Raw genomic sequence first — 104528 nt, forward strand, 5'->3', positions numbered from 1 at the left:
TTAATAATATTGTGGCTTATTTCCCATTAATAGTTAAAAGAGGTAAAAATTTAAAAAAAATCGGCTCTTAAGCCAGCCTGTAAACTATTCATGTACCCAGGCCCGGACTGGCCCGCCGGCCCACCGGCCCTTGGGCCGGTGCGCCTTTTGCCTTAGTTAGTATCTATCCATAAAAAAAATTAAATGCTGAAAAAAATTTTTTTTAACCATTACACAAAGATGATGCAGCTATTGTTCCCCTAAAAATGTTTTTACTTGCCTCTGATTTCGCCGTTTAGCCCCGAGGGCGCACCAGAAACCTACGCAATGAAGCCAGTCGGTACAACAAAATACCAGGTATCAGGTATCAAATAATCAAATAGCTTAGATGCGGCGCCCTCGAAGACCATTTTTACGATTTGGGCGCTTTTCGTAGCAATCAATATCCGCTGTTTCTTTTATAATAAATATGTAGCTTTGATGCAAGGAGCGGCGCCCTAGAAGAAAATTTTTACGATTCGGGTGCCTTTCGTAAGTATAAGTTTCAGCTGTTTCTATTCTAATACATAGCTTAGACGCGGCGCCCTCGAAGACAATTTTTACCATTTAGGCGCTTTTCGTAGGTATCAATTTCTGCTGTTTCTATTATAATAGAAATAGCGAATATTTATACCTACGAAAAGCGCCCAAATCGTAAAAATGGTCTTCAAGGGCACTGCACGTCACATCTAAGCTATTTGATTATCTTATATCTGATATTATTGTAAAGAGTGTTACATTCCACAATTGGCCTAAAATATAGATGTGTAGTTTTCGGCGCTCCATAACTACATAGATACAATATACATACAGGATTTTTGTGCCCCAGAATCCTAAATATTGAAGCCAGACAATGAATCAGATTGAGGTATCAGATAATCAAATAGTTTAGATGCGATGCGCGCCGCCCTCGAAGATCATTTTTGCGATTCAGGCGCCTTTCGTAGGTATCAATACCCGCTGTTTCTATTATAATATAAGAGTGTTACATCTCACAATTGGCCTAAAATATATTATGAGTAAATTCAACTCGTATCAGGTATCAGATAATCAAAGTCTAGAACACATAGCTCGAGAATGGTACCCAGGGTTTTATGTTAATAGTCTAGATTCTAGATGCAACGCGCGGCGCCCTCGAAGACCATTTTTACGATTAGGGCGGCTTTAGGTATCAATCTCCCCTGTTTCTGTTATAATATAAGAATGTTACATCCTACAATTGGCATTAAATCTACATGTGCAATTTCCTGAGCTGGTTAACTGCATTATACACATAAGATTTTCGCGCCCCAGAATCTTACATAACGAAGTCGGTGAGTACAAGCAGCGCCCTTACACTTTAGCTTTTGTGTTAAAATAGTTAGCGCCAATTAGTATAGTGTAACCAAAACCGTGGACCCAAATCCTAACAATGTTTTTCTAGTACGCTGCTTTTTGTTCTCAATACGATATACTTGTATAAAAAAATAATAGCTGTGAATTTTAAAGTTTAACACATGGGTTTAATTTAGCCACCATAAAATTTTTCTTCTTCTTTTTATATAGACATGACCCTGTCTGTTTTTTCAATGTGCCTCTAGTAAGTTGCCGTTCCATCGTTTTCGTGGTCTTCCAACTGATCGTCTTCCTATATTTGGAAACCGTGTCTCGCTGTCCTTACTACTCTATTTGTTGTCATTCGTTATCTGTACCCAGTTATCAATGTTATCCACCTTACATATCCGTCGTATATCTGTACTTCTAGCTCTGTCCCATAGAGTCTTACCATCGATTTTTTGAAGGGTTTTCATCTCCGCTGTTTCGAGCAAACTTTTTGTCCTCTCTGTGTCGAGTCGTGTTTCTGCCGCGTATGTCATAATTGGTCTGATGACTGTTTTGTAAATTCTGCCTTTCATTTCTTTTCCGATATTTTTATTTCTCCATGTTGTGTCATTCAGGCAACCTGCGGCTCTGCTTGCTCTATTCACTTGAACTTTCATTTCTGTTTCGAGCCTTCCGTAGCTAGATAGTGTGATGCCTAGATATTTAAACTCCATCACTTGTTCCATTATCTGACCATCCAGCTTCAATTTACATCTTATTGGATTTGCTGTTGTAACCATGCGTTTTGTCTTTTTGGGGAAATTAACATGTTAAATTTTCTGACGGCTATGTTAAAAATTGGTGCAGCATTCGTTGTAAATCAACTTTCGATGTCCATCTGTGTGGACACACTTGCCGTCTCCTTAGTCGTTCATTCCTCGCCGGATTTTTCCACTATTCTATCTCGTTTCTCAATGCTGCCGAGGGCGACTTGTCTGAAACTGCCCTCCATGTCTTCGGTGACTCTCTTAAGGTTTTTATCGCATTCTTGATCTCGACCTTCGTGTCTGTATTTTCGGACATTAGTTTCACTAAATTATTTGTAACTCTGGTAAGTTTCTCCATTGCTCTTATCATAGCCTTATGTCGGAGCCCTCCTCCTTCTCTCTAGATCTTTTTTCCCCAAATGAAGAGCTCCTTTCAAGTTGGCCTCCTTGGAAGATCCGTCTTGGTCAGGTCCCTACCCCTGACCGACGATCTTCTAACCGAAGACCCCCTTCTCCAAAGATTATAGTCTCCTCCTTCCTCTTTTCCTCTTCGCTGAGTACTTTCCTTTTGTACATTCATAGTTTGTTCCAGCTGCACCACCACTGGTGACTCGCTCCATTGTCTCTTCGTTTTGTTTTATTTCCTGCGTGATTAAATACTTATCCATATAGTTCCCACAAGTAGGAGCGAATTGTACTATCCGGCAAGGCAGTGCGCCCTTGTCCACACTAAAGCTTGAATTACAAAGGGTTTCGTCAGTTCTCCGAGGGCTCCGTTTGCGGCCGTCTGACGCTAGACCATTCATCACTAACACCAACCATCATGATTTTTGTCAAATGTTTTTGAACCAGTAGATTATTCTGTAAAAGCAGTTGAAAAATTATTAGCACTTTTCATAACCAAAGAGCGTAACGGAGTAAAAAGGATACTTGAAAACTGAAGCTATATGTTTGTGGCATCTTAATATAATTTACTATTCCCAATAAAAATAGTAAATTACTTTATGGATTTAAATTTAAATTACATTTAAAAAAAATCACAAGTAATATTAATTTACTTGACATAAAAAGTTTGATGTAAAAGCTTAGGAGGGGGGTCTGGCGCCTTTGTTTAGAGATTAGGTTGGCGCCTTTTTTAGGATTTGGGTTGGCGCCTTTTTCATGAGCCAGTCCGGGCCTGCATGTACCTACCTATTCATCAGATACTCATAAATCTTATCTGAGGCGTCACAATACCCAATGGTTTGGTTGTATCAGTATTCCTAAATTGGAAACACATGACACATACCTATGTCTATTGAAAAAAAAGCATTTCTCTCTCAACCCAAGAGTCTCTTGTTTTCTTAGGGTAGCCACTTGACATCATTATTAAGTACCATGAAAATTCTAGACATCCCAACCGACTATTTATAGAAATTTGAGTAAAGTGAAACAAAAGTAACACGTTGTTGGATGTTGGACGTTGGATTTTGAATTTTTTTAGATTTTTCAGTAGAAGTTTCAGTAGATCGGTAAATTGGAGTTCAAATCAGTAGGTCTACTGAAAAATCAGTAGACCTGGTAACCCTGTAGCCATGCCATGCCCATGCCATAATATCGCAGGGTTGCCAAAACGACCGAACGTCGTTTTCTACTAGATTTATATATAAAATCTACTAAATTCTACTAGATTGAGGATAAAATCTACTAAATAATCTACTAAATTATTTGCTCAAAAAATGACACTTGACAACCAAAAAAGAAGAAAAAAAGACAGATGACAGCCCAAAAAAGAAGAAGAAATGACAGATGACAGCTCAAAAAGAAGAAGAAGTGACAGATTATTCTATCCTGTGACTGGTGACTGGTGACTATGGCTGCATTCAGCAGAAAACTGCGATGACTAATCGATTACTTAGCGATGTGTAATCGCTAACGATTCTTCTGAATGATATACTTTCATGTACATACGAAATAGGTTATGACAACTGTCACATTTTTCAAAATGATTTGCAAATACGTGAAAGACACCCCAAGAACAGAAATAAAAATTATTATGAAATGGTAATTTATAAATAACCCCATTTAATTCATACATAGTTTCAAATTCTTGAATTTCTTGCGACACAGGTAAACCTAATAGGTACATACGAATAATCCAACAAAGCAGCTCAGATATTTATCATCGTGATTTATATGCCTTTCAGCCTTCCTTGCCTTCAATGGACCGTGATAGTGTGACGTCAAAACGTCAAAATTTTTCCAAACACGTCGTGTCTAAGGTATACGCTAACGTGTACGCAAATAAAAAAGTTAGGTAGAATCGGTAGAATTAAACGTCATAACACATATTTTTCTATCAAACAAACACTAAACATATCAAAATAGCGTGTATCAAAATATACAGTCACTGCCCACGCTAAATAGTCACTAGCTTGATGAAGTTTAACTTTTTTATTTGCGTACATTTTAGCGTGTACCTAGACACAACGTGTTTGGAAAACTTTTTTTGACGTTTTGACGTCACGACTATCACGGTCTATTCATGTTTTTTTAAGATATATAACTTAAAATAAGACACACTTCATACGTCAATCTTATTTTGATTTGCTAAGAAATCATATTTCAAAACCGATGTTTAAAATGGCGACCGATAAGTCATCGAATGATAACTAATCGACAATTTATGTGGCATTCAGCAGAAAATCACTAAGCGATTAGTCATCGATTGAGTCTGCTGAATGCACCCTATGACACAAATGACATACACGATTCTTCTCTTCATTTGAATGGCCTTAGCTGCCAGGGCTTACACGATCATACACGATCAATGAACTGTCAATAGGGCTTTTCATTCACAGTCATTTGTTTCGAGCTTCTGTCATGTGTCACATAATATTAATATATCTACGTCATACGTTATTGATATAGCCAATGATACAAATCAAAGACGTATGACGTAGATACATTAATATTATGTGACACATGACAGAAGCTCGAAACAAATGACAATCGATGAAAAGCCCTATACGGATGGAATAGGCACAAAGACAACTAATGCAGCCACGATACAAGAGAGAGGTCCTAGAGAGAGACAGACAAGGTGGTGGAAACTTTGACAGGCCTTGTAATTTGAGTTGCCTATATCAACTTAAATCGGGGAAATATAAAAGTCTAAATATAAAAGTAACATAAAAACATAATCAAGGACTTCTTCACTTTGTATAAAACAGTCACTAATTTAGTATTTAAATAGTTTTAAAATTATTTAACTCCCAAATACTTTAGGAAAGTAGGTATTTGTTTTGATAAATACAAATAACAATTCTGAAAAGTATCTAAACACCAAGTATGGCACTGTGTACTCTATTTATCCCCTAAATACAAAAAAGTGGTTAAATTTTGAAATATGTACTGCCAATCAGCATTAGGCGTTAGCCAAGTTAAAATATAAGTTAAAATATTCAACGAACTGTAAATACTGATTCAATCGGGTCCATTTATATAGGCAACTCAAATTACACGGCCTGTCAAATTCTCCACCACCTTGTCTGTCTCTCTCTAGGACCTCTCTCTTGTATGTTGGTGTCAATCTTGCAATCTTGCTTCACTATTTGAATGGGACATGGCCATGCCCCGGAATCTCATATGGAAAAATTGGGGAATTTCCCCCACCACTTCCACACCGCTCAGCTAAATAAAGAGAAACGACAGCCTTTCTCGCTCACGAAGACTTTAACCAATCATTTATGTTAAAACACCATACCTGAATGTCACAAATAAAATAATCAAACGAGGCTTAACTCGACGATGTCAATTATTGTCAATTCTTCAAAAGTAATGACAGTTAGTGCAAATACAAATAATTTTCTATTAGTTTACAGTTTTTATTGTATTATCTGTAACGATTTATTCTTAGTAATTTCAATTTCAGTTGGTTCCTTATCCTTCGTTTATAAAGTGTAATGTGTAGTTTTGTTTTAGTTGCGAAAGAACTTTGGTATTGTGTTAATAAAAAAATAAACATGGTTTATTATTGTTGTGTACAAATCATAGAAAAGTTAGAAAATGCATAGGTAAATAGTAATTAGTTTATAACTGTTTTATCTGAAACAACGAATAAATACACGTACCTATATTTAGAAAAAAATTGGCTAACTTTTTTATATCCCTTTTCCTTACTAAATTTGACAGCAAAAATGACATATTTTGCAACTTGAGAATTCCCAATAATTTATGAGTATTACTTAGATATTATTTAAATAAAATACTTTAACAAGCTTAGTAAGTTTTGGTATTTTATTTTAATAATATAGGTGAGATGATTTCTTGTAAAATAACAAGATATTTTAATTAGTAACGAAATTGCCCGCAAGAGGCGCTAAACGGATAAAATTAATGCTTGTCCATTTGAATTTCCCGCCAAATGGTGATTAGTTAACACATCGCTCGCAAATGGCGTAAGGAACCAAATTTTTACAGTGAGTTGCCTATCTATCTGGTAATACTATATATTATTTATCTATGGGACATGGCCATTCCATGCATTCCATCCGTATTGACAGTTCATTGTACACGATACACATTTTGTAAATTGTAAATAAACTAATAAAAACTAAACTGACATTTTGTGTTATGGGTTGTGAAAATACTGAAAGTAGATAAAATTAAGTTGAATGAAATGGAAGTGAAACAAGAAGTTAATGAGTACACATGTAAAGAAGAAATAGACAATGAGGAAGCCGATGCTCTTTTTGATACCTTTAAAATTGAGATTAATGAGGAGCCCCAGAGGGAAAGTACAAAGGATGCATTTGATTTTGTTTTAAAGGAGGACCTTATAAAGATAGAAAAATATGAAGATACACTATTGGAAAAACGAGAAACAAATGAAAATAGTAAGTAATTTAAGTGCTTCACAAAATGTTACCTTAGCTCAGTGGTCAGCAAACTTTTTGGCCACAGAGCCAAATATGAATATTACAACAATTTAAAAAAAGTGGGAGCCAAATCTGCTTGTTTAGCAAACTTTTATTACACTAAATAAAACTAAAGGGTCTATAATCTGTAATATAGTTGGTTAAGATAGTGAAAAATGCTCCCAGCGATATTCCAAAAATAAAAAAAAAACACATGTTCTACATCAAAAAGTATTCGACCAAAAAAAATTTAAACCCCTAGCCTCATCCAGAACCCATCAAAAAATTAAGACGTGTTTTTTCATTTTTTGGCGATATTTTTGTTTCTAATCATCGTAGAAACTTCTAGAGAGAGACATACTTTATTGATACAATGTACCAAAAGGCCATCAACCGAAGTCTTTCAGCCAAATAAACTTCTATTTTCTTTCGTTTCTTTAAGAGGAAACAGTAGCGATCAACAGGTAGCAAAAACGCATTCCAAGATTGCGGCTGTAATTTTGAATATTTTTTCGAGATATTTTTCACACGTATTCGTAATATAATAAAGAATGGCGCTACAGAGGCCAATTTGAAATATATATTAATTTATTTATTTATTTATTCACGGGCAAGCCCTATTCCGATATAAATTTTACAGTGTTCTAAATTATATAACATAATTATACAATTATATAACATTAATGTTAACCAATTATATAACATAAACTATCGTAATATAACATATAACCAAGTGGTTTGAGAAAAAATAACTCGATGAGTAATACAGTTACAAAAAAGAAAAAAAAAAAGAATAAGATAACATTAGGTCAGTACAATTACAAACAAAAGATATCACCTAAATCAATTCGGAAATGTTGTAAGGTATAACGGTTTTAAGTTATCTAATACATACAGGTCATGTAACACTAATCACAATACAAAAGCTCTGGCCGAAAATATTAAAAAGTTAAAAAGTTAGGGAAGAAGTTAGGTTTTTAAAGCGGGAAACTGATATATTAAAAATTTCGAGGTTATTTAATGAGTTAGCTAATCGAAGAGTTCTAGGAATAAATGTGTTGTAAGAATAATTGAATCTATGAAAAGAGACATAAAAGGTTTGCACCTGCCTAGTCGAACGACTGGGGACAAATAGAGATATTTTGGAGAGAAGTTCGGGGCAGTTACACAGCCCGTTGATAATTTTAAATAAAATAATTAAGTCTCTTTGTTTTCTGCGTACCTCAAGAGGAGGTAAGTTCAGTATGCGCTCTAATACAGAATAGTCATAGTATACATGCAACTTACTGGCAGTATATCTCAGAAAATTGTGTTGGACAGCCTCAATCTTCAGTTTATGAGTAAAGTAATAGGGGGACCAAATTGTGGAACAGTAATCGAAATGAGATCTAACCAGGGAGAAATAAAGAGATTTAATAGCTGAGATGTTTGTAAAGTCTCTAGTGGTTCTTTTTATAAAGCCAAGCATCTTCATAGACTTCTGTATTGTACTGTAAATGTGTGATTTATAGCTAAGGGCGGAGTCAAGGATCACACCTAGATCCCTAGTTTCAGAGGCAGAATGTAAGGTCAGATTATTTATACTATATTCGAAGATGATTGGATGATGAGTTCGGTGGAAACGAAGAATATGGCATTTGGATGCATTCAAACACATACCATTTTGCATACACCAGTTAGATAGGCGATCAATATCACCTTGTAGTCTAAGTGAATCAGCCTCAGATGTGATTATTTTAAAACATTTTAAATCATCAGCGAATAACAAAGTTTCACTTACTTGGAAACAGGGTATTAGATCATTGATAAATATATTAAATAACAGAGGTCCCAAGTGTGATCCCTGTGGTACACCTGAGTTAACAGAGATGGTATGAGAATAGTGATGATTAACCCTGACAATTTGCGATCTTTGCGTAAGATAGCTCTTGAGCCACTTCAATATAAGGCCATCAACTCCGTATAAATAAAGTTTATGAATCAAGAGCTCATGATTAACTTTGTCGAAAGCTTTGGAAAAGTCAGTATACACAGAGTCAACTTGTAAACCCCTCTCAAGAGCATCTGTCAAAAAATCAACATATGTTATGAGACCCAATTCTGCTGATTTTTTGGATGTAAATCCAAATTGTTGGGCCCCTATAATTGGCGAGAAGTCATAACTTAAATAATCGGAAATAATGCTCTCAAAAACTTTAGGAATAGCACTAAGAATACAAATGGGACGATAGTTACCTATATCCGATTTTCGACCTGATTTATATATTGGAGTGACATAAGAGTTTTTCCAGTAGTCTGGAAATTCCCCTGTTGATAAAGACTTATTAAATATATAAAAAAGTGGGCGCGATAGAATGAAGCTGAATGTTTTAAGGAAAGTGGGGGGAATTCCATCAGGACCAGGACCTTTGTTGGTATTGAGTTCAGACAGTTTTTCGTAGATTTTTGAAATTTCAATGTGATAATTAGACACATTAACCAAAGGTGAAATCTGGGTTACATGCGGATGTAAGGATTGGTTAGTATAGACGGAAGAGAATTGGTTAGCAAAAAGATTAGCAATATCAGTTCCATTGAAGGCAGTACGATCTCCAAGAGTCATTGTATTAGGTATAGCGTTATTTTCCCTTTTACTACTTACAAATTTCCAAAAGGATTTAACGTTATTAACAATAGAATGTTCGGTACGTTGAATGTAATCAGCATAACACTGTCTTGATAAAAATTTACATCTAGTTCTTAAGTTACTAAATGCTGCATAACTTTCTGGACACCTTGTGCTCTTATATATCTTGTGCACTGATTTCTTCTCGTGAAGCAACTTCTTCAGCTCAGAGGAGTACCAGCATGGATATTTCTTATCACAGATTTTTTTTAGCGGAACAAAACAATCAATGATGGAATAAAAAATGTCGTAAAATACAGAAACCATGTCAGAGAGTACTTTTCCTTGAAGTGCACCATCCCAATTAATTGCTTGAAGGGATGAACGAATTGCTGCATAGTCAGCATGAACAAAGTCATAATAATACTCTTCACCAGATAAATGATCATTTGTGATTTTGAGTGGCAAACTGCATTCAAGCGGAGGATGATGTGTGTCCACTGGAATTAAAGTGTCGATAGCCTTCAATACATCAATACCCAATGGAGATAAAATGAGATCAAGCGTAACTCCTCTATCGTTGGTTATTTCGTTGGTCTGGAAGAGATTGAAAAAAGCACAGATATTGGATATAGTTTCAATAGAATCAGCTTCAGATTGTGTAGCTGTAGGCTGAGGAGAAGCAACGGAACAATAATCATCGACATCCCAAACTGCAGATGGAAGATTAAAATCACCCAATAGAAAAAGGTTTGCTCTATCATATTGCTCGCTTATAGTGATAAGCTTGTGATAATATGTTTAAATAACTCTGTAATTAAATAAAATATTAAAAAAACGAGCCTGTACTGCCATTAAGAAGAACAAAAAAACACACTTTCTTCAAATAAACTTTATTATCCGATGCCTAGATTTTGTGTCATTTTGGAACTACTAAAATTTTTTATTTCATTAGTAGTTCCAAAATGACACAAATTCTAGGCATCGGATAAAAAAGTTTATTTGAAGAAAGTGTATTTTTTTGTTCTTCTTAATGGCGGTACAGGCTCGTTTTTTTAATATTGCATTTAATTACAGAGTAATTTCCATATATTAATATATTTTTCAAATTGGGCTCTGTACCGCCATTCTCTATTATATTACGAATAAGTGTGCCAAATATCTCGAAAAAATATTCAAACTTACAGCCGCAATCTTGGAACGCGTTTTTGCTACCTGTTGATCGCTACTGTTTCCTCTTAAGGTTTTATTTACTTAAACTCTGTATTTTTTACAAAATTTTTGGCGCAAAATCCATTTTTTTAATGTTTATATGAAGAACTGAAAAGGGAAAGAGCAGCAAACGTGAGCTTTTTCAGCTGATCATAAGAATCAGGAATACTATTCCAAGCGTTGAAAATGATCATGTCTTCCTTCTCCAGGTCATTTAAAGCAGGCCACTTGTGTTGCAGGCCACTAAAATATTTCCAATTCAACACAAAGGCGTTCGAATTTAGAGCCAACTCTATTAATGCCAATTTCAAAAGGAGAAAATTTCAACTCAGTTATCGTAGCATCAAGAGGATTTTTGACAAATGCTTGACAAAGTTTTTAAGTTTGATAAAAGCTAATTTATGAGAATAAGATGTATGTAGGTAATGTTTTTCCTACCAAGTTTTTTTAAATGAAAATATTATTGGGCTTTCCGTGGATATGTGTGCCAGAGCCTCACCTAAGGAGCCATAGAGCCACATGCGGCTCCGGAGCCGCACTTTGCCGACCACTGCCTTAGCTTTATTGGGACCATGCAAGTTTGGCAAAGCAACACCTATTTCTACGCTCTGCAACTTTATTCGCACTTTTAATTTATTTATTTATTTATTTATTTATTTATTAACGGGATAAACCCAATACATACAAAATACAATAAAGCAGAGCTTTTGTCATAATAATGAAAATATAAAATTTAGATACATGTAAAACTACAACTATAAAACACAAACATAAAAAATAAAAAAGAATATAAATTATTTGTAAATGATGAAAACAACTGAATTAACTATAACAGTTAAATCCATTTAATTTTTTAAATTCAAAATTCAAGACGACCGAGTTCTTGTTTAATAGAGGAAACTGAAGAACCAAACAGATCTATTACATGACTAAACTTGTTTCCATACAGGGCCAATCTACTAATTGGTGCATATTGATCATAATTTGTAGCATGTCGTTGTTCCTTGAATATTTGTGGATTTCGTGTCAATCTAGCAGGTATATTAAAGTATACAAGACTTATCAATTCTTCGGAGTTATAACACCAGAGATAATTTTGCGAAGACAACAAATATCCAACATGACTCTTCTGCGTTCAAGAGTTTGTAAATTTAATCTCTTTAATATATTATCATAAGTATAATTTCTAACTGTTAAACCCATCTTAAAAGCTGCGAAACGTAAAAATTTGTTTTGAACCTTTTCAATATTTAGGATTTGATATGCATAACTAGGTGACCAGATAATAGAACCATATTCAATAATTGATCTCACGATACTGCAATATAAGATTTTTATTGTGTGAATTGACAAATCTTTTGATGAACGCAATACAAAACCCAACATCTTAAATGCTTTCGAAACAGTATGGTCAATGTGAGAGTAAAATGTTAATTTACAATCAAATATTATACCCAAATCCCGAATTTCGTTCACACGTGTGACAGGAGTATTATTAATAAAATATTGGTGGTGAATAGGCGAATGGGATCTAGCAAAAGTTATTAAAAAGCATTTATTAATATTAAGTTCCATATCATTTCTACCACACCACTCATAAAAATCATTTACTTGTGACTGAAGCTGAAAAATGTTATCCTCATTATTGACAGTCTTATATATTTTAACATCATCAGCAAACATTAAAAAGTTAACTTCCTTAAAAATAGAGTGAACATCATTCAAGAACAGATTAAATAGAAGGGGGCCACAGTGGGAACCTTGCGGTACTCCAGATGTGGCTGTAAAAACATTAGAAAGAAAACATCCTATTTTTACACTTAAACTTCGATTAATCAGGTAACTTTGCATCCAATCAAAGAGACTTCCAGAAACACCGTATGCTGTAAGTTTTGCAAGTAAGATATTATGATTGACCTTATCGAATGCTTTAGAAAAATCAGTATAGATGGAATCTACTTGTAATTTGTTCTCCAAAGCAATAACAATGTCATTCTGATAAAGAAGTAAATTAGTTACTGTAGATTTACCATAAGCATCAAGTTAGCTAAACACCTATCACAAATCGATTCGAAAGTAGGTGGATAATTTGCCGCTAATTAGTCGTTAATTAGTTGTGAAAATACCGATTTTGTCGTTTCTTTTTTTTTATTTTTTTAGGTGCTTTGCTAACTTGATATAAAGTTAGCAAAACACACCTCCGAAAAATGACTTTAGAGCGTTCGTAGGAGAATCGGAATAGGATTAGTTTTTGCCGCTAATTAGTCGCTAATTAGTTGTGAAAAAATTAATTTTCTAAATTAATTTTTTTTTTGTTTTTTTGGGTGCTTTGCTAACTTGATATAAAGTTGGCAAAGCACGCTTCCATAAAATGATTTTAGGGATTTCGTAAAAGAATGAAAATAGAATGAGAATTTGCCGCTAATTAGTTGTGAAGAAATGAATTTTCTAAATTAATTTTTTTTTTGTTTTTTTGGGTGCTTTGCTAACTCGATATAAAGTTGGCGAAGCACGCCGCTATAAAATGATTTCAGAGTTTTCGTAAGGGAATGAGAATAAAATGAGAATTTGCCGCTAATTATTTGTAAAGGAATTTTATTCACAAAAATTTTTTTTTTGTTTTTCACGGTGCTCCGCTTACTCGATATAAAGTTGGCAAAGCACGACTCCATACAATCATTCTAGGGTTTCCGGAGAAGAATAGCAATGGAATAAGAATTCTTTGCTAATTAGTCGTGCATTAGTTGTGAACACACCAATTTTGTCGTTTTTTTGTTTTTGACGGTTCTTTGCTGACTTGATATAAAGTTCGCAAAGCACGCATCCATAAAATGATTTAGGTTTTTTTGTAGTAGCATGAAAATAGGATCAGAATTTGCCGCTAATTAGTCGCCAATTAGTTGTGAACAAATTGATTTTCTAAATTAATTTTGTTTTTGTTTTTTTGGGTGCTTTGTTAACTTGATACAAAGTTGGCAAGCACACCTCCGAAAAATCATTTTAGGGTTATCGTAAAAGAACGGAAATAGAAAAAAAATTTGCCGCTAATTAGTCGTGAATAAGTTGTAAGAATACCGATTTTGTCGTTTATTTATTTTTTTTTATTTTTTTAGGTGCTCTAAATTGATATAAGGTTAGCAAAGCACAACTCCAAAAAATGACTTTCGAGCGTTCGTAGAAGAATGGGAATATAATGAGAATTTGCCGCTAATTAGTCGCTAATTAATTGTAAAGAAATTAATTTTTTTAATTAATTTTTTTTTGTTTTTTTGGGTGCTTTGGTAACTTGATATAAAGTTGGCAAAGCACGCTTCCATAAAATGATTTTAGGGATTTCGTGAAAGAATAAAAATAGAATGAGAATTTGCCGCTAATTAGTCGCTAATTAGTTGTGAAGGAATGAATTTTCTAAATGAATTTTTTTTTTGTTTTTTAGGTGCTTTGGTAACTTGATATAAAGTTGGCAAAGCACGCTTCCATAAAATGATTTTAGGGATTTCGTGAAAGAATAAAAATTGAATGAGAATTTGTCGCTAATTAGTCGCTAATTAGTTGTGAAGAAATGAATTTTCTAAATTAATTTTTTTTTTTGTTTTTTTGGCTGCTTTGCTAACTCGATATAAAGTTGGCGAAGCACGCCGCTATAAAATGATTTCAGAGTTTTTGTAGGGGAATGAGAATAAAATGAGAATTTGCCGCTGATTAGTCGCTAATTATTTGTGAAGGAATTTTATTCAGAAAAATTTTTTTTTTGTTTTTCACGGTGCTCCGCTTACTCGATATAAAGTTGGCAGAGCACGACTCCATACAATCATTTTAGGGTTTTCGTAGAAGAAAATCCGAAACTTCAGTTTTCCATTTTTATCCCTCGATTGTCTTTGAGTTTCCATGATGAGATCGTCAAACTCATTTTTACTCAAGGTTAAAATGAACCCAAAGTCGGTTTTTGCTTTTTGGAAAGAGCGATCCATTTTACTCAGAGGATTCACTTTTCGAGTTTCATTGCTTGAAACATTTTCATCCGTGCCAAATAACAAGTTTTTCAAACTGAACCTATTATTCACAACGTAGGAATATAGGGAACTTGGTTTCACTTTACTGAGAAGCTCTTCAGAAATTATGCTCCACACGGGATCCGATTCTAGGGCAATAGCACTGTTTTTATCATCACGAATGATATCGTTTTTGTGATTCAAAATAGCCTGAATTACAGTACTATTTTCGACAGAAGGTGGGCGCCCTCTAGGCATGATTATTTTTTTACTGTAGTTTCAAAAATGTTGCAACCTGAAAAAATTAAAGCATAGGGATCAGGATAGGGATCAGGATCAACTCCAAATTGGATAAAAATTTGGATTTAGGTTCTACTTCTACTTACTTCAAAGTTGAATTTGTGCCGTTGGATGCTTTTACTTGAGGAGTGATATTCACTTCTTCTCGGGGGTGAAAAAACGCGCGTTTAAAGTAAGTCCAGAAATTGATAAATTGGCTAATTCTAAGCAAATTTAGTTCTATAGAGTTTTTTACGTAAGTCAATCCTTTTCGAGTTTTTTTTCGATTAAAAATGTTGATTTTTCGACAAAAAATATTTATCGAATTTATTATATAAAAGTAAATATTTTATCGAAAAAAATGTTCGTAGCAAAAATGTAGCTCATAATAAAAACGGAAAAAGATCAAAAAAACTAAGCAATTTTCGGGAAAAACTTATTAAAATTTTTTAAAGTACCTATTTAAAAATAGTTTTATCTTTATTTTTTATAATAGTTTCTAGCACCAAAACTAAACGAGTCACGCTCAAAATAAATTTGGCCCTTTTTTTTTGTTAAAAATACCGTGAAAATCTCCCTCTATTTAGCACCCTAAATAAAATTAATCGTACCGCTTTACCACTTACTTTAAATGTATGTGTATTGTTTATAATATAAATCATATGTTTATAATATAGGTCATATTAATGATCTGTAACTTTGATCGGTTTGAAGTGCTTATTGTTGGAAAAATGTGGTTTTATAGTAAAAAAAATTTTTTAAAAACTGTTGGAAAAGTGCTAGTTCTTCAAAATAACTTAAAAAGTATTATTAGTAATACGAAAAATATCATCAAAGAGTAAAAAAATGTAGGTTTTGCTTTTATAAATATTATAGATTCATTTTGTTTTTTCTGAGAAAATACAAAAACTGGTTAAGATATGGCTGTTCAAAGTATACATTCGTGACTACTGACTCGTTCAACCCCTTTACGCTATAACCCTTTCAAAAATAACCATTTTAAACCGATGACACTTACAGATCATATACATAAGTAAATTCTTTGTAAAGCGGTAAAGTAACAACTAATTTTATTTGTGCTAAACAGGGGGAGATTTTCATGATTTTTTTTACCAAAAAAAAGAGAACCAACTTTATTTTGAGCATAACTCGCTTAGTTTTAACGCTATAAACTTTTTTAAAAATAAAAATAAAGCTTTTTTAAACACTTTAAAAAAGTTTTAATGGGCTTTTCCTTAAAAGTGCTTCTTCATTAAAAGTGCTTCTTCATTTGATGAATGAATTGAATTTGACGAATAAAAACATATTTTTCATGAGCTCCAACTTTGCTTGCGCTTGTTCTATGTACTCACGAATACACAACTTTTTTTGTTTGTTTCTATGCTACATTTTCGCTAAGAATATTTTTTTCGACAAAATACTTAGTTTTTGAGTTATTTGCGAAAAACCGCCAGAAAACGTAGTTGTTTGTTGAAAAATAAATATTTGCAATAGCAAATAAGTATTGTCTTATTTGCGGTACTTAAAAAACTCTAGAGAACGGAATTTTTTTAGAATTGGTCAGTTTATTCATTTCCGGACTTATTTTAAAAGCCCGTTTTTCACCCCAGAGAAGGGATGACTGTCACCCCCAGGCCCCAGGTAAAAGCAACCAACGGCACAAGTTCAACTTTGAAGTGAAGGGTAAGTAGAAACTAAATTCCAAATTTTTATGTAATTTGGAGTTGACCCTTAAAATTACACGGTTTCGCCGTATTTCCCGTTCATTTACTGGGCTACTATTATTTTTCTAGAAACTTGCAAGACAGGTCATAAAAAATATACTTAATAAGTAATTATGGAATGTAGACATTCTGTATGTGTCTGAGCAAAAAAAGTGTATGCGTAATACCTATTCAAAATTTTACCATATACATTTCTGAGACGCGCTATAAGAAAGATCACTGTGTATTTTTATTCATATTGCCTTGAGAGATTATTCTGTTATAGATATTAATGTACTCTGCAGATTAATCTAGGATTATGTTCCAACACTAGGCAAGTTTTAAAAACGTGAAAAAACGTGGTATAATAAGAAACTCACCAGATAATTTATTGTACACTTAACTCACAATTTATGATAAATATAACTAGGTCGGTCCTATTTGGTTCTGAATTTGTTTACTCAGTGAAATTCACAGACAAAATACCTATTAAACTTGCGTCACGATTTCCAAGTGAGGCAAAACGCGTAACCCGAAATGGATAAGTTAATGCCGAGTTTGCATTTTGCCGAGTTTGCATTTTGCCGAATTCAATCGGGCTGTTTTCCGCTAATACCGGTGATTCCCAGTAATAAAGATACGGTGCTGGCAGTGATGCGGAGTTGCCACTTCTAGTTATTATTTTGATGCTAATTAGGAAAATATGTTTTGGTCCCCAATTTAAGAAAGTAGAAGTATTAAGCTTATATTATATTTTCATTCTTTTACGAAACCCATAAAATCATTTTATGGGGGCGTGCTTTGCCAACTTTATATCAAGTTAGCAAAGCATCCAAAAAAACGAAAAAAAATTCATTTAGAAAATTCATTTTTTCACAACTAATTAGCGACTAATTAGCGGCAAATTCTCATTCTATTCTCATTTTTTTACGAAAACCCTTAAATCATTTGATTGAGGCGTGCTTTGCCAACTTTATATCAAGTTAGCAAAACACCCAAAAAAACAAAAAAAAAATTAATTAAAAAAATTATTTTTTTCAGAACTAATTAGCGACTAATTAGCGGCAAATTCTCATTCTATTCCCATTCTTCTACGAACGCTCGAAAGTCATTTTTTGCAGGTGTGCTTTGCTAACCTTATATCAAGTTAGCAAAGCACCTAAAAATAAAAAATAAAAAATAAACGACAAAATCGGTATTCTCACAACTAATTCACGACTAATTAGCGGCAAATTTTTTTTCTATTCCTATTCTTCTACGAAAACCCTAAAATGATTTTTCGGAGGTGTGCTTGCCAACTTTATATCAAGTTAGCAAAGAACCCGAAAAAACAAAAAAAAATTAATTTAGAAAATTAATTTCTTCACAACTAATTAGCGACTAATTAGCGGCAAATTCTCATTCTATTTTCATTCTTTTACGAAATCCCTAAAATCATTTTATGGAAGCGTGCTTTGCCAACTTTATATCAAGTTAGCAAAGCACCCAAAAAAACAAAAAAAAAATTAATTTAGAAAATTAATTTTTTCACAACTAATTAGCGACTAATTAGCGGCAAAAACTAATCCTATTCCGATTCTCCTACGAACGCTCTAAAGTCATTTTTCGGAGGTGTGCTTTGCTAACTTCATATCAAGTTAGCAAAGCACCTAAAAAAATAAAAAAAAAAGAAACGACAAAATCGGTATTTTCACAACTAATTAACGACTAATTAGCGGCAAATTATCCACCTACTTTCGAATCGATTTGTGATAGGTGTTTAGCTAACTTGATGCTCATAGATTTACCCTGTACAAAACCGTGTTGTTCATTCACCAGAATACTGCTGAATTCACAAGTAAGCTGCTTAGTAACTAAATAATCTAATAATTTTGGAATTGCTGATATAGTACAAACTGCTCTGTAGTTTTCCACATTTGACTTTGAACCAGATTTAAATATAGGTTTTACGTAACTTCGTTTCCAGCAATCAGGGAAAACCCCTTCTTGCAAAGATTTATTAAAGAGTATACACAATGGCTTAGATATAGTACAAACACATTGTTTTAATAGATAGTTAAAAAATGCCATCAGGGCCAAAATTTAGTTTAGGAGCCAAATTGTGAATACTCTCAAAAATAGTATTTATGTTAAAAGAGCATGAACTCATGTTACCAGCATTTTCAAATTGATATTGTGGAGGGGTAGTATTATGGTCAGTGAACACTGTAGAAAAAAATTTGGCAAATAAATTCACAGCTTCCTCCCCAGAACTACTTTGATCATCTCCTAAATATAAATGGCAAGGTACATCATAATTTTTTTTGCGACTGTTTATATATTTCCAAAAAGTGCGTGGGTCATTATTAATTCTAAATTCAGAATCTCTAACATATAAATTATAACAATCTTTACTCAGTGTACTACATTCAGATCGTAAGTTATGAAAAATAATAAAATCATCATAATTGTTGAACATCTTATACTTTTTATGATATTTTTTCTTTTCTATTATTAGTCGTTTTAACTCCGGGCTAAACCAAATTGGAAATGTACTTGTCTTACATACTTTTTTAGGAACATAAGAATTTATTGCATGATTGACAATATCGTAAAATTTAGACACAGCGTCTTCAATATTCAAAGCCTTTAGTGAATCCCAATTGATTTCCGACAAGAAATTTATTCCGACAAGAAATTAAATTCCGACAAATATTGGCCAATTATATTAGTCTGGTTACTGGATAATTGTCAAGGCCATAGCCCAAAAAAATAATAAGAAAAAATAAGATTCAGGTTATGTTATTAAAACGTAAACAATTGTATGTAGTAAATAAAATTAGTTATTAAAATGCAGTACTGCAAGCAAAATACGATTAATTAAATTTACCTTTATATAATAATTGCATATCACATCAATATTGTGGAGCAACATATAATTTTTCTTCTTCAATGACAGTAGATATGAAATGTACGTCAATTTGACAATTTCAATTGACAGTATGAATTATTTAAGAAATTTGCAATATTTCTCCGCTATACACGCACGATCGTTTCATGTATCCCTTCCAAGTATTTGCACACCGCAAATAGTCGGTTAGCTAATATGAGACACAACTGAACCTCGGAGGTAAACTACACTATATCATTTCTAGCAACTGTGTTTAGAGTGTGTTTGCAACAAGAATGTTAGAATGAAGAAGAGTGCGTTAGAATGTTAATAAAAATCTGGTATGGTTCATTCCACCAACATACAACTGTTTTGGATTATCGCGACAACGAATATTTCAGTGTGCAACATAAGAAGTACGAAAGTAAATGGCTCTAATAATTATTCCAATAAACACCAATGTAATTTGCAATTTATTTTCGTTCTTCATATTTTACACAATAAAATATTCATTATCGAAATAATCCAACACAGTCGTATATTCGTGGAATAGGGTATATATGCCATAGTGGTTTGATAGACAATACATCTATATTTTAATGATGATATATAATCAGTTTCTATGATCCAAATAATAAAACAAGTGGATTAAAAATCTTGTTCAAAAAAACAGCATGTCAAGATAGTGTAGTAGTGTAGTTTACCTCCGAGGTAGAGAACTGTCTATAATACAGCCGTGCATAGCAAAAAACGCCGTATCTGCAGAGACATCACATTCAAGTAAACTCGATTTTAGTTTAAGAAGGATACACAGGATACGATACGGCGTATAAGACACGGTGTGTTTAATGTGTTTTGGCATAACTTACGTCATTTTTAGTAAACCAATTTGATAGATATACACATTTGGGTTAGAAAAAGTAAAAATTTCATTTTTTCAGATTTTTGCAGATACAGCGTTTTTGCTAAGCACGGCAGAATAGTCAGAGTAGGCGTGGGTGACCATCAATGGCCTCGTGGTCCGAGGGGCCTCGGACCATGGAGATTTATGTATTACTTTTCTGCAAAACATTGGTACAATTTTTTTGAGATATTAATGGATATTATTAACTTCTTAGCCTCTCATAATATCACTTTCAGAGGTCACAGAGAAGCTATAAAGACAGAAGGTGACTTTAGGAATAGTGGGAAGTTCTTTGATTTATTTAAATTGATATCAAAATTTGATCCTACTTTACAAGAACATACCCATGAGACATATTACTGACAAACAACTTGCTCATCATTATTTAAGTCACGGTATACAAAATGAATAGATCACACTGATGTCAAAAACGGTAACTGGTGAAGTGATTCACAAATTAAAAGAGGCAAAATATTATTCTTTTTTGCTTGACTGCACTAGAGACTGTAGTAAAGTAGAACAAAATCTCTCTGATCTTAAGATTTTGTAATACATCAATGGGCACAATAGAAGAACACTTTATTTAATTTCTTGCTGTAAGTGAGACAAAAGGAGAGTATTTAAATAATGCCATACTAGGAGAACTAGAAAAGAATGGCTTAGATATTCAAAACGGCTGTGGCCAAGGATACGACAATGGCGCAAATATGGTAGGCAGGCACCGAACATTATTTTGACATAACATAACATATTTTAATTTATTGAACACTTTTTTTGCTAAATCGATTTACAAAAATGTAAATTAAAAATAATAATTAATGATACTTACCTAATCCTGTTGAAAATAAAATTGCAAACTAGATTTTGTTTTAAAAAAGAATGTGTGTGTACTTTGTACGCACGTAAGAAGTTATACTTCTATTATAATATAATTTCAACGAAATAAATATACCTACTTAACAGTTACAATACAAAAAATTAACAATAATCAGGGCCGTGTCGTGCTATGATGCGGCGAGGCAGTCGCATCAGGCGGCGTCACAAGGGGGGCGGCATAATCAGTAAAATAAAAAATAATGTGTGTGTACTTTGTACGCACGTAAGAAGATATTCTTCTATTATATAATAGGTAATTTAAACGAAGTAAATATACTTAAAAGGTTATTTGTATTTTATTTAAAAATGAAACTAACTTTCTTAGCTACCACTTTCAAAAAATTTTTATTAAAACAACCAAAAATAAAAAAAAATATGAATCGCCCAGGAATTGAACCCGCAACCTTCCAATCTCAGTGCTAACGCATTTCCCACTACTCCAGCGAGGCCCTAGAAATAGACATGTAAGTTTCGGATACAATTACACAACACGGCGACATATAGTGTAAAAATGTTATGCTTACATATTTTATTATTTTACTACAGGGAAACACAAATCCAAAAACACAAGAATTATAATAAATAATACATTTCCTAAAACCACTAATATATTCTTTTAATGCCTTATTTGCACGGTTACAGATACATAAATACCTATCTTGAAAGATTAGCAATGAACTACATACTGTCAGAACTACATACTGTCAGTGTGCGCAGGCGCGCGGATCTTGTACAATGTTACCCTCAATCGATTCGCCGCTAAAGAAGAATATCTTCAAAAAATTGTCAGATTGTGTAAAAATGCTGTCATAAACTATAGAAAAGATGAAAAGTTGCAGACAATATTGCAGAAAATTTTGATACAAGTTCCGAATTTCCAGCTGAAAATTAAATTCGAGCCAGGAGAAAAAAGCTTTTATTTGATTACGAAAAATCTCTGGACTAGCTCTTAACAGATAAAGCTAAATTTAAAATAAATTTGTTCATTATATTTTAGACATTGTCTTTATGTGGGTAGGCGCAAAATGTGCTTGCAATGCTTTTTAAATGCATTACTTTTTTTCGAATCCTGAGAAAATTAATTAATATTTTTGAAAAATTTAAACGCAGAATAAACGATTGCCTTATTACCGAGGGTCAAAAGTCCCTAAAAAGCTCTATAATATTTATTTGAATAAGTTACAGGGGTGGTAAAAAAGAGAAAATTTAGTGTAATTTTTAATTTCAAATATCTTATTTAAAAGAAACCTTTTATTTATTCTAAGGGACTTTCCACATCGGTATTAATGTAATATTTTAATATGCGTTTAAATTTTTCAAAAATAGTTATTTTTTTAGGCTTCGAAAAAAAAATTAATGCTTTCAAAAAAAATTGTAAGCAAACTTTAGTCCTATGCTCTTAATTCTTTGATTGATCGATTTTCGCTTCTAGAAACTTATAATAAAATTTTTAAATTTGTATAGGTATGATACTTTTAAATTGAGAGAAATATGTAGATGAAAAAACACTAGAAAAATATTGTATGAATCTTCATTCAATACTTTCATTAGAAACAGAAAAAGAATCTCATATAGAGGCAAATGATCTTCTAAAAGAATTGCTTGATATATCTCAAATGATACCATACTACATGACACCTTTAGAGATTGTGAACTATTTGTGCCAAAATGAACGAATTTCTTTATACAATGTAGTTGTATCACTAAGAATTTTATTCACACTCCTTGTCTTGGTAAGTTTCCTGGGGAAAGTTTTTCAAAATTAAAAATTATTAAAAATTATTTACCAAGCTCGATAAGACAAACCAAACTAAAAAATTTAGCACCTATCTATCCCTACTACATAGACTACACCAATCTAGCTGATTGACGAGTTTGCCAAAATTAAAGTCAGAAGTGTAAAATTATAATTTTTGCAAATGTTACTTAATGTAATGTTAATATATATTTCATTTAATTTAAAGTACTTATGTATTGTTTTCAAAATCAAACGTTTTGTTAATTTTGTGCAGTTTCATTTAATAAAAATAAAAGTTAAGTTTCAATAATATATTTAAGGGGCGGCATTTCGAAGACTTGCATCATATTGAAAGTATATACCGCACGGCTCTGACAATAATTACCAAAAAGAACCAAAACTTAACAATGCCAAATATATATATAAAAAAAAAAGAAAATAATATGAATCGTCCGGGATTTGAACCCGCAATCTCGCGATTTTTTGATCTCTGGTCCAATGCTCTACCAACAAGGCCATCAAGCCGCATGCTACTTACCTTTCAGATATACATAATTATACATCACGGTGACAAGTGAAATATAAAAATAGATGTTTTATTATTTTACGCCCAAGGAAGACAAATCCAAAGACACAAAATTATAATAAAAAACCTTTTAAACTACCTTTTTCAAATTGCGCAAGTTGTATTATTAATATTAATGTTAATAAATGAAATATAAATATTTAGACGTTTCACAATTTGACAATTCACTTTTAACTGCAGTGCCTTAAAAATTTTAATGCACTAGTGCCTTAAAGTAGCATTTTTAACGCTCCTATGGAGTCCTAAAAATTGCATTTTTAACACGTTTGTAGAAAAATATATTTAAAAACACTAGTATATTCTTTCCACACCTTTTCTGGACTGATACATACATAAATTAAAACATTTTGAAGTATAACTTCAAAAATATAATATGAAAACTATTTTAAAAGGCAGTATAACTATTAACTAACCTTTGTTGTTTCTCTTCCCACAAATTTTAAAACGCAACAACCATACATAACCAAACCGTCAACCGTCCAAACCACAGCTGCGCTACAGCTGCGCTACAGCTGCCATATTGGATAATTTTTGACATGTCATTTGAACATCCAATCAGAACAAAGTTATAATGCGCATGCGCCGGGATCGTAGGTATTAACATATTAAAATTCACCCTCATATCGCGCGTAAAGAAGTATAACTTCAATAACAAATTTAGCACCTTTTTGAAATCGGAATTGATAAGTCATGAATTAAGGCAGATAACATTGTTAAAGCTGCGCTTGAAAATAGTCTATCCGCAGGTACAGATGTTGCTGGCGTTTCCAGAAAATCCTTGGCCATTTTAGATAATGACGGATAGTTTCGTGTCTTCTCCACCATTCAAGTATATTCTCAGAATGTTCTGATGTATTAGGCCCATTTATGTATTTTTAAATTTCATACTTCAAAGATTGTAAGTTCTAAATAATATCTAAATCAAGTTCGTTATCCTCTTTTTTCAGACTAAGTGCTGGCTTTGGTATTGGATTCTGTAAATCATTCTCGGATTTATTACAGTAGTTAGCTTTAACTATTTCTTCAAATTTTTGTACTGCCTCTGATTGTAATAGCCTTCCCGAAGATGAAGAGGAAAATGCCTCTACTTTGTGCCGAGGATCCAAAATAAGAACTATACAGTATAATATACAATTAGTTTTATTATAGTTTTTCAGTATTTTAATTATTATTAGAAATATTATTTCTCGCAGCTTGAATGCTGTAACGTCTCTATCAATTCAAATACCAAGTTCATGAGCCCAATATTTCCAGTTTATCTAAAAGTAAGTTTACTCCATGACCACCAATGCGAGTGTGCAATATTTTTCTCATTCGAGTCTTAAAGAAAGTGTTTTAAAGCTTCTCAGATACTGACAAAATTTACTGACCAGAACCCATTCTTCATCTAATATTTTGCAATTATTTAGATTTTTGATGTTGTCGCAAAATATAGTTAAAACATTTTTTACACTTAAACGCCATGTTGGCATCTCGAAAGTTGAATGCCACTTTGTAGGCACATCTAATTTTGGGATAGTCATTTAGTCATCTTACAATTTATGGCCTCGCAAGCACTTAAGTTTAAGTTGCATTTGCCGTGAGTTTTTGATATTTTTTGATAAGATGTTTAATTTGACTTACAGGAGAGTTGAAATCCAAAGCAGTATCATTTATATCATTTTCTACTTTCAAAATCCTTTTCGATGTCGACACTGTTATGATTTGGTTCAATAATTTTTATGTAATCCTGGACACCCAAACAGCGCACTGGCGTCTTTAAGTCGTCTATAAGACGTCGCAATCCGGCAAACTAGACGTCTTAAAGATGTCTGTTGTCTCCTGAATGGCGTCTTTAAGACGTCTTAAAGACATCGAATGTTACAAAGTAAGATGTCTTAAAGACATCATCTTTAAGATGCCGTAAAGATGTAGATTTTAGAACGTCTTAAAGATATCTATCAAAGGACGTCTTACATATATCTTGCTTAGGCCATTTTAAGCCATACTTATTCATTCCCTTTGATACAAAAGTAAAAATAATACAAAAAAGAATGTGTGTGTACTTTGTACGCACGTAAGAAGTTATACTTCTATTATATGATTATAATATGATTATAAACGAAATTAATATACTTTTTATTTATATTTTATTTAAATATTAAATTAATTTATACTTACTACTTCTCAAACATTTTTATTAAAACAGTGCCAAAAATTAAAATATTAAAAAAATAAAACACACACAAACACACTAAAAATGCCACAAATGATTTCTGAACATTAATTGTCGGAAAAATTTTTAACTAAATACGTATGTTCTGAAAATAAAATTATATAATAAATATACTTACAATCATAAAATGTATAAAAAAAAATAAAAAAATAAAAGTTTCTATTGGGATTCGAACCAACTTACCACGCGGCTGGTATTTGCGTTGTATTGGGATTCTCTCGCATTAAAACTGCGCCACAGAGACAGCTTGTCATTATGTGCGAAGATAGTCTAACTAAACAGATTAACCTTTTGACATTTTTAACTTATGTAAATTAAATTATTTTGATTTTGAATTGAAATGATTTAGAATTGAAAAAATACAACAAAACATAGAGTAAGAAGACAATATATTATGTAAATATAAATATAAATTATGTAAATAAAAGTATTACATACTACTTATGTATTTTGGTAGGTTCAAGGTAGGTATCGGAGCCCGTATAACGACTAATAAATTTCGCAATCACTTGCGTCGTGCAAAGTGGCTATGTTCAAATATCATAACAAAATTTGATCAACTATTTATAAAACACTTACCAGTGAAAGATTCTTTAGCTTTGAATAAGCGAGATCTGCGGCACTCATACTAGGCACAGTTTGATGAGCTTTCACATTGGCATGAAACAATCATCTCTTCTATGTAAATAAGTCCAAAAATATAATATGAAAACTATTTAAAAAGGCAGTATAACCATTAACTAACTTTTTGTTTGTTGTTTCTCTTCCTACAAATTTTAAAACGCAACAAGCATACATTATAACCAAACGCAGTCCCACAGCTGTGCCACAGCTGCCATATTGGATAATTTTTGTCATGTCATTTGAACATCCAATCAGAACAAAGATATAATGCGCATGCGCCCGGTCGCTAGGTTTTCCCATATAAAATTTCACCGTCATTACGCCCGTAAAGAAGTATAACTTCAAAAATTTCTTATATTTTTATGTATATTTTAACTACAAACCAATGTGTACCTGCTTAATCTACTACAAATATAAATAAAAAAATATAAGTAAAATATAAAATAAAAATTTGTTGTATATTTCACAAACGTTGAACTGTATTCTCAATCATAGAGTTTATAAGTGACGGGTAACATTAAAAAAAAATATATTATTTTATAACTTTAAACAAAAATCAATTAACTCTTATAAAATGTTATAAATTAAAAACTTTGTTAGAATACCCAGAAAACCCAAGGGAAAACTTTAACTTTTTTCCTATTTTTTAAAAAGTTTTATTTAACACTGTTGCCTTCCTGTCACTTGCCCTTCTCAACCAAGTTTGAATTGCACATTCACTTGTTTTTTGAGAATCTGCTAGTCTTGTAACATCTGTGGCTCCTAAAATGTAAAAATATTTATACAAATATAAATATATAAATAAGAAACTCGAAATAAAACAAATACATTTAAGTGACTCACTTAACAACAGCGTTGCTAAACGGGTATCATTAAATTTTCTGTTTCCTTTCATGCCCTTCCAACTATATTTTAGAGCTTGGTCATTTGATAGGATAAGTTGAAAAGCCCTTTTAATAAAATCATATGCATTGCGTCCACCCAGCTTAGATATCTCTTGGAGCTAAAATTAAATAGAAATCAAATTTTAATAATAAAAATCAGTATATGCAACTTACTGCCTTGGAGAAATTATCTTCATCTTGAAGATATTCTTCAAATTTTTCAAATTCTATATCTGTTTTTATGGGGAAATCTAAATTTTCATTTTGAAAAAAACTGGTTCTTTCATTTTTACTCTCTGTTACACCATTTAAAATCATTTCTTTCAGTTTTTTCACCTCATTTAGAGTCTCAGTTACTAGTCCTCTTTGGATATGGCCCTGTTGGATCAAGATTTTTAACTGCTTATCTAAAATATATGGGCACATATATTATTTGGATGCATACTTGAAAAATTCTAAATACTATTGCATTTAATTTAATATTTATATAATTCAGAAGAATAAATTCTAATAGAATAATTAGTAAAAAAATATAAATAGATGTATAATAAATATGTACCTTTTTCAACACAATTCTTGCACTGCTCCAGAATAGTGTGATTGGAACCCATAGTTTTGTTATTTCTAACTGCATTTTGATCTTGCATAAATGCCAATTCATTAATTTTTGAAATTGAACCTTAAAACAGTATTTAAAAAAATCAGTATCTATGATGATTTGGTTATGAATTAAATAGCATACCTGACACAACAGGATTTGCATTATCTGCATTATCAGGATTTGCATTAACTAAGGTCTTACCAAAAACTAAAAAAAAATAAAAACATTAATTTTTTTCTTTACAAATTTTAATTTTGAGTAAAAACAGAAAACTCGCCCAAGGCCTTTCGGCCGTGAAGCAACCTGTCCATGCGAGTGAGATCTAAGAAGGGAGATGTAAACATTTCCCAACTTAAAACTCCGATAGATGGTTAATATTCCCTGACCCATTCAACTGGGATATACAATACCCACCACCTCACCATGGCTCTCCGCTGACCCCCCGGTATGAAGGATTGTATGATCCTGTTGACCAGAGGCTGCTTTCTAAAACCACCTGCTTGGGTAGTGGGGTGACTTCAGATGCCATCTATCTCGCTGAGAGGTAGCACTGGACATGCTTTACTCCCCTGAAAACAGAAAACTAATTAAAATAATAATTGCAATCATTTACCATTTCTCTTAATCAGTGTTTTATGAACATATTTTTTAATTTTCGGTGGAGCTCCAATCAGGTTCTCATTACTTGATTCATCTTCACTGCTTGAAAATATTTTCTGAACCTTTTTTCTTTTTTTCTGATGTTCATCCTCTGTGTTTAAATCACTGGTATCTTCTGCTATTCTTGCCTTAGATCGGGCTTTAATATAATCATCTGCAAAGCACACTTTAAAAAAAAGGAGTAAAAATAAAAAATACTAATTTACCAAAGGTGGCATTTTTAAAAATCTTTATCGAGTGAGAAGGCCAACAGGTGTTTAGAGTTTCTCCCTTTCTTATTGCATTTTGCATCTTTAATGTGGGAAGGGAAGGCCAATGACATTTATCTCCTTGAATCCAGCCAGTTGGAACTGCCTCGACTGTCCCATCTTCCAGGAATTGCACAACTGTCCAGCTCATCTCTTCCATATTAAGGTGATTTTATCAAGGCCTTTTATATAAACTTTAGATAATAACAGAAGCACTTGGAAAAAGTCTATAAATTGAAAAGTCTTTTACAAAAAAAAAACACTTTTTTAGTTTAACAACAATCAGTAAAATATATTAATTTACTTTATAGTACAAGTTGCAATGACTGATTTTTAGTTTGGATCATATCCAAAAGAAATATTCTCCATTATGACATGGAAGACTACTAACTAGAGGTAATTTATTTTTCCTACGACCACCATTGAAAATGGTTATTAGCGTACTAATTTGTACCTAAGAAAGTAGCTTTGTATCATATGTGCATTGAAAGATTTTCAACAAACATATTGAAAAGTGTAACAAAGGTACGTGTATTGAAAAGTAATATGTCATGGTTAAATTTTAATTGTCCATCCAAAAATAGCCCTGTATTTTTGAGGTTATGTTAATTTACTTTTCAACACATGTATTGTGATAAAATTTAATTGAAAAAAATTTGTTTTTTAAACGATTCTTATACATGGTTTTAGGAAAAATAGTGTACACAACTCACAGAAAAGTGAATTTCTTGCACTCGTTATTTTCCGCACTCGCCGCTATAAGCGGCTCGTCCTAAATTTCCACTCCGAGCGAAATACACTTTCCATACTTGTTATGTAATATACTCTCTAATCTATGACAAGCATGATATGACATGACCTTATTACATCACTCATTTTAGACTTTTTGCGTTATGTAATAATGCTCATTACATCACTAGTGCAGTAATATAAACTGATTACATAACATTACAGAAGAAAACGAAAGATCTGAACAATTTATTTGACAAGATGTGTCAAAAATGTAAAATTTTATTGACAGAAAATTTTTAGGTTCACAATAAAATAAAAATATTATTTTTTCATTTCAAAGGTCTTAGATAAAAGGTTGTACATTACACATGCGGTAGTAGTACATTAAGGAATAACTAGTTTCATGGGACGCGTTCTTATCGCACGAGTTCAAGTTTAGAAAATGAGCCACGCATCAGCGAGTTTTCTAAAGAATTAGTGCAATAAGGCTTCTTATGAAACGTTTTTCTTATACTATTTTTTCCATTGAGATGGAGTTAAATTGTAATTTAAAAAAAAATTAGAATTATGACGTTTAGGGAATTTTGAAATAACACTTGGTATAAGTGATATCAGGTATCAGTTACCAACCATGATAATTTACCTGGACTGGTTATAAACGCAGCAGAAAACTGTGTAATCAACGTAAACGTTTACCATGTTTTTCATTAAATAGAAAACAGTGCTTTAATGGGTTTCATTATAAAACCGCAAACAGTGCGTTAATGAGTTCATTTTAACATCGAAATAAAAAATCATATTACAAAACTTGTATGGTTACCATGACACAGCCTATGACCTGGTCGTGGCAACATTTTCCACTCGTTACTGCAATAATATTCTTACCGCACTTGTAATGTAAACAACTATTATAGATTTTCATTTAACTCACTGTATGTTTTAATCTATTCTGCTATAACTGAGGTAGGTTTTTACAAATGCAGAAGTGGCATTATGATGGTGTCATTTTCAAACAATAACTTTACACATTTATAATTTATGAGAGTATAGTTATATATTTCCAGGGGCCCCAAAAAATCCTGCTCTACTTTAAAAATTCCTAAATCTGACGACTCACATGGATTTTTGTACAAAGAGCCTTTATGCTGATATTTTCTGCCCACAAATTCAATACCAGTATTTGTCTTCATTATGTTTGAGATCAGAAAAATGTCTCCATTTTTTAAAGAACAACAATTATCTGGAGAACTTATTTTTAGTGTACATTTTGAAAAGACTATTGTTTTAAACTGTTGTAGTAACTCTTTATCAGATTGAGGTACAGGACCATCACTGTGAGGGTCTTTAAGTACTGGAAAACTCAATTCTTTATGTTCTCTATGGTTAATTGCCATACTTTCTGAATATCTTTTGATAATTTGTTGCAATGGTTTCTCACTCTTTCTTAAACATCTTAAAATTTTTTGTAGAAAGTTTTCAAATGGAAAGGCACTAAAGTTGTCAACAGGTCCGTGGTACTCTACATCTTTTGTTAAATGTAGTAAGTTATGTACGTTGTGAGAGGTATTCTCAACACCATATAGTGTTTGAAAACTTTTGACAAAAATTTTTAAAAGATCTTCAGCATAACTTGTAATGTGTTTATATCTAGAACTGGATAAAATAATCATGGCAACATGTAAACACAAAAAGTTTACATATCGGTCTCGGCTTAAATTTTGTTTTAACACTAATGGGCCTGTATAAAATAACATTTGCCGAAATTCTGTGGCCTTCCACCTTTTTAAGTCAATTAAGCTCCGAGGCTTTCTGTTGAATTCAAGAGGAATATATGGAGATAATGTAATTAATGACTCAGATATTGCAGATATTTTTTGATAAGAAATCTTTGTAGTTGGCTTGCCAAAGCAAAAAAATATAATAGCTTTTTCATTACCCCAAGACAAACTAAATGCATGTAGTCTAATGGAAAGCTTTGAACCATATGTAAGTATGGAATATTCTGTAATATTGACTGACCTAAGTGGTGTGACGTATCTATTTGTAGCCTAAATTGTTCATCTGTTCTAAGTGTCAATGCATTTATTTCTGGGAAACACATTTTGTCCAAATATTCCCCTTGAATTAAACATTTAGTGCACGATGAATAACCAGTGTGGCCTTTGATGCATTTGATGAAAGATTTAGCTGGAGCATCACATACAAATGCTTTAATTCTAACATGAAAGTGTGTGTTATTAATTTTAATTCCATTATTTACAGTACTAATGCAATCATTCACAAAGTCCTCTAAATATTAATTGGCATAATGTGGTTTATCATAGCCATGATATATTCCTACCATCTCAACAATATTTGTTTCCACAATAGAAATTAATATTGGATAAACCTGACTACTGGAACTTTTTGCTAGGGAAGGCCATCTATATTTACATTTAAATTTATAGTGTCCTTTAAAAACATTGAGTTAAGTGAGTTTACGCAGTTTTCAATTGCACTCTTCAAACCAATGTGGTAATATTTACCGGGAAGAACAGTTTTTAATTCAATATCTCGGACTTTATGTAGCAAAGTCCGAGCATCTAATGGTAAATGGAATAACTCAACATTAATATTAGTTTGGAGAATTTTCAACAGTTCATTTATAGCTACATTTGAAATATTAAATTTTGTTGCCCATTTAGCTAATTTAATATTTAAAGATTATTGCTTAGTTTTACCCTCTGTTTGATCCTGAATATTAAAATCTGATAAGGCATCATAATCACCAAGACTATCACTATCATTGTCTGAATCAGAATGTTCCCTATGGCTACTACCTCAAAGATATTTGTTTTTAATTCAAATGTAATTTCTCTACTACAGCTTGGCTGGGGTTCAGAATTACATTGGAGGCTTATTTGGGGTTCTGCCATGGGGCTTAAACTTGTGGATACTGAAGAATCAATAATAGCTTCATGTTCACTGGTATTTTCTGTGATTAATAATTTGTGAGCCCGGTTTGCTCGCATATAATATTTTTGCAAATTTCTTTTCATTTTAGATAACCCTTAGAACATTCTGATTTGTTGAAATTTTAAAATGTTAAAAGACATACAATTTCAATACAATAAATAATAGGTATTCCACAAAAACCAGATTTACAATTCCCATGCAATAATAAATAAAAAAAATATGTAATACAAAAATATACCTTTTTAAAACAACTCTTGCAATGCTTCTCCAGAATAATATGATTAATATAGGTATAATAATTTATTAATAGAATCACTCAGAATCAGTATCAGTAATTACCAGTAGTTTTTATTCTTTATGTAAATAAGTGCCAGTCAGTGCCAATGATCAATGATGCCTCTTACTTTTGACATTTAATTGACAATTGACATCTGTGACTGTGACGTGACTATGGATATTCTACCATTGAGTTTATAGTACCTACTGAAAAACTTTATATACTTTTCAGTATATAATGGTATATACTAACTCAATGATTTCTACATAGGTATTTATATAGGTATCGGTAGACGCGTGACCTTCAATGCTTTCGCTTTTGTTCTGGAGGGCCAACCAAATGCCTGCTGCGCGACCATTCCAGTTTTCGAATCGAAAAAAAGTGGAGTTTTTATTTAGATTCTATGTTAGTTTTTATGTTTTTCTTAAATCGGATTAAAAAAAATATTACACCTTTAAAGAAATACCTTTTCTTAAAAAATTTGATCTTATATAGACTTTCATAAGACGTCTTAACGATGTCGACATTAGATATCTTTACGATGTTTAAAAGAAGACATCTAGAAGATGTCTGCTTTAGGTCTTTAGGCGTCCAGACATTTAACAGACATAAAAAAGACGTCTTTACGATCTTGTGTGCTGTCTGGGCAGCTAAGTGAAGAATATGCGCGAAACCGGCGAAAGATACAAAATGCTTATTTTAAGCATGCAACTACAAATCAAATTTGGCGTTCGTCAAGGAAACAAATGCAGATCGGGGACTCCCCCAGTGGCAGTGGAGGCTGTGTTAACACGCAACGCAATAAAAAGGTCGCCGGGAAATCACCGGACCGGGTAATCAAGAAAGATATTGAAATTTCTTGAGTCAGGACAAGATATAAAATGTCAAGAAAACACAATTTTTTAAAATTTCTTGATTTTTTCTCAAGACAAGACAAGAAGTTGTTGTCAAGGCAAGAATTCTTGTCTTGTCGACCCCTATACAATACAGGTGTTACAATACAGTGTTTTGGCATTTATTTAAACATATTTGTATATGTTATCACAAAATATCAGTGAAAAAAACATGTTTTAATAGAAAGGACTCAAAAATGTTATTATAACAAGTTATTTTGATTCAAAACAAAGTTTTTGATCAAATTTTAGTGCAGAGAATGTTAAAATACCGTTTTTTAATTTTCCTCCATTCCCAAAATACATCGTCTTCGATTTGGCTGAAAATTTGCCTACTATAGCCAAAACACAGGAGTTTAAGTAGTTAAAAGAATTTTTATAATTTTACAATATAAAAAAAGTTACATGCAATAATATCATAAGTCAAAAACACAATTTTAGTTCCTACCATTTTTGTAGAAAAGTTGAAAATGGCGGAGATATTGAACAAAAACCACTGCTATAAAACCAATCAGGTCTTACGCTCGCGTCTTTACCGCATATGTGATAATATTGATAAATATTGATTTTGGCAAAAAATGATACAACTCAAAAATGTATAAAATTTAATTCTCTCCAATTTTGTATAGGTATGTTTTTGTTGTAAAACTAATAATAAACGAGATAGTTCAATAATTATGCCCTAACTGTCACTATTTTCCCCCTTAACTCGGAAAATATCGACCGCACAAAAAAATTTGTAATTAAAGAATTTATAAGAAATTGTATTTTCAACAAGTTCAGTCCTTACAGTTTTTGTCGAAGAGCTGAAAATATTGAGCAAAAACGGTTCTGCTTTAAAATCTAGATGGCAGCTAACGTAACGGCGGAATTCATTTTCGTTATTAATTTTAGACTACTATTGCCCCCCTCCCCGAAAAGAGTAGAAAAATAAAATTTTGGGCAGTTCAGCACGCACTGTCATATGATATCCCGACTGGACTACAGTCCGTCTAATTTACTTACTGTTGCACGTCATTATCTACGTTAGAGATCTAAGTTGACATTGTTGCCCAATTACAAAAAATTATTGAATTCATTTTAAATCAAATACATCACACAATTTTTGCGGAAGTGCATTATACAGCAAAACAAAATAATATTCAATGTAAATAAATAAAAACTTTAGAAATAGAAAACAAGAATTATATGTAATCAAGTTATAATTTTACATTAAAGTACATAATAAAAACAGTAAATATAATGAAACAAATACTTATACTAAAGAATATAAACAAATATGAAGTGTCATCACCGCAACTGTCAAATAAATGTTACCAATTTATGCCAAAATATCACCTTCGTTCGATTATAGTTACAGTGTATTCCGAACAAATGTGCTTCATAAAAACGCTTTATAATCCATTACAAATTAAATGAAACATATTATTGTGTATTTCTTTAAATTAACATTAACAGAAATCTTTAAATATTATTTCTACGCGTATATAATAAAATATGTCTAGTGGCTGTAATGCTAGTGTAACTCGGCAAAGTGATTCTAAAAAAGAACACACCTACCGCCTAAATATTTCGTGTTGGTATCATGTGACATCACGGGATATGACGCGGATGACATGCAACGGTAAGTAAATTAGATGGAGTATATGTATCTATGCGTCTAATATTGCATATAAGTACATAACTTTTTTTGTATTGTAAAACTATAAAAACCCTTTGAACCACTTTCTACAAGTCCTGTGTGTTGGCTATACTTGAACAACTTTTCAGCTAAATCGAAGATGATGTATTTTGGGAATGGACGAAAGTGTGAAAAAACGGTATTTTAACGTTTTTTACACTAAAACTTGTCTTGTCAAAATAACTTGTTATAATGCCTATTCCTTGTCCTTCTGCTTGAAGGACAGGCGTCACAGATGTCATAGAGCGAGTAGCATGGCTGAAGTAGAATTGGGCGGGCCATGTAGCCAGAATGAAGGACGGGAGGTGGACCCAAAAAATTACAGTGTGGAGACCAAGAGAAGACAGAAGAAGTAGAGGTAGACCACCTACACGATGGACAGACGACGTCAAAAGGATTGCTGGGAATTGGTTGCAGAAAGCCCAAGACCGACAAAATTGGAAGAAATTAGGGGAGGCCTATGTTCAACTTTGGATGCAGAAGGCTGGATGATGATGATGATGAATGCATTATTCTGACATTTTTGAGTCCCTTCTAAATTTTTTTTTCATTGATACTTTATGATATAACACACTTTGTTTAAATAAATACCAAATCACTAAATCGCTAAAAATGATGGTTTGAGAAAAAAAGAAAACTGTTCGGGCTTAACTGCTTCACTTACGTAGTTCCTACAAATAGCTTCATTGCTTCACAACCTAGAAATAGCAGCTATCGGGGGATGGCAGGAGACAGATTTAAATCAAAACGCAACCGTCAATTTTATATTTTTATTAACTGCTTCAGCTTGGGCTTAATTATACGTTCTGCAGAATCTAATCTGAATTCGCCCTGCCGAGATTCACTTTGACACATTCGGAATAGGAAACATACATCACAAAAATTCCTACCTCGCACTATTAACTGCTCAAATCAACTTAATTTTTCATTAAAAAAAGAAGAATTATAAATAGTGTGCGTGTATACCTACTAATCTCATAAAATTTTGTGTCGAGTTTATTTCTACAAAATATTTTTATTTTGTACAATAAATAATTTTCTCATCTGTTATCAATACATTATAATGGTGTAAATAAATAATTATTGATTGGCGTAAGGTTTATGTTATTTGAACGGGATTCTACAGAAAGGATCATTAAGATCGTCAATATATGCATTAGATTTGATTTAACACATACTGTTTGATTAAAAAAAAAACAGTTGTTTTTTAAAAAATCCACTTTTGTGGCTTGGTTCCCTTCTGCAAAACAACTTAAGTGAATTCAAAGTTAACAAACATTTATTTTCCATTATTGAGTTACACAATCAGGCGTATAATCTAAAAAAAATGTTAATATGAAATCACTGGGATTTAATAATTTGTTCAATTGCAAAATTTGGAAGTCCTGTGAATTCAAGAAAACAGTTGTTTTAAAAAGAATCCATGAAGTGAATTCAAAGTTAACCCGCCAGTGGTCGCTATATGAGATTTTCTCTCACGGTTTCAGAAAATTGCGCACAGCTTTTTTTCTGGGAAATTATACGCGCTGTAGTTCCTTCTAGTCTCCTAACTATCCTCCCTCGATAATCTAATAGACTCGTCCGCTCAGATAGTGACTCAGTTTATTTAGTATCACCATATTGTTGAGTCAGTGCGCTTCATGTGAGAGATTCTCTCATCAAGCGACCACCGGCGTCACCAACTGTGTATAAAAATTAGTTTTATTTTTCCCTTAAAACCTAAAATAGTATCCTTTTATGATGTAATAAAAGGCGCCGTAGATGTGGTCGATGATATGAAAACCCTATATTCTGTTTCACGGGTTAGTTGTAGATAGTCACTTACCATATATTTTTCAATGTTAAATATTGGCGGCATCAGTAGTCACATTTTATATCAAGATAATAATAATAAAACAGAAAAATGTCGTGTCTTTTTAAAGGAAATGGCTTTATCGTTGATGAAACCTCATCTTTTTTGTAAAATTTTGTAAACAAAGGCAAAAGTTGGATATGTGAGAGAAAATCTCACGCGCGACCACTCGCGTAACAACCTACCTAGCGACCAATGCCGGGTTAACAAACATTTATTTTTCATTATTGAGTTACATAATCCGGCGTATAATCTAAAAAAATGTTAATATGAAATTACTGGGAAAAGACTGACAATCTTCGGGAATAAGATGCATTATAGACATGGTGTCTTGTAGTTTTGGATCGGAGATTTTCTTGCCGTTGGGCCACATTAGAGTGGCTCACTCTATTTACTACGTGTTCTATTGGCCTACCAATCTGCTTCTTATGGATATCCACATCAGTGTAACCACCATCATCAAATCGTGTTTTCATAAAAATTGAAAATGGCTTTGCTTTTCCAACATAATTTTCCTAGTTCGCAGCCAGCTGATATTTTCTTTGTTGACATCTGTTTTTCTATTTGTTATGTTTCCTTCTAGTTTTCCCGAGCTGCGAAAATCTGTGAACTTAACCCATTTAGTCCTGAAACTGTTTTTTTTTGTTTAAACTTGAATGTATACTTTGAGTAGTGATTAAAAAGGTTTCAAAAGTCAGGGAAAAATGAAGAAAAAAATATCCGACCTCCAGATTGGTCACAATTTGGTGTTCTTTTAAAAGGACAGTAGGAGTATAAGCTACTTTAAATGAATAATTTTTTTCTAAAATTATATTTATTTTATTGATCAGCAAGTACAATTTATATTCATTGAGTGTGATAATTATAAAAAGATTCTTTAGGATGAACGACAACATTACACTTATTACAAATAAAATTTGCCTTTTATGTTTCTGCATCTTTTATGTTTCTGAACTTCAACTCTTTCAGGAGAGACACAGATGTGAAGTAGTTATCGAAAAAGAAATGAATTAGCACAATTGGCATCTTCTGTAAAACAACTGCGTATTTAAGTGCAATACTTGTAGTCCAGAAAGCCACTGCGCATCCGCTAGGAAAAATATTCTAATTCGGATTTTTTGCACAATTTTACTCGAAAAGGACTCCTTTTAACAAATTTGCATGTTGCCAGGACCAAAAGGTGGTCAAAAATTTTTTAAACGTTTTTTTTTTTGTTTTTTTCCTAAAATTACTTTTTTTGCATGGAAAAAAGTTTTTTTAGGTTTTCTGGATCATTCCAAACAGAAAAGGTCTTTAGTGACTTTTCTCTAAAAATGATAGTTTTTGACATATAAGCGATTAAAAATTGAAAAATTGCGAAATCGACCATTTTTAACCCTCAAAAACTATGCGAGAAACTAAAAATTTTAATGTTGCCAAGGTAGGTAGATATTCTTTACACATTGACTGATGAAATTCGAAAGAGTTTTTTGCAATACAATATTCAAAACTCCTTTGTTTTTTAATTGCTAATCAAGCGTGCGGGACACTATTTTCCACCGACAGTATGGTGCAAATGAAAGGAATAAATTCGATATTTCGTAAACCGGCGACTTTAAGGAAAAATCCCGAAACAGGTCGATTTTTATTTTTAAGTTATGATATTGTGGCATATATGGTATACTAGTGACGTCATCCATCTGGACGTGATGACGTAATCCATGATTTTTTTAAACAAGAATAGGGTGGTGTGCTAGCTCATTTGAAAGGTTCTTCAATTCTCTAGTCAGTAATGTAAACATTTACATAATTATTTATACAGGGTGTCCAAAAAATTTTTATTAAATTAAATTATTTGACAAAAATAGATGTAGAAGGACACCCTGTATAAATAATTATGTAAATTTTTACATTACTGAATAGAGAATTGAAGAACCTTTCAAATGAGCTACCACACGACCCCTATTCTCATTTAAAAAAATCATCGATTACGTCATTACGCCCAGACGGATGACGTCACTAGTATACCATATATGCCACAATATCATAACTAAAAAATAAAAATCGACCTGTTTCGGGATTTTTCTAAGTCTCCAGTTTACGAAATAACGAATTTATTCCTTTCATTTGCACCATACTGTCGGTGGAAAATAGTGTCGCGCACGCTTGATTAGAAATTAAAAAACAAAGGAGTTTTGAATATTGTATTGCAAAAAACTCTTCGGGATTTCATCAAGCAATGTTTAAAGAATATGTATCTACCTTGGCAACATTAAAATTTTCAGTTTTTCACATAGTCTTTGAGGGTTAAAAATGGCCGATTTCGCAATTTTTCAATTTTTAATCGCTTATATGTCAAAAACTATCAACTTTAGAGAAAAGTCACTAAAGACCTTTTCTGTTTGAAATGATCCAAAAAGCCCAAAAAAACTTTTTTCCATGTAGAAAAAATAATTTTAGGAAAAAAACAAAAAAAAAACGTTTAAAAACTTATTGACCACCTTTTGGTCCTGGCAACATGCAAATTTGTTAAAACGAGTCCTTTTTGAGTAAGATTGTGCAAAAAATCCGAATTAGAATATTTTTCCTAGCGGATGCGCAGTGGCTTTCTGGACTATTGACCCTAAACCGAAATGACTGTACTGTGGTGATAGAGTTGAAGATGCTCCCTGATACGGAACAAAATAAATAATATATCTAATTCTTGTTGCCCCAACCCAAAACTTGTAGCCCCAGCGAATGGGCATTCCGCCGATAAATGGTTTGCAACTATGGCCCCCAAACTAGTGCACCATAGCTTCATATGTACTGTGGTTTTCTTCTGTTGGAGTAGATATCGTTGCTGGTGAGTGCTCATTATTTACGGATTGGATGGGAATCCATGTAGGAAAATTAGATTATAAATCTCGTTTTGAGTAATTGAATTTTTAAAAATTTTTGGGTTTGTGTTCAACAAAGTCTGCTAATAACTTATCATCATCCTCTGAACTCTGAATCAGATTGATTTGGTACACTAGCTTGAAACTCTGCCCTTAGCTGATATCCAGGTACATTCTCAATATCAACATTATCTTCTTCACCCGAATCCTCATCGGTAACGTCATCGTTAGCATTTTCAGGAGTCAAAATCGCCGTCAATATCTTCTTTTTATATTTCATCAAGTAGCTCCCCTAGTGTAAGGGAATTTTTCCAGTACGAACGACTAAGAAAAAGAAATATATAGATATTAGTAATACAAAACACTATAGACGCTGATTGTCCTACTGGCCTTTTAAAAGAATATGATACTTTGAGCATGTGTTATGATATTATAACCGACAAAAATTCTTTTGTATTAGGTGTTAAATAATTATTTAATCTCTAAACTTAATATTTTATCACGATCCGACATCACTAATTATAAACAAAACAGTAATAGCTTTATCCATTTCAAGTAGCTTAAATCACTCATACACAAAAACTTCCTGACACACTGGAAATTATTTACTAAATGATTCATAATAGTATTCGATGTTCGATGGGTAATATGATAATTTAGGATTGTAAAACTAATGCCGCATCTACATTTGAAACATTGAAATTTGTAATGTACTAGAAGAAACCTTCCGGCTTTTATAAAGGACGGTAGGTTCAAATGGGTTAATACGTGTAATGACGAACTTATTTTTTTTTTGACATCCTTCGATTACCATAACTTACCATACTTATAACCAAACTTTTCATATGTAACGGTTACTAGACACTAAAATATCCATTAAGCGTTTTGCATAAAGGAACCAACCCACATGGATCTGTTCAGCAGAACGCTGTCATGCTGCAAAGATAATGTTGGTGGGTTCTTTCGCTCATAGAGGATAGTATATATCGTGTGTGGCTTGGTTCTTTTCTGCACTAGTATCTACGGGGTATTTTACAACCTATGAGGCTGTTAATAGGAAAAATACATAAACTTACGTGCATAGAAATCGGCCCACTTAAAAATTTGGTCATTTTTGATGTCTCCTATTTCCTAAACCTGTCGGCCGTTTTAAGTGATTTTTTGAACATGTAGCCTGACTCTTTAACAATACCATTGTAATAATATTGTTGCTAAGCAGGTAAATTTTCATTGTATACCGGGTGTACCAATCAAACTGTGTTTTTTTCTCAAAGTTTGCATCACCCTGTGGAATATTCTAGCATTTATAAAATACTAAAATTAAAACCAAACTATAGTCTTAGGTTTACTTAACATTCTGCTTTTTGATTCATTCGTTTATGTTGGATAATAAAAAAGTTAGGTACTTTAACAACTAGACATGTTCTTCATCAATACACGGTGTTTCTAAAGAAGTGCGACAAACTTTAAGGGGTAATTCTTAGTGTGACCAACTAGCCCGAAAAATCCGGGACATGGCCCGAATTACGAAGTCGTGTCCCGGACAAGGCTTCCGGGCCATCCGAATTTTCAACGTTTTGGTAAAATTCTCTTTTGAAATTTTGAACACATTATTCTTCTAAGAATTCACATCAAATTGAATTGGTGGGACGAAAAAGTGGACAATTTTTATAGTGTAATACTAATACCACATCCAAAACGCATGCATTTTATATCGTGGTATTATAGTTCTACGAAAACTAAAACGGTGAACTTTTTTTCGTTTCTGTATTTTAATTATCGTCTCCTGAAAAAAAAAATGGCCCGATTTTCATTGACAAGTCCCGGATTTCAGGTATTTTTTTCAGCCTTGTCCCGGATTCGACTGAATTGGAGTTGGTCACACTAGTAATTCTGCATGAAAAAGAAATGACAGTTTCCTAGATGTTGAATTTTTTCTTACAAACTGACGATTTATTTATTGCTTTAACACCAGTCCAGATATGCAAATGAAATTTGGTAGGTTTTAAGAGATAGTTATTAAGAATATAGTATAGTGAAATTTGGTAGGTTTTAAGAGATAGTTATTAAGAAGTATAGTAAAATTAAGAATTTTATATTCATCATTAGTGTGCATACGGTTAATATGATCGGTCATATTACACGTATGCTCGCTAAGGGAGACTATTAAATTTTTAATTGTATGTCAAAAATGTGCAATAACTACGTCTTACAACACACCAAATTTCATTAGCATATCTCAACCGGTTTTAAAGCAATAAAATAAATCGTCAGTTTGTAAGAAAAAATTCAACATCCCGTATGTCGGAAACGAAACATTTGCAATCATACGTTTATAAAGCAAACTGTCATTATTTTTCTTGCAGAATTACCCCTTAAAGTTTATCGCACTTACTTAGAATTACAGTATATTGATGAAGAACATGTCTAGATGGTAAAGTACCTAACTTTTTTTATTATTCAACATAAACGAATGAATCTAAAAACAGAATGTTAAGTAAACCTGAGGCTATAGTTGGGTTTTAATTTCACTATTTTATAAATGCTAGAATATTCCACAGGGTAATGCGAACTTTGAGAAAAAACACAGTTTGATTGGTATGCCCGGTATATAATGAAAATTTACCTGTTTAGCAACATTATTATTACAGTGGTATTGATAATGAATCAGGCTAAAACATTTTCAAAAAATCGCTTAAATCGGCCAACAGGTTTAGGAAATATGAGACATAAAAAATGACCCAATTTTTAAGTGGGCCGATTTCTATGCATGTAAGTTTATTTGTGGTTTGGTCTCTTTCTGCAGAATCCCGTAAATTTGTCTGTTTTACTATTAATATTTTCTAAGAGCAGGTATGTTTGGTTGTGTAGTATTTCCAGTCACGCCTAGAATGTAGAAAATGGGGCGGCCAATAGAGCCTGATACACTGCGACCTTTGTAGATCTATTGTGTTTCCCCCTTCTTTTAAAGCACTTCATCTAGCTTAGTCCTCTTAATGAGACTTAACAGCCTTGATAGTGGCCTTTTCATGTAGCCTGGTGCTTCCGGTTTTTCCTCACCGAGTTCTAGAAACCGCACTCGTGCGAGACCTTCGCAATGACACAGAACGTGTAGAGCGGTTTCCTCTTCTTCCAAACAGAACCGACAGGTGTCCTCTTCTGTCAGGCCTATGAGACTCAAGTGTCTATTGAGTCTACAGTGTCCAGTCAGCAGACCCACTATCATTCTGACAGTGCTTCGAATGTCCTTTGATGAACTGTTTGGCCTGCCTCTGTCCTGGGGAGTTGTTCCACCATTCAAGAGACTTCTGTTGCGCCCATTTGTGTAGAGCTGCTCTTTTTGTCGTATTTGCGATTCCAAAGAAGGGTTCCGGACCAACCAGTGGCGTAAATGCGCCTTCTCGGGCCAATTCATCGGCCTTCTCGTTGCCACGATGACCCTTATGTCCCGGCACCCAGGCAAGTGTCAATCTGTTTAGACTTCCCACCTGAGAGAGGACATTCAAACAGTTCCATACCAACCATGAATCGACCTGTACCGAACTGAGAGCCTTTAGAGCCTCTTGACTATACGAATAGGTAACGATGGAGTCGTTATCTAGATTTAGGCTGATTAGTTCCATAGCGCACCTTTGTATAACAGCTACTTCGGCTTGAAATACTTTCGCTTATGTCCCTAGATGTACCCGGACTTCCGTCCTTGGTTTTAAGCCATATATTCCAGCCCCTGTACCTATATCGGTTTTGGAGCCGTCCGTATACCATATTGAGTTTGCCGTTATCGGCGGACCAGTTTCCCAGTCCTCTCTTTTTGGTATTGTGACTTGAAAATTTTTGTTAAAGCTATACCTCATAACTATTCGGTCTACAGGCATTCCTAGAACGGGGTCTGCCTTTATGTCCTGGTATAGCCTTAAGTTATCAGTTCCCTGCATCATACTTATTGGAGCTTGGCCCTGGATCAACCGATGTACTGTTGATCTGGCTTCACTCTGTATGTATATATGCAGAGGTGGTAGGTTTAGTAGAACTTCTAGCGCGTCCGTTGGGGCTGTTCTCATGGCTCCTGTAACACTCAAGCATGCAAGCCTTTGTGTGCTACTGAGCAATCGAATCGCCCCGGACTGTTGCGTTTTGTTCCACCACGCCACTGAACCGTAAGTTATCATGGGCCTTATAACACTTGTGTATAACCAGAGGTTCATTTTAGGATTTAACCCCCAATTCTTACCACACATTCGTCTACATTTGTTCAAGGCCATAATGGCCTTCTGTGTGACTTTTTGAATGTGTGCATTCCATGTCAGCCTCTGGTCGAATATTACACCTAAGTACTTGGCCTGACTTGTGAATGGGATTTCTACTCCCTTGAGCGCTAGTGGCTGTAAGCCTTGCAGTGCTGTTTTCCTGGTGAAGGGAACAACGGATGTTTTTTGAGGGTTAACCTTCAGGCCTTCTTCCTCACACCAGCTGTCCACCATCCTCAGAGGGACTTTAAGTCTCTCTGAAATTACTTTGGTAAAGCGCCCTCGAACTACAATTACCAAGTCGTCCGCATATCCCAGACAGTAAAAACCCTCCCTGGACAGCGTGTTAAGTAGGTCGTCCATAAGCGTAGCCCACAGTAATGGGGATAGAACTCCTCCTTGTGGGCAGCCGCTTACTGCCTTCGCTTCAATAGTGGCTTCACCTAACGAGGACACCATGATCCTGTTTGCTAAGGTCGCCTTTGTCCACTCGCATATGAAAGCAGGAACTCCTCTCATTTTAAGCGCTTCTGTTACAGACTCGAAGGAGACGTTATTAAATGCTCCCTCCACGTCCAGAAACGTCGCCGCCACCGCTATTTCTTTGTCATCTAGAGACTTTGAGAGCAGTCTGTTAAGATCATCCAGTGCCAAGTCAGTTGACTTTCCTGGCTGGTATGCATATTGACGATCGCTAAGTGGATTTTCCATCAGCACATCGTCCCTAATATACCTGTCTATCAATCTTTCCAGCGTTTTTGCTAGAAAAGAGGATAGACTTATTGGTCTGTATGACTTGGGGGTCTGGTCGATTACCCTACCAACCTTGGGGATATATGTGACTTTCACCCTTCGCCATGCAGTTGGAATATATCTCCATGCCAAACTAGCCTTAAAGATCTTTGTTAGATGCGGGATAATCACATCCTGTCCCTTCTGTAGGAAGGCTGGATAGATCCCGTCCATTCCAGGTGATTTATATGGCTAGAATTTATTGATCACCCACCTGACTTTTTCCGGTCTCGTGATGTCAGTAGCTAATTTCCAGTCCGCCTTAGTAGGCCTTCTGGGATAAGCTATCTCTACCGGAGGATTTTTGTCAATAGATGAGCCGGGGAAATGTGCCTTGGTGAGCATTATTAAGCTTTCCTCCAGGGTTTCCACATACGTTTCGTCCTCTTTCTTTTCAAGAGGCCGACCTGATTCACAATACCATCCTTAGCCAGGACCTTGTGGATTCTGGAGCATGCGGGAGCCTGTTCGACTTCCTCGCAGAACTTTCGCCACGAGTCTCTTTCGGCTTTTCGGATCTCCTTATTATATTGCGTCAGTTTTTCTCTATAAATGGATCACTCCTGGTTGAATTTGGCTTTATTGAAGGTCACGCCTAGCAACTGAACTTCACAAAAAAAGAAATTACTAACGTCACTAGACAGTTGTGTCTCAGAAAAGCGAATCTACATAAACCAAATTTCAGACAAGTCGGAGATCCAAAAGTTTTTGTCTGAGTGATTTGAGATGGAATGTACCTTGTATGTATTATAGTTAGTTTGTATTTTAGGTTATCTCCAAAACGAAAACAAAATGGAAACTATGAAGACACTAACTACTGAACATTCTTCGTACGAAAGGAATTATGTGAGTTCACACGCTGAAGAAAAAACATTGAATGAAAATGTGAAAGTTGCGATTGGACAAAGATCTTACAAGTGCGAAATTTGTTCTAAGCAGTTTGCACATGCAAGTAGTTTGAAAACACATTCGAGAATACACACTGGAGACAAACCCTACAAATGTGAAACTTGTTTGAAGCAATTTATTACGGCAGGCAATTTGAAAGCACATATGATGACTCACACTGGAGTAAAACCTCACAAGTGCGAAATTTGTTCTAAGCAGTTTGCCCATGCAAGTAGTTTAAAAACACATTCGAGAATACACACTGGAGACAAACCCTACAAATGTGAAACTTGTTTGAAGCAATTTATTACGGCAGGCAATTTGAAAGCACATATGATGACTCACACTGGAGAAAAACCTCACAAGTGTGAAATTTGTTTTAAGCAGTTAAGTCAATTAGGTAATTTGAAAGCACATTTGAGAGTGCACACTGTGGACAAACCCCACAAATGTGAAATTTGTTTTAAGCAGTTCAAATATAAAATTTCTTTGGATGAGCATACGAAAGTTCACACTGAAGAAGCACCTTACAAGTGTGAAGTTTGTTTTAAACAGTTTAGACATGCAAGTAATTTGAAAACACATTTGAGAGTGCATACCGGAGAAAAACCTCACAAATGTGAAATTTGTTTTAAGCCGTTTACTCAAGCCGTTAATTTGAAATCACATATGATGACTCACACTGGAGAAAAACCTCACAAGTGTGAAATTTGTTTTAAGCAGTTTAGTAAAGTAGGTAATTTGAAAGCACATTTGAGAGTGCACACTGGGGAAAAACTTCACAAGGGTGAAATTTGTTTTAAGCAGTTTAGCGAAACAGGTTCTTTGAAAAAACATTTGAGAGTGCACACTGGAGAAAAACTTCACAAGTGTGAAATTTGTTTTAAGCAGTTTATTCGAATAGATCATTTGAAAAGACATTTGAGATTTACACACTGGGAGAAAACCTTAAAAGTGTGAAGTTTGTTATAAGCAGTTTAGTGAAGGAGGTTGTTTGAAAAACCTTACAAGTGTAATATTTGTTTTACGGTAACTGGCCAAATTATTAGACCAAGCAAGAAAAAATTACTATATGAAGTAATTTCGTTGATTATTATGAATATATTTGAAAAAATCATTGTTTTGTTCTTTTTTGTGAATTTCCCTTTCTAACCAACCAAGATTCTAAAACCTTTCAGAAAATTTGTGTTAATATGGGCAATAAAAGTTAGCCATGTAAAATTATGGGCAATTTTCATCGAAAATTATAAAAAGGTTCTTTACTTTGGATACATAATATTAAATTCTGGTCATTTATTAACCAAAGTGAAAATAGGGTTCCATGTCAAATAAATAAATATTACTGTTTTTTGTGTTAATCTGCTTATATTGAATGCATTGAAGTACATTAAAAGGCAAGGAGCTAAGTATTTCGCACATAAAAGACAGGAACACAGACATTTATATCATTTACTATACCTCTAAAGAAGTACCGCTTTGGTTTTAATTCCCAAACTGTTGTCTCCGTCTCTTGGTTGAAGAATAAATGACTTCTTTTTCCTAATTGGTTTAAAAAACTACACTTACTAAAGCTTACTAGTTTAGCTTTTACGCCAGACACAGCGAGAATTAATCTGTTGTACAAAAAAAGCCCAAAATATTAATTGGAATTTAATTATGAACTATTATAATGGAAAAAGCTATCGTTTTTTGAATATGTGTAACATTGACAAATATTTTTTTAGGAATTATCACTTTCATTTTTTTGAGATTAATTTTTTAAGAAGGCCAAAATCGTGTATTAAATGTGACATAATTTTAGGGGCGTAATAAAGCAAAGGTTATAAACAATAACATTTGCTGTCTCCACTTTAGTCCAAGAACTTTACTTGAGACTGCATCTATGTTTATGCCATAATCAGTTTTTTGATTTTCCGAAATGTCTTTGGAAATATTTTTAAAAAAATAATCACTGTTTGAACAATATTTATGCAACTCAAATCCATGCTTATTTAAGATGGTATTTAATTGAGAGTATAAATTGAAAACTTCGTTGAGATTATATGAACCACAAAGGCCATCGTCCATATAGAATTGATTCAGAATTGCATCAGAGGCAAGAGGAAATTCTAAAAGGTTTAGACAAGCAATTTCCTTAAGAACCCTTGTTGCCAAGAACGGGGCTGAATTGGTTCCAAAAACTACAATATCGAGTTGGATACATTTAAACTCTTCATCAGGGTTTTCTCGCCATAAAATGTTTTGAAGAAAAGTTTGTTCCGGGTTCACGAGGACCTGTCGGAACATTTTTTTAATATCTACCGCGAATACAAAAGGAAAAAGTCTAAATCTACATAGAATGTCATATAATTCTGGCTGGACCTGATATCCCTTTAAACACACGTCGTTTAAAGAATACCCTGAGGAACTTTGCGTCCTCAGTAAGTGAATTAGATTAAGTTAAAATTTCGGAACTACTGTCTGTAACAGATATATTGGATACAGTGAAATGATCAGGAACTGTACCAGCTACCACGAAACCTAAATGAGACTCTTGTAAGACTGGAAGATTTTTGCCAAGCCTGACAAAGTTTGGTAAAATAATTTCGTAATAGAGATCCAAACCAATAATAATGTCAATTTCAGAAGGCTTAAAAAATTCGTCGTCTGCTAGAAAGAATTGTTCCGGAATATTTAATTTTTTCAACAGTATTTTTGATTGAGGGAGAGCACAAGTAATCTCGGGTAATACGACTGCTGAAAAATGAAAACTTCTTCGACGATCATAATTAAAAAATATGGTTATATCTGACATTTTAGTACAAGTCGAGTCACTCCCTCCTATTCCTGATATACGTACTGACTTGTTATACGTATCTAATTGTAACTTGTCACAAGCTTCTCTACGATAAATGAATTTTGGGATCCTGTGTCCAAAAGAATTTTCGCGATGCAGAAATTAGCGTTTTTACCAACTAAGGTTACTTTTGCAGTAGGTACCTAAAAGAATATGACTATTTTTTACTGACTGAACAGAGTGATTAGCTGAATGATTATTTGCGGTAGGGTTATTTTCCGTAACATTTCTCGAAGGACCTTAAAAAATTGTTATTCCTGAATTTTCCTGTACTGGTAGGATATCCAGAGATGGAGGGTTTGGAGATTTGAATAACTATCGAGATGAGAAGATAAATTATTACCATTTTGAACATGAGCAATATTATCTAAATAAGAACTATTAGATGAGATTAGAGAGCTATGGTTACCTGCGTAGCTATTAGCACAGTATAAAGAGGGACAGTAAAACTTCTTCCATGTCGGCACTTTGATCTCAAGAAGTAATACCGGCAGTACGTAATTGGTAATTCCCCAGTGATGGATGCGGGTTTTCCCCTGTTAAAACCCGTACGTTTCTATGCGACTAGCAATTCAAGAGTGGGGCAAAAGCGACTGCGAACATTGCGCGCTAAAGATTTTACTTCCAATTTTTCGGAGAGTGGTTCTACTGTCCCTCTTTAAACTGTGTTATTAGGTTGAGAATTTGAACCATTATTATATAGAGAATGTGAATGACTCCTATTACTAGTAATTCGAGGAGAATGTTGATTTTCGCCAATTTTTATGTGCATTAACGAATTGTGTGAATTTGAGCAAAAAGAACATTTTTTAGAGGATTTGCACTCTTTCAAATTGTGTTTACCAAATCAATTTATACATAAATTCTTTGCCCTAATAAATTGGAATTTGGCGGAATGAGGTATATTGTAGCGTGATTAGTGTAATTACTGTTAAAATAATACTCTCGGTTCGTTTATACGAATTTATTTATACAAGTTACAGATCGAATTTATATTATCAACTAACTTATTTACAAATCTGTCCGTATTTATATATGTGGTCAAGTTATTATGGAACATTCCAGAAATATCCGAGCCGATCTCGATGTATCTCCCATCTCTATACCAGCCGATCCATTGTCTGTCGACAGGCCCACGTTCGAGAACGCCGCGAAGATTCGATTACGTCATTCGCTTGTTGTTTACTATTAAGGGCGCCTGCCAAGAGTTCTCTTTCGTTACAATATCTTTAAAATCAGAGCAAGTGTAAATTTTATGGCCCACCTTGTTACAGTAGGTACAAATTAATTGAAATTGGTGATTTGAAGTTGACTCATGCACTGTCGAATGAGATGAGAAATGTTTTCTGGCAGTTTTAGGACTAGAAATTTCAACATTTTCCAGAATTACTGCACGTTTTTCTAAGGATTTTAAAAAAATATTTAAAGTAGGTATTTCATCGTGATTCCTCTCAGATTCATATGCCTTAGCCGATTGAAAATCTAACTTCTTTTTTAGAATGAATATAAGCGTTAAGTCTAATAAATTTTCGGAAGTTAAATTCAAAATTTTTAGTGACAAAATATTCTTTTGAATTGTAGTGATTAATTATATTAATGTCTTACTTACATTTAGAAATATTATTACAATAAAAAATTGCTTGCAAATAAGAATTTATTATAGCGAATTTGATTTCGTATCTCTTCTTTAAAATATTTAACGCGATTACAAAATTTTCATTAATTATCGGTAATGAATCTATAAGTTGAAGGCTTTCACCTTTTAAATAACTCTTCAAGTACACAAGTTTTTGGACATCTGTTAATGTCTCATTTTTCACTATGAGCGCATCGAAGAGCTCAATGAACGATTGAGAGTCTGTAATATGACCGGAGAATGGTGAAATTTTTATGTCCGGAAGACGAAGTGCTATTGGAGCACTATAAGAACCCTCACTGGATGAACTGGAACTTATCTGAGAAGGTACAGCTTTTAATTTATTAATACAAGCGGTCAAATCGCTCACAAGTTTGAAATATTTATTTTCTGTGAGCTCTCTACTTTTTTCTTCTTTGTTTGTATCTGATACAAGGAATTCGATTTCATTTTGTGTTTTTTCATAATCATGAGATATTAGATAAACTCTACTTAATCGCGTCTCGAACTGAGTAACATCTAATTCTACGTCTTTATTGGCTATAAACCAGTTATACATATGATTCAATAAAATTGTGTTTTTACTACAGGAATGTTTTGGGGTAGTTCTGATTTCTTTGATTATATATGGATTTTGGGCTGCTGAATCCGAATATGAGGTTTGCGGACAAAATTTCGTGACGGAACATTGAAAAAATCGAAAAATTTCAGCTTTTTTCCGCTTTTTTGCTCAAATCTCGAAAACTATTAACTTTTAGTAAATGGTCTGTAAACAGAAATTAAAGTACTTAAAATTATCTATAAATATCACTATTTACTTTTTTTCTCAGACGAACCGTTCGGTATAAAGTGCAAGTTGAAAATTGCCAATTTTTAACGGTCTCGGCAAAACTCACTTTTTACATTCCAAAACTTTATTTTTTATTAGAATGCTGTCATTTGATAAATTTCTCCTAGTTTTCTGTACAAATAATAAATGTTAGTTCATAGGTATGGTATGTCTCTTGTGACAGCTTCCATGAGTCCATTCCGTCCTAAGAGGCTTGGAATGTCTCTTCTTTTCCCTTAGAGCCACAGAAGATCAGGCACAGATGGAGTCACAGTTTCAGTTGGTGTGAACATTTCCTTCGGATATGTTATCTTGATTTCTGATAAACCTTGAGGTTTTGTCCTTTTAAAATCAATTAGTTGAACAGCTCCCTGACTTCCATAAAGCTCAGACGCGGGTTTCTTTTTTATCCGAGGAATGGTTTGCTTAGGAGCTACTGCATGTTTTGGTGCAATACAAGAAATGCCACATATGACGTGAAAAGTGTGGTATTCGTCGATTGTATGTACGTTAAAATCAGCGTTATCGTACACCTGCTGTGTAAAGCACGGCAGGTAAATTTTCTGCGGATCGCCTGCGAATGCTGACACTTCCAGGCGAACAGCTTCTGTATAGGATGAACAAAACCCCAAAGAGGAAACTACATCAACCTATTTTCTTGAGCCCTACTTTTTGTAGAGAAAACGGCCAACCCTGCAAGGAATGGTGAGACCAACTATCTGGGTCTTACTGCCGCTACAAGACTTAGGGCAAGCGCGTTGCTTATCTGGAAGTGCCAGCAATCGCAGGCGATCCGCAGAAAATTGACCAGCCGTGCTTTACGCAACAGCTGTACGAGAACGGTGGTTTTAACCCTTTATATGCCAGGCCTTAATTTGCATGTTGGTCCCTCAATCCCAAAGGTTTTTTCATGCTAAGAGTCCCATTGCCTTACATATTATACGTCGCATGTAAATAAACAAATAAATGACCAAAACATGTTTTTTAATGAGTTTTTTTAAGCAACTTAAACGTTTTCTTTTCAAAAGTACTCATCAGAGAGCAAAACCAACTTGAAAAAATGTAACGAACTTAAAAAAAATAATGTAATGTAAATTAACATTAAAAGTTTTCTTTTGTGTGGTACTCCCCAAATCATGACACTACGCAAAGGGCGACTTCGCATCTTGTACACATGTTTCTCGATTCGCTTCTTTTTTTCTGGTCTTTTCTGTGGCTATAAACGCTTCACCTTTATAGGTGAACAAATATATACGGCAATGGGTCCGCATGACCTGTCTTACGTGCCAACATTTTGAGGCTTTGGGAACAATAATCTAACATTTTCGGACATATTTCTACGGCATTGGGACACCAATGAGTCTAAAATGTTATAAGAAACGCATATTTTCGGCTTTGGTAAATTGAGACCATAACACCTTGAACGTATATACATATACGGCGGCTGGGAATACAGACCCACTTTTTCAAAAACATATATATGCAGCGTTGGGACAGAAAGGGTTAACGTACATACAATCGACGGATACCACACTTTTTACGTTATGGGTGGCATTTCTTGTATTGCACCAAAACATGCAATAGCTCCTAACCAATCCATTCTTCGGCTAAAAACTTTAAAACCGCACCTGAGGTTTATGGAAGTCAGAGAGCTGTTCAACTAATACGTTTTGAAAGGAAAAAACCTCAAGGTTTATCAGAAATCAAGATCCGAAGGGAATGTTCACACCAACTGAAACTGTGATTCCATCTGTGCCTGATCTTCTGTGGCTCTAAGGGAAAAGCAGAGACATTCTCGGTATTTTACTATGGAATGTATTCATGGAAGCTGTGAGAAGAGACATACCATATTCATATAATGAACTAACATTTATTATTTGTACAGAAAACTAGGAGAAATTTATCAAATGACAGCATTCTAATAAAAATTAAAGTTTTGGAATGTAAAAAGTGGGTTTTGCCGAGACCGTTAAAAATTGGAAATTTTCAACTTGCACTTTAGACCGAACGGTTCGTCTGAGAAAAAAAGTAAATAGTGATATTTGTAGATAATTTTAAGTACTTTAATTTCTGTTAACAGACCATTTACTAAAAGTTAATAATTTTCGAGATTTGAGCAAAAAAGCGGAAAAAAGCTGAAATTTTTCGATTTTTTCGCGATTTTTTCAATGTTCCGGCAAGAAATTTTGTCCGCAAATCTCATATTCGGATTCAGCAGCCCAAAATCCATATATAATGAAAGAAATCAGAACTACCCCAAAACTTTCCCACTAGGGAGCTCGTAGAGTACAAATTGACTGAATCAATACGAGTAAGAGAAGACTTAGCAATTTTTCTGTATTTTTTGAACTCATCAATTTTTATTAAAGATATTGGAACTCGAAAAGGTCTTTGAATCACAGGATTTAATGATTTTAATGTCTTTGAAATATAAATGGAATTATCTCACCCAGTATAATATCCTTTTGCTGTTGTGTCGGAGAATAATCTTGAAGAACTTTCCACAGGCTTTATGCTGGTCAAAAATCCGGCTCGATATAGGCCAAATTAAGAAGTACCGCTTTGGTTTTAATTCCCAAACCGTTTTCTCCGTCTCTTTGTTGAAGAATAAATGACTTATTTTTCCTAATCTAAATCTTAAAGAACCGCTTGGATTGGCATGAAATTTGGCATACACATAGCTAACAAGTCAAAGAAAAAAGTGATATTGTGCCGATTTGTGCTTTTGCCCTGGGGGTGGTTTTCACCCCTTCTTGGGTGTGAAAAAAATATTCGTCCAAAGTAAGTCCGGAAATGGATAAACTGACTAATTTTAAGTAACTTTTGTTCTATAGAGTTTTTTCACTAAGTCAATACTTTTCGAGTTATTTGCCAGTAAATATGTTCATTTTCAACAAAATAACCGCTCTTTTAGACGGTTTTTCGCAAATAACTCAAATAGTAAGTATTTTGTCGAAAAAACATTTTTAGCAAATATATATCCTGTAAGAAATTAAAAAAATGGTGTATATATCACGTCTCTGTACCTAGTAGAAGCAGAGTTATAGCTAATGAAAAATAGGTTCATATTCGTCAAATTCCAAATGGAATACTTTAACGTGAAATAACCAAAAATTAAGCACATTTCGGGGAAAATTTATTACAACTTATTTAAAGTGTTTAAAAAAAGCTTCATTTTTGTCTTATAAAAAAAATTTCTAGCATCAAAAGTAAACAAGTCACGCTAAAAATAAAGTTAGTCTCTTTTTTTTTGGTAAAAAAATCGGGAAAATCACCCCCTAATTAGTATCTCAAATGAACTTAATTGTTACCACTTTACAAGTTTTTTGACTCGTGTATGTATTATTTATATAATCTGTAAGTTTCATCGGTTCAAAGTCATTATTTTTGAAAGGGCTGTAGTTAAAAGGGGTTGAACGAGTCACTGATCACCAATGTATGCAAATTTAGAAACACCAAATCTTAATCAATTTTTGTCTAACAGAAAAACAAAAAAATACATGATATTCAGAAAAGCAATGCTGACTTTTTTGTTTTTCGAGATTTTTGATATCTCTAACAATTTTTAAGTTATTTTGAAAAAAAGCATATTTTTCAAAATTAAAATTTTTAAAAATTTTACTTTAAAACCAATTTTTTTTTTAAATAAGCACTTTGAATCGATGAAACTTACAGTTCATATAAACACAACACAAGTAAAATAATTTGTGGAGCCGTAACGATTAATTTCATTTAAGTTGCTAATTAGGGGGTCGTCTTCCCGATTTTTTTTGCCAAAACAAAAGGGACCAACTTTATTTTGAGCGTAACTTGTTTAAATTTAATGCTAGAAACTTTTTATAAAAACAGAAATAAAGCTTTTTTTAAACACTTTAAAAAAGTTATAACGGGTTTTCTACAAAAGTGCTTATTTTTTTAACATTTCACGTCGAAATATTCTATTTGAAATTTGGGGAATATGAATCTATTTTTCATTGGCTATAATTCTGGTTCTACAAGGTCCAGTGACCTAACGCGTACACCATTTTTTTACTTTTTTACAGGCTATATTTTTGCTAAGAACCTTTTTTTTCGACAAAATACTTACTTTTGAGTTATTTTCGAAAAACCATCTAAAAATGTGGTTATTTTGTTGAAAAATGAACATATTCACTAGCAAATAACTGGAAAAGTGTTGACTTGGCGAAAAAGCTCTATAGAACAAAAGTTACTTAAAATTAGTCAGTTTGCCCATTTCCGGACTTATTTTGGACATATGTTTTTTCACCCCCAAGAGGGGGTGAAAGTCACCCCCAGGGCAAAAGCACACATCGGCACAATATCACTTTTTTTCTTTGACATGTAAGCTATGCGTATGCCAAATTTCATGTCAATTGAAGCGGTTCTTTAAAACTTGGAACAAAAACCGTGAAAGAATGTACTAAAATATTAATTGGGACTTAATTATGAACTAATATAATGGAAAAAGCTATCGTTTTTTGAATATGTGTAATATTGACAAATATTTTTTTAGTCACTGTCATTTTTTTGAGATTAATTTTTTAAGAAGGCCAAAATCGTGTATTAAATTTTACATAATTTTAGGGGCTTAATAAAGCAAAGATTAGAATTTAGATTATTTAATTAAGTTTCAACAACCTCTTGTGTCTCAAATTTTATTATGCTTATAATTTGATTGTTGAATTCCCTTGTCTTTATATTCATTTTCCCTTATTCCTAAATATTTATACACTGACCTGCAAAAAAGTGACCACCCTATAAATTTCCGAAAATAAAAGTTTATTAGAAGTTTTATGCACTGTTTCATATTGTATACTCAACATAGTTCATTTTTAAAATAAAAAAATGACCAATAATGCTTGATTCCTTAGCATAATTTATTTAATTAGAATGCTAGAAAAGAAATTAGTGTAATATCGAAAAGAATTACAAACAATAAAAATTACGAGAGAACTTAAACAAAATTGTCTAATCTTTATTATGCCCTAAAACATATATAACCGTTTGCATACGATTTGGAATGCAAAGGAACAAATTTTTAATGAAAATTTGAGAAATACGTTCATATTCTTTAAGAAGCATGCTTTGAAGTTCTGCAAGACTTTCTGGCTGGCCTGGTTGACTTCTAACCTTACGATGAAGTTCATCCCAAAGATGTTCGATGATATTCTGATCAGGGCTGCAGGCTGGCCATTTTAGAGTATTAATTCCTACTTCCCTCAAGTAATTTGTCACAATTCTTGCAGTATGCGGCCGTGCATTATCATTCATAAACACGAAATCGTTTCCAATAAATGGACCAAATGGTTCATTTATTGGGGACTAAAGCAGAAGCTACGTTCGGATACAATTAGCGCCTCTTTGCAAAGACAATGACGTCGACTTTGCGAAGTAACAAGACACTTACTCAACACACACACACATACACACACACACACTACACATGACACTAAGTACCTCAAGTTGTGACTGGCTGAATGACATAAAGTCCATGCCATTAAAAAAAAGCAGAAGCTGCTGCTTCTGTCAAAACATCCTCTATACAGGGCGAGGCAGATAAACGGCCTATTAAAAATATCTCGAGAACTCAAGGTAAGAAAATTATGAAAATCGGAATACAGGGGTTTTGAGGTGTGAACTATTTAATGAAAATATTTTGGTCTCCTTTGCTACTTCCGGTTATACCGGAAGTTGGTAGTAACTTCGTTTTTTTAAATGGCCCTTTCCGTCTGCCCCTATCATCAGCGTCTTACTGTCCACTCGACTTTTCTCTGACTGACTGACTACTGTCGCTTGGCAATGATATGCTAAACCTAGATCTATCGCGTTTTTTGATTATTCGGCAAATGCCACTTTACTGGCTTCCGGCTCGCGTTTATGATAAATAAAATAACTTAACAGTTCGTAACGGAAAATATAAAGTATTTGCTAACGAATGCAATCCTACACTCGGCCATCCTATTCAGAATCCGGCTCGGATTCGTCACTTTCATTGTCGACCCACGGTTTAAGATACTCGGCACACGTTGATGTTCGCACTGGTCCCTCATGCTCACCAATCTTTGCAACATCATAACGATCGTTATCTTTGACCTTGACAATCTCGTAAGGACCTAAGAACTTTATCTTGAGTTTAAGTCCTGGGCCGAACTGGGTTCTTTTTATTGCAACTAAATCTTTTTCCTTATAAATTCTTGCTCGTTTTCTTCTTGAATTATACCCCTTTTTGTTTTCAGCTTGCACCTTACATATTTGTTCTTTACATCTTTCTCGAAGTTATTTTCTGTCTTCATCATATATTTTTATCACCTCTTCCTCTATGAGTTCTCTGATTCGAATGTATATTTTTCATTTTTATGCCAACCAATACTTCGAAAGGTGTAGTACCTATACTTCGTTGATAAGTAGAGTTCAATGCACTTTGTACCCTGTCAAAATTCTTATACCATTTCGTAGGTTCTTCTAAACTCAATTTCGTAACAGGGATAATTATTGTTCTATTCACTCGTCCAACCTGACCATTTCCTCGTGGTACTCCAGTTGTGACTAGAACATGTTGAATGTTTTTTTCTTGGCAATGTCTTTCAAATTTCTCTGATCGAAATGCTGTACCTCGGTCGGTTATCATTCGAGAAGAGTTTCCAAATATTCTTCGTTGCTTTTCAAGACAACTTATAACTTCTTTCGTCGTTGTCGACTTCGTCGGGTAAAGCCAAACAAATTTGGTGAAATCGTCTATAATTGCAAGTATACGCTGATAATTCTTACTTATAGACTGCAATGGACCCAAATGATCCGCATGGTATGTATGCAGTGGACCGTCTAGTTTTGGTATGGGATTAAGTGTTCCTTCTTTTTTTCCCTCCTTTTTGCTTCCTAATATACATGCTATACAGTTAGAAATAACATTTTTTAATTTTATCTTTTATCTTTGGTATATACATGTCTTTAACTATTACTTCCTCAGTTTTTCTCTCAGAAAAATGTCCTATCTCGTGACTTCTTCTTATTACCTCAGTCTGCATATTTCTCGGTACAACTGACAGTTTTAATCCATTGACATACTTGTATAATATTTCGTGCTCTAAGTAAAAATCTTCATATGCTTCTATTTGTTTTATCGCCTTGATGTGCTCGTCTTTATCCTGAGCAACTTTAATTCTTTGTATTACACCATCTTCTTATGTAACCGTTAAAACTTTTGGAAACCGGCTAAGAGTATCCACGTGAAACATCTGAGTACCTTTTCTATGCTCAATTTCATACTGGTACTCCTCTAGCATCAGTGCCCATCGTGCAACTCTTGTTGTAATATGCGCTGTTTTTGGCTGAACCTCAATTACATTCAAAGCTGTGTTTTCTGTAGTAGCCTTCGTCGAATTTTTATTGGAACATTTACTTGAAACATGGCCATATTTGTTGCAGCTAAGACACTTCGTTCCCTTGGACTTATCTGGGCAGTCCTTAGATCTATGACCTCTATTTCCACAATTAAAACAAATAATGTTGTTCTCTCTTTTCCCGTCATTCTTCTCTCTTTTTTTCCTTTTTAGCGATGTCCTCGTTTTTCTTAGATCCTTCTTTATTTGCTCTAAAGCCTTGAGCTTGTCCAGTAGTTTCCTTACAGTGTATCCTCTCATACAGTTTAATTTTCTCCTTAAAGTCTGCAAAATCTTTTGCTCCATATAACACTAGTTTATTGGTTGATCCGTCTTGTATTCCATCAATTATGTATTGTATAACAACTTCTTGTTCTAAGTAAGCTTTATTAGCTATTTGTCTAATTTTAATCATGTATTCTTGTACAGTCTCATCAGATTTTTTTCGTCTCTTCATCAACATGTTATGTATCTGTGCACTATTTACATGTACTCCGAATTCTTCGATTAAACATCTCTTCAAATCAGGCCAACTTCTGATGCCTTTTTCTGACTGCACAAACAATTTGGCAAGATACGGGATGCAGCCAGAAAGCAGTTTATTAACGAAAAGTCTTAGATTTAAAATATTGTTTATTATATTTTTATTTCATTTATTATAATTGTTTAAAATGTAGTAAACTTTGTATCTAGGGCTTTTCGTTGTTTTCCTCGTAATAGGAGAGATGTCGCTAAATTGCGTCTCAAAAGGTGGGTTCATTGCATTGCGATGGTTTGCCTTAAAATAGGCAGAATGTTTGTATTTCCTTCAGAGTTGTGACTGCATAAACTTCACTGATGGTGCATAAGGATGCTGAAATAGCTATATCGAGATGGTAGTCCAACTCTGAATCAAATATAAACAAAACCTGCCTTGATCTTTTTTATCTTTTTAATTTTTACTCAGTTTTGAGTATTTAGAAAGTGTCTTTCGGTCCTTTTCCTAGACGAAGAGAAGGTAAATGCGTGGCCTAAGTGTCCTCTATTTGCTTTCTACTATTTTCGTCGTCTCTGTGATTATATATTGTAAAATCCGGAGATACGGGATGCAGCCAGAAAGCAGTTTATTAACGAAAAGTCTTATATTTAAAATATTGTTTATTATATTTTTATTTCAGTTATTATAATTGTTTAAAATGTAGTAAACTTTGTATCTGGGGCTTTTCGTTGTTTTCCTCGTAATACGAGAGATGTCGCTAAATTGAGTCTCGAAAGGTGGGTTCATTGCATTGCGATGGTTTGCCTTAAAATAGGCAGAATGTTTGTATTTCCTTCAGAGTTGTGACTGCATAAACTTCACTGATGATGCATAAGGATGCTGAAATAGCTATATGGAGATGGTAGTCCAACTCTGAATCAAATATAAACAAAACCTGCCTTGATCTTTTTTATCTTTATTAATTTTTGTAAGTCGTTCCACCCTGTTATCTCAGCTACTTCTTCAAACTCGATAATCCACGTGCGAATCTTTTCCATTAAATGATCTTATGCTGTCTTCCACGTCTCTAAAACTTAATGCAAATGATTCCTGTCGTCTTGTACCAGTCGCTCCATTATTCGCGGATCTCATTTCAGCGTTATTGCTTGCGCTATAGCTTCTTTCTCCAATTTCTTCATGTACGTGAATATCTTCGTAATATCGTCTTTCTTCGTATCTTCGTCTTTCTTCGGCATTACTTCGTTCATATCTACGTCTTTCATCACATATTTGTCGTCCTTCGTCATAATTTCGCCCTTCGCGTCTTCGTTTAAGCTCGTCGTTTCTTATTTCACGTCTTCGTCTTTCTTTTTCTTCAAGTCTTTCATCGTCTTTTCGTCTTTCTTCTTCCAATCGTCGTTTCTCTTTTTCTCGTCTTTCATCATTTTTCCGTCTTTCGTCTTCCAATCGTCGTTTTTCTTTTTCTCGTCTTTCATCATTTTCCCGTCTTTCGTCTTCCAATCGTCGTTTTTCTTGTAATCGTCTTTTTTCATCTTCCAGTTGTCTTTTTTCTTCCTTTCGTCTTTTGTCGTCTTCGTCTATATCTGATACGTCTCTTCGTCGTCTTCAGTTTCGTCGTCGTTAATGAAGGTATTCAAAAAGGAACAAATGCGAACAACCACGTCATGCTTCTCATTTTTATAATTCAAATCAAGAATTTGGCATATCACAATTAAAGCACGAAGATCAAATTTTTCACTTACATGGTTACATTTACTCATAAATTGTTCGGAAGTGTCGTCGAGCCGAAAACCAGCAAAAGCACGCAAAGCTTTTCTAGTTTTTCGAGGTTCACCTTCAGTGGTAAAACAAATATAATGCAAAATTTTAACAACTCTTAACTTAGCGTGAGTAATATTATAGTCAATATTACGAATAGAACCTAAAGTTGCCATAATAAAATATTTTCAAAAAATATTCAACAATGTCAAAAGAAATATTTATAACTACGTAAGAAACTATAAGCATGCAAAAATTACAAATTTTCAAAAAATGAAATAACCTTAGTAATGCATATTTGTGGTATAAAACCTACAAAAATTATTGTTTTCCTAATCTTAAAACGAAAATATGTCTTCAACAAAAAATATACGAGAATGTTTTTATAATAGACACGAAATTAAATCAAAATCAATTAATCGTTCATTCATATAAAAAACTTTTTCTTAAAACGTGCTTTCAAAGTTCATCTGAATTTTCTGTTGTATCAGCACATCAACAAAACGCAAATGTCATTGAATACATAACGTTCAATCTTCTTATCGTCTTAGTCGCTTAGTAGAATGTTGAAAATAAATCTCTTACCTTGCAAATCGTCTCTAATAGTTTAGCTCGTTATTACCATTTCATCGGCTTGAGTTCGTCGTTGTGTTTTCATTCAAAACATATCAGCATTCAAAACAATATCGGTACCGGCACGGTAATATGCGGCTAAACGTCAGCGTCAGTCGATCTCACGTTTAATCCATATCTCTGCTTATCCTCATTATATCTGTCTTCTATCTGCTATCTCGGACAGGCCCCCAAAATGTAGGCTTTTATCTTCTGTTGTCTAGGGTTGATTAATTAATTGGCCATAGGTCGATTTGAGGATACAGCAAACATTTTATTGTAGAACTTGAACTCGTATATTACAATGATAATATAACTAAACGGTAATTAATACTTGAAACCTAAAACGGTTTTATAACAAGAATATGCAATATGAAAAAGGCCGTCTGCCCCTATCATCAGCGTCTTAAGGCCGCGTCTCACCATCAAATAATTTGATCAAACAGTTTGAGCAAACTTGACGTACTTGAGGAAGTACGTCAAAGTGACGTCACAATTGCAGTTTTTTTGAAATTCTAAAAATCTGTGCTCTCACTATCAGTCTAGTTTGATCAAATTTTTTGTATTGAGTTGTCTAACTTGTTTGTACTTTATTTAAAATTAAAATTTTTCATTATTATCCACAATGAACACTCAGGATGTGACGTCACTAACTGTCACTTTCAGTTTGCTCAAACCAGGTTGATCAAATTATTTGATGGTGGGACGCGGTGTTTACTCACGGTTCTTAGACATTACTACGGTTGCCTAAATCGACTAACCAATGAACATTAAGGGTGAGATTACGTCACGAGAGTTTACTGTCATTTGAATCATAATATGATTTTTTTCGAATCCTGAGAAAACCAAGTATTTTAGAAAAATTTAAACGCAGGATACAAGATTACATTATTACCGAGGGCGGAAAGCCCCTTAGAATAAACAAGCAGATTCTATTGAATGAAATATTTGAAATTAAATATCACACTTCTCTTTTATTTTCAGCCCTGTAACTTATTAAAATAAACATTATAGAAGTTTTCAGGGACTTTCAGCCCTCGGTAATAATGTAGTCTTTCATTCTGAGTTTAAATTTTTCAAAAATATTTATTAGTTTTCTCAGGATTCGAAAAAAATGAATACAATTAAAACACATTGAGAATTTTGACATGCGTCAAAGTTTTGCATTAACTCAATGTAAAATTCTGAACTGTTGAATTCCAGCTTCCCTAATAATTATTTTACATCAAAAGACATTAGAAACTATTTGAAGAGGATTGAAATCTGTATTGGAAATAACTGTTAAAATTGGTCTACGTAATTAAACATATTCCAAAATTTTGTAAAAATGTAATACATTTTAGTTTTCAGCCCAAACTTAGGCCACACACAATGCAATAATGTTCACATTTTTGAACTGTTAATTTTTTATTTTATCATCTATTGTTTAAAAACAATACAGTTGATAAGATACCCTCAGTTGCGGAGAAAGGATTAATAATAAAGGTTTTTTATTCAGTCAATGGTGTGAGCACTGTCAGTTAAATAGTAACGTGTGGCCTTACTTTTACACGCATACCTATTGTGGCAAATGTATCATATTTTTCAAAATTTTGGAATGCATTTAAATCGTAGAACAATTTTAACTTTTAATTTTAATACAGATTTTAATTCTCTACAAGTATTCTCTCATGACTTTTGATGTAGAATAATTAGGGAAGCAGGAATTCAACAATTCAGAACTTTACATTGAGTTTCCTATGGCCCTTTTTACGATTCGCCACCCGGTATAAGATAAAATGTGTACTATTTGTCTTATTATTTCATAATAACACAAATAATACACATATATACACAATAACACACATTCAATGATCGAAAATAATTTAAAAATATGGGAATGTAAACTCTTGTGACGTAAAGTCAAAAATATAAGTCTCCCCACCACCGTCGGACAAGACAACCGTAATAAAGTCTAATAACCGTGGTTTTTACTGTCCACTCGACTTTTCTCTGACTGACTGTGACTGACTACTGTCGCTTGGCAATGATATGCTAAACCTAGATCTATCGGGTTTTTTGATTATTCGGCAAATGCCACTTTACTGGCTTTCGGCTCGCGTTTATGATAAATAAAATAACTTAAGAGTTCGTAACGGAAAATATAAAGTATTTGCTAACGAATGCAATCCTACATTATTCTATATAAAAAAAAAATCTAATCTGTACAATTTATAAGACTATACAAATCAAAGAAAATACCATTTTATAAATGCAATAAATACAATTGATTTGTTTTTATACCAAATTGCAAATAAAATGTGACAACTGTCAGATTTAACTAAAATATCATGTTAGAATAAATGTCATAAATGTGTATTTATCACGGACTAACCTTTTTTTCTATCATTTGTGACGCACTGAAGAATGCTCATGAAAAGAACCATACTAATATATTTATGAACTTAATCGAACGTGATCGAACTTAATTTTCGTGATCGAAATAAACCGAAAAAAATTGTTAATTGCGTTTTTGTCGAAACTATATTTTTCAAATCGGCACAGACTTATTCTCTGCAACTATGTGCCCGATTTTTCTAATTTTCTGTATGTAGGTTTGTTTATCTATCCGACACCGTAATCTACCAGAAAATTACAAAAATATGTAAAGAAAAAAAAATTTGGCATGATAATAAAGTCAAAAAAAAAAACATGAAAAAAATTGTTTTTTTCATATTGCGACCATTTTTTTAAATCGATTTTTAATAAAATTGTGGTAGATTACGGTGTAATTAACCTTTTTTTTTAATATCCCATTTTTATTTTTTTGTTTCGGAGAAGCCGTTTTCAAGAATAACTCTGTGCCATGAGACAATGTAATTTTCAAGAACAGAACTTTGGCGCCCTCTATAAAATTATTATCATGATAATAAATAAAAAAAATTTTTTTTGTTCTTCAACTATCAATGTATAATATACATACAGGGTGAGGCAGATAAAGGGCCTGTTAGAAATATCTCGAGAAATAAAGATAAAAGAATAATTACGGTCTTTTATAAATTTTGTAGCAAACTTCACACCCTGCAGAATAGGGAACTTGCATAAATTTTTAAATTCGAAAAAAATGTTATAAATCACAACAGAACATAATTTAAAACATGTATCAAAGATAAAAAATTTTTGTAGGTCTTTCGTTTGGCCCCCAAAGGCGATTAAAAATTCAAATTCAAACAGGTGGTCCAAAACGCATCGTGACGTCACTTGGTTTTACATTTACATTTTTCCAATAAAGTAAACAGAATTTTAAATTAGACGTTATAAACGTCAGTAGAAAATACATTTATGTGACTTTACAAGTGTTTTTGATCGTTTGACCTATTCATAGAAAATTTGTACTTTTACAAAATGGTTTTATTTTCAATAGTAAACCTTCGTTCCTTTCCTTCAAAAACAGTATAAAACTACAATTTTAACAAACTGGTATATATTATTACAATGACATACGATAAATGTCATTAGAATATAAATATTTTTGACTTATTCCACGACGATGAGCTTGTCAAATACCCAAGTAGGTGGAGGCCAATAAACTAAAGAATGAGAAGAAGAATATACCTAAGTATAAGGTTGTGTCTAGGTATACGCTAACGTGTACGCAAATAAAAAAGTTAGAGTGTCAGTGATTTCTTATTTTTTATTTGTTTAGTGTTTGTTTTTAAATTAACTACGGAATGCGGACAATTATTTAGTTCTTTTAATGTGTTTAAGAACATTTTAAAACAGTACGCAAAAGATAAGAGACTATAAATTAATATATATTTTTTTTAGTTATAAATGAAATAGTATTACCGTAAAAGATTAAAATAAAAGGAAGACCTAAAGCTTTCACAATAATAAATAATTAACTTGTTTTAAAACTATTATCCGTGTGGCATTTTTGTAATCAACTATTCTAAATGGGAACTAAGCCACAATTTAACTAAAAAATTGATTTTATTCACGTTTCGACTTCTAAACCGGATGTCGTTGTCAAAATACAAAATAATATTAAATTAAACAAAAATGTTGTTGCTTATTAAAAAAATTTTTCCAATAATTTATTTAATCTGACTAATTTTTATATTTTGACAATGACATCCGATTTGGACGTCTAAACGTTAATAAAATATTTTTTTTAGTTAAATTGTGGCTTATTTTGCATTTAGAATAGTTGATTATAATAACTCACTTATGTATAAAAATTATTTTAACAATATTTTGTACCTACATGTCATGTCAACTAAATACATATAATTATTTTGCTAACCTAAATATATACTTTTATATATACACATTGATTTATTACAATTAAGTTTGAAACATCTGAATAGTTCTGCTTCCCGTCCCTTAACAAATATGTTTCCATCAAACAAACACTAAACATATCAAAATAGCATGTACCAAAATATATAGTAACTGCGCAAGCTAAATAGGTAATGACGTCACTGGCTTGATGAAGTTTAATTCGCGTCTACCTAACTTTTTTATTTGCGTACACGTTAGCGTGTACCTAGACACAGCGAAATATAACCATAATAAAAACTAATGCAAAACTATGTGACGTCACGTGCCGTTTGAACTATTTTATACCGCTGAAGACTTTAAATATGTATTTCTAAGTTATTACGAGTTTTTGAAGCGTGAAATTTTGGAAATCTCATTTTTAAACAAAACTGAACATTATTATCTAATAAAAAAAATGTGCAAGTTCCCTATTGTACTGATTAGATATCAAAAACTCCGTTTATGTTCAAATGAGTTTTAATATAGTCTTTTATTATTAAAAATGAATAATATAGCGAAATAATTAATTTTAGTATATACAGGGTTGGTCGAGACTCGGAATGAGTATTTTTTGAGTTTTCTTAAAATGGAACACCCTGTATGTTTGTATTGTAATGAAATTATATTTTATAGTACTTTTTTATTTCTTAAGCATTCCCTATACCTAAATGCTTTAATTTGTAAGTTATTCGTAGTTCTTTAAAACAAACATTAATTGCAACAAAAATTACGTGAAATTTTATTAGGTTTGCCGTGAAAATATTCAATCATAAATAATTTTTCGAAAATAAACACATATTAATCTCGATTGACGCTTAATTGATTAATACTGGTTGATATATCAAAATACCTACGTAGTTAAGATAAGATGTTGGTGTGTTTAAGATGAATAAAAACACAATCTTCTATCTACTTCGCTATGACTTTAACACTAAATATGCTTAAACATTTGCTTTTCTTAAATATTCTTTTATTTTTGCAGTTCCAGTTGCTTTGCTACCATTACTAATATGAATTTTTCTAATGAGGAACTGATTCAGATGTTTTTTTGTTCTAGGAGAGTATAAAAAATAAAAATGTGCTACTAGCAATAAGACTTTATCATCAGCAATTCCATGATAGATGACAACCAAAAAGAGAAAGTTTTCAAAATTTACTAGTGCGGTTTCAACAAACTGGACATTTAGATTACGAGAAATCTGATCGAACAAAAACTATTATAAATGATAAAAATGAATTAAATATTGTCACTGAGAATCTGCATATTAGTATATTAGTATGAACGTTCTCGTAATCTAAGTGTCTGGTACGTCGAAACTATTCTAGTAAACGTTGAAAAGTTTCTCTTCTTGTTTATCGTCTATCAGGGAATTGCAGATTAGGGTGGGCCGAAAAATTTTTTTCTGTAAAATAACAACACCTGAGGTCAAAAGAGTTGCGTTGTATTAAAACACAAATTTTAAGCCCAAAACGAGTAGCTAAAAATGTTTTTCTCCACTGCCACAAAGGCTCTATATTATTTTAATATAAAACATCATTGTGGCAGTGGAAAAAATAAAAAAAATTAACTTTTTCAAACACAGATCTTCATATTTTTTTATTATTTAATTTTTGAAACATCAGGGTTATTTATTTTGTGCCCCAAAAAAAGTTTAAATAAAATCTGTGTTGTTGTGGCTGGTTCATGTGTATACGTTATATACTAACGTATACTTTATTTGGCTGTGTCGCCACTAAATAATAAATAGACAAAAATTAATTTAGAAACCTACTTCAAAAAATGTGATGATATACTCAAATAAAATATAAGATAGTGTAAAAAAGTTAACATTACCAGACGTTATTTCACTTCTAAAATAACATAACCTTGGACGTCAACGCTTCTGTACTGAACGGTACTGTCATAAATACAGGCGTAAAGGAGGCATTATATTGTTACCTACTGGAGACTAAAATCGAAAGGTCCCTGCAGTGGTTTGTCTGTCAACAAGTTGCCTATAATACATCTATTTGAACAACTGGATAGCAGTACCAGTGGACCACGTGCATTTTCGAGCCTCTTGGAGAACGACTGTATGTTTGCGAAACTCTTAGCTTCATTTTCAAAAGTAGAATAATCAGCTAACGATTTTCGCAGTGACGATCTTAGTACAGATCAAGAATTTCTGTACGATATTTGACAAAACAGAAAGTGGTGTTTGTTCAGAACAACTTTCTAAGAGACATCCTGGGAAAATGGTTCATTCTTGCTGGATTACCACTGCTTCGCGCACCTTTCGGTTATATGTAGCAATCGGAAACCTTTCGGAAAATTAACAAATACTAATACTCTGGGCTAATTAGCAAAATACAAGGAAAAGTTATTTACCAGCAATTTTATTGCTGGAATCGAATGTTATTATTGTATGTATTAATAATATAGATATGCAAAGTCCGCAGATAGTGTGCTACTTTTTTTATAAACAAAATGGCGCCCGAAAATCGTGTTTTTTTCAATTTTTGCTCTATAACTCCAAAGATTTTAACTTTAGACCAAAAACACTCAAATAAAAATTCACCGCAATTAAATTCTGCATAGAGATGTGTTTTTTCTGACTTACTTCGAGGAAAACTTTCCCCGGAAAAGCGGGTTTTTTCCAACAAAATCTTTAATTTTCAACTAAACTTTTAGTTAAGTAGTTGTTAATCAATGATTAAATAACTTGGTAACGTAAAAGACCTTTCCGTATATATTATAATTCCAGAAGTCCATGGAAATTGAATGAACAGTTTAGCAACAATTAAAATGTTAATTAAAAATTTACGGTCGCTATAATAACGACAATAATACTGATGCATAAGAATAACTATGATTTTTTCATAAAAAGATAGTATACCTATCTAATGTACTGTACAGAATTGAAATTGGACTATTTAAGCGGCCTCAGGAATATTTTAAAATTATAAACAATTTTTTGGTTTATAAACAAATAGAATATCTCGGGAAATATTAAACTAAATTAAATTGTCAAAACGGCATTCGAAAGACAGCGGCAGCACGCTTCTTCTAAAAGAAAAAACGTTTAATTATGACAAGTGGTTCCTGAGATACAACCGGTCAAAGTTGACCGGAATTTACGGCAAAGATATAAACAATAGGATCATAATTTTCAAATCATCACCTTTTTATTTTTGTCCTCTTTCTCCACACCAATTTTCATATCTTTAAAATCCTCATAACATATATTATTATAATAAAAACTATCGATAATACGTGTGAAAATTGCCAAAAATAGCAAAATTCCAATCAAAAATTAGGTTGGAGAAAATGTAACCCTCAAAGTTCAAAATCGGTATACGTTAACAAAATGCATTTTCTCGGCTTCCCATGGAGCAATTTCCTTCATTCTTTTTTTTGTTCCCTAATAACTCGAGTAGAGCCATCGAACTAACGCATTATTAAATGTCAAACTTGCTTTTGTTTTGTTATAATAGATTAATTTATTTATAAGAACAGAAAATTCCATATTTTTTCCAGTTGTAGGCTTTTTTTTTAGATAAACTTACTACAAGTGTACCTTTTAAAGTTAAAAACATAAATATTCTCATTTGAAAGCTGTATAATTATTTAAACAATTTTTATTTAAACAAATTAAAATATTTTGTTATAATAAATAAATTAATTTATTATAACAAAACAAAAGCAAGTTTGACATTTAATAATGCGTTAGTTCGATGGCTCTACTCGAGTTACTTGGGAACAAAAAAAGAATGAAGGAAATTGCTCCATGGGAAGCCGAGAAAATGCATTTTGTTAACGTATACCGATTTTGAACTTTGAGGGTTACATTTTCTCCAACCTAATTTTTTTTGCTATTTTTGGCAATTTTCACACGTATTATCGATAGTTTTTATTATAATAATATATGTTATGAGGATTTTAAAGATATGAAAATTGGTGTGGAGAAAGAGGACAAAAATAAAAAGGTGATGGTTTGAAAATTATGATCCTATTGTTTATATCTTTGCCGTAAATTCCGGTCAACTTTCACCGGTTGTATCTCAGGAATCACTAGTCATAATTGAACGTTTTTTCTTTTAAAACAAGCGTCCTACCGCTATCTTTCGAATACCCTCTTCACAATTTATTTTAGTTTAATATTTCCCGAGATATTCTATTTGTTTATAAGCCAAAAAATTGTTTATAATTTTAAAATATTCCTGAGGCCGCTTAGATAGTCCAATTTCAATTCTGTAAAGTACATTAGATAGGCATAGTGTCTTTTTATGAAAAAATCATAGTTATTCTTAGGCATCATAATTATTGTCGTTATTATAGCGACCGTAAATTGTTAAATAACATTTCAATTGTTGCTAAACTGTTCATTCAATTTCCATCGGCTTCTGGAATTATAATATATACGGAAAGGGCTTTTACGTTACCAAGTTATTTAATTATTGATTAACAACTACTTATCTAAAAGTTTAGTTGAAAATTAAAGATTTTGTTGGAAAAACCCGCTTTTTCCGGGCAAAGTTTTCGTCGAAGTAAATCAGAAAAAACACGTCTTTATGCAGAATTTAATTGCGGTGAATTTTTATTTGGGTGTTTTTGGTCTAAAGTTAAAATCTTTGGAGTTATAGAGCAAAACTTGAAAAAACACGATTTTCGGGCGCCATTTTGTTTATAAAAAAAGTAGCACACTATCTGCGGACTTTGCATATCTATATTATTAATATATACAATCATAAGATTCGATTCCAGCAATAAAATTGCTGGTAAATAACTTTTCCCAAAAATGGCCTATTCTCCGATAATCAGCCCAGACTATAAGCCATTTTAGAATAAAAGTGAATGCGCCCATGTGGTTTTGCATTAAGACTCAACCATCATGACTTTATGGTGCAAGACATCTATTGAAGACAATATGACTCTGCGAGCAGACCTCTTCTGAATACCAGAATAAAAGATATAGTCTACAAAAATATCTAAGGAAAGGGATACTTTGGCAGTCCAGAGAATATTATTTTGATTATGATATTATTTGGTGAACGTAAAAACATAAGACAACTGGGATTTTAAACAATTTTAAGAGGAAATAATTAAATTACACAGATAAACGATATGTCATAGTAGCAGAATTATTTTTTTGCGCTAAGGAATAGGTACTTTGAGATTATCGATTGTCAGAAAGTTTTATGAACAGAGCCTCGTGTAGCTATGAAGCTATCAAAAGACCAACTAAGGGAAGTTGTTGAAAATCCCGACACCAGTCTTTTCTCATATGTAACAGCATACCATTGTCACACACAAGCGGTTGAGAGGGCGTATTTTCGTTTACTTTTTGTGTTCAAATCAAAGTCAGCTTTAGCTCAATTTATTTTTTTTTGTATGCAAAAAAATCTACCATACAAAAAATATAGTTTTTTTGAAAAATCCTTAGTTTTATACAACTCTGTGGTAGTGGAAAAAATTATTTATCTGCCAAAATACATACTATGATGGCAGTTATCTTATCAAACACGTTTTCTGGCTCAGGAGACCATAATAAATAAAAAAAAACGAATTTGACATTTATTAGATGATTAGATTTTTTCGAAAAAATCTTATTCTTATACGGCTTTGTTGCAGTGGAAAAAAATAAAATTAATTATAAAACAAAACACTGTGAAGTAAGTTATCTTATCATACATCTTTTCTGGGGTCAGGAAACTTAATTAAAAAAACAAAATAAAAACACATTACTCAACGGCCCACCCTATTGCAGATGATAAATTCTTATTGCTAGTAGTACATTTTTGTTATACTCTCCTAGAACAAAAACTTTACTAATCAGTTCCTCGTTACAAAATTTTTTATTAGTAATGGTAACAAAGCAACTAGAACTATAAAAATAATAATGTCTAATGTTTAAGCAAGTTTAGTGTCAAAGCCATAGCCAACTAGGTGGAATATGGTTTGTTTTTATTAATATTTTATGTACCAATAATGTTAACAACGTGGGCATTTTGGTATCTCATCCAATATTAATAACTTAAGGATCATTCTAGATTAACATGTATTTATTTTCAAAAAATTATTTATGATTGAATATTTTCACGGCAAATCTAATAAAATTTCAAGTAATTTTTGTTGCAATTAATGTTTGGCTTAAAGAACTACGGATAAATTACAAAATAAAGCAGTTAGGTATAGGGAATGCTTAAGAAATAAAAAAGTACTATATAAAATATCATTTCATTACAATACAAAAATACAGGCTGTTCCATTTAAGAAAACTCGGAAAATACTCATTCCGAGTTTGGACCAACCCTTTATACTAAAATGAAACGTTTCGCAATATTAATAATTTTTATTAATAATAGACTATATTAAAAATCACTTGAACATAAATGGAGTTTTCGATATCAAATCAGTGCGATATCAATTCTACAGGGTGTGAAGTTTGCTACAGAATTTGTAAAAAACCGCCATTATCTTTTAAACTACCCTGTATAATATTAAAAACCTCATATTTTAAGAAAGAAGACATCGAGAAAAATCCAAAAATGTAAAAATATACAGGGTGTCCCATTTAAAAAAACGAAGTTACAATCATTTACGAAGTTACTATTATAAATGTGTTAGTTTATTTTGTTTCTCCGTAAGACAAAAATTGGTTAAGATATGGCTGTTCAAAATTTGCATACACTCGTGATTAGTGACCCATTCAAGCTTTCTCAATTATAACCCTTTCAAAAATAAACACTTTAAATCGGTGAGACTGACAGATCATATAAAAAATAGATAGGTAAGTAAATTGTTTGTAAAGCGGTAGCGATTAATTTCATTTGGGGAGCTAAACACGGCGAGATTTTCATGATTTTTTACAAAAAAAAAGCGGGCCAACTTTATTTTGAGCGTAACTCGCTTTTTTTTAATGCTAAAACTTTTGTTAACAATTAAATCAAAGCTTTCTATAAACACTTTAAAAAAAGTTTAAATGGGTTTTTCCCGAAAAGTGCTTAATTTTTCGGTGATTTCACCTTGAAATATTCGATTTGGAATTAGACGAATAAGAACGTATTTTTCATGAGCTACAACTTTGTTTTTATTTGAGTGATAGACTTTACTGATACACCATTTTTTTTTGAGTTTTTTATAAGCTACAATTTTGTTAAGGACTTTTTTCGATAAAATATTTCCTTTTTGAGTTATTTGCGAAAAACCGTCTGAAAACGTAGTTTTTTTGTCGAAAAATCAACATTTTCAATGGCAAATAACTCGAAAAGTATTGACTTACGTAAAAAACTCTATAGAACAAAAGTTGCTTAAAATCAGTCAATTTATCCATTTCCGGTCTTACCTTGAACGTATGTTTTTTCACCCCCGAGAAGGGGTGACTGTCACCCCCCAAGTAAAAGCAACCAACGGTACAATTTCAACTTTGAAGTGGAGGTTAAGTAGAACCTAAATTCAAATTTTCATGCAATTCGGAGTTGCCCCTGAAAATTACACGGTATCGCCGAATTTCCCGTTCATTTACTGGGCTATTAGTGAGGTGTTAGTATAATATAATATGTATGGATTATCATCGAAAGGTGATATGATCAACGAAAAAAGAAGATGAATTTGGTGACTTTTTAGTAACTTTCTTGGGTGTGAACCTGTCATTTTAGTTTACTCCTCTTGGTTAAAAAATCAACTATAGTACCTTAAAAAGTTTCATTACAATAAAACGATCATCTATTCGCGAGGTAACAACTCTTCTACGATCGGAATCAGGTCGACGTGAGTATGTACCAGTCTCCATAAAGCGATGGATAGCTCTCCGTACTGTAGTTCTCGGAATACCTAAAGTTTCGGGTACCTACATAAACTTGACTTCTTCCCTCTTGAAGCAATGCAATAATTCGAGCAACATCTACTGTAGATAACAGCATATCTTAATTTATTCACTTAGTCGAAATCCACCTTTGAAAAGCTAAATTACTGTTTGATTAAATGTTTTCAACTGAAAATAAACAGCGACTACAGAAAACAACAACATAAACGTCAAAACTAAGAAGTCACAAATTGTCAAAATCAAACATACATGATCGCAATAAATATTTAAATTGGTTTTTGCTCTAAATTTTAAAGAACCGCTTGGATTGACATGAAATTTGGCATACGCATAGCTTACATGTCAAAGAAAAAAAGTGATATTGTGCCGATGTGTGCTTTTGTCCTGGGGGTAAAAAAATATGTGTCCAAAATAAGTCCGGAAATGGATAAACTGACTAATTTTAAGTAACTTTTGTTCTATAGAGCTTTTTTGTCAAGTCAACACTTTTCGAATTATTTGCGAGTGAATATGTTCATTTTTCAACAAAATGACTACATTTTGTGTACAAGTACTTGGAACGGATACGCGAAAAGATCGTGCGCGAATAGCGGAGAAATATTGCAACTTTCTTAAATAATTCATATTGTCAATTGAAATTGTCAAATTGACGTACATTTCATACCTATTGTCATTTAAGAAGAAAAATTATATATTGCTTCACAATATTGATATGATATGCAATTATTATATAAAGGTAAATTAAATTAATTGTATTTTGCTTGCAGTACTGCATTTTAATAACTAATTTTATTTACTACAATTGTTTACGTTTTAATAACATAACCTAAATCTTATTTTTTCTTCTTATTATTTTTTTGGACTATGGCCTTGACAATTATCCAGTAACCAGGACCATATGATTGGCCAATATAATTAAAAGTGCGAATAAAAGTGCTGAGCTTAGAAACCAGGTGTCGCTTTTCCGAACTTGCACGGACCCAAATTTTTTCGCAAATAACTCAAAAAGTAAGTATTTTGTCGAAAAAAACGTTCTTAGCAAAAATGTAGCCTGTAAAAAAAATGGTGTACGTGTTAGGTCCCTGTACCTCGTAGAACCAGAGTTATAGCCAATGAAAAATAGGTTCATATTCACCAAATTTCAAATAAAATATTTCGAAGCGAAATATCCAAAAAAAAAATATTAAGTAAGTTACGCTCAAAATAAAGTTTTGGCAAAAAAAAATCGGGAAGACCACCCCCTAATTAGAAACTTAAATGAAATTAATTATTACCGCTCCACAACTTATTTTACTTATGTTGTGTTTATATGATCTGTAAGTTTCACCGATTCAAAGTGCTTATTTAAAAAAAAATTGGTTTTAAAATAAAATTTTTAAAAATTTTAATTTTGAAAAATATGCTTTTTTTTTCAAAATAACTTAAAAATTGTTAGAGATACCAAAAATCTCGAAAAACCAAAAAGTCAGCATTGCTTTTCTGAATATCATGTATTTTTTTGTTTTTCTGTTAGACAAAATTTGATTAAGATTTGGTGTTTTTAAATTTGCATACATTCGTGATCAGTGAATCGTTCAACCCCTTTTAACTACAGCCCTTTCAAAAATAAGGACTTTGAACCGATGAAACTTACAGATCATATAAACGATACATACACGAGCCAAGATACTTGTGAAGTCGTGACGATTAAGTTCATTTGAGATACTAATTAGGGAGTGATTTTCCCGATTTTTTTACCAAAAGAACGAGACTATCTTTATTTTGAGCGTAACTTGTTTCCTTTTGATGCTAGAATTTTTTTTATAAAACAAAAATGAAGCTTTTTTTAAACACTTTAAATAAGTTGGAATGAGTTTTCCCCGAAATGTGCTTCATTTTTGGTTATTTCACGTTAAAGTATTCTATTTGGAATTTGACGAATATGAACCTATTTTTAATTAGCTATAACTCTGCTTCTACTAGGTATAGAGCTATATTATATAGTATATTTTTGCTAAGAATGTTTTTTCGACAAAATACTTACTATTTATGTTATTTGCGAAAAACCGTCTAAAAGCGTGGTTATTTTGTTGAAAAAAATGAACATATTCACTGGCAAATAACTCGAAAAGTATTGACTTAGTGAAAAAACTCTATAGAACAAAAGTTACTTAAGTATTAACAAGTATTTACAACTATCAGTTTATCCATTTCCGGACCTACTTTGGACAAATATTTTTTCACCCCCAAGTGGGGGTGAAAACCACCCCCGTGGCAAAAGCACATATCGACACAATATCACTTTTTTTCTTTGACTTGTTACCTATGTGTTTGCCAAATTACATCCAATCCAAGCGGTTCTTTAAAATTTAGAGGTCTTGCAATATTTTACCGTTAAAGAACGTACTAATATGAAACTGCATAAAACTTCCAATAAATTCTTATTTTAGGAAATTTATAAGGTGGCCACTTTTTTGCCGTTCAGTATATTATAGTTAGTTTGTATTTTAGGTTATCTCCAAAACGAAAACAAAATGGAAATTGTGGAGACACCAACTACTGAACATTCATCTTACGAAAGAAACTATGTGAGTTCGCAAGTTGAAGAAAAAACATTGAATCAAAATATGAAAGTTGAGATTGGACAAAGTTCTTATAAGTGTGAAATTTGTTTTAAGCAATTTGGAAATGCAAGTAATTTGAAAAGACATTTGAGAGTCCACACTGGAGAAAAACCGTACAAGTGTGAAATTTGTTTTAAGCAGTATAGCGGAGCAGGCAGTTTGAAAATACATTTGAGAGTGCACACTGGGGAAAAACCTTACAAGTGTGAAATTTGTTTTAAGCAATTTTCTGTAACAAATTCTTTGAAAATACATTTGAGAGTGCACACTGGGGAAAAACCTTACAAGTGTAAAATTTGCTTTAAGCACTTTCGTGAAACAGCACAGTTGAAAAGCCATTTGAGAGTGCACACTGGAGAAAATCTTCACAAGTGTGAAATTTGTTTTAAGCAATTTCTTCGAATAGATCATTTGAAAAGACATTTGAGATTTACACACTGGGGGAAAACCTTAAAAGTGTAAAATTTGTTTTAAGCAGTTTAGTGAAAAAGGTTGTTTGAAAACCTATTTGAGAGTGCATACTGGAGAAAAACCTAACAAGTGTAATATTTTCTTTACAGTAGCTGGCTAAGTTATTAGGCCAATCAAGGAAAAATTTACTATATGAAGTTAATTCTCTCATGAATGATTCTATTTGAAAAAAATTATTGTTTTGTTCTTTTTTGTGATAAGGTGATAACTCTTAGGTAATAAAACTGTACTAAAAAAGTTGAGAAAAATCATTTATTTATTAACCCGGCATCCGACAGGTGAATTTTTTTGTCAATAACAGGCAGGTGGGGTGTGATAAACCCCAGCAACTGAAATATCTTTACGTTTAGTTGTCTGTGATATTTTGTATGTCCGCCTTTGGCTGCTAGAAGAGCTAGAACACGTCGAGGCATTCTCTCGAGACAGAATAGATTAATAGAGATGTGGATTATGATTCCACTCATATATGAGCGGTTCAAGTAACTATCTTTTATTAGGTAGTAATGTTTTTTTTTTGTTCGCAATCTCCTTTTTCAGTAGTTCCCACCCATTCTCAATAGCGTTCATATCAGGCGAGTTACCTGGCCAGTCAAGAACTTTAATTTTTTTATTTTAAATAAGTTGAAATACTCAGCCTTGTGGTAAGGAGCACCATCGTGCATAAATATGGGTTCCTATTCTTCAGGAAACAATTCCTGCAGTTGTGGCAAAAGTATCGTCTTGAGTACTTTCCGGTACGCATATTTACAGATGCTAGCGTGTGTAGACACCAGGGTGTTGAAATCAGTTAAGCCGATTCCGCACTGCAGGATGCGTGGCTTGGTGGGTGGATTTTAAAGGTGGATGGTGGAGGGTCGCTGCTTCCTGGACGCGGTGAAAAGAGTGAAATGAAGTCAGAAGTCAGCATCCAACTGACTGTTGAGGAGACATCATGCCTCTCGCTAAAGTTGCGAACAAAATGTTACTATCCTCGGCAATTATAATGGCAAATAATGTAAAAACAATCGTGGGTACAGTATTTCTCATGATCATCTTTCAGTGCGTCACAGTTTTTCGATTTCTTTCTAACGCATTAAATTGTATGTAACAGAAAAAAAGGCACGTCGTATTCTAGTTGTCGATAGATGGCGCCATAATAAAAAATATTTTTTTTTAATTAGATAATAATATTACAAATATAATCTGTATAATTTATAAGACTATACAAATCAAAGAAAATACCATTTTATAAATGCAAGAAACACATTTGATTGGTTTTTATTCCAAATTGAAAATAAAATGTGACAACTGTCAGATTTAACTAAAATGTCATGTTAGAATAAATGTCATAAATGTGTATTATCACGGACTTACCCTTTTTCCTATCATTTGTTACGCACTGAAAAATGATCATGAAAAGGACAATACATACTTACAATTTGAGGCGGCAACAGGACGGAGAATTCGTGAGAGTACAAAAAATTTTATTTGTATTAAGGATATCAATTGAGGCATTCGACTTACTTTAGAGGTTGGCTGAATGCAAATTGCAAAGAACTTCAACGAATTTCAGAGATATATCAGCAGAAGAACATCTTGTCATCACTGTGAGGTAAGTTGTATTTTACAGTTAAACGTTGAAAAAAATAAAATAATAATAATTCTTCTTCTTCTTCTTGTATGTAGGCTTTAAAAGCCTGTTTATTTTCTGTCATCTTCCTCCTGGTCTGCCAATACTTCTTCGTCCATTTGGTGACTTATCTCGTGATGTTCGTACTATCCTATCCTCTGCCATTCTACTAATGTGTTCGTTCCACTCCTGTTTCCGTTTTGTCACCCATCCATTTATGCCTTCTACATTGCATGCTCTTATGTTTTTGCATCTCTCCCTATCCAACAGACTTTTCCCTGATATTTATCGAACTATTTTCATCTCTATTGTTTCTAGTAGTCGTCTTATTTTAGATGTGGCAGGTCTCGTCTCTGCCGTGTATGTCAATATAGGCCTAATTGCTGCTTTATAGATTCTTGCTTTGGTGTCTTGTCTTAGGTGTTTGTTCTTCTAGATTGTGCCATTAAGAGATTACGATAGAGAGTGTAACGTCTATGGTTTTATGGCCGTCAACGAAGTTGTTATTGTTAAAATATGTTATTGTCGGGTTTTCGAAATTCCTTACGCGTAATCCGATACCTCTTCGTCTGGTACTGATAGTAAAAAAGCGAGAAGACAGATGTGAGTTTCGAGGGCTGAACCTTTTTCGGGGTGATAAAAATTAATGAGTTTATTCTTCTTGTTCGATGTTAAAAACTTTTAATAAAATAGGAACAGATTCGAAGACTTATTTTAACGATGTTTTTGGTTTTCGGGGGAGTGTGCTGTACTACCGTCGAGGAATGACGATTTTAATTTTTTTTCTTTTCTTGGCGTGTGCGTGATCGACGAGCGAACGAGGAGCAATTTTTAAGTTACGGGTAAACTGGTGAATTCTTTGCGGAAAAAGTGCGAATTTTTCAATAGTGATAAAAGGAGAAAAATACGGGGTCGCGCAGTACCATACTAACAATTTCCAAAGTTGCCGGTAGTGCGTAAAACTTTAAAAACCAATAGTCTAATCTAGAGTTTAGAATTGGAACAATAAGTGACGGATGTACAGGTGGTGCCCCATCGCAGGGGACTTCAATCGATGCGTGTACTTACTGGGACTTCGGAAGCCGCAGCCATAAGGTAATGACTTTTTTCTCATTTTCTTATGTAAGGCATTAGAACCTTTAATGTGCATAATACCTAGAAACATAGCCGGTTGGTGCAGTTAGTAGGACATTAGAACACTATAGCCGGTTCGGTACAATGGTGGCAGCGGTGGGATATATTAATTGTCGTGGACATTGAGCTGTCTACTCGGGGTATAGGTGCGACGAGAACCAAGCAAAAGGCACGGTGCCGACGGGTGTAAGACTGGAGTTTTGTTTTGCCTCTTAATAAACCATGGCGGAAGTTGGTGTCGAGGTAGATAGATTGAAACAAGAGTTAGAAAAGGCGAGAGGGGAATTATTCAAGTTACAAGATGAGAGACAGAGGGTCGCACAAGACGAACTGAACTATTTGAGGAAGGAGATGGAAGAACTGAGAATGGCCGGAAGTAGGAGGGCGGAAATGATAGGTGCTAGAGAGGTGAAAGAATGGTGTGGTAGCGAAGGAGAGATGAGTGTAGAGGAGTTTGTTGAGAGAGTAGAGATGTTGCAGCAAATCAATGGGTGGACTGAGCAGAACACAGCTGATTTGGTGAGACGTAGGATGATTGGCGAGGCGGCGGAATTTTTTCGAAATGCGACGACTCAGAAGCAAGAGGGATGGACATGGAAGGAGATAAAAGGGCTGCTATTGGAGCAGTTTGGAGTGAAGAAAGACAGAGTGGATGAAATGGCGAAACTAATGAACATCCGACGGAAGGAGAGGGAAAATTATCGGAGATTCGCTGATAGGTGTAGAACAGCGGCGCGCTATGTTGTGAAAGAATATGAGAAAGAAGGGGAAAAGCGAGTAGCGAATGAGATTCGAGAGGAGATGATCTTGGGAGTATTCATGGAGGGTTTAAATAGCGAGATACGACGTGTGGTGAAGGCTAGGAAGGGAGTAAATACCCTGACGGCGGTATTGGATATGTTGAAGGACATAGGGGAGGAAGGTGACCTGAAAAGAGTAAGGAAGGTTAGGAAGGAACTAGAGGAAGAAGAAGCAAACAGCAGCGGTTTTGAGAAGAGCTATGCGACGGTAGTAAGCAAGAGTAGCGAGAGAAGAGGACTTCGGTGGATGGAAGGTGACAAGAAAGAAGGACTTGTAAGAATGGATCGTGCGGAGGTTATAGTAGCGGCCGGGAATAAATGGGATGATAGGGTGAGTCCGGCTGGAGAAGTGCAAGGAGAGCGGCAGAGATCACTGCGCAGGGTACCGTACACCCCATGTAGGAGGTGTAGACAGGTTGGTCACTGGACATGTGAGTTCACGATACGCCCGAGCAACGAAGAATGTTTTCAGTGTGGGCGACCGGGGCTCTTTAAAAACACATGTCCACAGACCATATGCGATAATTGTGGATATGGCGGTCATGTCTGGAGACAGTGCCAAAATTGGAACATCCGCGAGGAGGGGTCCAATTTCGCGGCGACAGCGGCGATGGGAATCAGAAAAGTCAGACAGGGAGGTGGAGAAATATGCGAGCCTAGCCGGAAGACGGGCTGAAAGTCGTAGCGTTTCCCCAAACTAGGTGGCCCTCCAGGTTCCCCTAGCTTGGAGATGGCCCAGAAAACTGGAGGGGGATATATTGGGAAAGCGCCGTAACCGTAGGGGGAGTAACATCCTTGATAATTACCGCCGATTTTCAAGGGGTTAATAGAAAAGTTTTAGTGGATACGGGAGCCGATGTAACCTTACTGCGAGAAGCTGTGGGGGGTGTACCAGTTATCACCGGCCGAAGCGAGCCCATTACGGGGGTGACGGGGGTATGTCAGCGCATCCAGGGTAAGCAGAAGCTAAACGTAACCATCGGTGATACCGCAGCCATACATAATGTATGGATAGTCGATGTGGACTGTGGAGCAGAATGTATATTGGGACTCGATCTGATGAAACGACTTGGACTGGTAATCGACGTTAATAGAAATGAATTGCGGACGAAGAAGGCCATGATACCTGTTATACGGAAAGTCACCCACGAGATACTGGGAGGTAAAAGGAGAAGAGTAACATTTGATTTACAACGAAACAAAATCAAGGAGTATCATGTGGAGACAACAATGGAAAAGATAGGAAAGGACGGTGGGGGGATAAAGTAAAGAAACTTTTGCCCAACGAACATTAGTGATAGCAGCGGATAGTCATGGACGCTTCCTGAAACCACTTCTTCAGCGATGGATTGGAGATGAGTGGGATATCGATGAAATGGTGTGGCCAGGTCATGGTACCGTAGACATTATTAATGGGATACAGCAACGGGCGAGTACACTTAGAACTAATGATTGTCTCGTTTTGCTAACGGGTACCAACGATATTCGGCGGAAATAACAAGAGCAAGCGAATGATGCAAGAGCGAGGTTATTTGTGAAGACAGAAAAACCTAGGATTATTCTCTGTAATTTACTAAAACGATTCGACGTAGTATCAGGATCTACTGTTGTAGAAGAGATCCTTCAGCATAATTTGGACTTGTTAATGGTTATGCAGATACATATGATGTGGTCGATATATACAGCGGCACAAGGAGAAGCGATTATACCAAGCAGGAATTCCATTTTAACCTGAAGGGAAAGATTAAGTTAGCAGAAATGATTCGAGAGGTCTTGCGACCCGACAAGAGATGTTGTGAGATGCAAGCGTTGACAGAAATGCGGGATAAATATTGGGAAGTAATCAAAGGAGTTATGGAAGAAAATGCATAGCAGCGTACAGCGAGCAAACGCAAGACGAATAGGGAATGAAAGAAGTCGATAAAGCGTACAGCTGATGAAAGTGGGAAACGTGGTGGAATAGAACTGAAGAATCACCTTAAGTTATTTGAGGCAGAGGAGGAAAATATCCTCATTATTTCCAGAAGAATCATGTCGAGTTTGTACGGGATTATTTCAAAAAAATAAGTTCTCGCCTAAACAACGAGCATAGAAAGAACCAAAAGAAACATGTCGCGTTTGTACGGGAATATTTCAAAGAAACAAGGGAAAATGGAAGGGGCAAGGGAGACGAATTTGTGTGTTTGCAGAGGACTCAGATTCAGGGAGATCATATGGATGAAGGAGAGTATTTTAAAGTAATAGATGGCGAGATTCAGCGGGCACCATAAGATCGGCGAATAAGAGCAATTTGCGGCGGAGTCTGTCAGAAAAATTGGGAGCCAGCTAAAGTGGTACTAAAAAGTAGGGCCCACCTGCCAGCCTGGAGCGAAACTATTCTAAAAGCCAAAATTAGAGGACCGAACCAACCAGAGGAAATAATTGTCGAGCAGTTTGGACACCTACCATTAGGGGTTAGAGTGAACCGAGTGATGGCAACGCGAATGGGAGATAATGTATGGGTGAAGTTTATAAATTGTAACCAGGAACCAGTCGAGCTAAGTTCGGGAAGAGTCGTGGGAAAGACGGCAATAATCGCTCGAGATAATACCAGGATGGTGAGACAGGTGAGAGCTGAATCTCAAGGGTCCGACTTCACAGAGGAAATTCACGAGAAGTTGGCCCACTTGTCAGTTTGGCAGGAAAAAGTTATAGGGGAGATATTGCTTGAATACCCCGATGTGATGGATGCAGAGACGGAGGGGGAATTCTCGTGTACTAATCAGGTGCAACATAAGATCATCACGGGGGATGCTGCCCCGATAGCTAATCGACTTATAGAGTGCCTTTCCGCTTGCAGGACGAGATGAGACGGCAAATACAGGATCTTCTGGACAAGAGTATAATTGCACCTTCGACTTCACCATGGGCAGCGCCAGTGGTGTTAGTAAAGAAAAAGGCTCTGACGCATCGACTGAAGTCCCCTGAGATGAGACACCACCTGTACATCCGTCTGTTACAATCCTAAAATCTAGATTAGACTATTGGTTTTTAAAGTTTTACGCACTTAATATGGTTCACTGATGGATCTAAAACTGCCCATGGTACTGGATCAGGAGTCTTAGGGCAAATATGTAACTATAATAAATCTTACAGCCTAGGTCAACATACAACGGTGTTCCAGGCTGAAGTTTTTGCTTTGGTGGCCTGCATTGATGAAATCATTGATGAAGACCCTTAAGCTAAGAGAATCAACATTTACACAGATAGCCAATCGCCTATTCTGGCTGTAAAGGACCCTCTCACCAAATCAAAACTGGTGAGAAACTGCAAAGATCTCCTCAATAACCTGGCAAAAGACAATAAAGTGTCTTTAATATGGGAGCCGGGTCATGAAGGGGTGCATGGAAACGAACGAGCAGATATGTTAGCGAAACAAGGCTCGAGAGAAACTTTTGAAGGCCCAGAACCTTTCTGTGGCATCACTACAGATGCTATGAAAAACGAGGTTCAGAAATGGCTGATAAAGAATCATCAAAATAAATGGAGAACCACTCAAGGTCAAATACAGACTAAAAAAATAATAAGGATATTTATAAAATAAAAAACTCTCGAACAGTTTGATTAACGTTGTTCTGAAGCTATTTTCTTGTGGCATTTTTACAATTTTAACTATTTATATATATATATATATTTATTATATATATTTATATATTATATAAATATATATATAAATATTTATAGTTTGATGAACCTCAATAAACGAGAGATCAAAACGGTCACTGAAATGGTGACTGGACATTGCCGTTTAAGAAATCACCTATACAAACTAGGTAAGGTGAATGAACCATGGTGCAGAAAGTGCGAAATGGAAGAAGAAACTGCCATACACATACTATGCCATTGCAGTGTGCTAGGTGATGTAAGGCAGGACTTCACTGGTCAAATATGAGGTTTGAACCAGAAGAGATCCTAAAACTACCAATAAGAAAACTGTTAACCTTTGCTGAGGCCACAGGACTTATTAAAGTTTAAGGAGAAGAACAGGGTTTGGTACAAAGGTCTTATAACCAAGTGCCAAAGACTAACGAGTCTCGCCTGAGTTAAGAAGAAGGAAGAGATGTGTAGTATGTGTCTGCCAAATTATATGCTTCTATCATTAAATGCACAATTCTTATAATATTTGCACGAATATGTGGCACTAAAGTGAGTACAAAGACATAGGTACATATTTCTTTTTTTGTAATTACAGCTTCAATTTACCGTACACTTATCGTAGACTCTGCCGATAAGGTAGAGTCGTGTTGAGAAAACCTGGCGTGCCCGCCACAGATATTTTTAAAGGTGCGCCACAAATATTTTTTTTTACAGCCGCGGCCGTGCTATAACAGCCACTTTCACGCACGCATCTCGTTTCCGAAAGTTGCACTTTCGTAAAAGTGAATTTTCCCGAACGGCGTTCGGGAAAGTAGAATACCTTCTAATATACTATAATACATAATATATACTACGTAATATACAGGATGATTCATTAAGAATGTCCAATCTCTGAGTTGTAAATTCTCGACCTCAAAATATTGAGATTTAACCCAAATCACTTAAATAAAATGTGCCTCGTTACTGCGTTATATTTAAAAATTTAATAAATATTTTTACCCAGTACTTTAAAACTATTTGACATATCCTTCTCATACTTTGCAGAAAGTGTAGTTGCCATATACCCTTCTAAATTATGATAATTTGACGTTTCTGGTTACTACCAGAGGCGTACGACAGGGGACAGTGAATGATTTACCCTTCCCAAATTCTACGCCACTGGCGGAATTGCTATTTTAGTACAATATTTCGGTTCTCCAAAACTTTTTAGGTAGATAATATATACTCTTTATTCGTAACGATAAAGTCACTACTTTTCGAGATATTTGAAGTTGAAAATGAAATGGCACAACTATTTTGATAAATGTATTGTGCCCCTTCATTTTTAACTTCAAATATCTCTAAAACCAATGATTTTATCGGTTTAAATGAAGAGTATATTATTTACATAGAAAGTATTGGAGAATCGAAAAATTGCATTAAAATAGTAATTTCGCCAGTGGCGTAGTATGTGGGAAGGGTCAACCGTTCACTTTCCCCTGCCGTACTCCTCTGGTAGTAGCTCGAAAGGTTTATTTAACATATTTTAGTCGAATGTACAGTACCTACACCTTCTGCAAAGTATGATAAACGTATGTCAAATACTTTTAAAGTACTGGATACAAATAGTTAATACTTATGTAACAGGTATAGTCGGTTCGCTAAACTCAGACGCAACTGGCTAGATATGTTAGTCGATATTTTTTTTGTTTTTTGCCAATTTTGCAAAAATTGGTAATGTGTTGGGATACACAGCATCTCAGTAAACATCTTCTTAAGACAAACTCTTTAATAATTAAATGCCCGTGGTAAAAACAAATATGTTTGTTTTTAATAAATACGATTAACCTAGATTACCACATCGATACATGCTAGTATTTGATACAAGGTCAAGTTGCAATAATAATCAATGTATGTTTGTTAGCAGTCAGCATTTTGAATCACTCTCGCTTTTGCTTACCAAAACATAAAACAAAACAATCGACCTTTAATTATACCTTCACGGGGAACAGATAAATCAATGAGTAGTTGAGATTCCAGCGAGTAACATCACATTAAGTAAATAATATACCACCAGCTACTTACCGTTAAATACTCCACGTATAAATAAATGTATTAACTGTGAGAGTTATTTACTACATCAACCCTTATGGTCGGGGGTAACCAACCCCTAATTATCTACGGTGGCTCAGAAGCCAGGAGCCATCATATGGCGATCTAAGACCAGGGACGAGCACGGGAACTAGCAGTCTGGAAGGAGAAATGGGAAAACACGTCAATGTTCTTGCACCTCGACCACCCTAGATAGCAGCGGGGTGCCTACATACAAAAGGATGGAGACAGCAGGCCCGAGACGGAGATGATTATGGTATGGAAAATGGAATGGTACGGAGATGGAACTTCGTGTGGACAATGGAAAATGGACAATGGTATGGGACGTGCAGCGAGGACTCTTGGTGATACGAACACAAACGTGTAAAAGTGATAAGTCCATATTAGCTATTTTTATGGTATTTCCTGATTCGTATAATATAAAGTATAAAGTAATAATAACGTAATTGTAATTTAAGATGCAAATAACCTTTTAAGTTTTACCTATTTTTATTTAACTATTCTATTTTTAATTACCTTATTGGTATTATAAGGAATTTTTTTTTAACCCTGATATTAGTTATTATAGGACGCAATGATACAATTTTTATTTGATTTTTATATATTTACCAACATATATTTTATCTGTATTGACTTTTATCCATTTATTATTTGACCTACTGATTTTTATTACATTTTTATTGGTCTACTGCTTTTTAATGGTGATTTATATTGATTGATATAATGATTTTTTATGGCAATTTACTATATCTTTACTATTTTTGACATATTATTTTACATACATATATATTTACTATACCTCGTAAGACTGTCAAATTTATGCGTTCGTTACGGGTACGGGAATAAGGAAAATTATGAATAAATGAGTAGCAACAAAGTTACTTGGGAAGACTTCATCAAAATAGTTGAGGAGATTACGCAAGAAGTAACAAGACAAAGTAGAAGGGTCTTGAAGAAGAAAGTACCTAAATCTAAGGATATACAAGAAGTAACGACACAGCTAATTAAATTGTATAACAAATTCACACATTTAACGAAGAAAAATTGGGAAGCGCTATCGGACAAACAAAGAGAAGCGTGCAACAAATATTTCGGAAAAATAAGAGACAAAGTTATACGCTCATTTCAAGCTGTAAACTTAAGAACAGTTGTTCCAAGTTCAATACACCAACCAATCGACAAGGACATAGAGGAAGAACAAAGCGACGAAGAAGTAGAAGAGGAAAAAAGTGACGAGGAGATAGAGGAAAAAATTGACGAGGCAATAAAAGAGGGAAAAAGCGACATAAAACAAGATATAAAAATATTAAACATGGCTCTGACAATCAACGAATTTTTGAATATTGCAAGCAAGGTATTGCCCAACGAGTTTAATGGAAGCGCAGGGAAATTACATTTTTAGACGCATTAGAGTTACTTGGAAAAATAGCAGAAGGACATGAAGAAACAGCGATAACATTAATAAAAACAAGATTGACTAATAAGGCTAGAAACCTGATAACCACAGAGGATACGATCCCACTTATAGCAGCGGCACTGAAGAAGGAATTAAGAGGCGACAATCCGAAAACGATAAGTTAGCAAAGAAAAGGCAAGGAAACAAAGATGCAGCAGTGTACGCATCCGAAGTAGAGGAATTAGCGGAACAGTTGAAGGTAGTATACATAGCGGAAGGAATGCCATTGGAGCTAGCGAAAAAATACACAACGGAAACAGTCGTAGCAACAATGAAACGAAATGTTAATACGGATAGAGCTAAGTTAATACTGGAGGCAGGTAATTTCACAACACCGCAGGAAGTAGTATCTAAATTTTTATCGATTGATACGACAGAGGAGAACACACAGGGAAGAGTATTCAATTATAGGACGAATTATGAAAATAGGAGAGGACAACAGCAATACTGAAGAGGATACCATAACAAATACGACAGAGGAAGAAGAAATAACTTCGGGCAACGGAACGAAGGAGAAGAAACAGGAAATCAACGGAATTATTCCAACAGAGGATATAGACAATTTAACAACCAAACATACAGAGGGAACCAGAGAGGAGGACGTAACAGAAACGTAAGGCTACTTGAGTTAGAAGACAGCCAAGAGGAACCAGAAAACCAGCAGTTGGGGTTTTTAATGAACGAAACAAGGAAAGTACACAGTCAGAAGTGGAATATAATATTTACAACTTCGATTTAAACCTAAAGAATTTTGTACGAATGAAAACAGGAATCCTATAAAACACAAATACCTTTATCATAGACACAGGAGCTGATATTTCAATACTGAAATGTTCACAAGATTTTATGAAGGAACATGTGAAACCAAACACAAAAGCGAAATTAAAAGGAGTAACTAAAGGAAAATTACAAACAATGGGAGAAGTTGAAACAACGCTAGAAGTAAAAGGATCTCGATTTGAGCATATCTTTCAGTTAGTGGAACCTAGCTTTCCTATTCCAACCGACGGAATCATTGGGAGAGACTTTATTTCAAACTTTCAATGCATACTAGACTACGCTAACCTTAAAATGCACATTAAAGAGGACAACGATTGCTACATTAGTACAAACATTTTGGATAATATAGATAATGACACGATAGTGATACCGCCTAGATGTGAAATTTACAGAGTCGTAAAAATTTTTCAAACGCTGAAGAATGACAGGATAGTGGAACAACAGGAAATATAACCAGAAATATTCATAGCGAGAGCAATTATTTCAAGTAATAATCCGTACATCAAAATTTTGAACACAACCTACGAAACAGTAAAAGTAGAGACAAATGCAATAAAAACATTAGACATTAAATTATTCAACATATATAGACTGATCAACGACAGCAAGGATAGGAAAAAGGAATTACGGGAATCATTGAAGTTAGACATTCCAGAATACATACGCGATAAGTTAGTATCTTTATGTGAAGATTATTCAGATATATTCGCCCTAAGGCATGACATGCTAACATGTAACAACTTCTACGAGCAGAAACTGAGAGTTAAAGACCAAACTCCGGTATATATAAAAAACTATAGGACACCTCATGCACAAACAGAGGAATTAAACCGGCAAGTACAAAAACTGAGAGACCAAGGGATAATAGAACCGTCTACATCAGAGTACAACAGCCCAGTAGTGCTGGTACCGAAAAAGGCGATAGATGGAAATAAAGCATGGAGATTATGCATAGATTTTAGACAACTGAACAAGAAAATACCCAAGTAGCAATTTGTCGACGCGACAACGTTGTCTACGGCAACGTTTTCTTACAACGTTGTTATTGCCTAAAAGACGACCCTATTCTGCACTGATTTGGTGGACGATTTTTGAGTTGTCTTGACGTTGCCTAGGCAACCTCCTGTTTAAGCAACATCGTTTCGTAACCGTTGCATAAGACAACTGAAGCGACTATAAAAAGCACCTGCGCGTGCAATGGTTGCTCAAGGAGTCAGACTAGTTATGTTTTTTTACCTATATTTTTAACACCTGTATGGTGAATGCGAAAACCAAAAAGTAAACTGTTTTGACATAGTATTGGGTATTTAAATTTATATGATATAAATACATAAAGGACTTATTACCTGATGTGAAATTTATAAACGCATCTCAGATTACCGTCAAATATGGATATTTCACCTTTAAAAAACACACGCGCTGCTTTTTTTATGACTTTTTGACAAAAAATATGCAAATTTAAAAAATCAAATTTTAATGTAAAAGTCAAAATTTATGTTAAAGATGTTCTGTATAAATTTAATGTATTGATGGTGCTTTTAAAGTCATCAGAAAATGCCTGCATTTTTTATATTATGTGTTTTCATTTTCTTTACATTCCAAAAATCTCAAGTAAAACCAAAATGGCGCATTAAACAATATTACCAATATTACTAAAAAAATACCTAATTACCAACCTTACACGGATAAGACAACTTAGAAGTCCAATCGCCAACCAAACTACCAAACCCGGCCGCGCCGACTATCAAAACCATTTTAGAACGCACCCTCTTATTGGGTGACAGAGGTCATGTGACCAGTGTCAAAAGTGTATCATTCTCATTAACAGCGTTGCCACATTTAGTATATTTCTACTTTTTTGGTAGATTTTTGATATTTTTTAAAAAATTCTAGTAGGCAATATTTTTTAGTAGATTTTTGGTATATTTCACATAACAGAATATAACAGAATTTGATCCATTTTTTTCGAATCATGAGGAAACTATAATAAGTCTTTTTGAAAAATTTAAACGCAGAATGAAAGACTGCATTATTTAGAAAAACCAAAACGTTTCTTTTGAACGAGATATTTGGAATTAAAAGTCACTAATTTTTTTCTTTTTTTCACCCCTGTAACGTATTAAAATAAACATTATAGAAGTTTTCAGGGACTTTCGGTCCTCGGTAATAACGTAATCTTTCTTTGTGCGTTTAAATTTTTCAAAAATACTTATTAGTTTTCTAAGGATTCGCAAAAAACGAAAACATTTAAAAGACATTGAACATTTTAACAGACGACATTTTGCGCCTATCCCCTTAAGTTAGCTGTTGTTTTTATTATAAAAAATCCCAAATATATCCCAAAAATACTTAAGTATATTTTAGTTTTTGATTTAGTAGATTTTAGCTAAAAAATGATAATTACCAGTTGGTGGTTTGGAATAATTAGGTTTCCAATTTTGTGGAATTGCTCTTGGGACATTTAGGACGGATGTGCATATCACTGTATTACTGTATATTTACATGGCCTAAAAAGAATCTACTGATTTTGTGAAAACAAAACTACTGAAAGAGTTAAAACTGACCTGGCAACCCTGTCTACCAAAGCAGATACAAAGATGGTTATCAAATCTCAAATCTACTATGATAAAACAATGGAATGGAAACCAGCTATTAAAAAAACAAATAAACAGGTTGTTAAATAAATCGAAAATTTCTATCAAAATAAAATATATAATAATTAGTTTAGCATTATAACATTTTCAAGTCGTTGCGATTGTTGAAAAAACTGAAGTGTGATATGTAGTTGTCAAAATTGTAATAAATTAGTTGCCCGTATAACTACAGGTTGTAACATCGTAATGTCAGTCGGCGTAGGGGACGTTGGCCGAAACAACTGAAAATGCTCTCGGGCAACGTTGTAGACAGTGCATTTGTTTGTACTGACAACCAATGCGTCGAAAAATTGCTACTTGGGTAGTCACAGACAAATTTCCTTTACCAAGGATAGATACTAGATCAACTAGGAAGAGCAAAATGGTTTTCAGTTATAGACTTAATGTCAGGTTTTCACCAGATACCATTCGAAAAATCATCGAGAAAATACACATCGTTTAGCACAGAAAATGGAGCATTTCAATTTACCAGATTACCTTTTGGATTAAATGTAAGCCCAAATAGCTTTTCAAGGATGATGTCAATAGCATTTTCGGGATTAACACCAGACAAAGCATTTCTTTACATGGACGATATAGTAGTAATAGGAATATCCGAAAAACATCACCTAGACAACCTGAAAAAGACATTCGAGACATGTCGAAAATTCAATTTGAAACTTAACCCAGGAAAATGTCAATTTTTTAGAAGAGAAGTAACATATTTAGGACATGATCTTTCTCAGGAAGGAGTATCACCAGACAAAGCGAAATATGCAACGATTGAACAATACCCGACACCTAAGACAGCGGAAGAAACAAAAAGATTCGTAGCATTTTGTAACTATTATAGACGTTTTATTCAAAATTTTGCTGAAATATGCAGACCACTCAACAGATTATCAAGAAAAGGAGTAGAATTTTTTTGGTCAGAAGAATGTGAAAAAGCATTCAATAAGCTTAAATCATCTCTGATGAAGCCACCGATCCTAAAATATCCAGATTTCAATAAACAATTCATACTAACAACAGACGCATCCAACGAGAGTTGTTCAGCAATTTTAAGTCAGGATTATAACGGAATAGACCTACCAATAGCATACGCATCAAGAAGTTTCAATAAAGGAGAATGTAATAAACCTATAATCGTTAAGGAATTACTAGCGATTCATTGGGGAATTAATCATTTCAAATGTTATTTATATGGAGCACCAACATTTTTAGTCAAAACGGATCATAAACCACTAACACATTTATTCGCAATGAAAGAACCAACTTCGAAACTTACAAGGATCAGATTAGATTTAGAGGAATACGATTTCGAAATAGAGTATATAACAGGGGAAAATAACTATGCAGATAGTCTTTCAAGAATAACATTACATCAACTAAAGAACCTATACATAGACAATACCCATATATTAGCTATAACACGAGCTCAAGCAAGAGAAAAGAAGAAGGAAGCAAGGCAAACGAAGGCAGAAAGTGAACTCGCACTACAGCCAGAAGCCCACAAACAGACAGTAAGAAAGGTACTAAATAATTTAGAGCCGCATAGACTACCAATTTTGTCTTTTAGAGCAGAACTAATCTCACCAAGACTGAGCATAAGGGTCAAAAACAAAATAAAGTGCAGCAAGAGCATAGTCACAGGATTCAATCATTTTGGTTTAAACGAAATGTTGGCACAGCTTGATAAGCTGGCGGTAGAGAATGCAGCACGTAAAGTAAAAATATACGTAAACGATATTATTTTTAAAGTGTTCACAATTGAGGAATTTATTAAACAAGGAAACGAAATATTGAAGAATGTAGAAATATACATATGTGAAGTACCAGAAACAATAGAAGATGACAAAGAAAAACACAGGTTAATAGAAGAATATCATAATCATCCGATGTTTGGAGGACACGTAGGAAATAACAGACTCATAAAGAAGCTAAAAGCAAGATTTAGATGGAAAAATTTGGAAAAAGACGTAAGAAAATACGTTAAACAATGTCATAAATGTCAAATTAACAAACCGAAAAGAACACATGTCGAGGAATTCGTGATATCGGACACTTCTTCCAAACCATGGGACATAGTATACATAGATACGATAGGTCCATTCACTAAAAGTAACGAAGGTAATAGATACTGTATAACAATGTTATGTGAGCTTACGAAATACGCGGTCAGTATACCCGTGTGCAATAAAGAAGCAGAGACAATAGCCCGAGGAATTTTTGATCATTTCATACCAACATACGGACTCATGAAGCAAATAAGAACAGACCAAGGCACAGAATATAAAAATGAAGTAATGCAGGAACTAACAAAGCTACTAAAAATAGAGCACAACTTCTCAACGGCATACCATCCACAGTCCATTGGAAGTTGCGAAAAACTACACAGAACATTAAACGAGTATGTAAGAGCATTCATAGACGAAGACAGAGAAAATTGGGATGTGTGTTGCAGGATGTTCACATACTGCTACAATACAACCCCTAACGCGTATCATGGTTACACACCGTTTGAACTGTTATATGGCAGGAAGGTTAACCTACCAGAAGACCTTACACAGGAGATTCAACCATGTTACAATATAGATGCTTACTACAATGAGTTACGCTACAAACTACAAAGCGCACACGAGAGAGCTAGAACCTTCTTACTAAAGCACAAAAAAGAGCGACAAGAAAAGAATAAGCTCAAAGCAACACCACAACACTTTAAAATAGGAGACCTAGTCCTGGTAAAAAGGGAAGAGAATGGTAAGTTTGATAGTCTTTATGTAGGCCCCTTCACAATAACAGAGGTAAATAATGTTAATTGTAAGATCAGATTGGAAAACAATAAAATCAGGGAAATACATAAGAATAGATTATATGCTTACAATCCGAGAACACAGTGAGTGACAAGTGAAACGGGAACAATGTTGATAACGAACATTTTCACTTTTATTTTTTTTATATTTGATTATTATTTATAGGAAATAAAAAATGTATATATTGTATTTATTAAAACGCAGTAAACAGTTGGTGGTACTAATAGAAAAATTTTCTTCCTTTTCCGTAGTCAGAAAATTTTTGGAAGGAAAGGAAGATGTGTTGGGATACACAGCATCTCAGTAAACATCTTCTTAAGACAAACTCTTTAATAATTAAATGCCCGTGGTAAAAACAAATATGTTTGTTTTTAATAAATACGATTAACCTAGATTACCACATCGATACATGCTAGTATTTGATACAAGGTCAAGTTGCAATAATAATCAATGTATGTTTGTTAGCAGTCAGCATTTTGAATCACTCTCACTTTTGCTTACCAAAACATAAAACAAAACAACCGACCTTTAATTATACCTTCACGGGGAACAGATAAATCAATGAGTAGTTGAGATTCCAGCGAGTAACATCACATTAAGTAAATAATATACCACCAGCTACTTACCGTTAAATACTCCACGTATAAATAAATGTATTAACTGTGAGAGTTATTTACTACATCAACCCTTATGGTCGGGGGTAACCAACCCCTAATTATCTACGGTGGCTCAGAAGCCAGGAGCCACCATAGTAAAATTACTAACTATTTAGTGATTGTTAACTATTTAGTAATTGTTTTTTGCCAATTTTACTAAAATTGGCAAAATTACCGACTAAAATATCTAGAAAGTTGCGTCTGAGTTTAGCGAACAGACTAAGTTTAATTTAAAAATTATTTGTACTCAGTACTTTAAAATATTTTAAAGTATTTTACTTTTAAAGTATTTTAAAGTACTTTAAAGTATTTTAAATATCCTTACCATGGCAGAAAGTGTAAATTATGTTAAATAAACCTTCAGACTACTACCAGAGGCGTTCAACAGGGTAAAGTGAATGGTTGACCCTTCCCAAATTCTACGCCACTGACGGAATTGCTATCTTAGCAAAATTTTTAGATTCTCCAATACTTTCTATGTAAATAATATAATCTTCATTTGTAACTATAGAATTATTAGTTTTCGAGATATTTGAAGTTAAAAATGAAAGGGCGCAATACATTAATCAAGAGAGCTGTCTCGTATCATTTTCAACTTCAAATATCTCGAAAACTAATGACTTTATCGTTACGAATAAAGAGTGTATTATTTACTTAGGAAGTATTGGAGAATCAAAATATTGTACTAAAATAGCAATTCCGTCAGAGGCGTAGAATTTGGGAAGGGTAAATCATCCACTGTCCAATGTCGTACGCCTCTGGTAGCAGCCAGAAACGTTTGTTTATCATAATTTAGTAGCAGGCAAAGTAACTACACTTTCTGTAAAGTATCACAATGATACGTCAAATAGTTTTAAAGTACTGAGTAAAAATATTTATTAAATTTCTAAATAAAATACCCTGTAACTCAGTAACGAGGCACATTTCATTTAAGAGATTTGGGTTAAATCTTAATATTTTTAGGTCTAGAATCTACAACCCGGAGATTGGACATTCTTAACGAATCACCCTGCATACTATAATATACTATGTACATACAATAAACTAATATTTAGATATAATTTACTAATTTATTTCAAATGTATCTTATTGTGTTCATGTTTTAATAAAATTAACGCAATAATTTGTTGAAATAAAATTATTTTGACATAATATTTAAAAGTCAAGTCTATGTTTTAAATCGTCGTCATGGAAACCAATATCGTCGTTGTGGTAGCCCATTATATTGAACGTTTGGTTTTGACGTGGGTTTTGACAACCTTATCAAAGAAATAATTTGTGTATTTTCACTCCTAAATAAAAATTGATATGACTCTATTTTTTGTGGCTTTTTTCCAAACGTACGGCCCTAAAAGAAATATTGTTCCTAAATGGGGAAAGTGTCTTCCCCGCACTCGACTGCTTGACACTAACTGCAATAGTATATTGTGCAACAAGTGCAGAAAGGTACTAATTTCTCACGAGTTTGAAAAGTTGTGGTACGAGCGCAAGCGAGTGCCGCAATTCAAACGAGTGAGAAATTACCTTTCTGCACGTGTTTCACACTATACTTTTTCTACAAGCACAGTTTTTCCTAAAAATAAAAATCACAATTTCCAAACGACGATTAATTATAATAGGTACCTATGTGATAAATTTTAAACTGTATTTAATTAATACCTACTAATCAATTTAAATTCCTTATACCTAAATAAATTGCACAGAAATCAGTTAAAAAATTAATGCACTGCCTTAATTTGTTTAAATTTAAACAATTATTACACATTATTGACATTATATTTACGCAGTCACGGATTTACACAAAACCTACTTCATTCGACGTCTCTTGCATAGGTTGCTAAATCCTTATTGGTTATTTGATAATTATAAAATGTTTAATAAGAATAAAATTGTAAAATAAAACAGTTGTAAAATCCATAATTTAGTTTCTATGCTATAGTTAAATATAATAATTGTCTTATAGGTTATATATTTGTCTAAAGTTTAACCACGGATGTAAACAGAATATAACGTTACTCAGAATGCGGTAGTCCACGGATGTAAACAGAATATAACGTTACTCAGAATGAGGTAGTCAACTGTGCAGAAAAGAACTTTGCGGCACAGAAACGTCACTTTGCGGCACACTAATGTCAAATATCTTATACTGTGAGAAAATATCAAGTTTGCTAACATAAAACCGTGCAGAAAAGTGCACTTTGAATAGTGGTTGTAGAAAAATAGTTATTTTAGAAAAGTGCACTTTGAATAGTGGTTGTAGAAAAATAGTTATTTTTCTACAACCACTATTCAAAGTGCACTTTTCTGCACGGTTTTATGTTAGCAAACTTGATATTTTCTCACAGTATAAGATATTTGACATTAGTGTGCAGAAAAGTGACGTTTCTGTGCCGCAAAGTTCTTTTCTGCACAGTTGACTACCTCATTCTGAGTAACGTTATATTCTGTTTACATCCGTGGACTACCGCATTCTGAGTAACGTTATATTCTGTTTACATCCGTAGTTAAACTTTAGACAAATATATAACCTATAAGACAGTTTATATTTAACTATAGCATAGAAACTAAATTATGGATGTTACAACTGTTTTATTTTACAATTTTATTCTTATTAAACATTTTATAATTATCAAATAACCAATAAGGATTTAGCAACCTGTGCAAGAGACGTCGAATGAAGTAGGTTTTGTGTAAATCCGTGACTGCATAAATATAATGTCAATAATGTGTAATAATTGTTTAAATTTAACCAAATTAAGGCAGTGCATTAATTTTTTAACTGATTTCTGTGCAATTTATTTAGGTATAAGGAATTTAAATTGATTAGTAGGTATTAATTAAATACAGTTTAAAATTTATCACATAGGTACCTATTATAATTAATCGTCGTTTGGAAATTGTGATTTTTATTTTTAGGAAAAACTGTGCTTGTAGAAAAAGTATAGTGTGAAACACGTGCAGAAAGGTAATTTCTCACTCGTTTGAATTGCGGCACTCGCTTGCGCTCGTACCGCAACTTTTCAAACTCGTGAGAAATTAGTACCTTTTTGCACTTGTTGCACAATATACTATTTCCTAACTAGTGCGGAAAGTGATACTTTCCCGCACGAGACTGCCGTTGACCCGCGGGCAAGCAGTCGAGTGCGGGTAAGACACTCACGGCATGAGTTAGGAACAATATTTTTTCTAGGGCCGTACATTTGGAAAAAAGCCACAAAAAATAGAGTCATATTAATTTTTATTTAGGAGTGAAAATACACAAATTAATTCTTTGACAAGGTTTTCAAAACCAAACATTCAATATGATGGGTTACCACGACGACGACATTGGTTTCCATGACGACCATTTAAAATCATTGTAATTGTCTACTGATTTGACTTTTAAATATTATTTCAAAATAATTTTATTTAATTGCGTTAATTTCATTAAAACATGAACACAATAAGATACATTTGAAATAAATTAGTAAATAATACCTAAATATTACTTTATTGCATGTATTATAGTATAATATATGTAATGTCATATTAGAAGGTATTCTATTTTCCCGCACGCCGCGCCGTTCGGGAAAGTGCAACTTTCGGAAACGAAATGCGTGCGGGAAAGTGGCTGTTTAAAAATAACTATTTCTGTTCTTTAAAATCCAACACATACACAAATTTTTATTGATGTGGATCCTCCTTAATACAAAAACAAAACAACAAAATTAGCATAACCTCTCCACAGTCTCCACGTAAACAGAGTAAAAATGTCTTCTACCGGACTACTTCCAACGTTGTCAATTTTCTCATTAGCTTTAGGACTGGCTTTTGGCCATGAGCCGATGGGTAGAGGGGATTTGACAGCTTTCGCCAGCGCTGTTAGTAGCAGTTTTGTGCATTTATCTGATAAATTTAAATGGTGCGCCATGGGTAGAGGAGAGGGGATTTGACGGTTTTCACCAGCGCTGTTAGTGCAGCGTTGCCACATTTAGTAGATTTCTACTTTTTTGGTAGATTTTTAAAAAATTCTAGTAGGCAATATTTTTTAGAAGATTTTTGGTATATTTCAACATTTTCTTATGACTAAAATAAAATTTGCTTTTTAATAGTATTTACCCCATTTCTAAATTAATTTTTAGACATTTTGTTACAATTTCCCAATGTCATTGCCGAAAATAAGGTTCAGGGGTGGGATTCTGTGTACAATCGCTAACACCGCCGACCGCTTTCTATCAATGTCAATATATTTGAATTTTTAGTTTTAATTCAAATATTTTCTTGTTTTACTGTCACTTCAGCATCAACTAGCAAAACTAGAAAATAATTCAATTAAAGCTAAAAATTCAAATATTTTCACGACAATTGACATCGATAGAAAGCGAAGTGTAGATATCTACAGTGCACGGAATCTAGCCCCAGGACGTAGATGATGAATATTAAACAGAAATGAAACTGGATTCTGGTGTAACAAACTTGCAGATTTCAAGTAGCAGTGCAATCAGTACCTATTTCAGGTGTTATTGAAGAGTTCTGGTATTCGGTGAGCCTGTTAGAAGCTAACGATGGAAAACTAAAATATTTGCAAAACAACAAATGTTGTGTTTGCGTGTTTCTAATGTAAAATGCGAAATAATTGTTTGAAGAATGTGATCCAGACATGCAGGTGTTAAAATCAGTGGATGACAAAATATTATATACAAATATTAAATATGAAACTGATAAAAATTAATTATAGTTGGTCATTTTGTTCCCCAGTTAAAATATAAAAAAGTTTGGTTTTTGTTTACAAACAGTCGTATTAATTTCTAGTTAAACTCCCTCTGTGGCTCAGTGATAAGAGCGCCTACCTTTGTATCGAAAGGTCCGAATGGTCGTGAACTCGAATCTCACCAGGGTAGAGAATTTTTCGTTTATTATAAATTAATAAATGAAAATAGTTTCTATCCTTGTGTGATCGGTACCCACCGGAGGGACCGCAGACGTTCGGATATAATTAGCGTCTCTGCAAAGACAATGACATCGACTTTGCAAAGTAACAAGACACTTACTCAACACACACACTACACATAACACTAGCTACCTATGGTAAAATCCACTGTACCATCACCATGCCAATGCCCATTAGTTGTCGAGGCATTAGCTAAATAAAAAAAATTTCTAGTTAGTCAGCTGTTATTTTTATTATAAAAAGTCCTAAATTATATACAAATATATTAATAAAGTTTTATAGTGTATTTTAGTTAGTAGGTTTTAGTAAGCTAAACTTACAGTAGATTTTCTAAATAAAATGTGGCAACGCTGTGTTAGTGGCAGTTGGCAGTTTTGTTTTGTGCATTTGATAAACTTCACAAACTGAAATGGCGGGTAATATGGATTTTTCAAAAAAGAAAACAAGATATTGCAGCTCTTGTATTGATTCATGTAAAAATATTGAATATAACAGTACTGGATGCAGTTATTATAGGTTTGTTCCAACATGAACTTTTGGACGGTCCAGAAACCGTCACGAAACTACTTGTACCGTTTGTTGTGCGCATGTTCGTAATTGTATCGCCCAGTTATCGTCCCATGACGGTAATTTGGAAACCGATGTTGGAACGGTTACCTGACTGATAACTGATTTATCTATCAATATGTATATTGTTGAATGATAAAAGCTAAAGACGTATGCCGTAGATATATTAATATTATGTGACACATGACAAAAGCTCGAAACAAATGACAATCAATGAAAAACACTATTTCCCGATTACTGAAATGATCATCACGAAACCGTCACTAAAAGATCACAATTATTGTTGGAACAGTGGAAAGGACGATCCGATGACGATCATATTTTTGTTGGAACGGATTTTGTTTACTGCGCAGGAGTGTTACCGTTTCGTGACGGTTCTTGGTCGTGTTGGAACAAACCTTATATTCGGAAACATTGCGTACATGTCCTGTATCAACTAAATCCTTTCCTTTTTTGGTGTTGCTGATTGAAATTGGATATCATGGGAAATAAGACTTGAATCCAGTATAATGTTTAATATCCATTTTGATAGAATTCATACAAATTACAAATTTTAATAAGCAAAGCAGTAAGCACACAAAAATAAACCGAGGTAACCTTTAAAATGTTAAATAATTCATATAAACTTATTCTTTTTCTCAATGGTCTCTTGCGTAAGCACTCATCCAGTCACACGAACTTATATATTAAATATTAAAATTATAATGAATAAAATAAAAAAAACATAATTAATTTTACTATTAATTCTGTGTATTCGTTTAGTAATCAGGTTACAATAATATTTCAGTTCATAATTTGTGTCTTTCTAGATAAGTATCTATTTTTCTCGTTTTGTATATTTCACATACATAAATTTTATCAGAAAAGTATAAGTTTCAAAACGCGAGATAGCGCTACCGTCGAAACTCGCTGTGTCCCGAATCCGAATGACGTATAAATACGTCAACGTCAACGTCATTGGTCCCATTGGATTGGCTGCCAATGAACTGTCAATACGGATGGAATAGGCAGGAAGACAATTAGGCATTCCAATGAAACGTCAAACATGGCCGGGTGTGGGCAAAATCTAACCTTACATCGACATTAATTTGTAAAGAAAATCCTGTTTGGTTGTTTTTTTATGTTAATTGTGTAGAAAAATCTGCGAAATTGTGATAACAAATTAAGTATGAAGTGGTTTATCTCCTACAGAACTGAATTATCCCATATTAGTTACCAGTTTGTGTCAATAACTACTATGGGATAATTCAGTTCTGTAGGCGATAAACTAGTTTATATTTATTTGCTATCACAATTTCGGTGCACAATTAACAATAAAAAACAAAACCAAACAGGATATTCTTTACAAAAACTGATGTAAACTATATATTATTAAATTTTTGCCCACTGTCGGCCATATTATATCACGTGATTTGGAATGGTCAATTAATGCAGCCACGATACAAGAGAGAGGTCCTAGAGAGAGACAGACAAGGTGCTGGAAACTTTGACAGGCCGTGTAATTTGAGTTGCCTATATCAACTTAAATCGGGGAAATATAAAAGTAACATAAAAACATAATCAAGGACTACTTCTTCACTTTATATAAAACAGTCACTAATTTAGTATTTAAATAGTTTTAAAATTATTTAACTCCCAAATACTTTAGGAAAGTAGGTATTTGTTTTGATAAATACAAATAACAATTCTGAAAAGTATTTAAACTGATTTAAATACCAAGTATGGTACTCTGTTCTCTATTTACTCTGTAAATACAAAAAAGTATTTAAATTTTGAAATATGTACTACCAATCAGCCCTAAAAATTAAAATATGAGGTTTATTCAACGAACTGTCAATACTGATTCAATCGGGTCCATTTATATAGGCAACTCAAATTACACGGCCTGTCAAATTCTCCAGCACCTTGTCTGTCTCTCTCTAGAACCTCTCTCTTGTATGTTGGTGGCAATCTCGCTTCACTATTTGAATGGGACAGGGCCATTCCAGGGTTGCCAATTTAGTAGATTTTCTACTAGATCTAGTAGAATTTCTTGTGATTTAGTGGGAAAATTTTACATCTAGTAGATTTTAGAATCTGGTAGAAAATATAGTAGATTTTAGTAGGTTTTGGTTGAAAGGAATCTTTTATTTTGACAATTGACAAATGACATTAAATATTTTTGTAAATTTGTAAAATAACCTTTAAAATGTGCTGAAATTTTATTTGTTACCTGTAATATAGATAAAAAGTAAAATAGGATCATGGAAAAGAGTAAAACGTTGAATTTAATTAGTATTTTGTCATTTAAAGAACAGAACAACATAACCGATATTAATCATCCTGCAATATAGAAGTGCATTTACAAATACTCTATTTTAGGAGTTGTTAAATACTTTTGCACATTATGGGTATATAAAATGGGGAATTTATGGGCAAAGTATTGCTAGGGAATATCCAGTTCTCGACTACCTGACACCATTGCAGAATCTTCAGACAGCAGTTGAAGTGTTTCAATTATAAATATTGCTTGTTATTTAAAGGTTTGGTATTTTGAAGAGATTTTTCATATTAATATGTGAAATAAGAGGCAATGCAAGATATCTTTTGTTCAAAAATATCAGCTCTACAAATATTGCAGTTGTTTAGAGAAAACATTGAAATACTGACAACTGAGCCTGCAGTTATTTAATCGAACAAGCTGTGGCAGTACATTTTTAACCAGGAGAAAATCTAGTGCAACTGTTTGTGTAATGTGTGTGTTTGTTTGTTTTAAAATGTTGCCATTTAAAGTAAATACAGTAAAACCTCCGTTAACTGAAATGGCTTGACAGTTTCAATAATTTTGTCAATAAAAAGTAAATTAAACAGCAATAAAATTAATGAAATTAAACATGTTTAGAGTGTTTTAGAACAATACTATGTAATTTGATAAAAGAACAATATAAAAAACAATGTTATTTTTATCCGAAATTCTTGTTATCCGAAATTCTTGTTATCCGAAACGGCCTCCCCCTCAATTATTTCGGTTAACGGAGGTTTTACTGTAAATGGCTAATGTTGATAATATATTATTTTTCTTGGATTGCAGTTTGTTAAAAAATTTATAAATACATACATGATATTGGTGTTTGATTTGAAATGATTTTAAGTACCATATAAAGTATGTTATATCACATTCCGTTAAAAGAACTTCCACAACTAGCAAAAATGTATGATAAACAAATTGTTTTAAAGGACAAAAATAATAAGGGAATTAGCTTTATGGTGGGTTTTTTATAGTACATTTAAATAAACAAATGCTGTGGCATGCAAATGAAAGTGTAATTAATACTTTTGGTTCAAAACTTTATAGATTCGAATACATAAAGGATTAAAATTTAAAAAATAAATACTTAAACCTTTGTTTTATTGTATTAACCTGTTTATATTGTTAATACCATTTGGATTGCATATCAACCAAAGGATAACATGGAACAAACACCTCCAAATGAAATGCAGGCAGTTGGATCTCAAGTTCAGACAAATGTACTGGCTCCTTGGTAGGACATCCAAATTGTCATTAAATAACAAATTACTACTATACAAAGCCATGTTGAAACCAATTAGGATGTATGGTATCCATGTCTGGGATTGCGCTAAATTAACACACATCACAACCATATCAAATTCAATCAAAAGTCCTTAGATCAATTACTGGCGCACCCTGGTATGTCAGTAATCTCACAATTCGCAATGATCTAAATATTCCCTTTGTAAGAGATGAAATACAGCGGACAGCAACCAACCATGAAAGTCGAACAAGAAACCAAGACAACAAACTGATCAAACATTTCTGCCAGTGAACCAATAATCAGAAGACTCAAGCGAACGTGGCTACAAGATTTAATACAACAGTGAAATATACCTATAAGGCGAAGCATCATTGCATGCTCCTCCTTCCTTGCTTAAAATTTCATTCAAAATTGCTTAAAACTTTTAAGAAATTGATTGTAAATAAAAGTTCATAAGGAGAAAAAAATATATACAAATTTTATTTTAATTCCGATATACCTACCTTTAAAGACACTACAAAAGACAGCAAACATACCATTGCATGTTTGTAAAATATTTTAAGTTAAAAATGAACTTTTGTCTAGAACTTATAGTTGTCTTTTTCATGTTTATATAAATATGTAGAACTTTCCTTTCAGTTAAATAAAACTTATTTTTACCAAATTCTTCTTAGAGAGGATATTTTTGTGATATGTGCAATCAGATGAAATTGCCAATGCTAGCAGCATTTTATCAGTTGGGGCAAGTTGGGGTTGATTGGAATAAGCTATAATTTTACATTAAAATAAGTTTTACTAATTCGAAACGTTAAACTAACTTAATTTTGAAGTAAAATTTTGGATAGTAAACTGTGTTAAGCACAAGAAAGTGGCTTAAAAAAATTAAATGCACAAAATGTATTAGCACTGGTTAAAAAAGGGTAGTTCTTAAACAATGGAATTAGCTCTGGTATTAGTTAAATCAAACTTGTTTCTCTTGTTTTCACCACTTTATCCTAGAAAGGATATATTTTTCTATCTATAGA

The 104528-nt window shown here is 33.4% G+C and overlaps 4 protein-coding genes across 4 annotated transcripts; 1 reads left to right on the top strand and 3 right to left on the bottom strand.

Moving 5' to 3' along the window:
* The first annotated feature begins 6605 nt into the window (after positions 1–6605).
* LOC126892469 (zinc finger protein 429-like) lies at positions 6606–47273 on the top strand. Its single transcript, XM_050662001.1, has 2 exons — positions 6606–6964; positions 46038–47273. Exons 1-2 carry the CDS (start codon positions 6748–6750, stop codon positions 47114–47116), a joined length of 1296 nt encoding a protein of 431 aa, XP_050517958.1. The 5' UTR covers positions 6606–6747; the 3' UTR covers positions 47117–47273.
* On the bottom strand, positions 26936–28292 carry LOC126892470 (uncharacterized). Its single transcript, XM_050662002.1, has 5 exons — positions 28215–28292; positions 28032–28151; positions 27647–27879; positions 27432–27591; positions 26936–27350 (listed from the first exon to the last, which is right to left on the bottom strand). The coding sequence occupies exons 2-5, from the start codon at positions 28117–28119 to the stop codon at positions 27235–27237; spliced, it is 597 nt and encodes a 198-aa protein (XP_050517959.1). The 5' UTR covers positions 28120–28151; positions 28215–28292; the 3' UTR covers positions 26936–27234.
* Positions 28679–29141, bottom strand: LOC126892471 (uncharacterized). Its single transcript, XM_050662003.1, has 2 exons — positions 28940–29141; positions 28679–28887 (listed from the first exon to the last, which is right to left on the bottom strand). Exons 1-2 carry the CDS (start codon positions 29139–29141, stop codon positions 28679–28681), a joined length of 411 nt encoding a protein of 136 aa, XP_050517960.1.
* Positions 47274–60316: 13043 nt separating the features above from the next.
* On the bottom strand, positions 60317–79639 carry LOC126890991 (capping protein inhibiting regulator of actin dynamics-like). Its single transcript, XM_050660172.1, has 2 exons — positions 79543–79639; positions 60317–60891 (listed from the first exon to the last, which is right to left on the bottom strand). Exons 1-2 carry the CDS (start codon positions 79637–79639, stop codon positions 60317–60319), a joined length of 672 nt encoding a protein of 223 aa, XP_050516129.1.
* Between the last annotated feature and the right edge of the window lie 24889 nt (positions 79640–104528).

Source organism: Diabrotica virgifera, chromosome 9 (assembly GCF_917563875.1).
Source record: "Diabrotica virgifera virgifera chromosome 9, PGI_DIABVI_V3a".
Classification (NCBI taxonomy): Eukaryota; Metazoa; Arthropoda; class Insecta; order Coleoptera; family Chrysomelidae; genus Diabrotica; species Diabrotica virgifera.

Coding starts and splice junctions, on each gene's coding strand:
- LOC126892470 (XM_050662002.1), bottom strand. CDS start 28,119: ATGCAAGATCAAAATGCAGTTAGAAATAACAAAACTATGGGTTCCAAT. Junction 27,592..27,646: donor AAGATAATTTCTCCAAGGCA/GTAAGTTGCATA, acceptor ATTTAATTTTAG/CTCCAAGAGATATCTAAGCT. Junction 27,351..27,431: donor TTTAGCAACGCTGTTGTTAA/GTGAGTCACTTA, acceptor TTTACATTTTAG/GAGCCACAGATGTTACAAGA.
- LOC126890991 (XM_050660172.1), bottom strand. CDS start 79,639: ATGTTTCTAGGTATTATGCACATTAAAGGTTCTAATGCCTTACATAAG. Junction 60,892..79,542: donor CTGCGGCTTCCGAAGTCCCA/GTAAGTACACGC, acceptor TATCAGATATAG/ACGAAGACGACAAAAGACGA.
- LOC126892471 (XM_050662003.1), bottom strand. CDS start 29,141: ATGGAAGAGATGAGCTGGACAGTTGTGCAATTCCTGGAAGATGGGACA. Junction 28,888..28,939: donor TTTTAAAAATGCCACCTTTG/GTAAATTAGTAT, acceptor TGTGCTTTGCAG/ATGATTATATTAAAGCCCGA.
- LOC126892469 (XM_050662001.1), top strand. CDS start 6,748: ATGGAAGTGAAACAAGAAGTTAATGAGTACACATGTAAAGAAGAAATA. Junction 6,965..46,037: donor ACGAGAAACAAATGAAAATA/GTAAGTAATTTA, acceptor TTTGTATTTTAG/GTTATCTCCAAAACGAAAAC.